Source organism: Ornithorhynchus anatinus, chromosome 14 (genome assembly GCF_004115215.2).
Source record: "Ornithorhynchus anatinus isolate Pmale09 chromosome 14, mOrnAna1.pri.v4, whole genome shotgun sequence".
Lineage (NCBI taxonomy): Eukaryota > Metazoa > Chordata > Mammalia > Monotremata > Ornithorhynchidae > Ornithorhynchus > Ornithorhynchus anatinus.
The window spans coordinates 48,735,298-48,864,001 of NC_041741.1; the positions used below are offsets into that span (position 1 = coordinate 48,735,298).

Here is a 128,704-nt window from a genome sequence, read left to right on the forward strand (position 1 = left end):
CTCCGCGGCCTCCCGGCAGGCTGGAAACGTTCACGTGGAGGACTCGAAGAGGAAACCATACTAATAATATCCGGGAATTGTACATCGCCTTTTGATTTTTTCCAAAATAAATCCTCTTGTTTTTTTCCCTACCGATTTATCCCCAGGTGCACCGATTTATCTCTGCTTTACAGATGAGGAGACTGAGGCTCAGAGCGGTTAAGAGACACGCCCGAGGTCACAGAGCGGGGCCAGAGCTGGGATTTGAACACTAGCCTCCAGGCTTCTTTCGTTGGGCTGCTTACCCGAGTCCCGCCTCTGGCCTGGGACGCCCTCCCTCTTCCTATCCGACAGACGATCGCTCTCCGCGCCTTCAAAACCTTATTAAGAAACACATCTCCTCCAGGAGGCCTTCCCTCATTTCCTCTTTTCCCACTCCCTTCTCTTTTGCTCCGACCTGTTCCCTTTACTCACCCCTCCCTCGGCCCCACAGCGTTCGTGTACACATCCATAATTCATTCATTTCTAACAACGTCCGTCTCCTCCTCTGGACTGCGCCTTCATCGTAGATAGGGATTGTCTACCGACTCTTGTCCTGTCGTCCTCCCCCAAGTCCTTAGTGCAGTCCTTTGCACACAGTAAGCGCTCGGTAGATACAATTAATTGATGGATGGATAAGTGGGTAGAGATCGAGGTGGGCTGGAGAATAATACAGATAACAGTAATAAGTGGGTTGTTTGTCGAGTGCTTACAAAGTGCCAAACACTGTTAATAATAATAATACTTCGAATGATTCTTTTCAAATGTAGTGTTGGAGAAGGCTTTTGTGAATACCACGGATGGCCCGAAAGACAAACACGTGGATCTTGGAGGAAATTAAACCGAAGTGATCTTTGGAAGGCCAAATGATGACTTAGATTAGCATATTTTGGATGCATAAGAGAAGCAGCGGGGCTCAGTGGAAAGAGCCCAGGTTTGGGAGTCAGAGGTCATGGGTTCTAATCCCGGCTCTTCCACTTAGCTGTGTGACTGTGGGCAAGTCACTTCACTTCTCCGGGCCTCGGTTACCTCATCTGTAAAACGGGGATCAAGACTGTGAGCCTCACGTGGGACAACCTGATGACCCTGTATCTCCCCCAGCGCTTAGAACAGTGCTCTGCACATAGTATGTGCTTAAATACCAACATTATTATTATTATTCAGGAGGACTGATTCTCTGGAGAAGACACTAATGCTAGGAAAAGTCCAGGGAAAAGGTGGAAGAGGCAGACCGGCAGCTAGATGGAGAGAGACCGTGACAACGATAACAGAAGAACCATCAGAAAGGCAGCGGACAGGACGTTCGGGAGAAAGTATATCCACGGAGTCGCTGTGAATCGGCGGCACTTGTTAATAAAATCTGTTAAGCACTTGCAACGTGCCAGGCACCGTTCTAAGCGCTGGGGTAGATGCGAGGTAGTCGGGTTGGACACGGTCCCTGTGCCACCTGGGGCTCACAGTCTTAATCCCCATTTTACAGATGAGGGAACCGAGGCCCAGAGAAGTCTAGTGACTTGCTTAAGGTGGAGGAGCTGGGATTAGAACCCGTGACCCTCCGACTTTCAGGCCCGTGATCTATCCACTACGCCCCGCTGCTTCTAAGCGCTGGGGTTAGATTCAAGTGAACCAGGTTGGAGCCGGTCTCTGTCCCACACGGAGCTCGCAGTCTGACCCACTCAGGTGGGATTTGAGACCCCCAAACTCTCCTTTTTTTACCTTCCCAGACATTAATGGGTCCAGGCAATAGTGGAGCCGTAGTGACCTCTGTTGGAGAAACTAAATTATATCCTCCGGAGCGGAGTCTGGAGCGGATTCTGGAGCAGATTCTGGAGCAGAGTGGCATGGAGTCTGGTGGAGAATCTAGAGCAGGATGGATGTAGACGCTGCAGGGAGTCTGATGCTGAGTCTGGATTGGGACTGTTGTAGGAAAATAACTGTGGTATTTGTTGAGCGCTTCCTGGGTACAGTGCCAGGCACTGTACTAAGCACTGGGATAGCTAAAAGTCAAGCAGATTGGACCCAGTCCCCGTCCCACCTGGGGCTCACGCGCCATCCCCATTTTACGGATGAGGGGATCGAGGCCCAGAGAAGCGAAGTGACTTGCCCAAGGTCACGCAGCAGATGAGTGGTGGAGCCGGGATTAGAACCCAGGTCCTTCCGACTCCCGGGCCTGCGCTCTACGCAATGCTAGATTCTGGAGTGGAGTCTGGTGTAGAGTCTGGGGGAGGATCTGGAGCGGGGTCTGGTGGAGAATTTGGAAGAGGTCTGGGGAAGTGTCTGGGGCAAAGTCCACCGCGGAATCTGCCGGAGGATCTGGAGCAGAGCCTGACGTGGGGTCTGCTGTTACCGGTCGGTCAGTCGATCCCTTGTATTTATTAAGCTCTTACTGTGTGCAGAGCACCGTACTAAGCACATGGGAGAGTACGATATAGCATTAGACACATTCCCCTCCCACCACGAGCTTATCTGGAGTAGAGTCTGGTTGGCAGCATGGCCTAGTGGATAGAGCCCGGGCGTCAGGAGGACCTGGGTTCTAATCCCGGCTCCCCCACTTGTCTGCTGTGCGCCCTTGGGCAAGTCACTTCACTTCTCTGGGCCTCAGAACTCATCTGGAAAATAGGGATTAAGAGCATGAGCCCCAGGTGGGACGGGGACTGGGTCCAACCTGCTTGACTTGTATCTACCCCAGCGCTTAGTACAGTGCCTGGCACCCAATAAGCGCTTAAATACCATCGGTATTTCGGGTCGGGGATGACGTCCTTTCCTTGTCTGTCGCTTAAATGTCTACCCCAGTTATTCATTCAGTCGTATTTACTGAGCGTTTACTGTGTGCAGAGCGCCGTACTGAGCGCTTGGGGGAATGCAATATAACAATAAACAGATATGTTCCCTGCCCACAACCTAGCTTAAAGCCTAGAGGGGGAGACAGACCTTAATAGAAATAAATAAGTAAACAAAAACAAATAAATGTATTTATCACAGACAGCCTCCTGGACCCAGATCCAGGAATGCTGCCGATTCCACCCCTGACACTGTGTCTGTCTATTGTTGTTTTGGACTCTCTCAAGCGCTTAGTACAGTGCTCCGCACACAGTAAGCGCTCGATAAATACTAATGAACGAACGACTGAGCGAGGACAGGGAGGAAGCGTCGGCCACGCTGCAGGCTGGACGGACTCCAGCGGAAAAGGGAAGAGAGCTGGAGATTTCCGAAGCGTGAATGGGGTGGACCGGCAGAGCGTGGAATCACTCGTCCCAAAATCCCACCCCCACAGGGACCAGCGGAAAGCTCTAGGATAGATTTGGATCGATTGATTTTGATCTATTTCATATTCTATTTTATATCGTATTATCCGTTATCCAAATATATCATCATCATAATAATGGTATTTGTTAAGCACTTACTACGTGCCAAGCACTGTTCTGAGCGCTGGAGTAGCTACGAGGTAATCAGGTTGTCCCACGTGGGGCTCCCAGTCTTCATCCCCATTTTCCAGGTGAGGTCACCGAGGCCCAGAGAAGTGAAGTGACCTGCTCCAAGTCACACAGCCGACAAGCGGCGGAGCCGGGATTAGAACCCACGACTCGTGACTCCCACGCCCGGGCTCTTTCCGCTAAGCCACTCTGCTTCTACATCTACTTGGATCTAGACCGTTAGCTCGCCCTAGAGACCGTAAACTCGTCTGGGGCAGGGAACGGGTCTAACCAGTTCTGTTGCATTGTATTATCCTCTCCCGAGCGCTTAGTACAGTGCTCCGCACACGGCAAGCGCTCAGTAAATTTGACGGACTGATTTGGATTGGCCCTTCGGCCGACGGGCCGGGTCGGGACACAACCTCTCATGCGGTTTCTTAGCAACAACCAGCTCCCAGGGGACAGAGCGTTTAGTCTCCCTTCTTCAGAACCCTCTCGAAAGGCGGTCTGAGGTGAGACTCGGAGGAGCCACGGAAACCTCTCCGGGCCGGGGGGCGAAACCAACGGCCAATGGCAAAACCGGACGGAATTCCCTGCGCCTGACCTTTCGCTCGTCCGCTCAACTGTCTACATCTTCATTACCCTGTTTATTCTGTTAATGAGGTGTACATCACCTTGATTCTATTTATTTGCTACTGTTTCAATGAGATGTTCTTCTCCTTGATTCTATTTTATTACTATCTATTTATTGTTATTGTTCTCGTCTGTCCGTCTCCCCCGATTAGACCGTAAGCCGGTCAAACGGCAGGGACCGTCTCTATCTGTTACCGATTTGTCCATTCCAAGCGCTTAGTGCAGTGCTCTGCACATAGTAAGCGCTCAATAAATACTATTGAATGAACGAATGAATGAAAGCGCTCCGAAGCACAGTGGCCTAATGGAAAGGGCCCAGGGCCTGGAGTCAGGGGAGCTGGATTCTAATTTGTTTGCTCGTTTGTTTTATGGCGTTTGTTAAGCTCTCCCGACGCATCAGACACTGTTCTAAGCTCTGGGGTAGATTCAAGTTATTAGGTTGGGCCCAGTCCCTGTCCCCACGAGAGGCTCACCGTCTATTAGGTCATTTCAGCCCTCACAACAGCCCTGTGAGGTAGGGAGAGAAGGCAGGCATTAGCCCCATTTTACAGATGGGGAAACCGAGGTCCGGGGAGATTAAGGGCCTCACCCACGGTCGCACGGCAGGTTAGCACCACGGCTCCAGACTCGAACCCGGGTCCTCCGGCTTCTAGTCCGGCTCTCCGCCTCTTCGCCACACCGCTTCCGATCCTGGCTCTGCCCCTTGGGCAGGCCACGGCACTGCTCTACGCCTCAGTCTTCTCGTCTGTAAAATGGGAATAAAGTACCTGTCCTCCCTCCCTCCTGGTCCGCGATGGCGCGGTAGGACGGGAAACTGTGTCCGACCTGATTATCTTGTCTCCGCCTCTGAGCTTGGCGTGTGGTAGATGCTTAATAAATAGTACTGGATGGGCGTTTTAGGAGGACTTTCAACTGGGCGAGGCCTGCGGTTGGTCAGATTTGGGGAGGGGGCCGGTTTCGAGTGTAGAGCGAGGGGAAGGGGGCCGGAGAGTTGAGAGCGAGGTACGGGTAGAAGGTGGGCGTGGGAGGAAAGGCGGGAGGGGGCTGGGAGACAGCGGGGGCAGAGGGCACATAGCGGGTAAGGCGAGGAGAATTGGTGGAAGCCAACGGAGACTTTGCTTTACACGGAAGGATATTGTTCTATTATATATTGTATATATTGTAGGAATTATATTGTATATTACTATATACTATATATATATTTATATTGTACTCTCCCAAGCGCTTAGTACAGTGCCCTGGACACGGCAAGCGCTCCCTAAATACAACTGACTGGCGGGGAGTCGGTGGAGGGTTTTGACGCATACGGAGCGACGCTTTGGAAAAATGATAATAATTGAAGTATTTGTTAAGCGCTTACTAGGTGCCAGGCAGCGTACTAAGCACTGGGGTGGATTCAAGCGACAGTCCGGGATGGTTGGTCCGGGTAACGGTGTGGAGCGTGGATTGGAGAGGAAGAACTCGAGGCTGGGAGACCAGAGAGGAGTCCTAATACAGTCAGATCATACAAAACAGTAGAGAAGCAGGGAGGCCTAGTGGAAAGAACCCAGGCGTGAGAGTCAGAGGACCTGGGTTCTAATCTCCCTTCTGCCACTTGCCTGCTGTGTGTCCTCGGGCAAGTCGCTTCACTTCTCTGGACCTCAATTTCCTCATCTGTAAAACGGGAATTAAATCCCTCTTCTCCTTCCTCTTTAGACTGTGAGCCCCATGTGGGCCCTGGTGATCTTGTAGCTACCCCAGTGCTTAGAACAGTGCTTGGTACATAGTAAGCTCTTAACGGATAAGGCAATGACTATCAGTAGTCTAGCTGCAAAGGAAGAAGGGCGGTGATGGTGTCGGCGATGGGATTGGGGATATTACTGATTGGCTGATTGACCGATCGATCGACCGGTCACCTTGAGGGCCCTTCGATCGATCGACCGGTCAATTTAAGGGCCTCTCCCCGGGAAGCTTAGGGCTTTTTCAGTGGGAGACCCTGCTCCAACCCCTCCCCCACCCAATCCAGACAGTGGGTTGGGTGTGTTGCCTGTAGTTTGGTTAATTACACCGTATGTGTGGATTTAATTACACGTTAGATCACCCGTGCAAATGAACCCTGGCCCTCGTGCCCACGGTCTGAAGGAAAGCAGGCTTTGGATGGGGAGAAATGTTTAGGAAAACTGCCAACAAGCCTCAGAACCTCAGCATCTGTTGGCTTCCCAGAAAGATCCCGGAATCCCATTATCGCCGTAATGGGGCCCCCTCATTCCCAAGGGACGAGCAGGAGCCAGGGGAATCTCTCTCCCGGCGGTGAGGAGAGGGGACGGTCTGGCTAGCCTTTCTCCCGCGAGGCCTCAGCAGAGCAGAAGCTCTCAGAAGAAAGTAAAGTCGTCCTCCTAGTTTGGATGGGGGTAGGCAGGGCGAACACGAAACTGTCGCTCCCCGAATCCCACCCCGCCAGGTACAGTGCTCCGCGCACAGTAAGCGCTCAATAAATACGATTGAATGAATGAACCAGGGCCAGGAGGCCCCGTTGGAGCCGGAGGGAGGCAGGTTCAAACCCGACACGAGGAGATGCTTCTTCCCCCAGCTGGGGTGAGACTCTAGAACTTAAGCTCCTTGTGGGCAGGGAATGTGCCTGTTTATTGTTATAATGTACCCTCCCAAGCGCTTAGTACAGTGCTCTGCACACAGTTAGCAAGCAGCGTGGCTCAGTGGAAAGAGCACGGGCTCAGGAGTCAGAGGTCATGGGTTCTAATCCCGCTCCGCCGCTTGTCAGCTGTGTGACTTTGGGCAAGTCACTTCACTGGGCCTCAGTTACCTCATCTGTAAAATGAGGATGAAGACTGTGAGTCCCACGTGGGCCAACCTGATCACCCTGTATCCCCCAGGGCTTAGAACAGTGCTTTGCACATAGAAAGCGCTTCACAAATACCATCATTATTATTATTACTCCAGCGCTTAGAACAGAGCTTGGCACATAGGAGTTGCTTAACAAATACCATCGTTATTATTATTATTATAAATAGGATTGAATGACGGGTGAGAGGATGGAATCTGTTCCCACAGGGAGCCGTGCAGCCGAAAACCCTGGGAGAGTCAAGGATGGAGAAGGGAGACTCAGGGGTGTGGGGTGGTTCGGTGGATGGTTCCACCACTCAATTGTATATATTTTTCATTACCCTATTTATTTTGTTAATGAGATGTACCTTGATTCTATTGATTGCTATTGTTTTTGTCTGTCTCCCCCGATTAGACTGTAAGCCCATCGATGGGCAGGGGCTGTCTCTGTTGCCAATTTGTACATTCCAAGCGCTTAGTACAGTGCTCTGCACATAGTAAGCGCTCAATAAATACTACTGAATGAATGATGGTCTGTGCTGGGTCACTGGGGGAGAGTCAGGGATGGAGAGGGGAGAAACAGGGGCGCTGGATGGTCCATCCCTGACCATGAGGTCAGGGGTCCAGGAAACCCTGGAATTACGCCTACACTGGGAGAGCCAATTTAAGGATTTCAATTAAGGAACTTAAGGACCATCATTTTCCCAGCCCGAGTCCGGGTTTGGCAATTTAGCACTTAGTGACACTAACCTTAGGAGGGGTGGTTTACATCAGACAGGCTGGGAAAAACCTAGCCTCGAAGCCACGGGTGACCCTCCTGCTGGGTTTTCCCACCCTCCAGCCAGGACCTCTGACCTAGCAGACCCCAGAGTCCAGACGGGCGAGTGGAAGAGCGTTGAGAGGGGCTAAGAGATTGGGGGCAGAGTTGCCAGCAACCTTGGGCAGCCAGCTATCTATGTGGACCAATGAGGAAACTCTCAGGAGCATACCGCAACGGTGCGGACAGAGTATGGGCCTGGGAGTCGGAAGGTCATGGGTTCTAATCCCAGCGCCGCCCCTTGTCTGCTCTGTGACTCTGGGCAAATCGCTTCATTTCTCTGTGCCTCAGTTACCTCATCCGGAAAATGAGGATTGAGACTGAGTCCCACGTGGGACAGGGACTGTATCCAACCCGATCTGCTTGTATCCACCCCAGTGCTTAGTACAGTGCGTGGCATGTAGTAAGTGCTTAACCAATACCATAATTATTATTACCCACTCTGCACAACTCAGCCTTATGCTTTTTAGTCTTAACTGCTGAATTTTGGCAAAAAGAACTGGCAACCAATCCCACTAATACCCACTCTCCAGAGGGACAGTCAGAGCCACTGGGAAAAAAAAAAATGTGGATTTCAACCTTTCCAACCTAAGCCTGGATCCAGAGGCCTTTCCTCCAGAGATCGCTGGCATCTGTTTGGGGAGCTCCAAGGACTCTGTCCTGGAGGCATAAACCAGGCATATGCGGGGATAAAATCATTCATTAATTCATTCATCAATAGTATTTATTGAGCGCTTACTATGTGCAGAGCACTGTACTAAGCGCTGGGAATGAACAAGTCGGCAACAGATAGAGACGGTCCCTGCCGTCTGACGGGCTTACGGTCTGATCGGGGGAGACGGACAGACGAGAACGATGGCGATAAATAGAGTCGAGGGGAAGGACATCTCGTAAAAACAATGGCAACTAAATAGAATCAAGGCGATGTACATTTCATTAACAAAATAAAATCAGGAAAGCTAAGCTTGTTTCTTATTTGATGCTGCCTCTCACACCTGTGGGAGCAAAGCCTCTTTGAGGCAGGGGTTGTTTTGGAGAAATGGAAATAAACACAACGCACAAATACTCTTGCTGGCCTTAGGAATGGAGGGGTAGAATGCCACTGTCCGGAGATTCACGGCGAGGTCCCTCCCACCACCCCACCCTCCCGTTCCCATTCATTCGATAGTATTTATTGAGCGCTTACTATGTGCAGAGCACTGGACTAAGCCTTTGAAATGTACAATTCGTGGTGGAACTCCCGGCCGGGCTCGCTGCCTGGACGAGAACCTTGAGGGTGTGAGCTGGCAGCGTTCTCCTGCCCATCAGTCAGCATGGTCAGGCAGTCAGTCGATCGCTTTGAGCGCTTACTATGTGCAGAGTACTGTACTAAGTACTTCAGAGAGCACAATAGTCCAGAAGGAAATCTTCATGGGCTGGGTGGGGGTGGGAGGCCCTGCTGGCCACTATGGCCAGTGGTGGAGAAAGAAAGATGGCATGAGGGTTGTGGGGGCCGAAGGACCCGGCTGATTTTCTCCCTGTGGTGGCCACTGGGACCAGCATCACTGCAGATGAGGTGCTCTCTCTCTCCCTCTCTGCTTTTTGTTGGCTTTTTTTAATGGTATTTGTTAAGCGCTTACGGTGTGCCAGGCACTGTTCTAAGCCCTGGGGTAGGTACAAAGGCGTCAGACTGGACACAGTCCCCGTCCCACCCGGACCTCACAGTCTTAATCCCCATTTTACAGATGAGATAACTGAGGAACAGAGAAGTGAAGTGACTTGCCCCAAATCACACAGCCGGCAAGTGGCAGAGCCAGAATTAGAATCCAAGTCCTTTGACTCCCCGGCCTGTTCTCTTTTCACTCATCTTCTTCTGTCTCTCTGTCTCTCTATGCTCCGTCTCCTTGTGTCTCCCCCTCTCATTTTTTTAAATAGTATTTTTTTAAATGGAATCTGTTAAGCACTTACTCCGTGTCAGGCACTGTACTAAGCGCTGGGGCAGATCTAAGCTAATCAGGTTGGACAGAGTCCCTGTCCCACACGGGACATCCCCATTTTACAGATGAGGAAACCGCGGCTCAGAGAAGTGAGGGGACTTTCCCAAGGTCACAGAGCAGAGACGAGAGCCCAGGTCCTCCGACTCTCAGGCCCATGTTCTTTCCACCAGGCCAAGCGGCTTCCCTCTGCTTCTCGGTCTCTCTCTGAGTCTCTGTCTCTCCACCTCCGATCGTGCCAGCAGAACGGCACCACACCCAACCAGGACTCTCCCTCTCTCAGTTTTCACTTCCACCTTCTGGTTTGGACTTCTCGACCCGTTCGTGGAAATAACCGCCCCCTCGCCCCCCCCACCCTCCCCGGGCCGGGCCTGCTTCTCTTGAACCGTTCGAAGTTTTACCTCATCGTACTTAGGTCACCGTCTGCCTCTCTCCACCCCGCTTGGACCATCAGCTCCGTGAAACGGGGCAGGGATCAGGTGTACTCGCTCTACTGGACTCTCCCAGACGTTCAGTGCAGTGCTCGGCCCGCAGTAGACCGAAAGCCCCTTCAGGGCAGGGATTGGGTCTACTCGCTCTATTATACTTTGCCAAAGCTCGGGACAGTGCTCGGAACATTCATTCAATAGTATTTATTGAGCGCTTACTATGTGCAGAGCACTGTACTAAGCGCTTGGAATGTACAAGTCGGCAACATGGGAGACTATAAGCTCCTCGAGGGCAGGGATCACCTCTGGTGACTCTATAATATTCTCCCAAGAGCTCAGACAGTGCTCTGCACACAGTAAGTGCTCAACAAATAAATCGGTCGATTTAAAGCGTTTCCTCTGTCCTTTCTGCGTTAACTCCCCGCAGGACAGCCGTTTGGGTTCCCTGCTTATCGGACCCCTGATCGTAGCGCTTATTCAATCGGTCGATCGTATTTATTGAGCGCTTACCGTGTGCAGAGCACTGTACTAAGCGCTGGGGAGAGTACGATGGAACGTTAAACACAGTCCCTGCCCACAATGGGCTTACAGTCTAGACCTTACACTTAGCGCCGTGTTCTGCACACAGAAGGCATTCAGTAGAAACCATCGATTGTCAGGGAAGACGCTCCTTCTGAGTCCAGAAGATGTTCATCTCCTTCCATTAAATCTACGATTCTCTCCGAAACCTGGAAGGAAACGGCCTGCTTAGGGGCAAGCGCCGAAACGGAGCTGGTTTTTCTGTTCCCGTTAGCTCGCTCGCCCGGCGCTAGATTCCTAGGACGAGGAATAGTCCTCCAACTGGGCACATTCCTGCTCGGTGCGGTCAGCTTTCTAGCTGGCTCTCTCCTACCACATTCAGCTGACACATCCCTTGCAGAAAAATCCGGGGCTGTCCGCAGAGGAGACATGACTTCATGCCACGAGAATCATCGGAAAGTCTCCTCTCGCCGGAGAGCAGGGCCTCGCGCCTGCCTCGCCGAGGGGCGTCCAGATGGTCGGTGACCACTCTCTGGACTCCCCCGGCCCCGGGCAACACGGCCGAGCTCGGAAGGATCGGGGCCCGGGGAGACGTAGCCCGAGAGCGGGGCCGCACAGAACCAGGGAGGGGGCGGGCGGGTTGAACTCGGAACTGCCGCTCCCCAAATCCCGGCCCACCAGGGCGAGGAGGCCCCGCCGGAGCCGGACGGCGCAGGTTCAAACCCCGCGCAGGGAGACGCTTCTTTCCCCAGCTGGGGGGTGAGAGCCTGGGATGCCTTCTCGCAGGGAACTGTGCAGATGGAAATTATAATAATAATCATTGTGGTATCTGTTAAGCACTTACTATGTTCCAGGCACTGTACTAAGCACTGGGGTGGATACAAGCAAGTCACGTTGAACACGGTCCCTGTCCCACGTGGGGCTCACAGTTTCAATCCTCAATTTACAGACGAGGAGGAGGATGGTGGTATATTTAAAGCGCTGAATATGGGTCCAGCTCTTTACTAAGCGCTGGAGTGGATACGTGCAAATCAAGTTGGACACAGTCCCTGTCCCACATGGGGCTCACAGTCTTAATCTCCATCTTACTGAAGAGGAAACTGAGGCTCAGAGATTATTAATAATAATAATGATGATGATGATGATGGTATTTGTTAAGCGCTTACCATGTGCCAGGCACTTTACTAAGCGCTGGGGTGGATACAAGCTAATTGGGCTGGACACAGTCCCTGTCTCATATGGGGCTCGCGGTCTCAATCCTATTTTACAGATGAGGGAACTGAGGCCCAGGAAGGTGAAGCGACTTGCCCAAGGTCACACAGCAGACAGCTGGTGAGTCCAGGATCAGGACCCAGGTCCTTCTGACTCCCTGGCCCTTGCTCTGTTTCTGAGGCTACACTGCTTATCATCTCAGGGATCGCGCCTACCACCTTTATTCTGCTCTCCCAAGTGCTTAGCAAGGTGCTCTGTACACACGATTAATAAATACTATGATATTAGTAGTGAGTGATTAAGAAATAATATCGATTGATCGATTGGTCATCAGTGGGATTTACCGAGCGGCTCCTGTGTGCAAGCTCGAGCTCGTTGTGGACAGGGAATGTGTCTGTTGTTATACTGCATTCTCCCGATCGCTTAGTACAGTGTTTTGCACACGGTAGGCGCTCGGTAAATACGACCGAATGAATGAAAGCGTATTGTATTAAGGACACGGGAGAAGACAAACGGAACCAAGACACGTGACCTCTTGCCGTTCAGAAGCTTCCGATCTAATGGGGTGGGCGGGCAGACGGGAATGATTTACACTTAGTGGGAGCAGGTGGAAAATCCAGGATGTGGCAGGAAGTAGAACAAATGGATCATGATGAAGAGAGGGGAATAAATAATAGAATATTCACATACAGACATAAACTATGCATGGGAGCCTCGGGGCTGAGTGGGGAAGAGCTGGAGGTGGGAAGGAAATAGCAGAGTGGAAAGGGAGCTGTGGACCCAGGCTGAGGCAGAGTTGGAGGGAGTTGTAATAATAATAATAATGATGGTATTTGTTAAGCGCTTACTATGTGCCAAGCACTGTTCTAAGCACGTGCGGTAGATATAAGGTAATGAGGTTGTCCCACATGGGGCTCAGAGGCTTCATCCCCATTTTATAGATGTGGTACCTGAGGCACAGAAAAGTGAAGTGGCTTTCCCAAGGTCACCCAGCAGACAAGTGGTGGAACCAAGATTAGAACCCACATCCTCTGACTCCCAAGCCCGGGCTCTTGTCGCTAGGCCATGCTGCTTCCCTTGTTGTTATACGAAGCAGTGTGGCCTGGTGGAAAGAGCCCAGGCCTGGCAGTCAGAAGGACCTGAGTTCTAAACCCAGTTCTGCCCCTTGTCCGCTGGGTGACCTCGAACAAGTCATTTAACTTTGTACCTCAATTACTTCATCTGTAAAATGGGGATTAAGACTGTGAGCCCCACGTGAGATATAAATGTAATTTATTTATTTGTATCGATATCTGTCTCCTCCCTTCAGACTGTACATTGGTTATGGGCAGGGAATGTGTCTGTTTACTCTTGTATCATCCTCTCCCAGGTACTCTGTACAGTGCTCTGCACACAGTAAGCGCTCCAATAAATACGATTGAATGAATGAATGAATGAATTTAACTCCTCTGTACCTCAGTTACCTTATCGGTAAAATGGGGATTAAGACTGTGAGCCCCTTGTGAGACAGGGACTGTGTCCAAACCAATTTGCTTGTATCCACCCCAGCGCTTAGCACAGTGCCTGGCACATAGCGCTCAGCATATACCACAGTTATCATTATTATTATTTCCACCATTTGCTCCCTGTGGGACCCTGGACAAGCGACCCGGCCAGGACCATCCAAGACCCTTGACTCTCCCCTTGAACAAATCACTCAATTCTCTGTGTCTCAGTTTCCTCATCTGTAACATTGGGAGTTAAATACCCATTTCTTTCACTCAAGCAATCAAATTTATTGAGCGATTACAGTGTTCAGAGCACTATACTAGGCACCTGGGAGAGTACGATACAGTGGAATTGGTAGACACGTTCGCTGCCCGCAAGGAGTTGACAGTCTAGGGCGGGAGATGGACATAGATACAAATAAATAAATTATGGGTAGGTTATCGCGACTGCTGCGGAGTTGAGGTCGGAGTGAATCTTAGAACGGTGCTTGGCCCACAGTAAGCGCTTAACAAATACCATCATTCTTATTTCCAGATGCTTAAAGGGTGATGATCCTGTTGCATAATGCAGAAGGGAGAGAGAGTAGGGGAAAAGACTGCTCTATTGGGAAAGTCCTCTTGGAAGAGATGTGATTTTAGTAAGGTTTTGAAAGTGCCTGTGTCTGACTTGGTTAAATCAAACCAACCCTGGCACTTATAACAGTGTTTGACACTAGTAAATGCTTAATATCTACAGTGATCATTATTATTGCAATAATAATAATAATATTAATAATTCCTCTCATTCAACCCACACACTCAGGGCATCACCAAATCCTGTCCTCAGTATCTCTAGAATCCACCCTTTCTTCTCCATCCAAACAGCTATCACATAAATCCAATCACTCCTCCTCTCCCACCTGGATTACTGCAGGATTACTCCTCGCTGACCTCCCCGCCTCCTCTCTCTCCCCTCGCCAGTCCACACTTCACTCTGCTGCCCCGATCATTTTTCTACAGAGACATTCAGTCACTCCTCAAGAACCTTCAGTGGTTGATCGTCCACCTCTGCATAAAACAGACACCTCACCACCAGGTTTAAAGCTCTCCATCCCCTGGCCCCCTCCTACCTCATCTCGCTACTCTTCTCCTGCAACCCAGCCCGCACACGCTGCTCCTCTGATGCCAACCTCTCACTGCGCCTCGATTCCGTCTATCTCACCGCCAACCCCTCGCCCACGTCCCACCTCTGACCCCGAACGCCCACCCTCTTCATATCCGACAGACCATCGGTCTCCCCACCTTCACCACCTTAACGAAGGCCCATCTCCTCCAAGAGGCCTTCCCTGACTAAACCCTCATTTTCTTTTCTTCCACTCCCTTCTGCGTCGCCCAGACTTGCTCCCTTTATTCATTCCCCCCTCCCAGCCTCAAAGTCCTTATGTATAGAACTGTTATTTATTTCTCTTCATGCCCGTCTCCCCCTCTAGACTGGAAGCTCACTGTGGGCAGCGAACGTGTCTGTTTATTACTATCATTAATAATAATAATAATGACATTTGTTAAGCACTTACGATGTGCCAAGGACTGTCCTAAACGCTGGGGTCGAAAGAAGATAATCAGGTTGCCCCATGTGGGGCTCACAGCCTTCATCCCCATTTTCCAGATGAGGTCACTGAGGCTCAGAGAAGGGAAGTGACTTGCCCCAACCGCTGACAAGTGGTGGAGCTGGGATTAGAACCCACATCCTCTGACTCCCAAGCCCCGGGGTTTTGCCACTAAGCCACCCTGCCTCTCAATGGTATGGTTAATATTGTCCTCTCCCAAGCGCTTAGTACAGTCCTCTGCCCACAGTAAACGCTCAACAGATTGCCCGACTGACCGCTCTGTGCTCAGCACCGTACTGAGCGCTCACTTTCCCAGAAACTTCCCCAAGATAAATCGCCCTTGAAGTGCGGATTGACCGAGCCTTCCTGGCGGGTGGAGGTGGTGGGGGGGAGACAGGGATGAGGAAGGGAGTGGGAGAGGGGGAGAGGTTGCCAAGGGGACGGCGCTGGCGGTCCAGAGGGAGAACACATCGTTCCTTCAGGACTTTTCCCCTCCAGCTGTCCGTCTCCCCATTTGGTCCCCGCTCTGATTCGGCGTCTCCCTTCCCCTCCCACAAGGCAGGGAGCCTTCCCAGGGAAGTTCAGCGGCGGGGGGCCGGGCCCACCGAGAGCAGGAGCCGGGATCCGAGCCCAGACCGGCCCCCGGCCCCAGGAATGACTTTGTCAACAAACCGTGTGGACACTGTTCCACTGTGGGCTCACTGGCCGGCCCTGTTCGACGCCCCCCCGGCCGTCCCGCCTCAACCGTCGCCGACGCACACTCCGCACACGTACGCCCCGCACAGCTACACCCAGCTCTCGGCCCAGAGCACGCGTGCACACACATACCCACGCGGCACATACGCCATCCATGCACGCGCACCGTCAGCAACGCTGCACGTACATACACACGGGGAACACATACACACACCCATCTCCCATCTTGTATTCCTTCCCGGGATTTAGTAGAATAAAAACAGTGGTATTTGTTAAGCGCTTACTATGTGCCAGGCACTGTACTAAGCGCTGGGGGGATACGAGCAATTCGAGTTGGTCACAGTCCCTGTCCCACATGGGGCTCACAATCTCAATCCCCGTTTGACAGAGGAGGGACTGAGGCCCAGAGAAGGGAAGCGACATGCCCAAGGTCACACAGCAGATGAGTGGCGGAGCCGGGATTAGAACCCAAGACCTTCTGACTACCAGGCCCATGCTTGGAAGACAGTGAGTGCTCAATATATACTCTTACTACTATACAGCCCGGACACATGCGCAATCACCGCAGACACACAACACGCACTCCCACACAGAAAACACCTCATCCCATAATAATAGTAATAATAATGTTGGTATTCGTTAAGCACTTACTACGTGCAGAGCACTGTTCTAAGCGCTGGGGTAGATACAGGGGAATGAGGTTGTCCCACATGAGGCTCACAGTCTTCATCCCCATTTTACAGATGAGGCAACTGAGACACAGAGAAGTGAAGTGACTTGCCCACAGTCACACAGCTGACAAGGGGCAGAGTCGGGATTTGAACCCATGACCTCTGACTCCCAAGCCCGGGCTCTTTCCACTGAGCCACGCTGCTTCTCTGAGCCACGCTGCTTCTCTAACAACGTTGGTGTTTGTTAAGCGCTCACTACGTGCAGAGCACTGTTCTAAGCGCTGGGGTAGATACAGGGGAATCAGGTTGTCCCACGAGAGGCTCACAGTCTTCATCCCCATTTTACAGATGAGGGAACTGAAGGGCAGAGAAGTGAAGTGACTTGCCCACAGTCACACAGCTGACAAGGGGCAGAGGCGGGATTCGAACCCATGACCTCGGACTCCCAAGCCCGGGTTCTTTCCACTGAACCACGCTGCTTCCCTAATATATCCAACCACTACACATACAAAATCACTGGCATTTACTGAGCACTTCCTGTGCTCAGAGCACTGTTCTAAGCACTGAGCACTAACCACACGCATACATAGAGAAGCAGCGTGGCTCAGCGGAAAGAGCCCGGGCTTGGGAGTCACAGGTCATGGGTTCAAATCCCGGCTCTGCCACTTGCCAGCTGTGTGACTGTGGGCATGTCACTTCACTTCTCGGTGCCTCAGGTACCTCATCTGTAAAATGGGGATTAACTGTGAGCCTCACGTAGGACAACCTGATTACACTGTATCTACCCCAGCGCTTAGAACAGTGCTCTGCACATAGTAAGCGCTTAACGAATACCAACATTATTATTATTATTATAGGACACACACACGCATGCCGGAATAGATGTGTGTACACTGTGCGGCCTACAGGAAAGAATATACAACTGGCAGCTCTGTCCCGAGGGCTTGAGAAGGAACCTCAGAAACCCCAGACTCCTTCCTTACCCACGGGGCACCTTAACTCATTCATTCAATCGTATTTATTGAGCGCTCACTCTGTGCAGAGCACTGTCCTTGGAAAGTACAATTCAGCAACAAATAGAGACAGTCCCTATTCAACAACGGGTTCCCAGTCTAGAAGAGGGGAGACGGACAACAAAACAAAACGAGCAGACAGGCGTCGACTGTACCGATATAAATAGAATTATAGATACATCACATCATTATTAAAATAAATAGAATAATAAATATGTACATATAGACACAAGTGCTGTGGGGAGGGGAGGGAGGTAGAGCAGAGGGAGGGAGTTGAGGTGAAGGGGAGGGGAGGAGAAGAGGAAAAGGGGGGCTCAGTCTGGGAATTGATGACCCCCCCAAATTTATAAGGTCATTAATTAATATTGGTATTTGTTAAGCGCTTACCATGTGCAGAGCACTGTTCTAAGCGCTGGGGTAGACACAAGGGAATCGGGTTGTCCCACGTGGGGCTCACAGTCTTCATCCCCATTTGACAGATGGGGTCACTGAGGCACCGAGAAGTTAAGTGACTTGCCCAAAGTCACACAGCTGACAAGTGGCCGAGCCGGGATTCGAACCCATGACCTCTGACTCCAAAGCCCGTGCTCTTTCCACTGAGCCACGCTGCTTACCAACCCCGTTATATCGTACTCTCCCAAGCACTTTAGTACAGTCGATTAATCGATGATATTTATTGAGCACTTACTGTGTGCAGAGCACCGTACTAAGCCCTGGGGAGAGCATGATATAATAAAGTTGGTAGACATGTTCGTTGCCCGCAGTGAGCTCGCAGTCTAGAGGGGGAGACAGCCATTAATAGAAATAAAGACGTTATGGATAATAATAATAATAATGTTGGTATTTTAGTGCTTACTATGTGCAGAGCACTGTTCTAAGCCCTGGGGGAGATACAGGGTCATCAGGTTGTCCCAGGTGAGGCTCACAGTCTTAATCCTCATTTTACGGATGAGGGAACTGAGGCACAGAGAAGCGAAGTGACTTGCCCACAGTGACACAGCTGACCAGTGGCAGAGGCGGGATTAGAACCCATGACCTCTGACTCCAAGCCTGGGCTCTTTCCATTAAGTCACGCTGCTTTTAATAATAATAATAATGATGATGATGGCATTTGTTAAGTGCTTACTATGTGCAAAGCGCTGTTCTATATACATAAGTGCCGTGGGGCTGAGGGTAGGGGTGAATAAAGGGTGCAAATCCAAGTGGAAGGGTGACACCGCTCAGTAAGCGCTCAGTAAATACCACTGAGGGCCCAAAAGAGAAGCAGCATGGTGTAACGGATAGACCCCGGGCCTGGGAGTCAGAAGGTCGTGGGTTCTAATTCCGGCTCCGCCACTCGTCTGCTGCGTGACCTTGGGCAAGTCGCTTCGCTTCTCTGGGCCTCAGTGACCTCACCTGAGAAATGGGGCTCGAGACTTCGAACCCCGCGTGGGACAGGGACCGGGTCCTACCCGATTTGCTTGAATCCACCCCAGCGCTTAGTACAGTGCCCGGCGCAGACTAAGTGCTTAACGAATACCGTAACTATTAGTATTATTATTATTGCGGGCAGAGACCGGCCCCGGTCAGGCCGGGGTCCCCAGAAAGAGCCTCGTTGGCACCAACCTCCTGGGGGAGGGCAGGAGGTGGGGATGATAGATCCAAGGCCAGGGAACTAATCGGGTGCCCGACCAAAGCGGCGCTTCCGGGCCAAAGCTCCGCCGTTGGACTGTGAATGGCGAGCCCGGAAGCCGTCGGGGCGGGGGGCCTCCACGCCTCAATCGGCCCTTTCTTCCCGGGCTCCGCCGCGAACCGGGCTTCCGGCCCGTGGGAGGCCCGGCCGAGCGGACAAAGGACGGGGACAACTGGGGCCTCTTCACCGAGGCCTGATTAATGCCCCGGGGAAGGCCGAGAGAGTTCTTCCCACGAGCCCGGGGCCGCTAAGATCTCCCCGGGACCCCGAGGTGTCCGGGCCACCTCCCCCACCTCTCCCCGTGAGGCTGGCTCAGTGGGAAAATGAGTCACGGTTGGAATCGGTCCCGGGAGATTAGCGAGGACCCCAGGAGCCGAGGTATTCTCGGACCCGCGCCGGGCCTCCCAGCTCCCGGCCCCGCGGCCCACGTAGCAATCATCATCCCCGTTGACATCGCCGAGGTGTTTGCCGAGCGCTTACTAGGTGCCAAGCACCGTGCTCGTCACCGGGGTACATACGAGATCCTCGGGTCGGACCCGGTCTCACAGGGGCTCAATAAATACTATTGAATGAATGAATGAACGAAAGGGGCTCACGGTCTGTTTAGGAGGGAGGACGAGTATCAGATCCCTATTTTACAGGTGAGGAAACTGAGACCAAGAGAGGTTAAAGTGACTCGCCCACTGTCACACACCACACAAGCGGCGGAGGCGGGGTTAGGAGTCAGGTCCTCCGACTCCCAGGCCCGGGCTCTATTCCACCGGCCAAGGCGGAGCGGGTCTGCCCCAAGATCGAGTTCCTTGGCTGCGCGGTATCGCTGGTGCGCCTGGGGTCCCAGGAGGGGGGTGGGATACGGCCCCGGCGGTGGGCATAGGGGCGCGGGCTCCGCTGGTGAACGGTCTGGTCTCCGGCAGCCTCACCCCCATGCCGGGGGGCAGCCGCCAGGTCTCTGGGCCTGGCATCACTGAGGGGTCAGCAACGACCCTCATAATGACGGTATTAGTGAAGCGCTTACTACGTGTCGAGCACTGGGGCAGATACAAGCTAATCAGGCGGGACACGGTGTCTGTCCCCCGTGGGGCTCACGGTCTCAATCCCCATTTTACAGAACAAGATAATCGGGTCCCACGTCGGGGCTCGCGCTCCAGGAGGGAAAACCGGTATTGAATCTCCCATTTTACAGATGAGGGAACCGAGGCCCAGAGAAGTCAAGTGACCTGCCCAAGGTCACACAGCAGACGTGTGGCAGAGCCGGGATTAGAATCCGGGTCCTTCTGACTCCCAAGCCCATGTTCCAGCCACTAATCCAAGCTGCTTCTAATGCTCAACAAATACCACTATTATTTGCTTAGTACAGTGCCCCGCACGTAGTAAACGCTCAATAAATACCACTGATGGAGTGATTGCTTTGCACACAGAAAGTGCTCAATAAATAACTGTGGTATCTGTTAAGCGCTTACTACGTGCCAGGCACCGTACTAAGCTCTGGACTGTACTAAGCACTAGACTGACGATGATAGAGGCGATGATGCCGACGGCGTCCCGCGTTGGGTGAGGGCGGGGCTGCCCGCCCCGGGGAGACCGGGGCTCGTGCCCCCACGGGAACTGTTGGCGGGCGGTGCCCGCGGCTGGAAGCCAGTCCGCCCCCGAGCTGTGGCACACCGCTTCAAAGAAGCCAGAGAGAGAAGAAATCCACTGGAGGAGGCGAAGGCTCCGGGCCTCAAGGGGCCGGCGGGGGAGGGGAGCCTGTTGTGGACGGTCCAGAATCGGGGGCGACCCGGGTGCCGGACCGCCCTCCGGGATCTCCTCCCCATCCCCGTCCTCGCTGCCCTGGGGCGGGTCAGGCTCCCGGGACCCTCTCCTGGCCCCGGGGCTATTCCTGGGTCCGGGGAGGCTAATTCGGGCCTGCTCTCCCCGCCCTGCCGGGCACGGGCCGGACCAGACCCGGACAAGCCCTGTCATTTCCCCGCCGAAACTTCTCATTAGACACTCCCGCCGGACGGCCCTTCCTACCCTTCGAAAACCGGCCGTGCCCACCGCCCTCCCTCCGCCGACCTAACCACCCTCCACCACCGGTCCCTCCTGCTTCCACCGCTCTCTACCAGCCTCCTCTTCTCTCCACTGGCCTCCACCGGCCTCAGACACAGCCCCCTCCCCGCATGGGACTCCCTGTCCTAACTGGGAAGGAGAACACGTATCGAATCCCCGTTTTACGGTTGAGGAGATTGAGGCACAGAGAAGCCAAGTGTCTTGTCCGAGGTCACAGGGCTAGCGACCGGCTGAGAAGAGGGCTGAGTCGGGATCAGAATTCAAGTCCTCAGAGTTCCAGCCCCTTGCTCTTTCCACTAGGCCACGCTGCTTTTCAAGATGTGAGTAGCAAAGCCCAGTGAGTCAAGAACAAATGGACCGAGAGGTCATTTTCAGAAGGGCCGAGGGGACGGGATGGCCAGAAAAATCTCAGGGGTTGGGGAGGGGGATCCAAGGAGGGTCTCCTGGCGGCAGGGTCTTTGAAGGTGAAGAGGGAAGCTGCGTCGGGCAGAGCCGGGCTCGGAGTCAGTCCCGGCAGAAGACAAACAGCTCTGGGCCGACTGAAGAGTTCTCGATTTACCACAGGAGGGTTTTTAGTGCTGCTTACGGCACATAAATAACCTTAATCGCTCTACCAGGAAGCAAATCGTTTGAGAGCTTTCCTTGCCAAAGATTCCTCTTCCAGCTTCCAGAGGGACAGAAGCAAAGCTGGCCCGTGCCCGAGCCCTGATGACGATAATAATAATGATAATGATATTCGTTAAGCACTTACTATGCGCCAGGCATCGTACTAAGTGCCGGGGCGGATACAAGGTAATCGGGTTGGACGCAGTCCCTCTCCCCCACGGGGCTCACCGTCTCAATCCCCATTTGACAGACGAGGAAACTGAGGCCCAGTGAAGCGACCGGCTCCGGGTCACGCCGCAGACAAGTGGGGGAGCCAGGATTAGAACGGGTGACCTTCTGAGTCCCAGGCCCGGCTTCCGTCCACCTCACCTTGCTGCTTCTCTGATCCCTGAGCCCAAGCCCCGAGCACTAGTGCCTGAGTCCTGAGTCCAAGGCTGATGTACCACGCCGATCCCAGGACTTATTCCACCCCACCTTGATTACCGCTTCAGTGTCCTTGCCGACCTCTCCGCCTCCTATCCGTACTTCACCGAACTCAATCTTTTCTATCTCGCCGCTGACCCCTCATCCACCTCCTACCTCTGCCCTGGAACTCCCTCCCCCTCCTCGTCCGACAGACCGTCCCTCTCCTCACCTTCGAAGTCTTATTAAAATCACATCTCCCTCAAGAGGCCTTTCCTAAGACCTCCTTCCCCCTACCCCCCTCTCCCTTCTGCGTCACCCTGCGTCATCAGGGGTGTTGGATGGTCGGTGCTGGGTCACTGGGGGAGACTCCAAGATGGCGAGGGGAGATTGGACGGTCTGTGCTGGGTCACTGGGGAGACTCCGGAATGGAGAGGGGAGAGTCGGGGTGTGGGATGGTCCATCCCGGGTCACCGGAGGGAGAGTCGGGGGTGGAGAGGAGAGAGTCAGGGATGGTCCGTCTCTGACCACGAGGGCAGGGTCCAGGAGGACAACCGACTCCCGGCTCCTTTAGCGATCCCGGCGCCGCTGAGGAAGGCAGAGAACCTGGATCGGCAGAGCGCCCGGCATTGTCCCACGGGTCTGGCCCAGGAGATGGTGACAAAGGCCCTCAGAGACGCAACAGCCCAGAGGTCACCTGCCGGGGGGCCACAAGCCTCGATGCTCCCGGCCCCCCCCCCCCGACACCCAGGGCAGCGAGCCCACCAGGCTCTCTGTCTCGCTTCGAAACTTGTTTTGCTCCACGAAAGCATTTTCCAAAGGGGCGGTGGGAGCGGGCGAAAAATACCAGCTTGTTTTCCAGCTCAGCGAACACTTGTGTTAGGCAAACACGGCTCCAAGCGGCCTTTCCCGGCTCGGAGGAGCGGTCGGCCGGGAACGGGATCGTGTTCCAAGCAAGGCTTCCCGGGGGGCCGGGTCTGGCTCGAGCAAAACAGACTTCCGCCTCTGAGGGCTCCGTTCTTTCTTCCCTCATCATTTTTTTTTCCGTTTTTTTATGGTATTTAAGCGGCTACTATGTGCCAGGCACTGGACTGAACACTGGGGTAGACTGGTAGTGAGAAACAGGATGGCGCAATGGATAGAGCGCGGGCCCAGGAGTCAGAAGGTCGTGGTTCTAATCCCAGCTCTACCACTTGTCTGCTGTGTAACCTTGGGCAAGTCACTTTACTTCTCTGGGTCTCGGTTCCCTGTAAAAGGGAGATTGAGACTAGGAACCCCAGACTGTGTCCAACCCCAGTTGTTTGTATCCACTCCAGTGCTTAGGATAGTGCCTGGCACTTAACATGTGCTTAACAAATACCCCAATTATTATTTTATGAGGTAATCGAGTGGGACAGAGTCCCCGTCCCACCGATTTAAGCTTCCCCAGTAGTTCAGCCCCTCACCTACACACCTCCTTTCCACCCCCAGACCCACCTCCATCTTCCATTACTTTTTTTAAAGGTATTTCTTAAGTACTTACAGTGTGCCAGGCACTGTGCTAAGAACTGAGGTAGATACAGGGTGTTCAGATTGAACCCAGTTCCTTTCCCATATAGGGCTCACAGGCTTCATCCCCATTTTACAGATGAGGAAACCGAGGCCCCGATCACACAACAGACAGGCGGCAGAGACGGGATTAGAATCCAGTTCCCTCTCCAATCCTTTCCTCTTCCCTTTCCCTCCTCCTCTCGCATTCCAGCCCCCATCCCCAAAGACCGCCCGGTAACAGGAGCGACAGCCTCATCTAGAAAGTCCAGTAACTCGACCTTTGGCACGGGAGAGCAGACGTGTTCCCTCCGTGTTCCCGTCAGCTGTCATCCCTGGCCACTCCACTCTGGCCGTCGAGGCTGAGGACGGGCCAGAACCAACTGCAGGCTGGGGAGACCTGTCGGAAGCTCCAGGGGGTGGATAGCTTCCACAGGGAAGACCACGATGGGGGTGGGGCTCTGCAGCCTGGGGAGATGCGGGCTGAAAACCAGGACAGGACGGGACCTCATGGAACCAAGAAGGGATGGAGAGGGGAGAGTCAGGGGTCCCGGACGATATATACTGGATCACTAAGGGACGGTCAGGGATGGAGAAGGGAGAGTCAGGGGTGTTGGGTGGTCCAGGCTGGGTCACTGGGGGTCAGACAGGGATGGAGAAGGGGAGAATCAGGGGTGTTGGAAGGTCTGCGCTGGGTCACTGTGGAAGATTCAGGGATTCATTCATTCAATAGTATTTATTGAGCACTTACTATGTTCAGAGCACTGAACTAAGCTCTTGGAATGAACAGGGGATGGAGAGGGGAGAATTAGGGGTGTTGGATGGTCCGTGCTGAGTCACTCAGAGAGAGTCAGGGATGGAGAGGGGAGAGTCAGGCACGGTGGGGGAGAGCCAGAGATGGAGAGGGGAGAGCCGGGGATGGAGAAGGGAAAGTCAGGGGTGTTGGACGGTCGGTCTGTGCTGGGTCACCGGGAGAGAGTCAGGGATGGAGAGGGGGAGAGCCAGGGGTGTAGGTGTCGGCGCGGGGAGCAGTGGGGGGCTGGACAGATCTGTCCTCCCTCCCCCCGACCTTGGACGGCCCCCGCCCCCCTCAGCACGAGGGACCGGGGCAGGGGTTTTCCCAGTTGGGCTGGGTGAAGGGACTGAGTCAGGGCCTTGTTTTAGCCAAGGACACTTTCCCTGGAACTCGGGAGGAAGGGAGTGGGGGTGGGGGCTGGGGGACGGGAAGAGGAAGCTTTCGTGGCTGCACCTTGGGCGGCCTACACACAGACACATACACACACTCTCTGTGTCTCTCTCTCTCCCTCTCTGCCTCCCCCCTGAGTTTCTCAATGGGCAGCTTCCTCTTCTCTCTTCCTGGAAAGGTTTCTCCGAATCTGTTCCTCCACTGACACCACACAAACACACTCTTTCTCCCTGGAGTTTCTCAATGGGCAGCTTCCTCCCCCAGCTTCCTGGAAAAGGCTCCTCTCGGCCTGCCCCCCTCCAAAACCCAGGCACACGCAGCGGCCCGTCACATGATTTCCCGAAGCCCCAGCCTCGTTCGGGGCACGCATTGTGAAACCCTCCCGTGGGGCTGAGGGTTTCGGAGGGCTCCGGGGAGCTCGGGCTTGGGATCTAACGGTTCCCGCTGGTCGGGTCCCGCCCGGCTCCGGCCGTCCCGTGGGAAGCTGGGATCCGGACGGGGAGCCCGGCCGGCGGACTCTTCTTTCCTCCGACGGCGCTCCTGTCCCTGTGCTCTGCTCACGACGGGTGCCCGGTACGGTGCTCTGTACACAGTAGGTGTCCAGTACAGTGCTCGGATCACTGTCGGTGTCCACTACAGAGCTCTCCACACACTATAGGTGCTCACTGCTGTTCTGTTTATGGTAGGTGCTCAGTACAGTGCTCTGCACGCACTAGGTGTCCGGTACAGAGCTAAAAACACTGTGTCTAGTACTCCAGAGTAGGTGCCTGGTACAGCGCTCTGCACACAGTAGAAGTCGAGCAAATACTGATGGCGTTAACGGTGATGTTGACAGCTGACCAAATAAACGGAATGATGTCCAATAAGATGGGTGGCCTGTTAGAAGGGGCCCAGGCCTGGGAGTCAAAAGACCTGGGTTGTAAGACTCGCTCTGTCACTTCTCCGCCGTGCGACCTTGGACAAGTCGCTTCACTTCTAAGTTCCTCAGTTTCCTCATCGGTAAAATGGGGATTCAGTTCTACCCCGTCCTCTCTGAGCCCCACGCGGGACGGGGACTGTGTCCAACCTGATTATCTTGTATCTACTCCAGGTCTTAGTACAGTGCTTAGCACATGGCAAGCGCTTAACAAATATTGTTATTATTATGATGAGCTTCCCTAGAGAGAGCCAGTGCAGAGGGACGAGGCAGGGGAGGGAGCCTCGGGGGTCAGAGGTTGCGTCCCCACTTCACCCTGACGGATTCCGGGAGGAAGTGGTCGAGCGAGGGGGAAACGGCCGAAACGCAGGACGCTCTATCGGGCCGACGATCTCTTGTGAAATGGCAGCCGATCGACCTCTGAGAAGACGGACTGTGTGAGAGAGACACGCCGAGACCCCGGGCCACCTGCAGCTGCAGGGAGTCACGACCTGGACCCGCTTTTCAAACCATCGATCGATCGATGGTAGTCACTGAGCGCTTACTGGGTGCAGAGCGCTCTACTGAGGGCTTGGGAGACTACAGTACAAGAGAATCTGGAAATCTGTGGGACATTCGTATTGACTGAGGGCTTACTGCGTGCAGAGCGCTGTACTAAGGACTTGGGAGAGGAAAATATAACGTGATAGACGTATTCCCTGCCCACAACGAGCTTACGATCCAGAGGGGGAGTTGGTAGACGTATTTCCCTGCCCACGTTAAGAGATGCTTCCTTGCGGGAGGAATTCAGGGTGGAGGTGCAGGGGAGGGGAGGCAGGGCGAGCCCTGAGGGTCAGTATCCAAACGGTCTCCAATCCCTTCCCCCACTTCCTCAACGCTCCTCCCGACCTTCCGTCGCTCATCATCACCGTCATCATCCTCAATGGTACGTATTGAGTCCTTACTGCGTGCAGAGCACTGTACTAAGCGTTTGGGAAAGTCCAACAGAGCAGAGTCAGTAGACTCACTCTTTGCCCTTCATCTCACCTTTCCCACCTTTGCCCCCCTGGACGCTGCCTGCAAACTCCAGCCCCCTCCCTCGCCCCCCTTCCAAAAAACACCAAAAAATCCAGCAGATCGGAGTTCACCCCAATCTCAAAACCCTCCAGAAACTCCACCTCCTGCAGGGAGCCTTCCCAGATTGGTGTTCTCCTCAGGTTACACTCTCCCAACTGCTACCTCCTCAGCGCTTTTGTCCTCTCAATCACCCGTGGCGTAGCTGTGCCTTTCAATTTACACATTTTACTATTTTAACACTTGCACGAAACCACTTAGCCATTTTTCTATTTTCATCTTCCTCCTATCTATAAAAATTTTAATGCCCCTTACCTCCGTTAGTAAGCTCCTAGAGGGCAGGGATTGTGTCTTTCGACTCTTTTGTGCTCTTTAAAGGACTTCATATAGGTGCTTATAAATAGGATGGATGGATGAATGGGATGAATGGAAGCAGTGAGGCTTAGTGGCCAGAATCCGGGCCTGGGAGTCAGAAAGGCCTGGGTTCTAATCCCGGCTCTGCCACATGTCTGGTGTGTGACCTTGGCAAGTCGCTTCACTTCTCTGGGCCTCAGTTCCCTCATCTGTAAAATGGGGATTAAGACCGTGAGCCCCATGCGGGACAAGGACTGTGTCCAACCTGATTAACTTGTATCTATCTCAGGGCTTAGAATGGGGCTTGGCATATAGTAAGTGCTTAATAAGTACCATAATTATTATCAACATCAATGGACGAATAGGTGGGTGGATGGGTGAATCGGTCAATGAATGGATGGGTGGATGGAAGGATGGGTGGGTGGGTGGATGGATTCTAGACTGTGAAAATTCCAGACCGTGAGCCCATTGTTGGGTAGAGATTGTCTCTATCTGTTGCCGAATTGTACTTTCCAAGCATTTAGTACAGTGCTCTGCACACAGTAAGCACTCAATAAATACGGCCGAATGAATGAATGAGCAGATGGATGGACGGACGGATGGTAAGGTAGGTAGATAGGTGGGTGGAAGGATGGATAAACGGATGGATGGAGGGAGGGAGGGATGGTCAGATAGGCAGGGGGGTGTACAGGCGGGTGGTGGAAGTTCGGTCAGAGAGAGTTGTCCCCCCACCATCGCCCAGAGTCACGGCTCCTCCTGTATTCTCGGCTCCCTAGAGAACCCCAGAATTTGGGTGCTGAGCAGTGCTCCTGGAAGTCCACGGATGGTTGGACTTAAGCCCTGAGAAACTCACAAGGTTGTTTTCAAGTGACGGAGAACCACAAGCCACAAGTGACCGGTGGGGGAGGGATACGGGGGGGTGGGGGGACCGGGTGGGAGAAGGAAGAGCTCATGAGAACGACCACACTTTCCTTTTCTCTCCCTGCCCCGGCTCACCGGCGACCGCCGCTAGGTCTCACAGACGTTCCCCAGCTGCTGGGGGTGGGGCTAGCGTCGGCCTGACCAGGGCCAGGGGTCAGTGGGGGAGACACAGGGGTGAGGATGCAACCAGAATGAAAGGCAGAAAGCCTGCCACTTGAAAACTACTTCTTAACTTCCAAAGAGCCGGTGTAACTGTCACCTCACTTCACCCTGAAACTTCTCTGGGCCTCAGTTTCGTTCTCTTAGAAGCAACATAGCCCAGTAGATAGACCCCAGGCCTGGGAGTCAAAAGGATCTGGGTTCTAATCCCAGCTCCGCCACTTGTTTGCTGTGTGACCTTGGGCAAATCTCTTAATTTCTCTGTGCTTCAGGTCCCCCAGCTGTAAAATGTAAAATCTCTCCAGTAGGAGAGATGGACCGCGTCCAACCTGACTAGCTTGTATCTATCCCGGCACTTAGTACAGTTCCTGGAAGGTGGAAAGTGCTCAACAGATACCTTTTTTTAAAAAAAGAGAGACTCTGGAGAAGAGACAGGTCTCTACAAGCTTACTGTCACTGTCCATAAAACAAACCTGAGTCATCATAATATGATAATAATAATAATGGTATTTGTTACATGCTTACTCTGTGTGAAATACCATCATCATCAAGCACTGTTCTAAGCACTGGGGTAGATACAAGCTACACTGGGGTAGATACAAGCTAATTGGGTTGGACCCAGTCCCTGTCCCACATGGGGCTCACAGTCTTCATCCCCATTTAACAGAAGAGGGAACTGAGGCACGGAGAAGTGAAGTAACTTGTCCAAGGTCAGACAGCCGAGCCAGGATTAGAACCAGATCCTTCTGACTCCCAGGCCCATGCTCTATCCACTAGGCCATGCTGCTTTGGGGGGGGGGTGGGCAGGGAGGTCTTTCATGGCAAATATGCGGCTTCCTGCTCGGAGGGAGGCTTCTCTGTCCTCCCCTCCCCCGTTCTCCTGCCGATCATAATAATAATAGTAATAATGTTGGTATTTGTTAAGCCCTTACTATGTGCAGAGCACTGTTCTAAGCACTGGGGGAGGTACAGGGTAATCGGGTTGTCCCTTGTGAGGCTCACAGTCTTACTCCCCATTTTACGGATGAGGTAACTGAGGCCCAGAGAAGTTAAGCGACTTGCCCACAGTCACACAGCTAAGTGGCAGAGCCAGGATTCGAACCCATGACCTCTGACTCCCAAGCCCGTGCTCTTTCCACTGAGCCACGCTGCATCCGTCCCCGGCACCGGCTCAGTCAGCTGAGAGCTCTCTCCAGGGAGGGAGGCAGAACCAAGGGAAACGAACCTTCTTCCTAACAATGGCCAAGACTCCCTTAAGCCCCAATAGCCCCTACCCCTCCCCATCATGAAACCCAAGATGGTTGTCCCTTAGTCAATCATATTTATGGAATGCTTACTAAAGAGCACTATACTAAACACTTGGGAGAGTCCAATATAACAATAAACCGACATATTTCCTGCCCCCATTGAGATTCCAGGCTAGAGGAGGGAGAGTTTGGTGTCTGCTGCTACTCCCAGGGCCGGTTTTCCCCCACCTGGAAAGAAAATATCAGCTGGGCAGTCACCCCTTCCCCTCCCCAACACCCCCCACCCCCGCCCCCCCCCGACAGAGGCTGAACTGCCCGCCCGGCCGATAATGAGACCTGCTAAATCCCTAATGAGATCAAGCCTGGCGGGTGCTCTGATCCCTTTCCCCCTCAGTCACTCTGCCCAAGGCAGGTCGGGCCCCACGAGGCCGAGAGGTGTCAGGAAGAGAAGGTTGGCAAACCCCATCGAGGCTTCCCTGTTTCCCTCAGCTGGGCTACCGCCTCCCAGAGGCCTTCCCTGATTGAGGAAAGAGTCTGGGCCTGGATGTCAGGGGACCTGGGTTCTAATTCTGACTCCACCGCTTGCCTCCTGGGTGACCTTGGATAACTCACTTGACTTCTCTGGGCCCGTTTCCTCATTTACGACAACTGGGGTCAAATACCAGTTCTCACTTTCTTCAGACTGTGAGCCCCATATGGGACAAGGTCTAACTCTGAACTGATTATTTTTTTTTTATCTGCCTCAGTGCTTGGTACATAGTGTTTGCTTAACAAATATTATTACTGATAGTATAATAGTGATGATAATAATAAATCCCCTTTATTCATGTATTGATTGTTCATTTGTTATTTCGGTTATCAATCGCATCCGTGTTTTCCCTGCACATAGAAAGTATGAGTACGGTGCTTGGCCCACAGAGAGCACGGTTAAGTGCTTGACACCCAGTAAGTGCTCTGCATGGAAGAAAAGTGTCAGCTGAGGGCTCAGCACACAGTAGGTGTCAGTAAATACTCATGGTGATGACCGAAGGAGACTTTAGGAGCTCTTGGTTTATCTCATTAACGATCCGTTAGGGTAACACCTTGGGCAACAGGCCCCCCACCCTCCCCCCCGGCATCCACCGGAGCACCGCATATCTGAGCGACCACTGGCATCCCGTCACGCGGCCACGGTCACCACTCGGGCCTCAGTGGGTCTGGGACAAGATGGGGTTCTTCGAGGGGTGAGGTTGGTTGGGGGTGTGGGATTCAGGTTACTTGACTACTTCCCCCTCAGACCGGCGTGATGGGAAACAGGAAGGAGGAGCCGTGAGAGGAATCAGCTCCTGGCTCGGCCAGTCAAATCTGTCCTTCCCCCCAGAAGCTGACCATCCAAGAACCCCAGAGCTGTTTTAAGGGATTCTCCCTTCACCACCCCCGCCCGACACTACCTTCACACTGGTTCTCCCGGGGAGCATGGAGGATTGAGCCCAAGAAGGAGAAAGCAATAATGTCATGGGTTCCTGCCCCTCACCTGTCACACGACCATAAAATAATAACAATAATGTCATTTGCACTTACTATGTGCCAAGCACTGTTCTAAGCGAGTTACTTCACCTCTCTGGGCCTCAGTTTCCTCATCGGTAAAATGGGGAAAACATTCCCTACTGACCCTTCCCTCCCGGGGCCGTGGGGAGGACAGAGTTGTGATAACTGATGAAAAGGGGCTCTGGGAACAAGAAGCAGTGTGGTCTAGTGGAAAGAGCACAGGCCTTCGTTCCACCGTCCCTCTCAGGGGAGAGGGGAGAGGTGGGGAGAGCAGAGGGGGTGAGAGGAGGGCTGCCCCCCTCCCCTGGGTTATCCCAATGTGCCCACCAACTTGGGGGTGGGGGTGAGGGGTTGGGCATCCCACAGCCCCCGGCCCAGCCCCCTTCTCCAGCCACCTGGAGCCCCACGCTGGGCCCGGCTTCGGGCCTGCGGATTATTGAGTCACCACCTTCCCTCACGGGGCTCGCACTCAGGGGACCCACGGGGCACCCGGACCCTGCCCCCGGACGGGACCCGCACGGACCCTGCCCGCCTCCCCTCAGCTCCGACCCTGCCCGCCTCCCCTCAGCCCTGGCCCGGCCCCGGCCTGCCTCCTGCCTCCCCTCAGCCCGGGCCCGGCTGCTGCCCGCCTCCCCTCAGCCCCGCCCCTGACCACCTTGGCTCAGCAGCAGCCCGGCTCTTGCCCGCCTCCCCTCAGCCCTGTCCCGTCCACTGGCTCCCACGGGGCCGGCCCGAGACGAGGGCCCTACTTACCCGGCCCATTTCTGGCTGTCGCTTCCCCCCAAATTAGCCTGGAAGCTCCTCGAGGGCAGTAATCGATCACCTTTATCACCTCCCTGGGATCATTCCCACCCCAGCGCTCAAATACAGTACCCGCCCCCCAGCAAGTGTTCAATAAGTACCACTGATTGATTGATTGGGGGCAGGTGACTTGTCTCATGCAGCTGCTGTCGTGCTTCCCCAAGAGCTTCCTTCTCTGCCTAATACCCAGTAGATTAATAGTTAATGATAATTATGGTTCTTGTTAAGCACTTACTATGTGCCAACCACTATTCTAAGCGCTGGGGTAGATACAAGTTAAGCGGGTCGGACCCAGTTCCCGTCCCACAAGGGGCTCACGCTCTTAATCCCCATTTTACAGATGAAGGAATTGAGGCACAGGAAAGTGCAGTGACTTGCCTAGAGCCACACAGCAGACATGTGGCAGAGTCAGGATTAGAACCCAGATCCTTCCGACTTCCGGGCCCACGCTCCATCCACGAAGCCATGGCGCTCCAAATACCATTGATTGGCCGGTTGATTAGTGGAACATTTCCTTGCAATGATCCCACAGGTTTGGGGGAACCTCAACCCCCTGGAAGTCAGAGGACATGGGTTCCAGGGCCTGTGTCCGACCTAATTAACTTGCATCTACCGCAGTGCTCGAAACAGTGCTTGGCACATAGTAAGCACTTAACAAATACCATGATTATTATTATTTTTAGGATTATTTCACTTGTCCCGGCCGGCTGGTCAGCCGCAGTGACGAGGGTTTTCCTGCTGAGGATGGCGGCCGGGCCTCGGGATCGAGAACCGACACGTGGAGGAGTTGATGCTAGTGTCAGTGGCTTGCGCGGGGCCGCTGGCACTCCCTCGCCCCACCGAGCGTGTTCCCCCCGGGGGACAGCGGGTGCAACGAGCCAGTCGACGGGAAGGGGTGTGGCCCGATGCCGATGTACCTTGCCAACGTACGACTGGGGCGGGGAGGTTCTGTTTCAGGATTCTGCAGTCTGAACCGTTACATAAGCAGGACTGCAGCGGGGATGGGGTTTTTGGAACGCCTCTGTCTGGAAAACACAGTAGCCAGCGTCCCCGGGGCCCATCCTTCGAAATTCCCTTCCTACGTCCCGGAGAGAGAATAAGGACCGGCTGCTGGAGCGAGGGGCTTTCCGAGGGGCTGCCTGCCGGAGGCCTGTTGGGAAACTGAGAAGAAAAAACACTTGGCTTCTCATTCATTCATTCATTCATTCATTCATTCAACTGTATTTATTGAGCGCTGATTGTGTGCAGAGCGCTGTACTAGGCTCTTGGGAGAGTTCAACATAACAATAAATGGACACATTCCCTACCTACAACGAGCTGTCCTACCTCTTACTTAGACTGTGAGCCCCATGTGGGATAGGGACTGTATCCGACCCGATAAACTTGTATCTATCCCAGTGCTTAGAACAGTGCTTGGCACATAGTGAGCGCTTAACAAGTATCAATACATCAATCGTATTTACTGAGCGCTTAGCGTGGGCAAAAATCCAAATCGTTTAGACTGTGAGCCCGTCATTGGGCAGGGATGGTCTCTATCTGTTGCCGAATTGTACATTCCAAGCGATTAGTACGGTGCTCTGCACGTAGTAAGCTCTCATTAAATACTATTGAAAGGGTGCCGGGGATTTCCCTGGGCACATTATTCCGTTCACTTCCCTCCATCCTCAAGGGCAAAGGTCACCACTGCCGGCGAAGCAGCGTGGCTCAGTGGAAAGAGCCCGGGCTTTGGAGTCAGAGGTCATGAGTTCAAATCCCGGCTCTGCCACTTGCCAGCTGTGTGACTGTGGGCAAGTCGCTTCACTTCTCTGTGCCTCAGTTACCTCATCTGTAAAATGGGGATGAAGTCTGAGAGCCCCACGTGGGACAACCCGATTCCCCTGTGTCTACCCCAGCGCTTAGAACAGTGCTCTGCACATAGTAAGCGCTTAACAAATACCATCATTATTATCATTATTATACAGTGGACCCTATCCATCCTTCCATCTATCAATGGGTCAGTGGTATTTTTGAGTACTTATTGTGTGCAAAGCACTGTGCTAAATGCTTCGGAGAGTACCATGTAACAGAGTTGGTAGACACACCTCCTCCCCTCAAGGTGCTTACCAGCCCCATTCATGTGTACAAACACACATCCACAAACACACACCCTTCCTAAGCTAACAATAATAATAATAATGGCATTTCTTAAGCACTTACTATGTGCAAAGCACTGTTCTAAGCTCCGAGAGGGGTTACAAGGTGATCAGGTTGACCCACCTAGGGCTCACAGGCTTCACCCCCATTTTCCAGATGAGGGAACTGAGGCGCAGAGAAGTGAAGTGACCGGCCCAAAGTCACACAGCTGACAAGCGGCGGAGCCGGGATTAGAACCCACTTCCTCTGACTCCCGAGCCCGGGCTCTTTCCACTGAGCCACGCTGCTTCTCTTAACGAATCACGACTGCCTCCCGAGCACTGTAGCCTCTAAGGCTGTGGACTCGGACGCTCAGACGGACTTCCGAATCCCCAAAACTCAATCCTCAGGTGCCCGTAGGAAGGATCCCCTCTCCCCGGCCCCGGAGGGGGGTCAGAGGTCATCCCGTTTTCAGGCGGGCTTCACCAATGCGCTTCCCCCGCTCCTTTATCCGCACCCACGGATCTAACTCGGCACATCAATTCCAGGAGCGGGCTTCCAGATGAGGCTCCGAGAAAGTTTCAATTATCAAGGTCAAAAGGGAAGAGTCTGTCGTGCCGCGTCTAGACATAAGACTGCTTTGTTCCTAAGATATAAAATCCCCCGGGGGATGTTCTCTGATTGAATGTCAAAGGTAGTTTCACAAGTCGGTTATTGCAAAAGCCGTCTTTAGGTGGAGGAAACAAAACCGTGGAGAGGCAGGTGGTGAGGGCCGGGCGCCGGCCGGGGGGCGGGGGCTGCCCGCCGGGCTTCCCCGCTTGGAAAGTCCTCGGGTTTGGGGCGTTGGCAGGACTCTGCCAACTTGTCCAACGGCGAGGGGCCACCTTTGGATCCTGATGCCGCAACGGGCCCTTCCCCCCCCCCGTGGATCCCCTGGGGGCAAGAAGAGGTGGCATTAAGGTCCCAGGAGGGTGGGAGGAGTTGTGCCAAGAACACGCTACCAGGGCAGCGATTCGGAGAGGTGGAAGGAATCCCGGATCGATGATCGATCAATCGGCAGCATCTGGGGAGCTCTGTACGAAGTCTTTGAGAGGGTGCCATCGGAAGCAGTTTGGCTCCGTGGAAAGAGCCCTGGGTTGGGAGTCGGAGGTCAGGGGTTCTAATTCCCGCTTTGCCGCTTGACAGCTGGGTGACTTTGGGCGAGTCACTTCATTTCTCTGGGCCTTGGTTACCTCATCTGTAAAATGGGGATGAAGACTCTGAGTCCCACGGGGGACAACCTGATCACCTTGTATTTCCCCCAGAGCTTAGAACAGTGTTTGGCACATCGTAAGAGCTTAACAAGTACCATTATCATTATTATTACTACTGTTATTCCTAATCTTCTCCCTTCTACTGTAACTACTACGACTCTTCCTCCTCCGGGTAGTCTTTCTCCTCCTCTTTGTTCTTTCCTTCCCTTCCTCCTCTTTCTCTCTCTTCTTCCCTTTTCTCCTCCTTCTCTTCTTTCCTCTTCCGCTTCACTTCTCCTCTCTCTTCTGGTCCTCCTTCTCATTCTCTTTCCCTTCTCTTCTACCTCCTCTCCTTCTCCTCCTCTTTCTTCTCTTCTGCCTCCTCTCTTCTCCTCCTCCTTCTCTTCTTCCCTCTTCCCCTTTCCTCGTCCTCTCTCTTCGGATCCTCTCCTCATTCTCTTTCCCTTCTCTTCCACCTCCTCTCCTTCTCCTCCTCTTTCTTCTCTTCCGCCTCCTCTCTTCTCCTCTTCCTCCTCTTCCCCTTTCCTCCTTCTCTCTCTTCGGGTCCTCCTCCTCATTCTCTTTCCCTTCTCTTCCACCTCCTCTCCTCCTCTTCCTCTTTCTTTTCTTCCGCCTCCTCTCTTCTCCTCTTCCTCCTCCTCCTCTTCCTCCCTCTTCCTCTTTCCTCCTCCTCCTTTCTCTTCGGGTCCTCCTCCTCTTCCTGCTCCTTCTCTTTCTCCTCGCCTTCTTTTCTTCTCTTCCTCCTCCTCTCTTCTCAGCGTGGCTTAGCAGTAAGAGCACAGTCTTGGGAGTCAGAGGTCATGAGTTCTAATCCCGGCTCCGCCACTTAGCTGTGTGACTTCGGGCAAATCACTTCACTTCTCTGTGCCTCAGTGACCTCATCTGGAAAATGGGGATTATGACTGTCAGCCCCACGTGGGACACCTTGTATCTACCCCAGCGCTTGGAACAGTGCTTGGGGCATAGTCAGCGCTTAACAAATACCACTATTATTATTCGCTTCTTTATCCTCCTCCTGTTTTTGTCTCCTCCTCTTCCCCCTTTTCTGTTACTCCCCCTCCTTCTGTTCTTCCTTCAGCTCTGCCTCCTTCCCCTCCTCCTTTTCCTCCTTTCCTCCCACCCCCTCGTGGGAGCGGGAATGATGAAGTGTTCTGCCGGAGTGGCCCCCGTCCCCTGCCTCTCCCAGGGTTGTAGGCGGAGGGAAAGAGCAGAACCGGGCAAAAGTTCACTGGTTACTCAAGTCCTCGGCACCTGACCATCAAATGACAGTTCCCCGATGGTGAGATCAGCCCCAGTCACAGGCTGCGTGCCCTCTGGCCACCGGGAAGCCTTGCTGGAGCTGAGTGGATTAGACTGGACTCCACCTGGATCTGACCAACGCGGCCCGGAGGTCAACGCCGCCGCCACGGGAGCCGAAATTGGCTCGGGGAGACATTTAGTGCCTCGGGCAGTTTCACAGGCATCCCTCGTCAGGCTCACCGGAGATCTGGCGGCAGGCGGGATAATAGTAATAATAATGATAACTGTGGTATTTGTGAAGCACTCGCTATGTAATAATTATGGTACTCGTTGAGCGCTTACTTTGTGCCAAGGACGGTTCTAAGCACTGGAGTAGATAATCAGGTTGGTCACAGTCCCTGTCCCACATGGGGCTCACGGTCTTAATCCCCATTTTGCAGATGAAGTAACTGAGGCACGGAGAAGACTTGCCCAAGGTCACACAGCAGACGTGGCGGAGCCGAGATTAGAACCCAGGTTCTTCTGAGTCCCAGGCCCGTGCTCTATCCCCTAAGCCATGCTCCTTTTCCTAATCGTTATTATTACTCTGTGCCAGGCACTGTACTAAGCACTGGGGTAGATACGAGGTAGTCGGGTTGGACACATTCCCCGTCGCACATGGGGCTCACAGTCTCAATCCCCCTTTTACAGATGAGGGAACTGAGGCCCAGAGTAGAGAAGTGACTTGTCCAAGGTCACACAGGCGGACGAGTGGCGAAACCGGGATCGGCACCCAGGTCCTTCTGACTCGCGGGCCCGGGCTCTAGCCACTAGGCCAGGCTGCTTTCCCAGGATCACCAGTGCGGTCGCAATGGGACGGAAATCAGAGGCTCCCTGACCCGGATCCCCCCGGGAGGGTGCGGGAGGGTTGGGGAGGGCCGCTGCAGGCTACCCCAGCAGCCACTCCGCTTGGAAGCCAACGGGGCTCTCGGATCCGGTGCTTAGAACAGTGCTGGGCACAGAGTGAGAACTTAATACTTAGAGAAGCAACGTGGTTAGTGGAAAGAGCCCGGGCTTGGGAGTCAGAGGTCGTGGATTCTAATCCCACCTCCGCCACTTTGGGCAAGTCACTTCACTTCTCTGGGCCTCAGCGACCTCATCTGTAAAAGGGGGATTGAGACGGTGAGCCCCACATGGAACAACCTGATTACCCTGTATCTATCCCAGCGCTTAGAACAGTGCTTGGCACAGTGTAAGTGCTTAAGAAATACCATAATTATTATTATTATTACTAGCAAATACCATCATCATTATTATTATTTATACCTGCCGGGAGGGCAGATCAACCATTGACAGATCCAGTGAAGCCCCATCTGCAATAACGCGACGGGGGCTGCTGCTGGGAGACCCCCAGCGACGGGAGGACCCGCCTCGCCGGCCGCGGGCGGGACCGGGACGGCCCTCTTAGAGCCGAGACTTCGGCCGTAACGGGAGACCTGAGGGCAGATTAGAAAACACTCCTCAGTCAGCCAATCGTATTCATTGAGCACTTACTATGTGCAGAGCACTGTACTAAGCGCTTGGGAGAATACAAGAATAAATAGACACATTCCCTGCCCACAGTGAGCTTACAGTCCAGAGGACAGTGACTGGTACAGGAAGGGACAAACGCATCAGTTGTGGGGCTGGGGGAGAGGGCCGCGCGATGTCTCCGGGAACCCATATCCGTCTGGCTAGTCCCAGCCACTCCCACCTAGAGAAGCAGCGGAAAGAGCCCGGCTTTGGACTCAGAGGTCGTGGGATCGAATCCCGGCTCTGCCACTTGTCAGCTGTGTGACTTTGGGCAAGTCACTTCACTTCTCTGGGCCTCAGTTCCCCCATCTGTAAAATGGGGATTAAGACCGTGAGCCCCACGTGGGACAACCTGATTCCCCTGTGTCTACCCCAGCGCTTAGAACAGTGCTCTGCACATAGTAAGCGCTTAACAAATACCAACATTATTACCCGCCCGCGTGGAGACGATTTCCCGCTCTGCGGCAGCATCTTAGAAAATGTGACAGGGCTAGATACGCATAAATAAGAATTATGGTGTTTCTTAAGCGCTTACTATGTGCCAGGCACTGTACTAAGCACTGGGGTAGATATAAGGAAATCAGGTGGGACACAGTCCCTGTCCCACATGGGGTTCACAGTCTCAATCCCCATTTCACAGATGAGGGAACTGAGGCCCAGAGAAGTGAAGTGACACGCGCCCAAGATCACACAGCAGACAAGCGGCGGAGCCGGGATTAGAACCCATGTCCTCTGATTCCCAGGCCCATGCTCTATCCACTACACCGTGCTGCTTCTCGACAGGTACCTAGATGCATCTATCCTTCTCTCCCCTATATTGAGTAGCCGCACTGCCTAGCGGCTAGAGCCCGGGCCCGGGACTCAGAAGGACCTGGGTTCTAATAGAGAAGCAGCGTGGCTCAGTGGAAAGAGCACGGGCTTTGGAGTCAGAGCTCATGAGTTCGAATCCCAGCTCTGCCACTTGTCGGCTGTGTGACTGTGGGCAAGTCACTTAACTTCTCGGTGCCTCAGTTCCCTCATCTGTAAAATGGGGATTAAGACTGTGAGCCCCACGTGGGACAACCTGATTCCCCTATGTCTACCCCAGCGCTTAGAACAGTGCTCGGCACATAGTAAGCGCTTAACAAATACCAACATTATTATTATTATTATTAATCCCAGCTCCCCTGCTTGTCTGCTGTGGGACCCTGGGCAAGTCACTTCACTTCTGGCTTCAGTTACCTCCTCTGTAAAATAGGGATTGACACTGTGAGCCCCCTGTGGGACAGGGACTGTGTCTGCCCCTATTTGCTTGTATCTACCCCAGTGTTTAGCACAGTGCCTGGCACATAGTAGATGCTTAACAAATCATCTTAGAGAATCACGCTGCTTAGAGAAGCAGCGTGGCTCGCTGGAAAGAGCACGGGCTTGGGAGTCAGAGGTCATGGCTTCTAATCCCGGCTCTGCGCTCGTCAGCTGGCTGACTTTGGGCAAGTCACTTAACTTCTCTGGGCCTCAGTTACCCCATCTGGAAAATGGGGATGAAGACTGTGACCCCCCACGGGGGACAACCTGATCACCTTGTATTCCCCCCCCCAGTGCTTAGAATAGCGCTTTGCACATAGTAAGCGCTTAACAAATACCAACAAATACCAGTTATTATTATTATTTTATGTACATATTTACACTCTCTCACACATACATACACACACAGTGCTCACCCGGTGTCTCTCTATTGACCTAATAACAGGGTCCCCATCTCGGGATAGGAAAGATCTGACTAATCCGTCTTCCTTTGCCTTGGGTTCTAGCAAAGCCACCGACGATTGACACTCCGGGTTTGGCTCTGCAGCCGTCTCTATCTGGCTCCCTGCCATGGGCTTCATTGATTCACTTAGTTGTTCCTTTATTCCGTTTATCGAACCTGTTATTTAGTCAGATTGGATCTGCCCCGTTAATTCACCCCTCCCTCGGTTCTGTCCCCCATGGGGCTCACGGTCTTAATCCCTGTTTTGCCGATGAGGGAACTGAGTGGCAGAGAAGTGAAGCGACTTGCCCGAGGTCAGTAGGTGCCTATCTGCGGGCCCATTTTTGGGTAGGGATTGCCTCTATCTGTTGCCGAATCGTTCTTTCCAAGCGCTTAGTACAGTGCTCTGCACACAGTGAGCGCTCAATAAATTCGACTGAATGAATGAATGAATCTGTGGCTTATTTATATTCATTCAGTAGTATTTATCGAGCGCTTACTATGTTCAGAGCACTGTACTAAGCGCTTGGAACGTACAAATCGGTAACAGATAGAGACAGTCCCTGCCCTCTGACGGGCTTACAGTGTCCGTCTCCCCCCTCTAAACTATAAGCTCGTTGTGGGCAGGGAACGTGTCTGTATATTCTCTTATCATAATAATGATGGCATTGGCTAAGCGCTTACTATATGCAAAGCACCGTCCTATACAGTTAGCGCTCAATAAACACGATTGAATGAATGAATGGATGGATGAATGAATGGCTTTTCTTTGGAATACCCTGTCTAGGCCAGGGCTGAAACCTACAGCCTCCCCTCCCGGGAGAAGCTGCTCTGGGGTGGGGAGATCCGGGCGGACCGGCGGAGGCAGGGGACAGGGCGGGGGGATGTGGGGCTCGGGGGTTCGGGCTGGTGGTCCCCCCCCGCCGCTCTGGGTTTACAGGCCCACCCTCCCCCGGATGCTGGGATAGACAGAGTCGGGATTGTGTGGAGGGGCGATAGAGTTAGGGATAAAGCGGGGCGACGCTCAGGAGGAACCAGGGAAAAGGCCTCCTCTCTGGCCTCCCTGGCTCCAGCCTCTCCCCTCTGCAGTCTGTCTGTCCTTCACCGGGTCCCCACACGCCTTTCGGAACACGTCACTCCCCTCCTCCGACTTCTCCGACGGCTCCTGCCTCCTTCTACCGCAAATGGGGATTCTGGTGGCCGTTTTCCGGTCTCTCTCCAGCTGTCCCCAGCTGTGACACATAGCGACTCTCTTCGCCCGCTCCTCTCCAACTCCCTCTCCTTGTTTCTCCCGCACTAACCTCCTACCTGGACGATACTCTCATTCATTCATTCAATCATATTTACTGAGCGCTTACTGCGGGCAGAGCATTACACGAGGCACTTGGGAGAACACAATACAACAATAAACAGACACATTCCCTGCCCACAACGAGCAGTCTACAGCGGGGCAGACATTGATATAAATAAATTACAGGTATGTACATAAGCGCTGTGGGGCTGGGAGAGGAGATGAACAAGGGGAGCGAGTCGGAGCGACGCAGGAGGGAGTGGGAGAAGAGTGGGCTTTCGATTAGGCTTCGAAGCGGGGGAGAGTCACTGCCTGTTGGATTTGAGGAGGGACGGTATTCCAGGCCAGAGGCGGGATGTGGGCTATGGATATGAGATTCATCCATTCATTCAATTGTATTTATTCTTTCATTCACTCAATCATATTTATCGAGCGCTTACAGTATTCAGGACACTGTACTGAGCACTTGGGAGAGTACAATACAACAGAATTGGCCGACACGTTCCCTGCCCATAACAAGCTTACAGTCTAGAAGGGGGGCGACAGACATCAATATGAATTAAATGCTCAACCAACACTACGATTATTGTTACCATTATTATTCTGCTCACCTTCAAGACCCCAGTCCTCCAAGAATTCGTCCCTGAACTAATCCCAACCTTCCTCCCTGGCGGTATCAATCGAACAGCCATCTTTAGCACTTATGGGGACTTGGGTCTATGTACTCCATTTATTTATTTAGTCATTCGTCATTTTCTATTTAGTCTCATTAGGACCACTGTGTTTAGGCTTTTTTTTAGGTTCCCATGGTAAGTTTGTTATTTGGGTCCGCCTGTTTCCTCCTCGGACTGTAAGCTCTGGGTTTTACTTTCATTGTCAGTCCCACTTAGTACGCCGCGGTGTGTTCAGGGGATCCTCAGTGTTGATCTTGCAACGGCTCACAAGAGCATAGAGATGACGACGGTATTCGTTAAGCGCTTACTACGCGCCAAGCACCGTTCGAAACACTGGGGTAGATACAAGGTACTCGGGTTGTCCCACGTGGGGCTCCCGGTCTCACTCCCCATTTTAAAGGCGAGGGAACGGAGGCAACAGAGAAGTGAAGTGGCTTCCCCAGGGTCACGCAGCGGACGGACCTTGCTGTGGAGCCGGGATTAGAACCCGCGTCCTCCGACTCCCAAGCCCGGGCTCTTTCCACCGAGCCAAGCTGCTTCTCTTACCACGCTCCACAGACACCCACTGTCGATGATGTTGCCGCTGCTGTGGCTGATGGGGATGGTGCGACTGGGAGTTGGCGGTGAAGACCCTCTGCTGAGCGCCGAGCGGGAGGCAGGGAAGAGGAGAGGCCTCGGGGGTGGGGTGAAAGATGAAAGGACCAAGAGGCGGACCCCCACACTTTGCTCCCCTAATGCTAACCCTCTCACTCTACTTCCATCTCGTCTATCTCACCGCCGACCTCTCGTCCACATCCCGCCTCCGGCCCGGAACGCCCTCCCTCCTCAGATACGACAGACGACTTCTCCCCCGCTTCAAAAGGACATCTCCTCCCAGAGGCCTTCCCTCACTTCGCCCTCCTTTCCTCTTCTCCCGCTCCCTTCTGCATCGCCCTGACTCGATTTATTTATATCGACGTCCGTCTCCCCCTCTAGACTGTAAGCTCACGGCGGGCAGGGAATGTGTCTGTTTACCGCTACACTGTACTCTCCCAAGTGCTCATTATTGGTAATTTTTAAGCGCTTACTCTGTGTCGGGCACTAAGCGTTGGGGTGGATACCAGCAAATGGGGTTGGACACGGTCCCCGTCCCACTTGGAGCTCCCAATCTCAATCCCCATTTTGTAGATGGGGTCGCTGAAGCACTGAGAAGTCAGGCGACTTGCCCGAGGTCACAAAGAAGACAGGTGGCAGGGCCAGGATTAGAACCCATGACCTTCTGACTCCCAGGCCGTGCTTTAGACACTACGCCACGCTGCTTCTCGTTTACTGTGCTCACACGCAATAAACGCTCAAAAGAAATGTCTGAATGAACGAATGAGTGAACAGAGGAAAGAGGGCCTGGGGAAGGGATGGGAAAATGAGAGTGGGACTGGGAAAAAGGGAGGGCGTGGGCTCTGGGTTGAGGAGAGAGGCTGGAGGGGGGCGGTCAGGAGATGGGGCCTGGGTCGGGGAGAGAGGCTGGGGGGTTCAGAGGGCAGGGCCTGGGGGGCTAGGGAGTGGGGCCTGAGTTGGGGAGAGAGGCTGGGGGAGCAGGGGACAGGGCCTGGGTTGGGGAGAGAGGCTATGGGGAGAAGGGGGCAGGGCCTGGGTTGGGGAGAGGGGCTGGGGGGTTCATGGGGTGGGATCTGGGGGGGCTAGGGAGCGGGGTCTGGGTTGGGGACAGAGGCTGGGAGTTTCAGGGGGTGGGACCTGAGGGGCTAGGGAGAGGGGCCAGGGTTGGGGAGAGAGGCTGGGGGGCGGGCAGGAGGCAGGGCCTGGGTTGGGGAGAGAGGCTGGGGGGGTTCATGGGGTGGGACCTGGGGGGCTAGGGAGTGGGGCTTGGGTTGGGGAGAGAGGCTGGGGGGCAGGGGGCAGGACCTGGGTTGGGGAGAGAGGCTGGGGGGCGGATCAGGGGTCGGGGCCTGGGTTGGGGAGAGAAGCTGGGGGGTTCGGGGGGTGGAGCCTGGGGGGCCTAAGGAGCGGGGCCGGGGTTGGGGGGAGAGAGGCCGGGGGGCAGGGGGCAGGGGCTTGGGTTGGGGAGAGAGGCTGGGGGGTTCAGGGAGCGGGGCCAGGGTTGGGGAGAGAGGCTTGGGGGGATCAAGGAGCAGGGCTTGGGGGGCTAGGGAGGGGGCCCAGGGTTGGGGAGAGAGGCTGGGGTGCCGGGGGCGGTTGATGGGGCGGGAGCTGGGTGCCGGGGAGGAGGAGGAGAGGGGTCGGGGGCAGGCGGGGGGAGGAGGAGAGGCGGGTCGGGGGTCTCGGAGGCGGGGAGGACGGGGCCGGGGTCCGCGGGCCGCCAGCGCCGCCTGGCGGGCAGCGGGGGCCCGGCCGGGGCTCAGTGCGAAGAGGCCGGGCCGGGGAGGCCGAGGCCGTGGGTTCTAATCCCGCCCCCAACCCCTTGCCCGCTGGGCGACCCCGGGCCGCTCACTTCGCCTCTCTGGGTCTCGGCTCCCTCATCTGGAAAATGGGGATAACAATAATCATGGTGGTATTTGTTAAGCGCTTACTCTGTGCAAAGCCCTGTTCTAAGCCCCGGGGGGATGCGAGGCGATCAGGTTGTCCCAAGTGGGGCTCACGGTTTGAATCCCCATTTTCCAGATGAGGTAACTGAGGCCCAGAGAAGTGAAGTGACTTGCCCACAGTCACACAGCTGACAAACGGCCGAGCCGGGATTCCAACCCGTGACCTCTGACTCCAAAGCCCGGGCCCTCGCCACTGAGCCACGCTGGAGCCCCTCGTGGGAACCTCATCACCTCGTGGCCAACCCAGCGCTCAGAACAGCGCCTGACACGTAGTAAGCGCTTAACGGATGCCATCATCCTGATTATTCTCATTACTTCGAGCGGACTCTCCGGAGGCCAGAAGACGCCAAGCGGGGCCGTCCCGCAGGGCGGGACTCGGAATGTCTCCGGCAGCGGCCCCGGGATGTCCGGAGGAACAGTGTACTGATCGCCCTCCTGCCCCTCTGCCCTCCCGTGACCCAGCACGGACCATCCGACCCCCCCGACTCTCCCCTCTCCGTCCCCGACTCTCCCCCAGCGACCCGGCAAGGACCCTCCGGTAGCGGTGTGGCCTGCAGCCTGGCTCGGTGGAAAGAGGCCGGCCTGGGGAGTCAGAGGTCACGGGTTCTAATCCCGGCTCTGCCGCTCGCTAGCTGTGTGACTCTGGGCAAGTCACTTCACTTCTCTGGGCCTCAGTTCCCTCATCTGTAAAAGGGGAATTAAGACTGGGAGCCTCACGTGGGACAACCTGATCACTCTGTATCCCCCCCACCCCCGGCGCTTAGGACAGTGCTTTGCACATAGTAAGCGCTTAACAAATACCATCATTATTACTGGCTAGTGCCCAGGCCTAGGAATCAGAAGGACCTGGGTTCTAATCCCAACTCCACCACTTGCCTGCTGGGTGACCTTGGGCAAGTCACTTCACTTCTTTGGGCCTCAGTGACCTCATCTGGAAAATGGGGATTGAGACCGTGAGCCCCACGTGGGACGGGGACTGTGTTCAGCCTGATTTGCTTGTATCCACCCCAGTGCTTAGTAAGTATCTGGCACATACTAAGTGCTTAACAAATACCATCATCATCACCATTATTAATAATTATCATTCACGGGCCTGGGAGTCAGAGGTCCTGGGTTTGAATCCCAGCTCCACCACATACCTGCTGTGTGATCTCGGGCGAGTCACTTCACTTCTCTGGGCCTCAGTTACCTCATCCGTAAAATGGGGATTAAGACTGTGAGCCCTCTGGGGAACAGGGACTGTGTCCAACCCGATTATCCTCTATCTACCCCAGTGCTTAGAACAGTGCTTAACGCATAGTAAGCATAATTATTATTTTATTATTACAATTTTTTGTTTCCTTTTTTTATGGTCTTGGTTAAGCGCTTACTAAGTGCCAGGCATTCCCCAAAGCACCGGGGCAGATACGAGCTAAGCAGGTTGGACAGGGCCCATCTCCCACATGCGGCTCAGAGCTTAAATCCCTCCTTTTCAGAGGAGGTGAGTGAGGCACAGGGAAGTTAAATGACTTGCCCAAGGTCACACATCAGACAAGTGGAGGAGGCGGGATTAGAACTCACTCCCTTTGACTCCCAGGCTCTGGTGCTTTCTACTAGGCCACATTGCTTCTGCAGGGTCCCGGTTGCAGAGGAGCTGAGAGTAATTACATTTAGGAACACCTGCCTCTGGGTATTAATGCTAATTGCTTTAACTCTGGGGAACTTTAAATTCCTTCCCACGCCCATAATCCTATTCCTGAAAGTTCCACCAAACACAGTTCCTCAATCTGCCACCTCTCCATGGGCCCTTCTTGGCTTCAAGTGCTTAGTACAGTCCATTTGCAATCATTCAATAGTATTTATTGAGCGCTTACTATGTGCAGAGCACTGGACTAAACGCTTGGAATGGACAGTTCGGCAACAGAGACCATCCCCACCCACCGACGGGCTCACGGTCTAATCGGGGGGAGACGGACGGACAAAAACAAGACAACTTAATCACGATAAATAGAATCAAGGGGATGGACGCCTCATTAACAAAATAAATAGGGTAATAAAAATATTTACAGTGTTCAGGGTCAAGCGCTTAGTATACTGCTCTGCCCGCAGTAAGCTCTCAACAGATACGATGGAATGAATGAAAGTCGCTCCACCACTTCTCCCCATTTCACTTATCTGCTCTCTCTCAGGAAGCAGCATGGCCTAGTGGATCCCAGGCAGCCGGGGCCGGGGAGTCAGAAGGTCCTGGGTTCTAATCCCGCTCTGCCACTTGTTTGTGGCGGCGTGACCTTGGGCAAGTCGCTTCGCTTCTCTGTGTCTCAGTTAACTCATCGTAAAATGGAGATTAAGACTGTGAGTCCCACGTGGGACAACCTGATGACCTTGTGTCTACTCCAGCGCTTAGAACAGTGCTCGGCACATAGTAAGCACTTAACAAATACCAGCATCATCACCAGTAAGCTCCCTATAAATACGACTGATTGATTGATTGGCGTGCGGGCTGAATTCCAGGGAGAATTTGCGGAAGTTCTGCCCCCCCCACCGAACCCCAGGAGAGGCCCCGGGAAGCCAGGCGTCCCGGCCCGGGCACCAGGAATAATAATTATAATAATAATGGTATTTTTTAAGCACTTACTATGCGCCAAGCACTGTTCTAAGCACTGGGGTAGATACAATAATAATAATTATGGTATTCATTAAGCGCTTACTATGTGCCGAGCACTGTTTTAAACCCTGGGGTAGATACAGGGGAATCAGGTTGTCCCACATGGGGCTCACAGTTTTAATCCCCATCTTCCAGATGAGGGAACTGAGGCCCAGAGAAGTGAAGTGGGTTGCCCAAGGTCACACAGCAGCCAAGTCGCAGAGCCGGGATTAGAATCCACGTCCTCTGACTTCCAAGCCCGGGTTCTGTCCACTAAACCACGCTGCTTCTCTAAGGGAGTAGGGGATGTTGAGGTTCCACGACACAGGCCCCGGATAGCCCACGAGCGACAATCCCCCGAGGACGCACTGGACCGAAGGGTCTTAAGGGACCCGCCAACACGCGCTTCTCTAAGCCGCCGGTGGACGTCAGCGCCGGACACCGCTCGGCTCCCGGCTCGCTCCCGGACACTGAGGTGGGGGGGGCGGAAGGGGCCACTCCGGTCTGAGGGCGCGGGAAGGGAATCTCAATCGATCCATCGTCGGATGGTATAGTAAACGGTACTAAGTGCCAAGCACTGTGCTTTCATTCAGTCATATCTATTGAGCGCTTACGGTGTCCAGAGCCCTGTACTAAGCGCTTGGAGAATACAGTTTGGCAACGGAGAGAGACAATCCCTACCCGACAACGGGCTCACAGTCTAGAAGGGGGAGACAGACAACAGAACAAAAGTAGTAGACAGGCAATACCGTCAAAATAGATAAATAGAATTATAGATGTATACTCATCCCAGCTCTGCCACTTGTCAGCTGTGTGACTTTGGGCAAGTCACTTAACTTCTCGGTGCCTCAGTTCCCTCATCTGTAAAATGGGGATTAAGACCGTGAGCCCCACGTGGGACGACCTGATTCCCCTGTGTCTACCCCAGCGCTTAGAACAGTGCTCTGCACATAGTAAGCGCTTAACAAATACCAACATTATTAACATTATTAAAATAGAGTGAAAATTTGTACAAATATACACTGTTCTAAGCTCTGGGGTAGATATAAAATAAGCAGGTTGGACACAGTCCCCGTCCCACCTGGGGCTCACGGCCTCAATCCCCATTTTACAGATGAGGGAACTGAGGTCCAGAGAAGTGAAGTGACTTGCCCCAAGTCATTCAGCGGACATGTGGCCGAGGCGGCATTAGAACCCAGGACCTTCTGACTCCAGGGTCCTTGTTCCAGGGTCCAGGGCCCAACGGCATTTTCCCGTTCCCCCTCTCTCCCCCACCGGAGCAGTCCACCAGTGGGGGAAGCCTGGGCCACCCCCGTCCCCACCGCCCCGAAATCCCACCCGTGAGCCAATCTCATCCGATTAGATGCTAAGGAATCCCCGTGCGTTTCCATCTGTTCCCGAATTCCCTCCCACCGCAGTTTAATTCCCTAATGAACAGGTGGGAAGCTAAGAGCCTTTGGCTTCTCCTCTCAGTATAATGGGGCAGGAGGGGGACTCTGGTTGGAGGAGGAGTGGATGGGGGTTGATCCTTGAGGGTTGGAGGATCGGACGGTCTGCCCATTCCCGCCAGATTCCCGTGGAGCCCCACAGATTCTCTCTCTTCCACCCCAACTCTCCCCTCTCCGTCCCCGACCGTCCCCCAGCGATCCATCCAAACCCCCTTGGGAGCTGCCGGGATTTCCGGGCCGCACCGCTCCCTGGGGGAAGGGATCCCAGCCTCTCCCCACCAGCTGGGAGAAGAAGCATCTCCTTGTGTGGGATTTGAACCTGCCGCCCTCAGGCTCCAGCGGGCCTGGGGTGGTGGGATTTGGGGAGCGGCAGTCCCGGGTCCCCTCTCCCCACCCCCTATGTACCATTAGCCATATAATAATAATAATGTTGGTATTTGTTAAGCGCTTACTACGTGCAGAGCACTGTTCTAAGCGCCGGGGTAGATACAGGGTAATCAGGTTGTCCCGCTTGAGGCTCACAGTTAATCCCCATTTGACAGATGAGGTAACTGAGGCACCGAGAAGTGAAGCGCCTCGCCCACAGTCGCACGGCTGACAAGCGGCGGAGCCGGGATTCGAACCCATGACCTCTGACTCCCAAGCCCGGGTTCTTTCCACTGAGCCACGCTGCTTCTTATGGCCTCCCTTCTCCGCACTACGATGATCAATTCCAGTGAGCGAGGGCCAGTTTGGGGTCCCTCCCTCTCCCGGCTTCCCCGGTTCCCAGGATGGTTCTCTGCGTTCCACGCGGATTCGGCTTCCCCCAACATTCCCCTTCCGACGGTCCCCAGCTTCCAGCTTCTGTGCGCCTGAGGATTTGGGATGAGGTTGTCGAGGTCTCTCCCCCGGCAGAGTGGTCCGGGCGCCTGTTTCCACTCTACCCCCCACCCCCAGCCCGCGACGCCGTCCTGCGCCCAGCTGGACGGAGGCCTTGGATTCTGGACCGACTGGGCAAACACGGCCAGGTGGGCAACCTGAAACAACGGCCCCAGTCAATCCCCCGGCCCGGCCGGCTCAAAACGTCCTCCCAGATTTCCCGCCCCTCTTCCGCGGCTGGGGTCTCAGGATGCCGTTAGCCCCCCCGGCCCGGCCAGACGTGGAAAGCCTATGAGAACTAGCGCAGGGGGCGGGAAAGATCGTTATAAACTTGAAATCAAATAATATTACAAATTATTTACTCCTCTTAATGTCTGTCTCCCTCTCTAGGCCGTAAGGTTGTTATGTCCACTAATTCTGTTGAACTGTGCTCTCCCACGTGCTTAGCACAGTGCTCTGCACAGAGTAAATGCTCAATAAATATCACTGATTGATTGTGGGCAGGGAACATAGCTGCCAACTCTGTTGTATCGTACTCTCCCAGTCGCTTAGTACGGCACTCGGCACGGAGTAAGTACTCAATAAATACCACGGATTGATTGATTGAATGTGTCTGTAATGGACTGGGAGCTTTTTGTGGGCAGGGAAATTGTTTATTATTATATTGTACTCTCTCAAGCACCTAATAGTGTCCTATACATTCTTTTTCTCTTTCTTTCTTTCTTTCTTTCTTTCTTTCTTTCTTTCTTTCTTTCTTTCTTTCTTTCTTTCTTTCTTTCTTTCTTTCTTTCTCTCTTCTCTCTTTCTCTCTTTCTCTCTTTCTCTCTTTCTCTCTTTCTCTCTTTCTCTCTTTCTCTCTTTCTCTCTCTCTTTCTCTCTCTCTTTCTCTCTCTCTTTCTCTCTCTCTTTCTCTCTCTCTCTCTTTCTCTCTCCCTCTCTTTCTTTCTCTTTCGTTCTCTTTTTCTTTCTCTCTCCCTCTCTTTCTCTCGCTCTTTCTCTCTCTTTCTCTCTTTCTTTCTTTCAATCATATTTATCAAGTGCTTACTGTGTGCAGAGCACTGTATTAAATGCTTTGGAAAGTACAGTATAGCAACAGACACATTCCTGCCCACAATGAGCTCACAGTCTAGAGGGGGTGACAGACATTAATATATATAAATAAATAAATACGATTGAACGAATGCTGCTTTAGTGTACTCTCCCAGTTGCTTAGTACGGTGCTCTGCACACAGTAAGCGCTCAATAAATACTGATTTATTGATTGAGAGAAGGGAAGGCAGGTCTCTGCTGGAGGGTGCTTGGCACATAGTAAGCACTTTACAAATACCATCATTATTAGTAATAAGTATTATTATTATTATTATTAAGGAACTTGGTCAGGAAAATTCTTGACTGCATCATTAGTATTAATTAGCAAAGTTCCTGGACCATTCATGAGAGGATCTTCAGGGTCATCGGTCTTCCTTTTGCCTTCCCCATCCACAGTGAGAGCCTCAACACCCTTTTCTAGAAAAATCTGCACTCAGTGTGGTCAGAAGCTGATGGACGAAGTTCTCTCTGGTGAAACCATTCATTCATTCAATAGTATTTATTGAGCGCTTACTATGTGCAGAACACCGTACTAAGCGCTCAGAATGTACAATTGGGCGACGGTTAGAGACCATCCCTGCCCAGTGATGGGCTCACAGTCTAAACGGGGGAACTCGTTGGGGAAGCAGCGTGGCCTGGGAGTCAGAGGACCTGAGTTCTACTCGCGGCTCTGCCACTTGTCTGCCGGGTGACCTTGGGCGAGTCACTCTGCTTCCCGGGAACAGCTCTCTCGGGAGCAAATCCCCGCCAGACGTCCGCGCTCCGGGACCAGGGGACTGCGCTCGGTTCCGGGCAGTTTTGGGGGTCGAGTTCCCGGGGCCGTTGGCCTTCCCGGCTTCTCCTCCGTAAACAAGGCCCGGACCTTCACCCCTGAACACCCGGGATTGCGACAGAGCCAGGGCCAGGGCCAGTCTCGTGCCTGCTGTTTTGGTTTTTCTGGAAGCCCGGTCGCCCTCCCTCCCGCTCCCTGGCGGGCCCGGCAGGTCCTCAGGGCTGGAATCGGGTCATTCGTCCTGACCTGACCTACTTACTGGATACCCTTGGGGAGCACGGGATCGGTGGGGAACGGGGCGAAGCGGGAAAGGGGCCTGAAGTGAAATGATAATTATGCTTCTTGTCAAGTGCTTACTCTGTGACAAGCACCTTTCCAAGTGCCGGGGTAGATACGAGTTAATCGGGTTGGACACGGTCCCCGTCCCACCTGGGGCTCCCACTCACAAACCCCATAGAAGGACCTGGGTTCTAATCCCGGCTCCGCCTCCTGTCCGCTCCGTGCCCTCGGGCAAGTCACTTCACTTCCCCGAGCCTCAGTTCCCTCGTGGGTAAAACGGGGATTAAGACTGGGAGCCCCGGGTGGGACGGGGACTGCGTCCAACCCGATAATCGTGACTCTACCCCAGTGCTTCGAACGGTGCTTAGCACATGGTAAGCACTTAACTTACTAGTAGGAGGCACAGAGATGTACGCCAACTTGCACGTGTATGCAAACTTTCAGAAGCCTTTCTGGTGGATTTGGGGGGTGGAGGAGAGCAGGGGAGGGTTGAAATGGGGGTGAGGAGGCAGACGGGGAGGATGCAATGTGAGGGTCAGAGCGGACGCGAGGGGTTAAGTGGGAGGGGCACTGAGGGGTGAGCCTGAGGGGCCGGCCAAAATTTTCGATTGACCGCATGCGGTCTGAGGTCCGGCGTCCCTCTTAAGTAAAGGCCCACCTGCCCCACCCGTGTCTGCCCTTCTCCCCCCCAGCCCCCCACAAAAGACGTCCCTGCTTCCGCAGCCCCGGCTGGGGGGAGCCGTCCGGTCCCCGGCTTCCCTCCTCTCCAGCTTCCTCTCCGGGCGGCTCTTCCCGGTCCACGAGGCCGACCAGTCGGAGGCCCTGGCGTCCGGGCACCGTGACCCTGGAGAGGAGCCAGGGTCAGGGGTGGCCCACGCTTCCCGGCCCGACCTCTCGGCAACGCCTACGCCCAAGTGGACCCGTGGTTTTTGGCCGGAGAGACGGAAACAGAGACGGAGACCGAGGTAGAGATGGAGCCGAGGTGCTGCGGGTTGGCGGGGCCGGGGCGGGGGGCCGGCCCGCCAGGGCCACGCGTCGGCTCCTGGACAGCCTCTAGGCTTTCCCCGGCACGGGGGGCTCGAGATTCCCTTCCTCTGGGGGATGGGTCAGGGCGCCGAGCGGGCCAGAGGTCACCTGGGCCGTCCCCCTGCCTCCAGTCAACCCCACACTCAAACTCCGCCTGTTGGAGGGGAGGGAAGGGAGCAGCGGCCTCATGCCCGCCTCCCTTGCCCGAGGTCCCTGGCCGGCCTCTCCCCGTGGGTTTCCCAGTTAGGCTCCGTGTTTCCGGCCTGGGACTTGCAGTTGGAGAGGAATGCTCCTCCGGGCCACCCCCGAACCCGCCGGGGCCGTTAACCAGATGAGGCTTCGGAGGCTCAGATGAGGCTTCGGAGGCTCCTCCGGAAATCCACCCCGTGTCATGGGCCGGCCTGGCCTTAGAAGAGAGAAGCGGTTTGGCTCAGTGGAATGAGCCCGGGCTTGGGAGTCGGAGGTCGTGGGTTCTAACCCCCGATCCGCTTGTCCTCTGTGTGACTTTGGGCAAGACCCTTCACTTCTCCGTGCCTCAGTTCCCTCATCTGTAAAATGGGGTTTAAGACCGTGAGCCCCATGTGGAACAACCTGACTCCCTTGTATCTACCCCAGCGCTTAGGATAGTGCTTGCACATAGCACTTAACAAATACCATCATCATCATCATCACTATTATTATAAGGACCGAGGGGTCTGTTTCGGAGACGACTCCTGAGAAAATCGCTTCTCCCCTCCCCTCCCCGTGTGGGCCCGCACCACCTGCCCGAGTCCTTCTTGCCAAATCCAATGGCTCCTACTCTATCCTAATCCTCCTCGACCTCTCAGCTGCCTTTGACACTGTCGACCATCCCCTTCTCCTCCTCACCTTATCTCACCTTGGCTTCAGGGACTCCGCCCTCTCGGGGTTCTCCTCCGTTCATTCTCAGTCTCCTTCGTGGGCTCCTCACCCCCCCGCCCCATCCTCTAACGGTAGGGTTTCCTCAAGGGTCAGTTCTCGGCCCTCTTCTGTTCTCCATCTACACTCACTCCCTCGGTGAACTCATTCGCTCCCGGCTTTGACTATCATCTCTATGCAGATGACCCCCAAATCTCCATCTCCTCCCCTCTTCTCTCCCCCTCCCTCCAGGAGATACGAGCCTCCTCCTGCCTCCGGGACGTCTCCACCTGGATGTCTGACCGCCACCTAAAACTCAACATGGCCAAAACTGAGCTCATCTTCCCTCCCATGCCCAGTCCTCTTCCTGACTTCCCCATCACCGTGGACGGCACGACCGTCCTTCCCGTCTCTCAAGCCCGCAACCTCGGCGTCATCCTTGCCTCGGCTCTCTGGTTCACCCCACGCGTCCGATCCGTCACCAACGCCTGCCGGTCTCACCTTTACAGTATCACCAAGATCCGCCCTTTCCTCTCCATCCAAACGGCTACCTTACTGCTACGGGTTCTCATAATATCCCGGCTGGATTATCACGTCAGCCTTCTCTCCGATCTCCCTTCCTCCCGTCTCTCCCCGCTCCGGTCTGTTCTTCACTCCGCTGCCCGGCTCATCTTCCTGCAGAAACGCTCTGGGGACGTCACTCCCCTTCTTAAAACCCTCCAGTGGTTGCCCATCGACCTCCGCACGAAACAAAAACTTCTCACTCTAGGCTTCGAGGCTCTCCGTCCCCTTGCCCCCTCCTACCTCTCCTCCCTTCTCTCCTTCGCCAGCCCACCCCGCACGCTCCGCTCCTCCGCCGCCCGCCTCCTCACCGTCCCCCGTCCGCGCCCGTCCCGCCGTCGACCCCCGGCCCACGTCCTCCCGCCGTCCCGGAACGCCCTCCCTCCTCACCTCCGCCAAACTGACTCTCTTCTCCTCTTCAAAGCCCTACTGAGAGCTCACCTCCTCCAGGAGGCCTTCCCACACTGACCTTCCCCTTTTCCCTCTGCTCCCTCTCTGCTCCCCTTCACCTCCCCTCAGCTAAACCCTCCTTTCCCCCTGCTCCTCTCCCTCCCCTCAGCACTGTGCTCATTTGGATATATTTTTATTACCCTATTTTGTTAATGAGGTGTCCATCCCCTTCATTCTATATTTCGCCACTAAGTTGTCTTGTTTTTGCCTGTCTGTCTCCCCTGATTAGACTGTGAGCTCATCGGTGGGCAGGGACTGTCTCTATCTGTTGTCGAATTGTCCATTCCAAGCGCTTAGGACAGTGCTCTGCACAGAGTAAGCGCTCAATAAATACTATTGAATGAATGAATGAATGGGGCCACCTGGCTCTTGTTGTATTGAACTCTCCCCAACGTTTAGTCCACTGCCCATCCCCCTCTCTTGAGCCCCTCCCCCCATCTCCTCCTCTGATGACGTCAGAGGCTTCGTCTCCCCGCCCCGGGGGCCCCTGCCCGCCGCTCTGGCGCCACCGCGTGGCCGGTCCCCGACGGTGCTGCCCCTCGGGGAGGCTACAATACGATAATAATGTTGGTATTTGTTAAGCGCTTACTATAATGTTGGTATTTGTTAAGCGCTTACTGTGCTGAGAACTGTTCTAGGCGCTGGGGTAGACACAGGGGAATCAGGATGTCCCACGTTGGGCTCACAGTCTTCATCCCCATTTTACAGATGAGGTCACTGAGGCACCGAGAAGTGAAGTGACTCGCCCACAGTCACACAGCTGAAATGTGGTAGAGCCCGAGTCGAACCCGTGACCTCTGACTCCGAAGCCCAGGCTCTTTTCCACTGAGCCGCGCTGCTTCATTAAGCGCTATGTGCCAAGCACTGTTCTAAGCGCTGGGGGAGATACCGTAGTAATAATAATGTTGGTATTTGTTAAGCGCTTACTATGTACAGAGCGCTGTTCTAAGCGCTGGGGGAGATGCAGGGTCACCGGGTTGTCCCACGTGAGGCTCACAGTCTTCATCCCCGTTTTAATAATAATGTTGGTATTTGTTAAGCGCTTACTATGTGCCGAGCACTGTTCTAAGCGCTGGGGTAGACACAGGGGAATCGGGTCGTCCCACGTGGGGCTCACAGTCTTCATCCCCATTTTACAGATGAGGTAACTGAGGCACCGAGAAGTTAAGTGACTTGCCCAAAGTCACACAGCTGACGAGTGGCCGAGCCGGAATTCGAACCCATGAACTCTGACTCCAAAGCCCCTGCTCTTTCCACTGAGCCACGAGGAGGGAACTGAGGCACAGAGAATGAATGAATGAATGGTGCCATTTGTTAAGCACTTACTATGTGTCAAGCACTGTTCTAAGCGCTGAGGGAGATACAAGGTTATCCGGCTGTCCCACGTGGGGTTCACAGTCTTCATCCCCATTTTACAGAAGAGGGAACTGAGGCAGAGAATGAATGAATGAATGGTGCCATTTGTTAAGCGCTTACTATGTGGCAAGCACTGTTCTAAGCGTTAGGGGAGATACAAGGTGATCAGATTGTCCCACGTGGGGCTCACAGTCTTCATCCCCATTTTACATGTGAGGTAACTGAGGCCCAGAGAAGTGAAGCGACTCGCCCAAAGTCACACAGCGGACAAGTGGCGGAGCTGGGATTAGAACCCACGACCTCTGACTCCCGAGCCCGCGCTCTTCCCACCGAGCCACGCTGCTTCTCCGAGAAGAGGCGGCCAAGGGGAGAGGCAAGAGTAAGTGGCGGTGCTGTTCTGAAGCAGCCCGGCCCGGTGGCTAGAGCCCGGGCCTGGGAGACGGAGGGTCACGGGTTCTAATCCCGGCTCCGCCACTTGTCCGCTGGGTGACCTTGGGCAAGGGACTTTACTTCTCTGGCTCTCAGTTCCCTCATCTGGAAAATGGGGACTGAGACCGTGAGCCCCACGTGGGACGGCTTGATCGGCTCGAATCCACCCCAGCGCTTAGTACAGTGCCTGGCACGTAGTAAGCCCTTAAATGCCATAATTATTATTTTTGCCACCCTGGGGGCAGAGCACAACTCCCCTCACACGGTAACCACGAACAGGGCTGAGAGGAGGGGGGAGGTGGGACAGAGAAAGCGGAGAGAGAAAGGAAGTTTCCCCCCCCCCCCCGCCCCGAGGCAGACCACCTGACCCTTTCCCACATCCTCTGGGGGAGCTGAGGCCGTCACTTGGCTCATGACATTTACCGAAATTGGTGCCGTTTATATTCTTTCCTTCTAGATGGCCGTAGTAAAGCAGCGGGGCTTAGGGGAAAGAGCCTTGGGAGTCAGAGGTCATGGGTTCTAATCCCCACTCCACCACTTGTCCGCCAAGTGATTTCACTTCTCTGGGCCTCAGTTACCCCAGCTGTAAAAATGGGGATTAAAAAATGTGAGCCCCACGTGGGACAACCTGATTATCCTCTATCTCCCCCAGCGCTCTGAACGGTGCTCGGCACGTAGTGGGCGCTTAACAAATGCCACCGTTATTATTATTAAAAGCTCAGAACCGTGTTCTTTCCCCTTTCAAACCATCGAAAGTGAAAAGATGAAGCGGCGTGGCCCGGTGGCTGGAGTCTGGGGCCAGGGAGTTGAAGGACCTGGGTTCTAATCCCCAGCTCTGCCAGCTGTCCGCTGGGTGACCTTGGGCAACTCACTTCACTTCTCTGGGCCTCAGTCACCTCAGCTGTAAAGCGGGGATTAAGGTTGGGAGCCCCATGTGGGACAGGGACTGGGTCCAAACCCATTTGCTTGTAGTCATCCATTCAGCTGTATTTATTGAGAACTGTACTGATCGTTTGGGAAAGTACAATACAACAAAAAAGAGTGAATTCAACAATAGCGACTCCACCTCAGCGCTCAGTACAGTGCCTGGCGCAAAGTGCTTAACAAATGCCACAATTCTCTCCAAAATCTGACATCAGCCGTGTAGAAAAATCTTCTCGTCCGAGTCCTGACTTAACTGACGGGGAAGATTCCGACCGCCCTACCCACCTAGGCGGGATTTAACTGATGTCTAAGCAGGCGGTGAGATAATGATGACTGTGGTATTTTTGAAGCACTTACTCTACACCAAGCGCAATGCTCAGCACCGGGGTCGACACAAGATCAGGGGCTCCCAGTCTAAGCAGGAAGGAGAACGGGGATTTAATCCCCGTTATACAGATGAGGAAACCGAGGCCCGGGGAAGTGGAGCGACTCGCCCGAAGTCTCACAGCGGGCGAGTGGCGGAGCTGAGATTAGAACCCGGGTCCTGCCTGTACTCTTTCGACTAGCTCGTGCCGCTTCTCTGGATCCAAGAAGCGGATGGAGGGGAAAATCCGAGAGTCGCCAAGCAGCGGGGTGGGCAAGTGCCTGCTGTGTGACCTTGGCTAAGTCCCTTCACTTCTGTGCCTCAGTTCTCCTGTTCCGCCTCCTTCTCGGACCGTGAGCCCCAGGCGGGACAGGGATTCTGTCCATCCCAACTGACAGACGGTTGACGGACGGGAGCCCTGCCCACAAGGGACTTCATAGTCTACGGGAAAGGCAGGGAGGCGTCTTCTTCGCCAACGTGCCTCTCCAGGAAGAGAAGCCGTGTGGCCTCGCGGTTAGAGCCCGGGCCCGGGAGACAGAGGAGCTGCGTTCTAAGCCCGGCTCCATCGCTTTTCTGCGGTGTGACCTTGGGCAAGTCACTTCACCCGTTGCCTCATCTGTAAAATGGGGGTTAAGACCGTGAGCCCCATGGGGGACATGGACCGTGTCTAACCCGATTAGCTTGGATCTACCCCAGTGCTTAATACAACGCCTGGCCTATAGTAAGTGCTTAACGAATGCCATAAAAAAAGAAAAAAAGCAATGAGCAGAACGCTCTGCAGCTAGTAGGTTCCCAGGACCGTGATCTGCCGTCGGGGGGCACTCGATGCCACCGCCAGTTCTATTCGTCATTATTTCCAAGGTTGGATTCATTCAATCGTATTTATTGGGCGCATGCTATGTGCAGAGCACTGTACTAAGCGCTTGGAACCAATCGCTGTACAGGGATCCATCGTATTTAGATGGATACTTTGATGGATATTTAAAGAAGCAGCGTGGCTCAGTGGAAAGAGCCCGGGCTTGGGAGTCAGAGGTCATGGGTTCGACTCCCGGCTCTGCCGCTTGTCAGCTGTGTGACTGTGGGCGAGTCACTTCACTTCTCTGTGCCTCAGTTCCCTCATCTGTAAAAAAGGGATTAACTGTGAGCCTCACAAGGGACAACCTCATTACCCTGTATCTACCCCAGCGCTTAGAACAGTGCTCTGCACATAGGAAGCGCTTAACAAATACCAACATTATTATTATTATTATTATTAGCTGAGCGCTGTTTGCACAGCCCTGTCTAAGCACTCGGGCGCACCCAATACGTAAGGGATGCTGCTGATTCTTCTGCTTCCGAGACCTGGAGAACATCCCTCTCAATCACGGCTTCACACTCAATCGGCCTCAGTTGATAATAATGATGATGATGGTTTTTTTTAAGTGCTGCCTAGGGGCCAAGCACTGTTCTGAGCGCTGAGGTAGACACAAGGTAATGAGGGTGTCCCACGTGGGGCTCACGGTGTTAGTCCCCATTTTACAGATGAGGTCAGTGAGGCACAGAAAAGTGATTTGCCCCAAGTCACACAGCTGATAAGTGGCAGAGCTGGGATTAAAACGCACGACCTTTGACTCCCGAGCACGGGCGCCTTCCACTGACCCACGCTGCTCCTCCCTAACTCTACCGTCTACACTGCAAGTTTGGGGGAAGGAAATTGGCTGTGAAGGCAGGATTCAGTGGCACAGTGATTAAAAGAGATCCGTATACTCTACTCTTTCCCCTCTCTATAAGTTATTTAATGCCTGCCTCCCCCCTGCCGTAATAAAAGCGGTATTGGTCAAGTGCTCACTATGTGCCAAGCACTGAACTAAGCGCTGGGGCAGATGCGAGATCATCAGGTCCCACACAGGGCTAAAATCTAAGGAGGAGGGAGAACTGGGACTGTATCCCCATTCTGCAGGCGAGGGAACCGAGGCACAGAAAAATCGATCGCATTTACTGAGCGGAGCACTACTGAGCGCTCGGGAGAACGCCACATAACAGAGTCGGGAGACCCACTCCCTGCCCACAACGAGCTTAGAGTCTAGAGAAATGAAGAGACTTGCCCAAAGATCACCCAGCAGACAAGGGGCAGAGCCAGGATTAAAACCCAGGTCTTTGGACTCCGCCACCCACGCTCTTTCCACTAGGCCGTGCCGCTTCTCTGTAGATTGTAAACTCCTGGTGGGCACGGATTGCGTCCACCCGCTCTGCTGAATGGTAATAATAACTGTGGCACTCGTTAGGCTCTTACTACATTCCAGGCACTGTACTAAACGCTGGGGTGGATAGTAGCAGATTGGGTTGGACACAGTCCCCACACGGGGCACAGCGTCTTAATCCCCATGTGACAGCTGAGGAAACTGAAGCACAGGGAAGTTAAGTGACTTGCCCAGTTGTACTTCCCCGAGGGTTTACTATTCATTCGATCGCATTTATTAAGCGCTTACTTTGTGCAGATCACTGGACTAAGCGCTTGCGCTTCAGCGCTCCGCGTGGTTAACGCTCGACACGTACCGCCGATGGAATTTCCTCAACGGCACGCATCCCCACGGGACCCAAATCCGGATGGGAAAGACCCACGGAATTACACGCTGAACACACGCTCGGTGGAGAATCTCAACAACTTCGGAGCTGTTTAATGCCTAAATCCACAGGCCGGTCTCCTCTTGCCTACCACCATCACCGAGAGGGGTCCATTTTATTACAAAGAACAGTATCAAAATAGAGGACCATCTTTTGAGAGAAAGAAATGCAGCGTTAAGAGCCGATCCGCCACCCGCCGCCTCGCCGCCGGGCGGTCTCCAGGCACGACGGACGGGGCTCGGTTACCCGGCCCAGCCGACCCGGAGGGTAGGCGGCCTCAGTCTGAATAATTTAAACGCGGGCCCCGGGCCAGATCCCGGGCCCCTTCGGGACGGAGATCATAAGTCTTCTCGGGGTGGGGGTTCGGCCGCTTCCGCCTCTTCGCCGTCTGTGAAAACGGATGCCAGAGTGTCGAGAACGATCCTGACGGAGGCCAACGGAGGTGCCCCGCCTCGCTGGGGGTCCCTCCCTCCCTGCCGAGTTCTGCTGGAAGCGGGGAAAGTCTCCCCTGCCGCCCATCCCACTCCACCCACCCCCGAGGATAGAGATACTCACAGCCCTCTGCTCCTCTCTCACGACTTGGGGTGCCAGGGAAGCACAGCCAGCTGTGTCCTTTTCCAGTTCCCCTCCGGGCGAGCACCCCCTCCTCCCCACTCCCCAAATTATTCCGTGCAGAAAACGGCTCGAGGCAGGACAGGGATCGAGGCAAAGGCAGAGAGGGGAGCTTCAGGGAAGGAGACCCACCGCCCATCCAATCGTCCGTTAACCAAGCGCAGTCTGCCTTCGACCAGTCAGATTAGAATCCGGGTACTCGGAAGCAGCACGGCCTAATGGATAGAGCCTGGGGCTCAGAGGGTCATGGGTTCTAATCCCGGCCCTGCCCCTTGCCTGCTGCGTGACCTTGGGCAAATCACTTTGCTTCTCTGGGCCTCGGTTCCCTCATCTGTAAAACGGGGGTTGAGACCGCGAGCCCCACGTGGGACAGGGACTGCGCCCAACTCGATTTGCTTGTATCCACCCCAGCATTCAGGATAGTGCCAGGCACAAGGCAAGCGCTTAACGGACACCATCGTTATTAATAAGGAAGGGGAGGCCGACTCCCAGCATCGAGGCAGTTATTCGGCACTTACTGCGTGCTAAGTAATGGGGTGCGTACGGGCTTATCTTCGTCCCGGGCTGGGGACGCGATCCGCCAGATCCCCGTCTTACAGATGGGGAGACAGGCCCCGAGAGGGTAAGCGACTTGCCCGAGGGGACACGGCAGGCCAGCGGCAGAGGTGAGATTAGACCCTGACGTTCCCAGGCCTGTTCTCTTTCCACAAACCCATACGGAGGACGCTATCTTCCACCTGTTCTCCCCAGGTGTGTGTGTGCAGGGGGGCGGAGGAGAGAAAGACTTTCCGCTTGCAAACCCAGTCAAACCCTCCGCGAAAAACGAAAAATCACCCACGGGCCGTGACGGTCCAGCAGAGGCAGGGTGTGAAGGGCGTTTCGAGAAATCCCACCGAAAAGACTGTGGGGGCTAAGAAGTGCCCACTGGATTTGAAACAGATCCACCCAGGGGACGGAGAAAGGTATCGGAGAGAGAGAGACCTCCGGAAAACCGGTAGGAACGTTCGACTGGCCAGAGGAACGTCGAGGCGGCCGACTCTAATCGTCTCCGGAGCGATCGGGCGGCCTTTAGCGCTCACCTGCTTTTGCGGTTGCTAGACAAGAACCGTCCTTCTCTTCGAAGCCAACAGGGCAGACGCAGGTGTAGCTGCCTGGAGTATTGACGCAGTCTCGGTCCGCTTTTCCACACGCCTTCTCGGCTTGGGAGCATTCGTCGATATCTGAGGGAGGAGGGTTTCCCCAAGAGAACAACGCTCGGTCGGGGGGCGTGGGAGCGGTTTGCTTTGCTTTCTCGGTCAGTTTTTTAAAATGGCATTTGCTGAACGCTTCCTAGATGCCAGGCACTCTAAGCGCCGGTGCGCGCATGAGTTGATCGGATCGGACAGAGTCCGTGTCTCACGTGGGGTTTCCCTGTCTTCATCCCCATCTTAGAGATGAGGCAACTGAGGCCCAGAGAAGCCAAGTGACTCGTCCAAGGTCTCACGGCAGACCAGTGGAGGGGCCGGGATTAGAGCCCGGGTCCTTCCAGGCCCGGGCTCTAGCCGTTGGGCCGTGCTGCTTCTCCGTTCAGCTGAATTCGGCTCAATTCCCAGCTTCCCGACAGCCACCGGGTTACTCAACAACAGGTAGAGAGAGCCTTCGTTCCCTCGGTCGACGGGATTTGAGCTAAAGACTGTTGGCAAAAGTGCTGTTTCGAGGTCTCCGGACCGGGTGACGGAGGGAAAAGGTTCTTCTTGAACAAAAATAGAATAACCTATAAATCAGTAACTACCCTTTCACCCGATTATTATTTTTAAAAAAAAAAAACCGGCCCTTGCAGCTACTTAATGACCAGCTGTCTAATGAACACATGAAGCAAGCCATGGAACAGCTGAAGACGATGAATTTAACAGCTTACTTTTGTTTTCGGGATCTGTAGCAATAATAGTTATTAGTAGTATTAATGGTATTTGTAAAGTGCTTACTATGTGCCATGCATTGTACTAAGCACCGGGGAGGATGAAGGGAGGTTGTGGGTTCTAATCTGTGTGACTCTGGGCAAGTCACTTAACTTCTCGGTGCCTCAGTTCCCTCATCTGTAAAATGGGGATTAAGACGGTGAGCCCCACGTGGGACCACCTGATCACCTTGTATCCCCCCCGCCCAGCGCTTAGAACAGTGCTTTGCCCATAGTAAGCGCTTAACAAATATCATTAATTAAATTCATTAATCCCGGCTCCACCACTTATCAGCTATGTGACTTTGGGTCACTTCACTTCTCTATGCGTCAGTTCCCTCACTCTGTAAAATGGGGATTAAGTCTGTGGGACAACCTGATTACCCTGTATCTACCCCAGAGTTTAGAACAGTCCTTGGCACATAGTAAGCGCTTAACACACTCCATCCTCATTATTATACAAGCAAATCGGGTTGGATACAGTCCCTGTCCCGCATAGGGCTCACAATCTTAATCCCCATTTTACAGAGGAGGTAACTGAGGCCCAGAGAAGTGAACTGACTTGCCCAAGGCCACGCAGCAGACAAGCGGCGGAACCGGGATTAGGACCCATGACCTTCCGACTCCCGGGCCCGGGCTCTAGCCACTAGGCCACGCTGCTTCCCTAACGCGGTGTTCTTTAAACCTGTCGTAGATTTGGCGATGGGGTCTCCCTTTAGATTGTAAATTCCTAGAGGATAGGGCCTTCTAGCAATGGTTTAGTAATAGTAGTAATAATGTGACTTATTACACACTTCCCCGTCTAGACTGTAAGCCAATCCGATTAGCTTGTCTTCACTCCACTGCTTAGCACAGTGTCTCCTACCGTCTCTCTTTCTACTGCTCACCCCGCACGCTCCGCTCCTCTGCCGCTCACCTCCTCACCGTCCCCTGTTCGAGCCTGTCCCGCCGTCGACCCCCGGCGCACGTCCTCCCTCTGTCCCGGAACGCCCTCCCGACCTCACCTCCGCCAAACTCACTCTCTTCTTCTCTTCGAAGCCCTACTGAGAGCTCACCTCCTCCGAGAGGCCTTCCCACACTGACCTTCCCCTTTTCCCTCTGCTCCCTCTCTGCTCCCCCTTCACCTCCCCTCAGCTAAGCCCCCTTTCCCTCTGCTCCTCCCCCTCTGTCTTCCCCTCCCGTCAGCACTCTGCTCATTTGGATAGATTTTTATTACCCTATTTATTTTGTTAATGAGGTGTCCGTCCCCTTGATTCTATTTATCGCGATTAAACTGTCTTGTTTTTGTCCGTCCGTCTCCCCCGATTAGACTGTGAGCCCGATGGGCAGGGATTGTCTCTATCTGTTGCCGAACTGTCCATTCCAAGCGCTTAGTACAGTGCTCTGCACATAGTAAGCGCTCAACAAATACTATTGAATGAATGAATGGCACAGAGTAAGTGCTAATCAAAGACCATTACAGAAAAAAAATATGGAAAAATTTGTCATGATCCCCGTCCCCTGGAGTTGCCGGTGGAGGGTCGGGGAGTGTTCACAATCTACTCATAACAGGTACCCAGTGAATACCAGTAAAGGCTGCTGGGCAGTAATTTATATTAATACCTTTCTCCCCCTCTAGGCTGTACATTCGTTGCAGGGAGGGAAAGGGTCTGTTTATTGTCCTATGGTACTCTCCCAAGTGCTTAGCACAGTGCTCTGCACCCGGTAAGCGTTCGACGGACCGACCGCCTGAAGAAATCTGCTACGAGTGCTGCGGATTCATGTCGGACGGGGATCTCGACGTTGAAATACTGGCTGTTGCTTCCCAAACCGGAGCCCTCCGATTCACCACTCAGGAAAGATTTACCGGGGGGACTTGAGAGTTTGGCTGGTTGCCGACTACGGGTTTGCCGTCAAGCTGTAGCTATCGTGGCCAGGCCGATGCCTTTGTTTCCCTGCATTTAGATTTTTAAAAAAAAAAAATAGTATTTAAGTGTTGTATTGCACTCTCCCAAGCCCTTACTACAGTGCTCTGCCCACAGGAAGTGCTCAATAAATACGACTGAATGAACGCGACCTTGGGCAAGTCGCTTCACTTCTCCTCGCCTCAGTTCCCTCACTTGCGAAATGGGGATTAATACCTGCTCTCCCACTTTCTGAGACCGTGAGCCCCAAATGGGACCTGATGATATCTACCCCAGTGCTTAGCACACAGTAAGCCCCTAACAAATACCCCAATTATTAGGAGCCAGGCACCGTATTAAGCGCTGGGGTAGATTCGAGATAATCAGGTTGGACACAGCCCACGTCCCACACGGGGCTCCCGGTCTTAATCCCCATTTTATCGGTGAAGCCAAAGTTCATGGGTTCTCATCCCGGCTCCGCCACTTGTCTGCTGAGGGAGCTCGGGCACGTCACTTCACCTCTCTGGGCCTCAGTTTCCTCATCTGGAAAAGGGGGGTTGAGACCGTGAGCCCCACGTGGGACAGGGACCGTGTCCAATCTGATTTGCTTGTATCCACCTCAGCGCTTAGTACTGAGCCTGGCACATAGTAAGTGCTTGACAAAGGCCATTATTATTACGGTACTCTATCGGGCACACGGACCGGTGTTCTGCACACAGCGAGCGCTCCATAAATACCGATCGGTTGCCTGATTAGGGGCCTTGATCCCCGCAGACTGGGGTGATGTTGACATTTATACACACACACCGCCCCCCCCAAACCCCACTCACCGACACACTTTCCGTCTTCCAAGGTGTAGCCCCCTCTGCATTCTTTACACCTTCCCGGGCCTTCTCCCGTGCATCCCGAACAACTGGAATCACACGCTGGGGCCAAGACAAAAGGGGGCCGTCACCCTCCCTCACGTCATGGAGGCGGGAGACCCCCCCCCCCAAATTCCACCCTCCACGGTCCCGGGGCCACCCGCCTCTCCCGGCTCCTTCCCGGCCAAGCCGTGGGAAGCTCGACCCGGTCTGACGTCGGTTGCCGGGCCGAGCCGCTCGAAGGCACCCATCCAACGGCCCTGACCGCGCGCTCCCTGGGATCACCGTGGCGAACCAAGGCTTTTCGGTGAGTTTCTAGACGTCTGTGCTTCCTCAAATGTCTTCTCCGGGCCTTCCCCCCTCACCCCGCCCCCGCCTCGTCCGTCACCGCCGACTTCCCGCCCCGTCTCGGCCCCGAGCCTCCCGTCGTTGGGTCTGGGGTCCGCCGGGGGGCCTCCCCGCTCCCGTTACTGCCGGAGAGACGGCCATCCTCCCGACGTCCCGGGAGACAGCGTGGTTTTCATCGAGGAAAGGCCCCGTCCGGAGCAGGGAGAACGCCGGCCCTTGTTTCCTCCCAGCACTGATGGATGGCTGCTTTTATTTCTGCATTTGTTAAGCACTTACTGTATGCCACACACTGTACAACAGTACAGCAGCAGCATGGCTAGTGGAAAGAGGCCAGGCTTGGGAGGCAGAGGACATGGGTTCTAATCTCGGCTTCGCCACTTGTCAGCTGTGTGACTCTGGGCAAGTCGCTTCTCTGAGCCTCAGTTCCCTCAACTGTAAAATGGGGATGAAGACTGTGAGCCCCGTGTGGGACAACCTGATGACCTCGTATGCCCTCCCAGTGCTTAGAACAGTGCTTGGCACATAGTAAGCGCTTAACAAATACCAACATTATTACTAGGCACTACGGGGTAGATACGAGCTTATCAGGTTGGACCCAGTCCCTGTGCCACACGGGGCTCACGGTCTCGATCCCCATTTTCCGGATGAGGGGAGGTTACAGAAAATACTTGAATAGAGGCCGGCAATTATCCAGAAGACAAAGACAAGCAGAAGTCCCCGGGGAAACGGCCGGAATAGCCGGTCCACTCCCCATAAAGAAATAAACGCTTGAGGCACGGTTAAAAGACCAAGAGGGCAGAAAACCAACCTCTGCAGGAATACGAGCCGTCGGTGTTGAGGCAGAAGCGATCCTCTTTGCAAGGATTAGTCTCCTCTGAACACTCATCCACGTCTGAAAGAGAAATGGGTGATCTGAAAAACTTCTACCCCAAGTCCTCATTTCCTCTGCTTCCCCTCCCCTCCGCGTCGCCCCGAATCCCTCCCTTTGCTCTACCCACCTCTCCCGATCCCACAGCACTTGCGTATATACATACACATCTGTAATGCTATTTATACTGATGCCTGTTTACTCGTTTTGACGTCTGTCCTCCCCCCTCTAGACTGTAAGCCCGGTGTGGGCAGGGACCGCCTCTCTCTATTGCTGAACTGTACTTTCCAAGCGCTTAATACAGGGCTCTGCACACGGTAAGCGCTCAATAAATATGACCGAATGAATGAATTTCCCTCTCCTCTGTGTCATCCATCCACTCAGATCTAAACCCTTTAATCACTTGATATTCGCACCACAGGATGTGTCCATAATAATAATACTAGTATTTAAGCCCTTACTTTATAATAATAATAGTAATAATAATGTTGGTATTCGTTAAGCGCTTACTAGGGGTAGATACAGGGTAATCAGGTTGTCCCAGGTGAGGCTCACAGTTAATCCCCATTTTACAGATGAGGTAACTGAGGCACAGAGAAGTTAAGTGACCTGCCCACAGTCAGCTGACAGGTGGCAGAGCCGGGATTCAAACCCATGACCTCTGACTCCCAAGCCCGGGCTCTTTCCACTAGGCCACATTGCTTCTCTGCCATGCACTGTATTAAGCGCTGAGGTGGACACAAGATAATCTCTCCCTCCCGACAGAGAGAGCCCCGTGGGGGGCAGGAACTGTGACTGATTTGCTCGCATTTTAAATCTACCTCAGCACAGCGTTTAGCACCTAGTAAGCGTTTAACCAACACCACACCTCTTATTATTACTGAATAACAGAAGCAACGATAGGGAAGAGATTCCTTACCTATGCAAGCGTCTTCATTTTTGATCCAACCAACTCTGCACTCTTTGCAGTCTTTATTGGTCGAACCGGTACAAGCTGTGCAAGCTTGATGACAGGCTGGGAACCAAACGTATGAAAACGCTTCAAAAACTGAAAGCCCTTTTTTTTTTAATACACAAAACATTTAAAATGCCCCAAATTCCACACCTTTGCAGGTTATCAGAGAAAATTTGACAGTTCACTGCATAAAATTATAACATTTATCCCAAATGGAAAAAAAAAAAAATCACCTGTCCCAAATAGCCCTCGGTAACTAAATGCCAATTGCTTGTACGTCTGAAACGTGGTTGTGCTTTGTAGGTGGGGTGTGGGTGTATTTAATAAAAATAATGGTATCTTGTAAGCTCTTACTTTGTGCAAGGCACTGTTTTAAGCGCTGGGGGGTGGTACAAGGTGATCAGATTGTCCCACGTGGGGTTCAAAATCATAATCCCCATTTTAGAGATGAGGTAACTGAGGCACAGAGAAGTTAAATGTTTGCCCAAAGTCACACAGCTGACAAGTGGTGGAGCCGGGATTAGAACCCATGACCTCTGACTCCCAAGCCCTGACTCTTTCCACTGAACCACGCTGTATTTGTAGGTGGAAAGGAGATAAACTGGGAGCAGCGTGGCTCAGCGGAAAAAGCCCGGGGCTTGGGAGTCAGAGGTGCGTGGGTTCTAATCCCAGCTCTGCCACTTGTCTGCTGTGTGACCTTGGGCAAATCACTTAACTTCTCTGTGCCTCAGGTACCTCATCTGTAAAAATGGGGATTAAAAAATGTGAGCCCCACGTGGGACAGTCTGATGACCCTGTATCTACTCCAGTGCTTAGAACAGTGCTCTGCACATAGTAAGCACTTAACAAATACCATAACTAATATTATTATTATTCTTTTTGGAGAAAACAAAGTCTTTACTAAGTCTCCCTGGCATCTAATATTTTTGATAGTCTTGATCACAGGATTTGCAAGATTCCTCTAAATCCTGGGAAGACATGGATGGAGCCCCCTAAGAGACCCAGTTCCTGGTCAGTTCCCACCCATTTGTTTTTTAAAAATTATATCTGTTAAGCACTTACTTCGTGCCAGGCATTTGTACTAAACTAAAAGGAAAAAAAAAACCTCAAAACCAAAGAAGCAGCATGGACTAGTGGAGAGAACGTGGACCTGGCAGTCAGAAGGACATGGGTTCTACCTCCTGTCTGCTGCGTGACCTTAGGCGAGTCACTTCACTTCTCTGGACCTCAGTTCTCTCTTCTGTCACAATGGGCATAAAGACTGTGACCCCCATGTGGGACAGGGACTGGGTCCAACTGAGGAACTTGGATTTACTCCAGTCCTTAGTACTGTGCCTGGCACATAGTAAGGGGGGAGAGAGTTTGTGTATATACATATATGTATGTGTATATATATATATATATATATATATATATATACACACACACATACATTTTTAGAAAAACCAAAAAAATGTGGGGGAAGTGATACTCACACCTGGTCAGAAGATCAGAAGAACGAAGCGGGAGGTGGGCGGGGTGCGTAAACTTACCGGTGCAGACGGCATGTGTGCTGTTCCTCAGCGTGCTGAAGTACCCGTCGGCGCAGTCCAGGCAGAAGGTTCCCGAATAGCCCAGGCTGCAGCTGCACGAGCCGTCCCCGTCCCGGCTGCCTTCCCCGTCGCAGAGCCCGTTCCCGTGGCAGGGCCTCTCCGACCCACCGACGCAAGCTGGAATCATCATCGTCGTCGTCACGATGGGGCTGTTAGGCGCTTACTACGGGCCAGGCGACTGTACTAAGCGCTGGGGTGAATTTGGGCGTATCGGGTGGGACGCAGTCCCTGTCCCACGTGGCGCTCTCAATCCCCATTTGACAGATGAGGGAACTGAGGCCCAGAGGAGCGAAGCGACTCGCCCGAGGTCTCACGGCAGACAGGCGGCGGAGCCGGGATCAGGACCAGGCCCGGGGTCTAGCCAATAGGCCACGCTGCTTCTCAGTAGAATCAGAGGACCCTGAATGCTCAGTTCGCACTCACCACCATCCAAATTCTTTCTACACTGGAAGCTCCTGGAGGCCAAGGATTGTGTCCCTCCATCTCTGTTAGATCACGCTCTCCCAAGTGCTTAGGACGGTGCTCTGCCCACTGTAAGTGCTCGATAAATACCACTGATAGAGCGACCGATTCATTTCCATAATGAAATTCCAAAAGGGTAGCCAGGAGGCAGTCCCATTTTTGAATCAGAATTGTATTCTCTCAGAATTTAAAATGTACTCCTCATCTCCCGCTAGAAACCACAGGCTCTTGGGAGAATTGGCAGACATGACCCCAGCCCTCAAGGAGCTTACAGTCACACGGGAGAGACAGTCATGACAATTCTCCATGTTATTACGTGACAGTCACTACACTAAGTGCTGGAAACACAAGACCACACAGCACTCATGTCCGTATCCATAATTTATTTATTCATATTAATGTCTGCCCCGTCTAGACCCTGAGTTTGTCATGGGCAGGGAACATGTCTGCTTACTGCTATATTGTACTCTTCCAGATGCTCAGTACAGTGTTCTGCACCCCATAAGCACTCAATAAATACGACTGACTGATTCAAACTAAAGCAGCACGGCACAGTGGAGAGGACACGGGCCCCGGAGTCAGAAGGTCACGGGTTCTAATTCCAGCTCCGCCACTCGTCTGCTGTGTGACCACGGGCAACTCACTTCACTTCTCTGGGCCTCAGTTACCCCATCTGTAAAATGGGGATTGAGATTCTGAGCTCCATGTGACACGGGGACTGTGACCAACCTGATTGGCCTGTATCCGCTTAGAACAGTGCCTGGCACACAGTAAGCGTTTAACAAATACCATAATAATTATCAGAGGATTTTAAAGTTACAAATTCGAGGAGACGGGCGGGGATTATGATGCTATTTGTGAAATGCTTACTATGCGCCAGGGACTGTATTAAGCGCTGGGGTGGATACAAGCAAACTGGGATGGGGAGATGTCCTAACTCCTAGGGCCAAGCCTTTCCTAATTGTACACCTACCAAGACAGTCTGGTCCATATGTTCCCGGAGGGCAACAAACTTCAATTGTTTCCACACACAACCATTTAAGTAAATCGGGATATTTCTTCTTCCTGTTAAATAAAAAGTTTCCTTCAGGAACTGCAACAAAACTCTCTCTTAAAAAGGCCAAAGTGAACTGTAGTCAACATAAAATTTGATACATGGGTATTTCTTTCTGTAACATCCAGAACTCCCGTTCCACAGTGCTGGAAAACTGAATATATACTTCAAACCCCACGGTGTTCGAAATGGAAACAAGAGGGACTAATGGACGAGTAGCGTGTCCAACCACTGACACAGTTCCCATCTCAAAATCCCGCCCCTGGGGTGACGGAATTCCCATCTCAACGGTCCCACTGGAAGCAGCATGGAGTAGTGGATACAGACAGGCCTGGGAGCCTGGAGGTCATATATTCTAATCCCAGCTCCACCGCTTGTCTGCTGTGTGACCTCGGGCAAGTCACTTCACTTCTCTGGATCTCAGTTTCCTCATCTGGAAAATGGGGATTGAGACTGTGAGTCCCACATGGGGCAGGGACTGTGTCCAACACGATTTGCTCGTATCCATCCTAGTGCTTAGTAGAGTGCCTGGCACCCAGTAGGAGCTTAACAAGTCCCATCGTTATTATTATTAGTAGGGGAACGATCCAGGGTTGGAGCACTCTCTCGATGCTCAGAGCACACCGTGTTCTCTCTCGACCAAGTAGGAAGAAACAAAATTCCACCAACCGAAGGTCGAATGGAACATTAAAACTCTATTACTTCCCCGTGACCTGCCCTTTGCAGATGATCAAGCCCGGAACTGGCTCAATATGGACTCGTCATCCCGTAAGTTTCTAAATTTTTCAAGCGTTCTCAACTGGTGTCCCTTTTAAAGCTGAATTTCTTTAGTCTACAGAACTTAGGGCTTCGATCTAAAAAGCCTAGTAATTCGATTACACTCGGGGCTCATCTTTCCAGGGAACAGAAGCTGTGGCCATACCTATTCAACACAAATACACGAAAGAAAATGAAAAGAAAGCCAAGATCACCACTGGAGTGCCAATTATCATTATTATAACTATAGCATTTAAGCATTTACTAAGGATCCGGCACTGTTCTAAGCACCGCGTACAGTAGGAAACAATTTTGTCAAGACCGTGTTTTCAGAAGGACTGCTTAAAAAAACCACCAGGCCCAGAAAAAAAAACCCACCAGGCCCAGCAAAGGGGAACATGACCCGGCGCTTAGAACAGCGCTCGACACAAAGTCACCGTTTAAATACCATAATCGTAATAAAATTGGGATCGGAAAGTAGCCAACTCTATAAAGGTTTCACAGGGAAATCAAAGAACGCGGTCACAATTGGCCAAAGCAGCAGTTGCAGCCCCAAACCTGTTATCGGAAAAGTCGCTCGGGTTTGATTCCTCACTTCCGTCAGATTATTATCGAGTGGGGCTAAGTTATCATCGAAACTCCCCAATTCACCCAAGACTGTTTTCGAGCCTCCCTAGCCGTCTTTCCAAAATCGGTTGAAATAGAGATGACTTGGCGCAAGGGCCCCCAAATCCCGGTGATGATCGTATTTCTTGAATTAACACTGGAGAAGGCCTTGGCCCAAGAACGGGATAAGGATGACAGCGGAAACTATATCCCTCTAAACAATATCACTTTTCTTAGGAAGGGTTAAGGGTACTTACATTTTGAACCACCACTTCTCAATATGTTCTTCATGCTCTTCCACCATGTTGTTACATTCAAAATTACTGCTGTCACACAACTTCTCAATAATTTCCACCAGTCGAATTTCACTAACACCCAGGAAGAAACAGAAACCGACCCGGGGACAAATCCATTATTGAAAGGCAAACTGATGGTTCAGCGTTATCAACCTCCCTTATGAGGCCCACTGGGATCGCACCTCATCGTCGACCCTCCGCCCACGTCCTCCTGGAATCCCCTCCCCCTTCGTATCCGACGGACCGCCGCCCTCCCCACCTTCCGAGCCCGATTAAAATCCCGCCTCCTCCAAGAGGCCTTCACCGACAAAGCCCTCGTTTCCTTCTCCCTCTCCCTTCCGCGTCACCTCACTCTAGGCTTCAAGGCTGTCCATCACCTTGCCCCTTCCTACCTCTCCTCCACCTCTCCTCTTTCCACCGCCCACCCCGCACGCTCCGCTCCTCCGCCTCCCGCCTCCTCGCCGTCCCTCGGTCTCGCCCGTCCCGCCGTCGACCCCCGGGCCGCGTCCTCCCGCCGTCCCGGAACGCCCTCCCTCCTCACCTCCGCCAAACTCATTCTCTTCCCCTCTTCGAATCCCTACTTAAAGCTCACCTCCTCCAAGAGGCCTTCCCAGACTGAGGTCCCCTTCTCCCCCTACTCCCTCTACCCCCCCCTTCACCTCTCCGCAGCTAAACCCTCTTCTCCCCCCTTTCCCTCTGCTCCTCCCCCTCTCCCGTCCCACCCCCTCAGCACTGTACTCGTCCGCTCGACTGTACATATCTTCATCACCCTATTTATTTTGTTTAATGAGCTGTACATGACCCTGATTCTATTTGCCACTGTTTTTATGAGATGCTTTTCCCCTTGACTATTTATTGCCATTGTTCTCGTCTGCCCGTCTCCCCCGATTAGACTGTAAGCGCATCGAAGGGCAGGGACTGTCTCTTTCTGTTGCCGATTTGTACAATCCAAGCGCTTAGTACAGTGCTCTGCACAGAGTTAGCGCTCAGTAAATATCATCGAATGAACCTCGCGCTTGGATTCGTACCCTTTATTCACCTCTCCCTCGGCCCCACGGCTCTTAGGTCCACCTCCGTCATTTACTCATATCGATGGCCGTCTCCCCCTCTGACGAGCAATCGTATTTATCGAGCGCTCACCGCGTGCAGGGTACTGTACTAAACGCTTGGGAGACTAAGGTACAATAGAATCAGCAGACGTTTTTCCTGCCCATAACGAGCTTATAGCCTAGAGGGGGAGACGGACGTTAACGTAAACAAGTAATTTACGATCTATCAACATATAATTTAAAGATGCGTACCTAAGGGTCGTGGGCTTCCTCATCATTGGTTTTATAGCAGTCAACCACCTCGCTACTCTCCTACTACAACCCAGCCCGCACACGTGGTTCCCCGGGTGCTAACCTTATCACTGTCCCTCCATCTCGTCTACCCCTCATCCACATCCTCCCGCTGGCCTGGAACGCCCTCCCTCCTCATACCAGATAACTGCTCTCCCCGACTTCAAAACCTTATCCAAGGCCCGTCTTCCTCCAGGAAGCCTTCCCTGACTGAGCCCTCCTCTCCTCTTCTCCCACTCCCTTCTGTGCCGCTCTTACTTGCTCCCTCCCTCGCGGTTTATATGTATATAGCTGTTATATAGCTGTAATGTATTTATTTTGATGTCTACCTCCCCACCTAGTCTATGAGTTCGTGTCTGAGGTTATATTGGGCTCTCCCAAGCGCTTAGTACAGTGCTTTGCACACGGTAAGCGCTCAGGAAATACGACTGAATGAATGGGCTTGGGGGTGGGGCAAATATCGTGTGTCCAAGGGTCACAGATTGAAGTGCATAGACTGTAAACTCCCTGTGGACAGGGAACATCTTCCAACTCTGTTACCCTGCACTCTCCCAAACGCTTAGTACAGTGCTCGCTACACAGTAAGCGCTCAATAAATGCCACCGGTTACCAATTCTCTCAGCGGGGTATAACCAAAGTGTGTCGGACACTTCCCCTGGACTCCACCAGCCAATGACATTTTCTTTTTAATGGTACTTGTTCAGTGCTTACTACGGGCCACGCATCATACTAACTACTGGAGAAGATAAAAGATCATCAGGCTCAAAGTCGGAAGGAGAAGGAGTATTTAATTCCCATTTTGCAGAGAAGGAAAACTGAGGCACAGAGCAGTGATCCGCCTAAGGTTACGGTGTACAAAAACAGTCGAGCCGGGATTAGAGCCCACGTTCTCTGGCTCTCAGGCCCGCGCTCTTTTCACTAGGCTACACTGCTTTCCTCAGTGAAGCCCCATACTAAGTGCTTAGTACAGTACAAAAGACTAAAAAGTCAGGTTCAGGCAACACTTTTAAAAAATACATCTTTATCCGTTTCAGGTGAGTGTTAGGGACACTTTTAGGAGCCAAAAAAAAAAAGGTACACCTTACCTAGACTCGTATTTTGACAGGGTCTTTTCCTCCCAAGCTGTGTTTCCACCACCAAAGTTCTTCTTTGCCGTTTCTACTAATCCCTGTCAAAAGTAGACACACCAACTCGTCGGTAACTTTGTCTTACAGAAAACCTCTTACGCTACGGCTTTTGCCTGGGAAGCAAATATGAGTGAAAACGTAAGCGGTTCCATCTGTTTCTTAACAGTTTAGGGGGCGGGCCTCGAAGCAGAAGCGATATTCGTGCATTCGATCGCATTCACCGAGCGCTTACTGTGGGAGGAGCACCGTACTAAGCGCGGGAGAGGACGATCTAACGAAAACACTCCCTGCCCGCGGTGAGTTCGGTGTGGGGCAATATCCACCTCTGAGTCAGCGGGAGCTGGGAAAACTGTTGCCCAGCACTGGGATTTCAATCTTATCTCCACTCCCTCCATTCAAACCCTCCAACGCCGCTGGAGTTGTTTAACCTCAAATGACATCAGACGTCCCCCCTGCTGCGAAACTTCACCAAGGCAGCATCCCTGAAGCGCAGCCGTTTCTCGGTTCAAACTACACCAGCGGCCACGGAACACGTCACCGATCGGCAAGGCAGAGTCTCGTTTCGGGTGACCGGTTCCACAGTGGCCCGGAGCCACCTCCCCCCCCCTCGCCCTGCGAGCTTCATTAATTATAATAACGGCATTTGTTGAGCGCTTACTATGTGCAAAGCACTGTTCTAACATCGAGGCCCTTCTGCCTCAACTATCCACTTGGATCTCTCCCCGTCGAGCACCTGCTACTCCCCCGCAGCCCCCCAGCGCTCACGTCCGCAGCCGTCATTCATCTTACCGTCTGTCTCCCCCTCCGGACTGTACGCTCCTTGGGGATGTGTCTACCAACTCTGTTTTACCGTGCTCTCTCGAGCGCGTAGTACAGTGCTCTGCATACGGGAAGCGCTCAATAAATAGCACTGATGGATTGATTGGCCGCCACCGGAGATAGCGAGCCAATTCCCCGCCGGCTGAAATGTTGGGAGAGGAAAAGTCACCCTTGGCCCTGGGCAGGTGAAGCTGCACGGCACACGGGGAGAGGGAATTCCTGGTTCTGGACAAGGTGGCGGAAAGGGGAAGAAAGGAGACCGCTGAGGAAGCTAAACAGGTGCCCGAAATCCAAATCCAGGTGTGGCTTGGGGGTCGAGCCTCTCGCGACTGTCAGCTCGTTGTAGGCGGGGAATGTGACTACCCTCGTTGTAGCGGACTCTCCCAAGCGTTTAGTACAGTGCTCCGCACGCACTATGGGTGGTTGTTTAACTTCTCAGCAGGGCTTGACCTGAGAGTGCCACCTTGCCTGAGTCTCGGGGTCAAAAAACATCCCCCTCCTCCTTCCCTGCGAAGGAGAAGCTGGCTCCGGCATAAAGCTCTCCTCTTAATGGAGATTTGGGGGAGAGGGGAACCTGACGATAACTGAGTGATCCCCTCAACTGCCAGTGCTGGGACCTAACAGGGCAGACCCAACCCCCCTATCCCTTACACCCCCAAATCTCAGATGACCCTGAGGGATTTGGGCCCAAGCCACCCTCCCGCAATCGTATTTACGGAGTCCTTGCTGGGGGTTGAGGACTGCGCTAAGCGCTCGGGAGAGTGCAACCTAACCATATAATAGACACGATCCCTGCCCGCAACGAGCTATCAAGACCGGGACCCCGCTGTCCCCCTCAACCCAACCCCAGACGAGGACCCCCTTCAAAGCCTTACTGAAGGCGCTTCTCCTCCGAGAGGCCTTCCCAGATTAAAAGTCCCACTTTTCCTCCACTCCCTGCCTCGCTCCCTTTGCTCTTCCCCCCGTCCCAGCTCCACAGCATTTATTGTCCCTACTTGTCCAGCTCCACACCGTTTATTGTCCCTCTCTGTGCAACCCCACACCACTTACTGTCCCTCTCTGTGCAACCCCACACCGCTCATTGTCCCTGTCATTTTCATTTATTTATATCCATGCCCGTTTATCTGTATGGATGCCTGCCTCCCCTACCCTGCGAGCTCATCGTGGGCCAGCGTGGCTCAATGGAAAGAAGCCGGGCTCGGGAGTCCGAAGTTTTGGGTTCGAATCCCGGCTCCGCCACCTGGCAGCTGGGTGCCTGTGGGCAAGTCACTTCCCTTCTCTGGGCCTCAGTTCCCCCCCTCTGTCAAATGGGGATGAAGACTGGGAGCCTCACGGGGGCCAACCTGATGACCCTGGATCTCCCCCAGCGCTTAGAGCATTGCTCTGCACATAGGAAGCGCTTAACAAATACCAACATTATTATCCACTGCTGTACTGGACTTTCCCAGGCGTTGAGTACAGTGTTCCGCCTAAAAAGGAGCGACTGGGCGAGGGGCTGAGTCCTGACCTGGTTGAAGCGGTGGACGATGTCCTTGCAGGTCTGGCACTTTTTGGCCGCCGCCGCGAAGGATGCCGGGAGGAGCAAGAGGAGCAAGAGGAGCGGGAGCGGCCGGCGCATGGTGAGGGCCCGGCCGCCGCCCGTCAATCACCGCCCGCCGCCACCAGGGAGCGCATGCGCACCGCCGCCGGCCCCCCCCCCCCCACTCCCACCACTGCGCCTGCGCCGTCTCCTCCTCTCCCCCCGAGCCCGACCGCGCGCCGCTTGCGCCTTTTACGGCTCCCCGCCTCCCCCCGAGACCCCGCCCCCTCCGCCAGATCCCGCTTCGCCATTGGCCGGGAGCCCGCCCCGCCGTGGCCCAATCCGGCGCCGCCACGAGCAGGGACCAATCGGAGCGGCCCGTGTCAGCACAAAGCCGAAGGCGCGAGCCGGGGCCCCTTTCCCCTCGCGCCCATCCTGTTTCCGGGGGGCGGCCATCTTAGGTCCTGGCAGAGCCCGCCAAGGTCTTTCGGGCGAGGTGGGCGGGCGGCCATCTTTGAGGCGGGCGCGGGGGTGGGTGGAGGGGGGCTCCGTGGCAGGGCCCCACTGCGCAGACTCCCAGCGGGGCCTCGTGCGGTCGCTTCGGGGGGCTCTTAAAGGGGCAGGCGAGGCCTGCTCGTCGTCGCTGTCGCCGCTGTCGCTGCTGTCGCCGCCCTCGTCGCCCTCGTCGCCCTCGTCCTCCGGGCAGCCGTCAGGCGAGGTGTGCGGGGGCCGGGGGGGGAGGGGCCGGGGCCGGGCGGGCCTTCCCGGGGCCGGCCTGGGCGCCGCCCGCAGTGACCCCGAGGGAGGAGAGGTCAAGGGGGGCAGTCCCCTGCCTCCGGCCGGGGCACGGGACAGGGACGAGGGACGCCATCCCCCCTTCTGTCCACCTTTAGCATTTTATTGATTTGCGTCCCTCCTTCCCCCAATCTGGGGCCTTGGGGGGGGGGGGGGGGCCTATTCCTGGGCTATTGTCCTTTTCGAACGCCTCCCATAGTCCTTTGCGCGCAGCATTGGCCCTCCTTTCTCTCTCCCCCCCCCCATAAATACGATCGTGGGACAGAAGGATAATCATAATAATGTTGGTATTGGATAAGCGCTTACTATGTGCAGGGCACTGTTCTAAGCGCCGGGGTAGACCCAGGGGGAATCAGCGTGGCTCAGCGGAAAGAGCCCGGGCTTGGGAGTCAGGGGTCGTGGGTTCGAATCCCGGCTCTGCCACTTGTCAGCTGGGGGACTGTGGGCAAGTCACTTCGCTTCTCTGGGCCTCAGTGACCTGCTCTGTAAAATGGGGATGAAGCCTGCGAGCCCCACGTGGCACAACCTGATCACCTTGTATCCCCCAGCGCCTAGAACAGTACTTTGCGCATAGTAAACACTTCAGTACCATCCTTATTATTATGATGATGATGATCTCTGAGTCCTCAGGCCGGGCTCTTTCCACGGAGCCACGCTGCTTCTGAATGACCGTGAGCCCGTCGATGGGCAGGGATGGTCTCTATCTGTTGCCCAATTGTCCATTCCGAGCGCTTAGTACAGTGCTCTGCTCCGAGTAGGCGCGCCATCGATACGACTGAATGAATGAAGGGGCGCCCCGGCCCGGTTTCAGGGGGGCCGCCCCCCAAGCAATAAGGGACCCAATGGGGATGATAATAATGACCATGTTTGTTAAGTGCTTACTCTGTGCGAAGCACTGTTCTAAGCGCTGGGGAGGATGCAAGGTCATCAGGTTATCCCCCGTGGGGCTCACGGTCTTAATCCACCCTTTTATTAATAATAATGTTGGTATTTGAGTGCTTACTATGTGCCGAGCACTGTTCTAAGCTCTAGGATAGATACAGGGTAATCAGGTTGTCCCTCATGGGGCTCACAGTCATAATCCCCCTTTTAATAATACTAATAAATGATGTTGGTATTTGCTGAGCACTTACTATGTGCCCAGCACTGTTCTAAGCGCTGGGATAGATACAGGGTAATCAGGTTGTTTCTCGTGAGGCTCACGGTCTTCATCCCCATTTTACAAAGGAGGGAACTGAGGCCCGGAGAAGTGATGTGACTTGCCCAAAGTCACACAGCTGACAAGTGGCAGAGGTGGGATTAGAACCCATGACCTCTGACTCCCAAGCCCGGGCTCTTTTCACTGAGCCACGCTGCCCACCCATCCCCGGTGATGGAACAGAACCTCAGGGGGAGGGACAACGGGGGCTTGCTTCCCATTTTATAGAGGAGGAAACTGAGGCATGGGCAAGCGAAATGGCTTGCCCAGAGTCACGCGGCAGGAAAAGTGGCCTAACCGGGATAACAATAATGATAATAATATTTAAGTGCTTACTATGTGCAGAGCACTGTACTAAGTGCTTGGAATGTACAGTTTGGCAATAGGACTGTTCTAAGCTCAGAGGTAGATACTATTATTATCGTTATTATTATTATACAAGGTAATCAGGTAGTCCCACAGGGGGCTCACAGTTGAGGGCCTAGGTGGCTTTGAATCCCAGGCCTATGCCCTTAATAATAATAATAATAATAGTAATGTTGTTATTTGCTAAGTGCTTACTATGTGCCAAGCACTGTTATAAGCTTTGGGTAGATACAGGGTAATCAGGTTGTCCCACGTGAGACTCACAGTCTTAATCCCCATTTTACAGACAAGGGAACTGAGGCATCGAGAAGTGAAGTGACTTGCCCAAAGTCACGCAGCTGACAGGTGGCGGAGGCAGGATTAGAACCCACCACCTATGACTCCTAAGCCCGTGCTCTTTCCACTGAGCCACGCTGCTTCCCTTCCCACTAGGCCTCCACACGGCCTCCCTTAGCTGTGTTGTGCTGCTGCTTCTGGTGTTATAATGGAGAAGCAGCGTGGCTCAGGGGAAAGAGCACGGGCTTTGGAGTCAGAGGTCATGGGTTCGAATCCCCGTTCTGCCACTTGTCAGCTGTGTGACTGTGGGCGAGTCGCTTAGCTTCTCTGTGCCTCAGTGACCTCATCTGTAAAATGGGGATTAAGACTGTGACCCCCCACGTGGGACAACCTGATTCCCCTGTGTCTACCCCAGCGCTTAGAACAGTGCTCTGCACATAGTAAGCGCTTAACAAATACCAACATTATTAATAATAATAATAATAATGATGGCATTTGCCAAGCGCCTACTATATGCCAAGCACCGGAGTAGATACAAGGTAATCGGGTTGTCCCATGTGCGGCTCAGTCTTCATCCCCATTTTCCAGATGAGGGAACTGAGGCCCAGAGGAGTGAAGTGACTTGCCCAAAGTCACGCAGCTGACAGGTGGCGGAGCAGGGATTAGAACCCGTGACCTCTGACTCCCGAGCCTGGGTTCTTGCCGCTGAGGCACACCCCAAGTTCAAGCCCGCTGGCGGGTGGTAGGACGGGCACCATTAAGTGTCTGAGCTGGAGGGAAACCGTTGATTTTTAATTAGGGCTCCACCCAAAAGTGTCCGGGCTACGGCTGGTCACCGAAGCAGTGCCCGGAGGGTCTTTCTAGTCCCCCTGCGGCCGAGCAAGGGGGACTTGGCAGGACCCCTCCTTCTAAGCCTGGGATCAACCCAGGACTCCCACCCAGCACGACCTGGGGGAGGAAACCCGGGCCCGGGGGTCGGAAGGACCTGGGTTCCGATCCCGGCTCCTCCACTCCTCTGCTGCGTGACCTTGCGCCAGTCACTTCACTCTTCTGGGCCCCATCTGTAAAATGGGGATTAAATCCTCCTCCCTCCTACTTAGACCGCGAGCCGCGGGTGGGACGGGGACCGTGTCCAACCTGATCGAGCTGAATCCACCGTAGCGGTTAGTACGGTTCTCGGCACACGTAGTGAGTGCTTAATGAGTATCCAAAAAAGAGGAGGGGCGAGAGGGGGAGAAAACAGGTTCCAAACTGCTGCTCGTTTATGTTGGCAGATTGAAAAACTCTCCTCTGTCTCCCGCACCAGTAGGCCGAGATAAGAATCCGACGACGTCCTTTAAACTGCCGGAACTTCTAGAAGTTTGTTTCCTCTCCTCGCCACTTCCCTTTCTGGCGCCTCGGGAGAAGGAGAGGAGGAAAAGGGTCTCGCTCTGAATCACACATAGACACAGGTAAGGATCTCCTCCGACTCTCCCTTTTCCAACCAGCTCCCTTTTCCAACCAGCTCCTTCCCTGGGATCCGGGATCGCGGATCTAGGACCGTGGCGAGGGATTTGCCGTCTTTCCCGGGATTCGGGTCCCACCGAACCTAGAACTGGGATTCGATCGATCCGTCCGTCAATCGGTGGTATTTATGAAGCGCTTACCACATGAGAGCACTGTACTGAGTACTCGGGAGCGTTCCCTGCCCGCAAGGAGCTTCCAGTCCTGAAGACCGTAGCGCCCGGTCTCTCTGTTTTCTCTGCCAGTGTTTTGGGCGCTGCCTCACTGGCTGAGTCACAACCTCAGGGGTCCCTTTGGCCGACGCAGCTTGACCGTGAAACCCCGGGCGGGGTCGTGCCAGGGCCCGGCCCGCCCTCCCCCCGCTCTTTGTTACGTTGTACTCTCCCAAGCGCCGAGTACAGTGCTTTGCACGCAGTGAGCGCTCGCTAAAGATGATCGGAGGGTCACTTAGAGGAGCAGCGTGGCTCAGTGGATAGACCACGGGCCTGGGAGTCGGAAGGACTTGGGTTCTGATTCCGGCTCCGCCACACGTCTGGGTGATCTTGGGCGAGTCACTTCACTTTTCCGGGCCTCGGTCGCCTCACCTGTAAAATGGGGATTAAGACCGTGAGCCCCGAGTGGGACAGGGACTGTGTCCCACCCGATGGAGTGGGACAGTGCTTAGAACGGTGCTTGCCCGTAGCGCTTCCCAACTATCATAATGGTGATTATTTTCGCCGTCCATCCTGGCGCCCTAAGGGAGGACCAGAACTCTGTTGATCGTACAGCTCCGCCTTAAGACTGTCAGCTCATTGTGGGCGGGGGCCGTGTCTGCTAGCTCCGTCGGATCGGACTCTCCCGAATGCTCAGTCCGCTGCTCTGCCCCACGGCGAGTGCTCGGTTAACACCACCGATCGATGGGTTTCTGTCCTTGCTCGGTTTACGCGGTCCCCTGACAACCGATAAGGTTTCACTCGGGAGCGTTTTCCTTCTGGGAAATTTCCGGGTCTGTCCGGGACCCTCGGAGGCACGTGGGAGGGAGCGGGATCGAGAGTGAACCCTCCTCGGTCTTCCCCCCCCCCCCCCCCCGGCTCGGGAGCCCCTCGCTGCCCCGCCCGACGACCGGCCACCGGGACCGGCGGGAGCCGGGGGACCTCTCCGTCCGAGCCTGCGTTCTTCCTCGGGAAGGGGGCCGGTTGCCTGCCCGGATGGCCGGGAAGAAGCAGGCCAAGAAGCAGCCCCAGCTGCTGCTGCTGCTGCTGCTCATCTCCACGGCCTTCATCCACTTGGTCGCCTGCCCCTTCGCCAAAGTGGAGGAGAGCTTTAACCTGCAGGCCATCCACGACCTCCTCTACCACCGCCTGGACTTGGACAAGGTGAGCGCGGGCCGGGCCCCCTCCCGCCGCGGGGGTGGCGGGCGACTAACCCTCCCCCCCGCCCTCCTCCCTGAAACCCCTTCTCCTTCGCGGACAGTACGACCATCACGAGTTCCCCGGCGTCGTCCCGAGGACCTTCCTGGGGCCGCTCTTCGTGGCCGCCTTTTCCAGCCCGGCCATCTACGTGATGTCCCTGCTGGAGATGCCCAAGTTTTACTCTCAGCTGCTGGGTAAGGGGACCTGAGCGGGGTCGGCGTCCGGAGGGGGCGGTGGGATAGATCACGGGAAGAATCACTTCAACGGCATCATTCCTCCTGTGGCACGGGGGCGGCTCCGCCTTTGTCTTATCTGCCCACTTCCTCCTCGCGGCGCTCCCCCTTCCCCCCCCCCCGGGGGCCACGTCCCCTCCCGAGCGGCTCCCCGAAGCCCCTGGGGAAGAGGCTTCGCCGCCCGGAAGGGGACGGCCCTGGTCACGGTCGATCCCAGGCGACCGCTCTCCGGCGCCGTTTCTCTGAGCGCGGCGGTGATGGCGTCCGGTGTCTGTGTCCGAACGCGCCCGGGGAGATGTGTAGATGTCTCGGTCTTCGGGCCGGGCGCTGCTCCGTCCGCCGGGTTTGGCCTGGGGGACCCGGGGCTCGGGCGGATGCCCGATTAAGGCCGAGACCCCGGGTTAGGGGTAGGGGGTGGGTCGCCGGGGGATCGGCGCGGGGCGGCTTCCCCCGGACGGGGAGTGGTCACTGTGTGTGGAGCGCTGGACCGAACGCCGGGAGAGAATAAGCGGGCGGGAATTAGACGCGGTCCTTGGCCCACCGGAGGCTCCCGGGCTCCGCCAGGAAGGGGAAGAGGGGACTGGAGGCAGCCGGGTGAGGCGCCGGTGAACCCCGGTCAGACCATAGGACGGCGGGACCGCCGCGAGGGGCGACGCGGGCCCAGAGTCCGAGAGGAAAGAAACCTCCTTCTCGCCCGCCGGTCGGGCCGCCTCGGGCCTCACGACTCCCCCTCCTCCCTGACACGGGCCCGGTATTCTCCGTCCGACGTCGACTCCCCCGCTTGTCTCCCCGGGTGGCACCGGCGGGGCGGTCGCGTGTTCCGCGGCTGGCTTTTCCGGCCCCGGTGAGAACAGCCCAGCCCACGCCGTCGTGTCTCCGTGTGGTCTTCCTCCCAAGTCAGGGCAATCCTGGGACTCGGCGTGATCTACACGCTCTGGGGTTTGCAGAAAGAAGTGAGGAAGCACTTCGGGACCACGGTCTCCACCATCTTCTGCCTGATCACCACCACTCAGTTTCACCTGATGTTTTACTGCACTCGGACCCTTCCCAATACATTCGCGCTGCCCATCGGTACGGTAACCCCCCCCGTTCCGGTTCTCCCGCCCGATCTCCGTTCTGCGAGGTCGCCTTTTGATTATCCGACACTGGGGACGTGCGAGGCAGGAGGGAAGAGGCCAGCCGAGAGAGAAGCGACGTGGCCTAGCGGAGAGAGCTCGGGCCCGGGGTCCAGAGAAGCGGCGTGGCCTAGGGAATAGAGCCCGGGCCCGGGAGGCAGAAGGACCTGGGGTCTGGTTCTGCCCCTTGTCAGCTCGACCTTGGGCAAGTCGCCTCACTTCTCTGGGCCTCGGTTCCCCCATCTGGAAAGTGGGGATGAAGACCGTGAGCCCCAGGTGGGACAGGGACTGGATCCAACCTGATTAACTTATACCTACCCCAGTGCTTAGTACAATGTCTGGCGTGTCGAAAGCACTTAACCAATACCGCAGTTATTATTGTTATTTTTATTAAAGCCCAGGTCCTCCGACTTGCAGGCAAGCCCAGCCTCTTTCCGGTAGCCCCCGTGGCTTCTCACTACGTAACTTTCCCACCGAGGCCCCCGCGAGTCGCCACGATCGCGGGGGGTGAGGGGGAAGGGTGTTAAGCGGCCGCTACGGGTCCGGGGGCGCTGACGGTGGGGTGCGGGTTGTGGTTGTGATTACAGTGTTGTCGGCCCTGACGGCCTGGTTCCAGCAGAGGCACGGCCGCTTCATCTGGCTCTCGGCCCTGGCCGTCGTCGTCTTCCGGGCGGAGCTGGCCATCTTCCTCGGCCTCACGCTCCTCCTCACGCTGCTGAGCAAGAAGCTGTCGATCCTGAAGGTGCTGGCCCACGCCGTGCCCGCGGGCGCCGTTTGCCTGGGTAAGGGGCTGCCCGACGCTCCCGGAATCCGGGGCTCCCGGCCACGGCGGGAAAAGGCCGGAGGGGAGACGGTCGGGGCCGGCGGCGAGGCGTCCGAAAGCTTCGGCTTTCCCTCGCGCCTGGGACGCGTCGGCCGGGAGTGGCGGACACGGGTTCTGCTGTCCGGCCAATGCCGACCAGAGATCCAGGCCGAGCTTTGGGTCCACCATTCCCTGTTTACTCAAGGAGGCCTCCTCTTCCCCTTGCTCGTGTGCTCTCTGTCTCTCTGTGTGTCTCTGTCTTTGTCTCTCTGCCTCTCTCTCTGTGTCTCTGTCTCTCCCTCCATCCAGCTCACCCTCCTTGTTTCTCCCAGGCTCAGTGTCTCACCTTAGCCCACGCTCCCTCTCCTCTCTCTCAATCCGTCGCTGGTATTTATTGAGCACTTGCTGCGTGCACAGCGCTGTAATAAGCCCGAAGGGCAAATCCAGTGGAGTTGGTCGACTTGATCCCTGCCCACCAGGAACTTGCAGGTGCCCGGGCACTGTCCCCTTCCCGATCCCCGGCGCCCACCCTCCTCGTTCAAATTTGCCACCCCACGGTGCTCTCCTCTGACAGAAACTGCTTTTTAAAAGCCACCTCTTCTGGGAAGCCTTCCCGGATCAATGCCGTCCCCTCGGTCAGTGGAACAATCAGGCATTTGTCATGTGGCGCTTGATTTGTTGTTGGTCAGGTGTGTTAAATGAGAAGAGGGACGAGGAGGGGGCCTGTGTCTGGCCGGGGCAGCCAATGGCCAGTCCTCCCCAGCCTCCCGCCCGCCCTCTCCTCCCCCAGACTCCCCCCAGGCCGGTGCCTTCCAGTCACTGCCTGCCATGGCACCGTCTCTGACGGGACAGGTTGTTCACCACGGCTTTAAAAGAAAAAAATACCTGTTGGCGGCTGAGGGGGGGCTGGGAATTGCCGGGCATTGGAAGAAACAAAACACACGCAACACAAAGAAACCAGAACAGAGAAACAGAGGAGGGCAAGAATCAGATTTGCACTTCAAAAAGTTTGAATGTGTGGGATCTGACTTCAGCTTGTATTCTTACACTCTCATTTTCCCACGCGTTCAGCACGGCCTTCCCCTACTCGGCCCTCACTCCCCCTGATCGACTCCCTTGTGATAATAATAATTAATGATAATAATGGCATTTGTTGAGCGCTTAATATGGGCTAAGCACTGTGGTGGATACAAGGTGATCAGGTTATAATAATGTAATAATGTTATTTGTTAAGCGCTTACTATGTGCAGAGCACTGTTCTAAGTGCTGGGGTAGACACAGGGGAATCAGGTTGTCCCTCGTAGGGCTCACATTCCTCATCCCTATTTTGCAGATGAGGTCACTGAGGCCCAGAGAAGTGAAGTGGCTTGCCCAAGGTCACCCAGCAGACAGGTGGCGGAGCCGGGATTAGAACCCGTGTCCTCTGGCTCCCGAGCCCGGGCTCTTTCCACTACGCCACGCTGCTTCTGTCTGTGCAGTAGCACAGGGTCTGTACCTAAGCCTTTGCTATTCGTGCCTCAGTGGAAAGAGCCCGGGCTGCGGAGTCAGAGGTGATGGGTTCGACTCCCGGCTCTGCCACTCGTCAGCTGTGTGACTGTGGGCGAGTCGCTTCGCTTCTCTGTGCCACAGTGACCGCATCTGTAAAATGGGGATTAACTGTGAGCCTCACGTGGGACGACCCGATGACCCGGTATCTACCCCAGCGCTTAGAACAGTGCTCTGCACATAGTAAGCGTTTAACAAATGCCAACATTATTTCCCCCAGCCGCAACCCCACGGCACTCAGGCCCGTACCCTTGTTCTCTGCCGCTTCCCCATCTGGGATGGATTTTAATATCCCTTTCCCCCTCTGGACTGTCAACTCCCTGTGGGCGGAGATGGGGTCTGTCACCTCTGTGCTCAGTGCTCGACACACAGTGGGCTCTAAGCTTCTTGAGGGGAGGGAGCGGGTCTGCCCACTCCGCCGCACTCTCCCAAGTGCTCAGTAAAGTGCTCTGCACACAGTCAGATGTATTTATTGAGCAGTAACCGAGTGTCGGATACTCTACTAAGCATTTGGGAGCGTACGATATATCAGACGTCTTCCCTGCCCACAAGAGTTTACAGTCTAGAGGACAGTAGACCGTAAAAGTCCCTGGAGGCAGGGATCACGTCTGCCTACTCAAGCGTACTCTCCCAAGTGCTCAGTACAGTGCTCTGCACCCAGTATGCACTCAGTAAATACCGCCGATAGATTGGAACCTGGGGAGGAAAACCCCAAGATGGCGGTGCCCTGAAAGGACCAAAGCCATCCCGATCTGCCGGACCCAAGGAACCGGCCGGTCCTCCTGGCGCCGACGGACCCCGCCGGGCCCGATCCGCCCGCCGTGACTCCCGACCCCCGCGGGGGAGGACGCGCTAACCCCAGCTGGCGTTTCGCAGGGGCCGGTCGGTCGGTCTGCTGGTCTTCCCGGCTTCAGCCCCGGTTCTTTTAAGCCACGTGGGGAGGGGAGGGACGGTCCCCGGTCCACGTCCGTTCCCCGGGCCGGGTGAACGGGAAACAGCCGGTTCCGGCGGCGGGCGGGGCGGGGGAGCCAGAACCTTGGTGGGGGGTAGCGTGGGGTGGGTGCGGGGCAGCCTGGGTTCCGGGCTCCCCCCTGCCCCCGACGGGACCCCTCTCTCCTTTCTGCAGCTCTCACTGTGGCGGTGGATTCCGTCTTCTGGAAGCACCTGCTGTGGCCGGAGGGGAAAGTGCTTTGGTACAACACGGTTCTGAACAAAAGCTCCGCTTGGGGAGTATCCTTTTCACAAAGTCGGCCAGAGGCCGAGGGGCCCCCGCCCCCCGCCGCCTCCCTTCCGGGTCCCTCCAACCTTCATGCCGGCGGGAAGAGGCGGGAAGCGGATGCCCGTTTTCCCCCGAGAGATGGGAAAAGCCGCAGGGCACGGCGGGAGGCCGACGAATGCCCGTGTTGGAGAGGTGCGCGGTCGGGGTCCCAGGGAGGAGAATCGATCCCCTCGGTGGGGCCGGGCCACGTCCCGGCTGGGCTTCGGGCAGTTGGGTGAGTCGCGGTACGGTGACGGGAGCCGGCCCTGACGCGTGCACGGTTCGGCCCCTCGGCACACGGCGTGTACCCTCTGGGGCGTGGGCTGAGGGCAGGGCTTCTCTCTCGCGAGCATGGGAGCGTGTGACCCGTGGAGAGAGAGAGGGCCGCCCCCCCCCCCCCCCCCGGGGGATTTACGGCCGGCCGCTGAGCCCACGGGGGCGAGGGGAAGTGTGTGGAAGATCCGTCGGGGACCTCGGAGGGGCCCGCTTCCCGTCGGGGGCGGAAGAGGGGGAGTTGGGAAGGCCGGGGCCGGCCCCGGGGGCAGCCGTCCGGCTCCCGCTTCCGGGCGGAGCGGGGCTGCCGGCCAAACGCGCGGGGACTTTCCCGCCCCAACCTCCGCGTTGGCTCTTTGGAGCGGAAACGGGCCGTCCGGATGCTGACGGTGAGAAGGGCTGTGGTGCGGGGGGGGGGTCGCTTCATCCGGCCCGACCGCCGCACTGAGCGCCGGGGGAGGAGACCGGATCATCGGGTCGCACCTAGTCCCTGTCCCCTTTGGAGGATCGTGGTCTGAGTGGGAGGGAGAACAGGGATGATGACGACGACGGTGGATAAGAGCTGGGATGGATGCAAGCAAATAGGGTTGGACGTAGTCCCTGGCCCGCGTGGGCTCCCGGTCTCAATTCCCCTTTTCCAGACGAGGTAACTGAGGCCCAGAGAAGTAAAGCAGATGAACGGAGGAGCGGGGATTCGAACCGGTGACCTGCCTCCCGGGCCCGGGCTCCATCCGCTACGCCGTGCCGCCGGGGACCCAATCCTCGTTTACTGTCGAGGAAGCTCAGGGCCGGGGAAGCGAAGGGACTTGCCCGAGATCTCAGGGCGGGCGGGAACCGAACCCGGGCCGGGGTGCCAGCCGGGCGCGGAGGGGGCTCGGGGTGGCGGCCGACTGGCGACAGTCCTTGACCGGCGGCCCTCAGACGTCCCCGGCGCTGTGGTACGTGTACTCGGCGCTGCCGCGCGGCCTGGCCTGCAGCGTCCTGTTCCTGCCGCTCGGTGCGTTGGACCGGCGGCTGCGGCGCCTGCTGCTGCCCTCCCTCGGCTTCATCGCCCTCTACTCCCTGCTGCCCCACAAGGAGCTGCGCTTCATCCTCTACACCTTCCCCGTCTTCAACATCGTCGCCGCCAGGGGATGCGCCCAGATGTGAGCGGGCCGGGGGGCGGCGGGGCGGAGGCCGGGAGCCGGGGAGCCCTCGCCCGAGGCGGCCCGGCCTCCTTGCCGGCGAGGGCGCGGAGGGTCGGGCTCCCTCCGGGGACGCCGCCGGTCCCCTGGGGTCCCGGCCTCCGGAGCGGGCGCGGCCGAGCGGGAGGCGGCTCCGGGCCCCGTCGGAACCGCCCGACCGAGGGAAAGTGAGGAAGTCGTCCCCCGTTGTAGGTTGAATAACTACCGGAAGTCGTGGCTGTACAAGGTGGGCTCCCTGGCGGTGGTGGCCCACCTCCTCCTCAACGCCACCTACTCGGCCACGTCCCTCTACGTGTCGCACTTCAACTACCCCGGGGGAGTGGCCATCCAGAAGTTTCACGAGCTGGTGCCTCCGAGGACAGGTGCGCGGGTGGGCGGCGGGTGGCCGGGCGGGGCCCCGGGGACCACCGGCTCGGATGGGCTGACTTCACGCCACCCATTACCTCGTATCTACGCCGGTGCTTACCGCCGGGCCCGGCCCGCGGTGCGCGCGTAACGGATGCCGTCGAAAAACACCCCGAAATACCATCCGGGTCGACGGTCTCGTATCTTCCCCGGCGCTCGGCACCGTCCTCGGCCCAGAGATAGCATTTGAACGCCACAGTTATTATGACGAACCTTTCCGTGGTGTAAAATGGAGAGCAGGTGTGAGGCCGGCGTCATTAACGAAATATCCGTTAAGCGCTCACTGGGTACCAGGCACCGTAGTACGGAGTGGTGTAGATGCGAGATGCCTCGTCCACGTGGGGTTCGCAACCTTAATCCCCTTTTTGCAGATGGGGGAACTGAGGCCCAGAGAAATCAAGCGACTCCCCTGCGGTCTCACATTTGACAAGGGCGGAGTCGGGATTAGAGCCCGGGGTCCTTCTGAGTCCCCGGCCCACCCTCTACCTAGTAGACTATGCTATTTCTCTATGGAGAGCTACTGTGTGCAAAGCACTGGGCCAAGAGCTTGGGAAAGTACGTGATAACAGGACCGACGGACGCGGCCCACGGTGACCGTACGGTTTGAGGGCAGTCGGGCGTGAATATAAACAATTCCTAATAATCTAAAGTTGGGATACAGTCCCTGACCCACACGGGGCTCAGAGTCTAAGAGGGGAGGGCGAATAGGTTTTGAATCCACATTTTCCCCACGAGGAAACCAAAACCCGGAGAAGTGCAATGACTTTCCCAAGGTCACACGGGAGGCAAGGGGCGGATCCGGGATAAGAACTCCCATGTCCCGACTCCCGCCCGCCCCCCTGGGCCCCGGGTGGGTTGGCCGCCGCCGTACGGAACCCGATTCCGTCTCGGCGACCGGTGCTCACCCACCGGCTTCCCTCGTAGACGTGAGCCTCCACATCGACGTGGCCGCGGCGCAGACGGGCGTGTCCCGCTTCTTGGAGATGAACACGGATTGGAAGTAGGTGGGGGGGCGAGGGAGGGAGGGAAGGGAGGCTGGCTCGTCTACTCCCCCGCACGCTCTGGTCCATCACCTCCCCCCCGACCGAGTCCCCCGAGGTGCGGACCGGCTTGTCGCTCCTCCTCCCCTGCCCCGGGTGGGCCTGGAAAGCCATCCGGTATCCGCCGGGAGAGGAAGTCAGCTGTGCGTCGGGCTCAGCGTTTCCATTGTCTGCAGGCCCCCGCCGCCCCCTCCCCCGGGCCTCTCGGGGTCAGCCCCGGGGAAGGGTCATTCGGGCCTGTCCTGTGACGGGGCCTGAGGGCGGGCGGGCGATGGAGAGAGGGAGAAAAGGAGAGGAAGGGAGAGAGAGCGTGCCTGCACACAAGTGTGCCCACGAGTGGGCACAGAGCCACTGAAGAGCACGTCTGAGCACACGGGGTCTCGGCAGTGAGTGCCACCCGCCCATTCGGTCGTTTATTGAGCGCTCACTGTGTGCAGAGCACTGGACTGAGCGCTTGGGAGAGGACACCATAACATAACAGACCCATTCCCTGCCTACAGTGAGTTTACAGGGTGGAGGGGGAGACGGACATTAATAGATATTTTTAAAAAACGATGGAGATGTACATAAATGTCGTGGGGATGACTGAAAGGAGCAAATCGGGGCAATGCAGAAGGGAGTGGGAGAAGAGGCTTAGTCAGGGAGGGCCTCTTGGAGGAGATGTACCTTCGCTAAGGCTTTGAAGGAGGGGAGAGTCGCTGTCCGGCAGTGTGAGGAGAGAGGGAGGGCGTTCCGGGCCAGAGAGCCCAGATGTGCCCTCCGCCGGTCCCCCTCGGCCCTGGGGCCGGACCTTCCCCAGGCGGGGCCCGGCACCGGTCTCGGGGAGCTCTTGATGTGCCCCAAGGGCTAGGGAGAACGCGGCGCGGGCGCGACAGAGGGTCTCTGCCCCCCCAGCCAACCCACTGGCTCACGGCAGAGACGGGCGTAAAATAATGGGGACCGGCAGGACGGAAAGGGGACCCGGCCCGTAGAGAAGGCAGACCAGCCTGTCCGAAAGGGGGCCGCCTGACTATAGACCGAAAGCTCGTCGCGGGCAGGGGGTGGCTCTGTTCTAGTGTTACGTCGTACTCACCCAACCACTTAGGGGGCTGCTCCGCACACAGCGAGCGCTCAATCACTACCCCTGACTGACTGGGCGAGGGGGCGAGGAGGGGTAACCCTGGCGGAGGCCGGATTTTGGGGGGGTTTGGAGAGCTGCAGCCGGGCCCGGGGGAAGGGGCACGGGAGCCGAGGAGGAAGAGCCAGTCCTCGGCCGGGGTGTGGAGGTTAACGGGGAGTCGGGGCCCTCCCGTGCCCGTCGGTTGGGGCGGAGGGCAGGGGCGCCGGGCTGACTTTGCCCCGCGGCTGCCTCCCCCCCACTCAGGTACGACAAGAAGGAAGGGCTGGAGGCGGGGGCCGGGCCCATGATGTCCTACACCCACCTCCTCATGGAGACGGACCCCGTCCGGCTGGCCCACTACCGGACCACCCACCGGGTGCTGGCCAGCATCGTGGGCACCAGCGGCGTCCAGCTGAACCTCACCAAGATCCCGCCCTGGGACCTGAACCTGAAGACCAAGCTGGTCCTCCTCGAGAGGCTGTTCAGGTCCTCCTGAGCCGCCGCGAGCCCCGGGGACCGGGCCTCGCCCCGGGACCGAGAGCGAGACCGCCCGCCCTTCCCGCCCCCGCTCGGCTCCGACGCCCTCCGGTGCCGCGTCTCCTCCCCCGGGGCCGATCCCTCCCGGCGCGAGGCCGGCGGAGCCCAAGATCCCCGCCCCGGGACGCCGAGGTCGAGTGGGCGGAGGGGAACGGAGGTCTCGACCCCGGAGAGACCCGTGGCTCTCCCCTCCCCGCCGCGTGACGGCGAGGAGCCCGGGATAAGCCGGCGGGGGACGGGGAGGCCGGGGCTGACTCCCCGGGGAGACGAGAAGGGGCAGGAGAACGCTTCGCCCGTTGTTTTCTACAGTTTCGGGGTGGCCAACGGGAGGGCGGTTACTTTGGGGCATCGAGCGGATTAAAGGAAAGGAGACGAGGTCATTTTCTACTCAACTCGTGTGTGCGTAAGTGCTTCCGTGGCTGCTGCCGGCAGAGTCCGTGTGCCCTCCGGGCCTGGGCAGGGAGGGAGGGCTCCCGGGCACGGGGGGCTGGGGAGGGGGGTCTTGGGCAACCCATGGCCCCCTCCCTCACAGCACCCCTTGCTGCCGTTTGACCTTAGGCAAGCCATTTAACCACCCCGGGCTTCAGTTTCTTCATCTGTAGAATGGGGATTAAGTCCTCTTCTCTCCTACTTGAACCGTGAGCCCCGTGGGGAACAGGGACTGTCCGACCCGCTGGTCTTCTCTGCACCCCGGCACTTGGTACAGTAGTAAACACTTAATGCCGTGAGAAGCCGCACGGCCTTCTGGAGAGAACGCGGGTGTGGGAGGCAGAGGGTCATGGGTTCTAATCCCAGCTCCACTGCTCGTCTGCTCTGTGACCTTGAGCAAATCACTTCACTTCCTGCCCTCAGTTACCTCATCTGTAAAATGGAGATTGAGACTGTGAGCTTCAAGGGGGAGATTTACTGGTCTCCACCCCGCCGCTCAGTACAGGGCCTGGCACGTAGTAAACACTTGAAATACCATAGTTATTATTAATAACCTCCGCAGTCATATTTGTGGGACCCGATTATCTTGCAACTATCCCAGAGTTTAATGCTTGGCACGTAGCGCTTAAATACTACAGTATTGCTACAAAATGACTAAAAAGCTTTGGGGAAAGCTTACATTTTTAAAGCTTTAGGGAAATCCAAAAAGTGCTCCCGTACGGAAGAAACCCTTAGCCAGTTGAACTTCAATGAGATCTTCCCCACCCCATCCCCATCTTTAAATCTTCTGAAGAGTTAGTTGTGTGGGGGTCTGACTTTAATTTACACACGGGGAAGGTTTAAACAGATCCACTCTTGTAAATTGCCTTTAAATGCAAAGGCAAGGGAGGTTGACTCTCCGGGGAGGGGGAAGCACAATTATTTTAAATGAAATCATTGTCAGTTTCAAATGTCTACAAACGATTGAGCTCGGCGAGTGTCATCGGCCGTAGCTTAAAATTTGGCCCTGGAGGAGGAGAGAGGATCAAAGTTTGGGGGAGGGGGCCTCGGATCCATTTGCGGTTGAAATTTCTACTCTGCTGTTCAAAAACGGACAAGGATTCGCGAGCTGGACGTGAACGCTTCCCGATTATTGCATGAACCACGTGCCCAAGTGCTGGGGGTGGAATCCCAAATTAAGTTCCAACTTGCCCCGACCCTGCGCTAAGGGTTGGGGCTGGTCCACCGGACTAAGGATAACCACGCGTCGCTGGATGCCGCCACCCTCCCCCCCCCCCCCCCCCCAGCATCCGGGGCAGCATTTTGACCTCTGCGGGATTCCCTGCCCTCGGTTCCCATATCAGCCCCCACAGGGCCCGTGGCGGACACACTTAAGCACCACGAAGTCCGTGCTGCGGCGGCCTGCCCGGGGCTGCCAGCCCCAGTGGGCAGGGAATGACGGAAATGCCACCCTCCCGTGGAATTTGGGAGGTGCCGCCCTCCTCGGATCGAAGCAGCGGGGTCCCCGGCGCGTGGACGTGGGAGTCGGAGGGCCTGGGCTCCAATCCCGGCTCCGCCAATCGTTCGATCGGATCTATTGAGCGCTTACTGTGTGCAGGCCGCTGTACTAACCCCTCGGGAGGTATAGTTCAGCAACACACGGAGACAATCCCCGCCCACAACGGGCTCACAGTCTAGAAGACGCTCGCCTGGCGTGTGACCTCGGGCAAGTCGTTTCGCTTCCCCGGGCCTCGGTTTTCTCATCTGTAAAATAGGGATTCACTACCTGTTCTCCCTCAGAGGTCTTTACTGGGCGCAAAGCGCTGTACTGAGCGCCCGGGAGAGTCCGATATGACAGGACGTATTCCCTGCCCGCAAGGAGCTCGCAGCTTAGATGGTGAGCCCCGTGGGAGGCGGGGCCCGTGTCCTGATTCTCTACTATGTCCTTGGCAAGTGCGTAACAAACAGCGCTCAGAACAGTGCTCTGCACCCAGTAAGCACTCAATAAATAGACTGAATGAATGAATGAAATACCACAATCAGTAGTGGGGAAAGCTACTGAAGCAAAAACTTGCTTCATCCACCTTGGTCCTGTGAATTAGTCCGGGGTGGAACCTAGCCACGGTAAGGGATGTTCGGTAATGGATAAGTGCCACTGAACTTTGGACTTTCCAGGGTAACAGAGGCAAGTCTCGAATCTGCAAACCCCCTCAAACCGTCCAAGATGGGCAAATATGCAAACTAGGTGCTAACTCACGGCCTTTGTGGAAACACCCACTTGAACGCCCTCAGAGCTACCCTTGCACAGAGAAGCAAAGATAGAAGTGAGATCCCAAACTCTCCCCCCCAAGAGAAGGGGGCAGTTTAATATCCCGTAAAATCCCCAACACCCGGGTTCTACTGTGTGAGACCTTGGGTGAGTCACTTAACCTCTCTGGGCCCGTCTCCTGTAAATTGGACGCTCGGACCCCGTCCGATCGGATTCTCTCCCATCTACTCTGGCGCTTCGCCCGGTTTTTTCTTTAAACGGTATCTGTTAAACACTTACTACGTGCCGGGCGCTGAACGGAACGCTACGGTAGATATGAGCCGATCAGGTTGGACACGGTCCACGGCCCACGTGGAGCTCACGCTCCCAATCCCCATTCAGGTAAAGTACAGAGAGGTCAAGTGACTCGCCCGAGGTCACGCAGCAGACGGACAGCGGAGCCGACGTTAGGCTCCCGGCCCTTCTGACTCCCAGGCCCGTGCTGCTTCTCGACGCTTGGCCCCCGAGCGAGCGCTTAATACCGCCACCCGTCATCACTGTTAGTTTACTAGCGTCCGATTACTCGGTCTACTGGGTTCCGATTCCTTGAAATTCAGGACCGAGTCCACAGATCAGAAACCTTCCCGTCGGGGGAATTCTCCAGCTCCGTCCGAGCTGGGGTGACGGGGCTAAACCCCTCCGTGATCGTCTCCGCAAATTCTCCGCATCTCCCGATGATCCGCCAACGGAATCGGCAGCGGGGGCTGCTGCAAAGTTCCGAGTTTTTCCAAAAGGGCCCCGGGGATCCCTTCCCCGGGTAGCCAACGCCATTCGGGGAAAAAGTCTTCCTCGGCCGACGGACCCAAGAGCCGGGAAGGAGAAGTCACGCGTCGATCTTCCGAGATCTTCTGTTAAACGTTCCGGGAAACGGGGTTCCTAAATCAGGGCAGGGGATTGGACTCCCTCGGCCCAGTCGGGAAAGCCACCCCGTGATCGGGATTTTTTTACAGGTGCCACGGTTTCCAAGGAGAGAGAGAGAGAGAGAGAGAGCCCGACCCGTCGAGGAACAGAAGACTAAAGCTTCTCCGGATGACTTCCGCTGGCCCCTAACAAACTGCGACGAGACCGGGTTTTCATCAGACTTAGTAATTCTCCATTTATTTTTAAAGTGATTACTGCTCGCGGTTTTACAAGTAGATAGGAACAGTGGGATACGAACAGATCGTTAAAAACATCAGGAGGTACAAATGTATTTCAATCACAGTGTCACTATATCGTTTTAAGTCGCTGAAGAGTAAAGACAGTGAAGTCAAGATATCGATCGATTGTCCCCTGAGAATGAACGTTATTCCGAAAAATATATTTTAAAATCGTGATCTAACGTATGGCCGTTCCAAACCAAGACGACGCCTCTGCGTCCACTTTTAAAACACGCCACTCGACGTCAGGCCGGGCAAGTTCGCTTTCACGTGGGAGAGCGGGGTGGGGTGGCCGCCCGTTTCCTTAAGCGCAGGGAACGAGCAGGTACCCAGAGCGAGACGTCGCGCTCGAAAGGAACGGACGGAGGTGCCGAAATCAGACCGAGGAAGAGAACCGCCCGACGGGCCGCACCCGCGTCCGACCGGCGGGTGGGCCGTCGACAGCCGCGGCGCTCCGGTCCGACACGCGACCTCAACGCTCGTTTCCCATGAAGATGACCGAGATTTCACCCGGGACCACTGCCTACACGACCGAGGGCCAGGTGCTCAAATGGAAAAGACGAACGTCGGCTCCCCGAGACGGTCGCGACTCCTAGAGCCGGGGGAGGCGGGGGGCTGGGAGACGGCATTCCGCCGGTCTTCGCGTCGTCTCAGTTTCTTCCCCTGTCTAACAGCGGTGCGTGAGAACCTGAGGGAACACCCGTCGTTTCCTAAAAATCGAAGGTAGCGGCTGGTTCCGAAACCCCCTCAAGCGACTAGAGGGTTCCTCTTTTCCTGACGTGAGGTCCCAAACCGGGCCCTCCTCGTGAGCTTCCCCGCTTCGCCCATCGCCGCCCCGCGAGCGGCGTTGGGTTACCCGCATCGACGGCCGGGGCGTGAACCCGGTGCCCGAGCCGGACCCGCGAGGGCATTCTTCGGTCTCCGGTTCCCTAAGTTCTCCCGGTACCGAGACGGCGAGGAGCGGGAGGGCGGTGCGGAGGCGGGACCCCGGGCGCCGTCGATCGATCGCGGGGCCCTACTCTGCGGGCCGCCGGGCGGAGGTGGGGAGAGCCGGTCAGCAGGCGTGACCCCCGCCCTCGAGGGGCTGACCCTCGACCGCGCGGCCGCCGGACCGGTGAGCGGACACCGCCCCCGCCCTCGGCGACCTTACCGTCGAGCAGACCCGTTTGGAGAGGAGGGGCTTGGGGGAGGGGAGAGGGGGGCGGGCATCCCGGCATCTCCCGACCCTCAGGCCCCGCCCGCCACCTCCTCCCCGCCGGCCTTCAGCCGGCAAGAACCAAGTGGCGAGCAACGGCGGGGATCCGTTCGACGTCTGAACTGCAGCGGGAGGAAACAGGCTCTCCCTCCTGACGGGAACTCTTCGGAGAGGGGCTCCCGTGTCGGTCTGAATAGAGAACTTCCATTCTCTTAAGATCTAATCCCCTCGCTCCCGGCTCGGGGACGCGGGCAGCCAACGGGGTGGATTTCAGAGCCGCGGGGAAGCGGCCCTCCCTCCCGCTCGGACGGACGAGACCGAAATAGGCGAGTCGGGCATCGCCACGACCGATCCCAGGGAATTCGGACGGTTGCTTTCTTTCGGAGCCGATGAAACTCTACAGACCTGTCTCCCGAAAGACGGCCGGCCCGTCGTCCTTAGGGCCCGGTCGGAGCCGCCCGCTTCCCGGAGCAGAGAGCCAGGCCAACCGAAAAAAGAAAATAAAAAAATCCCCTCTCCATCTAGCCGAGAGCGTATTCCAGTTCGGGGCCGCCCCAAGCTCAGCACCGGGGGGCGGACGCGGCCGACGTTTCGATTACGGCGTCGGCCGATGGAGAGGACTCTCCGCTTGCCTAGCGGTAGCGACGGTCTCCCCTCCCTTAAGTGCTCTTCCTGTGGGCAGAGCACCGTATTGAGCGCTAGGAAAGAACATCCGGGCGGCAACCGGGCCCGGTCCCCCGTCCCTCTCTCGCCTCCTCCCAGGCTCCCGGCCTGGCTGAAAACCCGGACCCGGCGCGGAGCCCCCCTCCGAGGTCCCGGCCCGTCCGCGCCGGGGGTCACCGGGGTGTGGGGCGGGCGGGGGGGCCGGAGAAGGCCCGGGCCCGGTCGCCCCCGCTCCCGCCGACGGCCTCTCCGGCGGCGCTCGGCTCGGTCCGGCCCCGAGGGGGGGGCGGCCTCAATCTGCTGGCTGGGCTCCGGCGCCCACAGGGTAAAAAAAAAATAAAATAAAATAATAATTAAAAAAAAAAAATCATCGTTTTGACTCTACGGATGAAAAAGAAAATAAAAAGGCAGCGTTCGCCGGCACTAGAAAATTGCAAATAAAATGTTTAATTTTCCGAAACGGAGTTCACCATTTATAAATACACTAAGACATAGTAAATGCAAAATTAGATTAGGCATAGGTACGGTATTTTAACAAAACTACAACTTTTCTAAAAGGTCATAGGTAGGGCACGAGTCGCTTGTCCCCTCCCCTCCCGCCCCCCCAAATACCAAATCAAACTGAAACGAGACGATGATTCCCCCTCCCCCACCCCTCGACTTTTTCCTAGACGTGAAAGCAAAGAGAAGGTGGAAAACACAGGGTTCCAAACAAAACCTACTCTTTGGGGGGGGGGGGGGGGGGATTTTTTTTTTTTCACCTCATTCTGATGACTTTGGGATCCTACGGTACCCAACTGCCTTGTGGGACACTGAAAAATGAGGAGGCGTCCCTGGTAGATATAAAAAAATAAAAACTAAGCGGTGCACCACATCTATAAGGCTATTCTCGTGAATGGGATACAGTAATCGATTTTTTTTTTCCTTGCGAAAAAGATACTCCTGTCTGAAACGGATGGGCGTGCGCGTGTTCGATCACATTAAAAAAAAAAAAAAAAAAATCAGCGCTCGGCGTTTCCGGCCGGGAGGCTCGGGGGCAGCGGCCCGGCGGGACCCCAAGTCCCCCGACCTACCGGGGTAAAACTCGTCTCTGTTACGCACCGCACTGAAGAGGGGGGGTCCGAATTGGTCAAACTTTGATTTAAAAAGAAAAAAAAAAGGGAAAACAGAAACACCACACAACCCCAAAAAATGACAACTTCCGAAGAGCTTATATAAATACTCGGAACGTCCCCGGAGTTGGAGGCGACGAGGCCGGGCACGAGAGGCCGCGCCGAGCGGGAGCTCCGTCGCCTCCGGGTTCCCCGGCGGGGCCGCCCCGGCCCAGCTCCCGTCGCGCCCCGGGGCCCCGAATTCGGGGGCCCCCCCCCCCCCCCCCCCGGGGAGGGCCGACGCGCCCCTTCCGGGAGGTCCCTCCCGACCCTCTGAGAACTCGCGGGGCGGCCGGGGCGAGCTGCTTCAGTAGAGCCGGCCGGCTCCCGCCCGACGGACGGCGAGGAGGCCCCTTCTGGGGCAAGGAGAGCCACGCCGAACGAGAGTACAGTACCTGGTTCACGGTTCTGACGCAATCGAATAAAAATAATAATAATAAACCCCCCCCCCCCCCCCCCACCACGGCACGGAACCGTCGGCACCTCCCTCCCTCTCTCGGTTCGGCCGTTCCCGGAGAAGCGGCGGCGGCGGCGCCCTCCCTCTCTACGGTTCATTTTACGGCTCTGGATCGAGACCCGCCGGCGAGCGTGTTTCTTCCGATTCATCTGACGAGACGGGCTATCTCTAGTGTGAACGTCTTCGTTGGCTTAGGAAAAAAACCCAATCCCATATACAGCATCTGGCCTGAAGAACTACGAATAAGGCACATGTAGACATTTCTATCGAAAGCCGCAAGGTGAAGGGACGGATCTGGAATCACGGTCACTGATTCGACGTCGTACATGGCCCCGCCGCCCGCCCGCCCGGCCCGCCTCCCCGCAGTCCCCCGCCCCTCCCGCCCCCCTCCCCGGGTCGCGTCCCCCGCCCCCCCCCCCCCGCCCCCCAACCCCGATCCCCGTCCCCCGCACGGGGCGCCGGTCCCGGAGAGACGGGCCGACGCGCGGGGCGGCGGGCCCCCCCGCCCCCCCGGCGTCTCCCCGCCGCCCCCGGTCCTCCCCGCCGGGCGGCTCCTCCGCCTCTCAGTACTGAAAGTAGACGAGGGGGAGGTTGACCTTGAGGAAGATGAGCTTCTCGAAGTGCTCGGTGACGAGGCGGGACTGGCCGAAGGCCCCGCCGTCGCCGGCGGCGCTGAAGAGCCTCTCGGAGGGGACGCGGCTGGGGGGGCAGCCCAGGAAGCGGACGGCCAGGCGGGCCAGGGCCGGCCAGGCCGAGCGCTTCAGGTTCCAGTAGGCGAGCGGGTCGCAGCCGTGCTCCAGCACCTCCTCCTCCAGGTAGGCCAGCACCATCTCCTCGGGGGGCAGCTGGGCCCGGCCGCGGCGGTCGGCCTCGGGCTTCACCTTGGCCATGAGGGCCCAGAGGTCGTCGGGCCCGGCGGGGGCGGCCGGGGGCGCCCCGGGGCCGGGCCGCTCGGGGGGGGCGCCGGCCAGCTCCAGCTCCCTGATGAGGTCCCGCTTGTACTGCTCCGCCTCGGGCTCGGGGAACAGGGAGGCCTTGTAGCGGGGGTCCAGCAGGGTGGCGAAGACGTAGCGGGGGTCGCGCAGGGCGGAGGAGAGGCGGCCCACCACGGCCTCCTTGAGGGCCTTGAGCATGGTGTCGATGCCCAGGGTCTCCTCGGCCAGCATGTCCATCTTGCGCGTCAGGATGTGGACCATGGGGATGACCTGGCTGAGGGTGGAGCCGTGGGCGCTCATCTCGCGGCTGGCCGCCTCCAGGGGCTTCAGGGCGTGGCAGACCGACTGCATCACCTCCCACTGGTCGCAGCTGATCAGCTCCCGGAAGCTGCCCTCGGCGGCCATCTCGTCCACGGCCCGCTTCTGCTCCACCAGCCGCTCCAGCATGCGGAAGGAGGTGCTCCAGCGCGAGGGGACGTCCTGCAGCAGCGGGTGCGGGGGCAGGCCGTGGGCCCGCTGCAGCTCCGCCAGCTTCTCGCGGGCCCCGGCCGAGCGGTGGACCCGCTCGCCCAGCTTCCGGGCCAGGCTCAGCAGGTTCTGCACCATGCGCTGGCTCTTGATGGCCTCGCCGACGATCAGGTTGACCGTGTGGCCGAAGCAGGGCACGCTGGCCCGCTCGCCCTCGTTGAGCGTCTTGCCGATGCTGGGGTTGTCCGTGACCGTGATGCCCACCTGCAGGCCGGCCGAGGTGACCCAGGCCTCCCACCAGTGCTCCAGCTGCTTCTGGAGGCTCAGCCCGCTCGAGTCGCACTCCACGGGGGCCACGTCCAGCAGGGCCGAGCAGTGGCGGTCCTCCCCGCGGGGCCGCCCGGGGGCCTCCAGGGCCACCCAGTGGGCCGTCAGGGTCAGGTACTCGCGCGGCGCCTGGTGGCTGACCCAGACCCCGGAGGTGAAGTGGACCACGCCGCTCTCGGCCGCCCGCAGGTGGGCGGCGATGATCTGCCGCACGCTCTCGTACATGGCCGGGATGGCCGTCCGCGAGAAGTACGAGGCCGCCGGCAGGGCGTAGCGGGGCTGCAGGTGCTCCAGCAGCCGGGTGAAGCCCACGTTGTCCACCAGCGAGTAGGGCTGCAGGTCCAGCGCGATCATCTCCGCCACCAGCCGCGTCAGCTTGCGGGCCACCGGGTGGGAGTCCCGGAACTTCTCGGCCGGCTCGTCGGGGGCCCCCGGCGGGGGGCCGTGGCCCTCGGCCGGGGCCGCGGGGGCCGGCTCCGGGGCCTCGCCCTGCAGCACGTGCCCGTGGAAGCGCTGCAGGTGCCGCAGCAGGCAGCTGGTGCCCAGGTTGGTCGGCTTCTTGCCCCGGCTGATGGTCCGCCCGCAGTGCAGGCAGATGACTTTGGTGGAGTCCGCGGAGCAGATGGAGAAGTGGTTCCACAGCTTCGAGGTCTTCTTGCCGCTCACGGGGAAGATGACCGGCGGCGGGGCGCCGGGGGGGGCCGGGGGCGAGTCGGCCAGCTTGGAGGACGACGACGACGAGGACGACGAGGAGGAGGACGAGGACGAGGAGGAGCGGGACGACGAGGAGGAGGAGGACGACGAGGACGAGGACGAGGACGAGGACGACGACGACGAGGACGAGGACGACGACGAGGAGCACTCGGCCGAGGCCAGCGTGGCGTAGGGGGAGTTGGCCAGGCCGGCCTCCGGCAGGCCCCCGGCGGCCCCGACCGCTTCCGGGTGGCGCCGGCACAGGTGCCTCATCAGGCAGCCGGTGCCCACGTCGCCCTTCTTCCCGCGGCTGACGGAGCAGCCGCAGTGGCGGCACACGGCCTTCAGGCCGTCCGCGGGCGAGGGCGAGAAGTGGTGCCAGGCCTCCGACCTGAGCCGCTTCAGGGCCCGCTTGCTCGGCTGCGGGACGGCGCCCGGGCCCGGCGGCCAGGGGCCCGGGGCCTCCCCCGGCTTGTCGGGGGACGAGGCCAGCGAGGCCTCGCCCGCCTCCTCCGAGGACGACGGCGCCGACGCCTCTTCCGGCGGCCCGTCCCCCGGCGGGCCCTCCTCCTCGGCCGCCGCCCGGTCGGGGGACGAGGAGGCCGAGGCGGGGCCCCGGCCCGCCTTCCCCGGGGACGGCGGGGAGGCGGGGGAGGAGGAGGAGGAGGAGGAGCCCGCCAGGGGGTGCGGCTCCCCGTCCGAGGGCAGCAGGGAGGGCAGGAGGGTCGGGGGCGCCGAGTAGAGCGGGGGGATGCCCGGCCCGCCGCCGTTCTCCTGCAGGACGATGGCGCGGTGGGCCCGCCACATGTGGCGGATGAGGCAGCTGGTGCCGAGGTCCTTGCCGTTCTTGCCGCGGCTGAACTCGTTCATGCAGTGGATGCAGACGGCCTTCGAGTTGTCCAGCGGCGACAGGTAGAAGTGTTTCCAGACGGCCGAGCGCCGCCGGGACCCGGCCGCGCTCTTGGGGAGGGGGGCCGCCCTCTCGGGCCCGCCCTCGGGGGGCTCGTCGTCCCGCGGGCCCGGCGCCCGCGGCGGGGACCCGGCCCCCGCCGCCCCGCCGTCCCGCTCCGGGGCCGGCGGGGCCGCCGACGGGGTCTCCGGGGCCACGGTGGGCACCGACTCCTCCGTGATCCGGTCCGGGGAGGGGATCTTGGAGGCCGTCCTCTTGACCGGCCTGACGGGGGACAGCGCCCCGCCCAGGTCGCCCGGCTCGGCCGGCTGCGCGGGGAGGAGCGGCGACGGCGAGGGGCAGGAGGCCAGGCCCGGCAGGCTCCCGTTGTCCGGCAGGAGCACCGTCGGGTGGGCCCTCCGCACGTGCCGCATCAGGCAGCTGGTGCTCAGGTCCTTCTCGTTCTTGCCCCGGCTGAACTCCTTCATGCAGTACATGCAGATGGCTTTCGTGCTGTCCCGGGGGGAGATGAAGAAATGGTTCCAGGCCGGGGACTTCTTCCGGGAGCTGATGCTCCTGCTGGAGAGGAGGCTCTGGGTGACGGCCTCCATGGCCACGTCGTACAGCGTGCTGCCGTACTGGGAGAACAGGGCCCCGTAGTCGTCCTCGCCCTCGGCGGCCAGGAACCGGCCCGGCGGGGGCCTGCCGTAGCCCGCCTCTTGCATCTCTCCTCGCTCGTCGCCGCTGTCCGGCGCCGGCGCGTCCTCTCGCCGATCCCCTCCGTCCGGACGGTGCCGGTTCAGCGGGTGGTCCTCGCGCTCCGCCCTCGGCCTTCTCTCGTCCGTCGGGAAACCGCCGCCCGCCCGGGGGCCCGCTTCCTCATCTAGATCCATGAGCGGGCCGGAGCGGCACGCTCCCCGATCGCCCGGGGCTCCGCGCGGACCAGAGGGAGGCGGGCGACCCGTGGGGCGCGGCGGCCCCGCTCATTCGCGCCCCGGCACGCTGTTCCGGGAAAGGGGCTCCGGGTTCTCGCCGACGGTTCTGTTGTCCCGGCGCCTTGGGGCCGACGCCTCGACGGACCCCCCCCCGGGGGAGTCGTGGCTCTAACCGAAGGAGATCTCTGAGGTCTGGTTCCCCCTCGGGGACGCATCACCCTAGGGCACGCGTCGCTGCCTCCTCGGGCGCCGTCCGTTCACACACTTCGCGTCACGGGCTTCGGCTGAGGCGGCGAGGCGTCTGGTTTGTTTCCTCAGAGAACGATCCCCGCTCATCTTGAAAGGGTCGACGGGATCCTCTGCCGTCACCTAAAAATAACAGGTCAAAGCCAATTAAATAAACGAAACCCAACCGAGCATTCCCCTCGGATGACTGTGACGTGAGCCCGTCGGGTAGGGACCGTCTCTACTTGTTGCCCGAGTGTACTTTCCAAGTGCTTCGTACAGTGCTCCGCGCCCAGTAAACGCTCAGTACATACGACCGATTGACTGAATGAATGACGTTCGTGCAAAACCCAAGACTAGAACCTACACCCGTAATTCCACTAACGGGACCTGAAAGCACGACACCCCAGGTTCCCGGCTCGGCGGCCCGAGAGGAAAGAGGAGGAGGGAGAGGAGTTTATTCTGTAGCTCGTCTCCCCCTCCCCGTAGACCGCGAGCTCCTCGTGGGCCCGGACCGGGACTACCAACTCCAGTGTACCGTACTCTCCCAAACGTTCGGTACGGCGCTCTGCACACCGCAAGTGCTCGATAAATATACCGCGGAGAGACCCATCGACTGTCGGTGACGAGGAGGAGGAGGAGGAAGGGGGTGGGGGCGGAGAGGGGGAGTTCTGGCTCCTTTTAAAGACGGTCTGCAAGCCTGCGGGTGGGCTAGAGGGGCCGGCGGCTGAGAGGCCCCGGCGGACGTGGGCCTCCGACCAAGTAGTCGAATGGTCCAACCCAAGCGCTTAGTACAGCGCTCTGCACATAGGAAGCGCTCAATAAATACGACTGAAGTAGTCAACGTCCAGGCGGGGGGACGGAGAGCTCACCTTCCAGGGATCGGGTGGCCCCGCTGGCACAGCTGCTACGAGGAGGCTCTGGGCCGGGAGAATCAACCCATCGTCTTTGTTGAGAGCTTACTGTGCGCGGAGCACTGTAGTCAGCGCTTGGGAGGGTACCGATTTGTACATTCCAAGCGCTCAGTACAGTGCTCTGCACAAAGTAAGCGCTCAGTAAATACTACTGAATGAATGAATGAACGAATACACTACAACGGAGTTGGTAGGCACGCTCCCTACGCCCAATGAGCTTACAGTCCAGAGTGGGAGACGGAGATTAATAGTACTCGATACGAGGCGGACGCGAACGCTGTGAATCGACAGGGAAAATCCAAGACGCGGAAGGAAAAAGGGGAAATGAGGACTCAGCCAGGGAAGGCCTCCTGGAGGAGTTGCGCCTTCGCTAAGGCTTTGAAGGGGGGCGATGAGGAAGGAAGCCGGGCAGCGAGCGGTCTCTCTAACCTCTCTTCTAGGGAACCCGGCCTGGGGAGCGCTTGGGTTCTACCGCCTCCACGACGGCGGCGCTTTGAACCCGGTCCGCTTGTCAGATGGCAGCGGAGCCTCCCCGACGGGCGGCGAGCCGGGATGCAAACCAACGAGAAGCACCTGCTGATCTGGACCAACAGCAGATGGGAATGAATAGGGGAGAGAGAAGACATTCCGCCCAGTCGGAAACAGCCCTTGGCGACGGTTTCGTAGCCCCCTCTCCCCGCCTCCTCACGCTTCCCCAAGTGAACGGGCGTCAGTACCGGGAAGCCGAATGCGTGTTTCGCCTTCTCTCCTTGCCTCGTGGGGGAAAGCGCCAGGGTCGAGCCCAACGTTTTCGGGAACGGAGGGAGGTGAGAGCTCGGTCGGGACGGCGGAGAGGCCGGTGGAAGCGCCTGCCGCCGGCGGGGAAAACCTCCCGGACGTGATCCTCACCCCAAGAGGAACCAGTTCTCCTTGTCGGATCTAGATCCGTTTCCGGGATCGAACCCCTGGGAGAACGTCCCTCCGGAAACGTCGGATTGCCGCTACTTTACGTTGCGCCGACCTCCCTCTCTCGCCCTCAACCTCGGTTCCGAACCTCAATCTGCTAACGGGCCGTGACTCCTTTGGAGGCGAGGAGTCCCCAACCCTCTCTCCAGCCCACCACCGGCCACGGTTCGGGCCGGAAAGTGCCCCGGCTCCAGGCGACCATCGGACCGCACGCGAGCAGGCGCCGGCTTTCGCTCCGAGGATGGCCCCCACCACAAATCCCCCATCCACAGTCTTCCGCGAGAAGCTACGCTCCGACTCAATCTCGTCTAGACCCACTGACGGTAGGACGGTAACAATAATAATAATACTAATTGCAGTATTTGTTAAGCGCTCGCTAATGTGCCGGGCGCTGTGCTAAGCGCCGAGGTGGGTACAGGCACATCAGGTTGGACGCAGTCCCTGTCCCGCATGTGGCCGACGATCTTAATCCCCGATTTCCAGATGAGGTAACTGAGGCCCGGAGTAGTGAAATGACTCGCCCAGGGTCACAGAGCAGGCAAGTGGGGGAGCCGGGATTAGGAGCCATGACCCGCCGACTCCCGGGCCTGGGTTCTATCCACTGGGCCGGGCGGCTTCTTTATGGACGAATTAAAAAAAATAGGTACACAAGTACCCTGGGGGAGCTGAGTTTAAAGTGTTGAAGTGGAAGCTGGGATGATCATGTCCCCGTGAGGGACAGAATTAATTGGGGAAGGCCTCCCGGAGGAGGTGGGATTTCCGGGGGGCGCTCTGGTCTGGTGGATTATTGGAGGGGAGAGGCGGTTACAATCGGTCAAGCGATGGTATTTAGTGAGCGCTTCCTGGGGCAGAGCACCGTAGTAAGCGCTCGGGAGGGTGCGACGCCACAGAGCTGGCAGACACGTTCCCTGCCCGCAACAAGTTTTCGGTCTAGAGATTTACTGACCGCTTCACCTTGTGCAGAGCGCTGTGCTAAGCGCCTGGGAGAGGACGATCCAACGGAGTTGGCAGACACCAGGAGCTTCCGGACAGGAAGAGGGGGCGCGAGCAAAGGGTCCGAGGCCCCAAGGATGGGAGTGAGTGACGGTGAGGTCTGCCTGGGAGGAGCGTGAAGTACAGGGAGGGGAGATGAGTAAGATGACGATCAATCGCTGGCACTTACTCAGCGCCCACCGGGCACTTAGTAAGAAAGAGAGTGCTCAGGGCTGGCCTGGAAGCCTGATCGGCCACGGACGGGAGGCGGGGGCCGCCGAGCGGAGCGGAGGAGTCGCTGCTCCTTCCCCTCCGCGACGCCGTTCCCAGAAACCAGGGAACGTGGTCCTTCGGGCGGGAAGGTGCCGCTGCCGCCGGGGCGGCGTGTGCCCCCCTTCTACCATCGGACTCGGGTCCGGCCCGGCCCCAGGGGGAGCCGGAAGCGGGGCCCGCAGAAAGGAAGCCCGGGCCTCAGAGCCGGCGGGGTCGGGCCGGGCCACAGCCCCTCCGACCCGGGCCTGCTCCGCGGTCCAAAGGTGGTCCCCCGAGGGGCCGCCCGGGGCCATCTTCCGCTGCTCGCCCAGCGCCGCCTTCCAGCCACCAACCTCGTCGGTCGCCGTGCGGCCCGAGGACCGGAACTCCGGAAAGGGGGTCAGCCCGGCACCGCCCGGGGAACGCTGTGCGTGTCCCCGTCCGTCCCCTTTTCTCTACCCGCAGCGACGCCCAGTCACGCCTAGCTGCTCTGCGAGGCGGCACGCAGTTACTCTGCGCATCTTCTCGGGGGTGGCTCTGGCCACATCTGCAGGTGGCAATTCCTGAATGACTGTCTGTGGGACTTTTGATGACGCTCAAACCCCTTTGGATTCGCTCGTCTTGGGGGCAGGTGGGTGTGGAGGTGGGTGGAGGTGTGCGCGCGTGCGGGAAAAGGGGACTGCCTCTGCCTCTTCCCTCCTCGCCTGGACTGTCCAGCTGTTGTCGTTCTTCCTGTCGCCGTATTTACCGTTGAACCTGACTCTGCTCTGATGACGTTCGCGTTATATTGGATCCTTCCGCAGGTGTGTCCTCCCTACATTTGGATTTTGAGTGCCTCGAGGTCCACGGACCGAGTCGGAAGGGTTTCCGGGTTGCACGTTATCTAAGGTTGGTTTTCCTGACATCGTCCTCTCCTGGTTCTCCTTCTGTCTGGCCGCTCCTCAGTCTCTTTCGCGGGCTCTTCCTCTGCCTCCCCCTCCCTCCCCATGCATTTCAGGTCAATCAGGTCGCACACAGTCCCTGTCCCACGTGGGGCTCACGGTCTCAATCCCCATTTTACAGATGAGGGAACCGAGGCCCAGAGAGGTGAAGCGACTCGCCCAAGGTCACACAGTGCAGTGCTCTGCACACGGTAAGCGCTCGATATATACGACAGAATGAAGTGGCGGAGCCGGGATTAGGACCCGGGTCCTCCGGCTCCCGGCACTGCCGTTTTTCCACTAGTCCCCGCTTGCTTTTCGAAAAGACGACGGTTTCCGAAACATGTTCTTGCAAACTTGAAAGTGATTGGCTTGTCGCGCCACGCGATATTTAGATTCAGCAGACGTTCTTCCCCCAGTGGCCGAGCAAACCCCAAATGCCCTTGGAACTGCACCCCTTATCCACCCACGCTCAGCCCCCGCGGCACTTACGTTCCCGCTCCCTCGGAAATCTCATTCGCTCCCACGGCTTCAACTCCCACCTCTACGTGGACGATTCCCAAATCTCCCTCTTCGGCACCGATCTCTCTCCTGCTCTGCAGCCTCCCCGCCTCCAGGACATCTCTAACCGGATGCCCCGCCGACACCTCGAACTTAACGGGTCCGAAGCAGAACTCCTCATCTTCCTATTCAAACCCTGTCCGCCCCCCGACTGGAAGCCACGCCACTATCCTTCCTGCCTCACCAGCCTGTGACCTTGGCATTATCTTCGACTCGTCGCTCTCCTTTAAATATACACGGACACTGGAAACCACGGAAATTACGACTCCGGATGAAATCGAGGCAGTAAATCAATCAAGTGACTCAAAGGGAGAGGACCCAAAATATTAGAGATCTATCGAGTTGAGTGGTCCTCTCTCCCAAAGTATCATACTCTTGAAGCGCTCAATTCGCCGCTCTCCCATTGATTAAGCCGGTAAAGAGGCACCAAACGGCGACCGGGATTTATAATAATCGCTTTCTCCGAAATCTGACGGACCCGGTTCTGATAAAAAGAAAAACGATTTTCCGACCTCAGAAACGACAGTAGGTCCTCCCGTGGGATTAGTACTCGGCTCTGCCCCCGCTAAGCACTCATTAAACACGACTGATTGATTTCCATATGTACCTTCCGCCGGCATCGATGACTAGAAAAGAAGCCCAGACACTTCCTCTGAGGGGCGCAGAGGGTACCTGTAACAGCGAGCCCCCATCCGATGAGCCAGGGGACGGGAAGGAGAGGGTTTCGACCGGGGTTGCGTGGATTTTTCCCGCACTTCCCAGCTCCCGACCGGCTGTGGGCGGAGGGCAGGGTCCCCAGAGCAAGTGAGGGCAAAGCCACGCGATCTCGGATGAAACGTCGGCCTCCCCCCCGCCACGGCCGACGTTTCATCCGGGATCACGTGGCTTTGGGGTGGGAGGGAGCAGGGTCCCCCGCGGTTGATCCCCTACAGCGTGGCTCAGTGGAAAGAGCCCGGGCTTCGGAGTCAGGGGTCATGGGTTCGACTCCCGGCTCTGCCACTTGTCAGCCGTGTGACTGTGGGCGAGTCACTTCACTTCTCTGTGCCTCCGTTACCTCATCTGTTAAATGGGGATTAACCGTGAGCCTCCCGTGGGACGACCCGATGACCCTGTATCTACCCCAGCGCTTAGAACGGTGCTCTGCACATAGTAAGCGCTTAACAAATACCAACATTATCATTATTATTATTATTATTACCGCGATCGACGGCGGAATGAGTCCGACCGGGACCCGGACGTGACAGTCCGGATCAAGGCCCCTCCGCCCTGTGGTCAGTGAACTCCCCACCCCTCTCCATTCCCAGAAGTCGAGCCTTTTTGGAATCCTGCTGATTAGGTTCCTGCCAATCTTGGGAGGATTATGTTTCCCTGGAAAAATCAGGGCGGGGCCTCCCCCCAAGCGGCTCGACGATCGTTTCGATTCCGCTTCCCCGAGATGATGCTTCTAATAATAATAATAATGTTGGTGTTTGTTAAGCGCTTACTATGTGCAGAGCACTGTTCTAAGCGCTGGGGTAGACACAGGGGAATCAGATCGTCCCACGTGGGGCTCACAGTCTTAATCCCCATTTTACCGATGAGGTAACCGAGGCCCAGAGAAGTGAAGTGACTTGCCCACAGTCACACAGCTGACGAGTGGCAGAGCTGGGATTCGAACTCATGACCTCTGACTCCAAAGCCCGTGTTCTTTCCACTGAACCACGCTGCTTCTCTAGACCAAGGTTATCTTGGAGAAGGCTCCCGCTCCCCAAGTGAGCCGGACTGGGCCTAGTTTTCACTGGAAATATCGAATTCTCCTACCATAAACTGGCTACCACATGAGAGAGGGTTGGGACCACTAAGAAAGCACTGGCTTCTTCCCAATTTTCCCATCCGTCGGTCCATCGTATTTACTGAGCGCTTGCTCTGTACAGAGCACTGAACTAAGCGCTTGGGAGAGTGCGACGGACTCGGTACCCCAATCCCAGAGACGAATATAAGTGCTGTGGGGGCCGAGCGTGGGGTGGATAAGGGGTGCAGATCCAAGGGCATTTGGGGTTTGCTCGGCCACTGGGGGAAGAACGTCTTCTGAATCTAAATATCGCGTGACGCGACAAGCCTATCACTTTCAAGTTCGCAAGAAAATGTTCCGGAAACCTTCGTCTTTTCGAGAAGCGAGCGGGGACTAGTGGGAAAACCTCAGGCCTGGGAGCCGGAGGACCCGGCTCCGCCACTTCATTCTGTCGTATTCGTTGAGCGCTTGCTGTGTGCAGAGCACTGCACTGTGTGACCTCGGGCGAGTCGCTTCACCTCTGAAGGCCTCGGTTCCCTCATCTGTAAAATGGGGATCGAGAGCGTGAGCCCCACGTGGGACGGGGGCTGTGTCCGACCTGATTGACCTGAATCTCCCTCAGGGCTCAGAACAGCACTTAACACATAATGAGCGCTTAACAGTACCACAGTTATCATCATCATCATCATCATCACAAAATCATCACAAAAGAGAAGTCAATTTTGTCACTAACCTGTTCTTATCTTGGTACTACGGCTCCTGACACAGAACCAAAGGGGCCACGCAGAAACTTATAGACAAGTTTCGCTACGAGATTAATTACGGTAATCCTGTCAGGGAAAGGCCAAAAAAAAATATTCTAACTGCTTTGGGCGACGTTCTCTGGAAACTGGGGGAAAATGGAGGTCTCCGAGGAGTACGGCTGTTGACATGCTGCACAAAGGAAATGGTGAAAAAAGGGAAGTTGCCCCCGGACGGTTCCAATAATCCTTGCCCGGGTGCAAGAACCGAGCCGGCCCCCAGGGTTTATTCCAGCCTACGGCTTTCCGGGCTTGGGAGGTGGGGACCGAGGGAGAGGCTTGCTCTCCTTCCCTTCCCAGAAGACGGGGCCGCTTCCACGTGGGCCCGTCCCGCCCAAGAGACCTGGGGGGGGGGGGGGCGGGGAGGGCGGTCCGGGAGGACGAGCTGGAGCGGTTCTGGCCCCAAGTGGCCGCCCACTCCCTCCCCTGGACTCCTGACCCCTCTGACCGGGTCGGCCCGGCCCCCGCCCCGGCCCGGATCCGATCGGCCGCGCCCCGCGGCCCCGGCCCGGCCCGACCGGGCCCCTTTCCACCATCGGCCGCAGAAGGAAAACCAAGCACGATGAACCAATTTTCCAAACCAAGTTTGCCCGCTTTCGGTACGGCAAATGGGTGCCACTGGTTTGACGCTTGAGATCTCAACGAATCACAGCATAATCGTCTCCTCGGTACGATCGCTTCGAACCGTCGGCGCCAGTCGTCTCGGGGGAGGATCGGGAAAAGCTACGGGAACCAAAAGTAGAAGAGGGAGCTCATTTCCTCCTCTAGACCGTAAGCACTCTCTTGGCAGAGAACATGTCGACCATCCGAGCAGCGTGGCTCAGTGGAAAGAGCCCGGGCTTGGGAGTCAGAGGTCGTGGGTTCTAATCCCGGCTCCGTCACCTGTCAGCTGTGTGACTCTGGGCAAGTCACTTCACTGGGCCTCGGTTCCCTCATCTGTAAAATGGGGATGAAGGCTGTGAGCCCTAGCACATAGTAAATGCTTAACACATACCATCATTATTATTATTATTATTATTACTCTCCCAAGAGCTCAGTACAGTGCTCTGGATAAGATGTTTACGTTGAACTCTCCTGGAGAGAGGATTCTTTATATTCGACTATTTCCTCTTATCGGTGATTTATTTTCATGTCGGCCTCCCCCCGTAGTTCTGTAAGACTGTAAGTTCCTCGTGGGCAGGGATCACGTCTACCAACTCGACTGCGTTGTACCTTCCCAGGCGCTCGGTACGGTGTTCCGTACACGGTAAGTGCTCAGCGAGTACCATTAACGGAGGATGGATGCCTCCAGAGAGCGCGCGATACCACCGACCGACTGATCGTCGACAACGGCGTTCGGAGCGGCCGGGGTCACACGGCGGAAGTCATATTAAAATTCCATCCTTAATTTTCAGACTTTTCACCAAGGGTCCTTTAAGGAGAAAATGCTCTCTTGTGCGCATTCTAAACCCAGCCAAATCCTTCCGGAGTCTCACTGAGATGAGTCTCTCTGGATTCCGTGAGGACGTCATTCAGGTCCTTCGGGCTGGGCTTACAAAAAGGCAAAGCTAACGGCGGGTTGAAAACACGCCCCGGACTCCGCCCGTACCTCAACCGAGTCCAACGGTGCTACTTATTGAGCGCTTAGCGGGTGCAGACCGCTGGACCAAGCACTTGGGAGCGTACGGCACCCCGAGGTTGATACACGCGATCCCTGCCCACGGTGAGCTCACAGTCTACAGGAGAGCTGCGGCCTACGTAGCCCAAGCTGATGATATCCGATGATCACCTGGCTAATGACGGGGAAATCTGCTTCGGTTTTGGTCACAATTCAGCGAGCGAGGAGAAGCAGCGATGCCTAGCGGGTAGAGCTTGTGTCCCGTAGGACATCGGTAGGGCACAGTGAATGCCAGTTGACACGCTGGAAGCAACGGGACCTAGTGGAAAGAACCCGGGGCTGGGCTCTAGTCCCGGCTCGGCGACTTGTCTGCCGTGTGACCTTGGGCAAGCCACGTAACTTCTCTGTGCCTCGGTTACCTCACCTGTAAAATGGGGATTAAGACTGTGAGCCCCACGTGGGACAACCCGATTACCCTCTATCTACCCCAGTGCTCAGAACGGTGCTCGGCACCTAGGAAGCGCTTAACGGATACCATCATTATTATTATGATTGTGTGCTGTGTGACCTTGGGCACGTCACTTCAACTCTCTGGTCCTCAGTTATCTCATCAGTACAGTGGGGAATCAAAACGGTGAGCCCCAGTTGGGACACAAGTCCAACCTGATTAGCTTCTATCCACCCCAGCGCTTAGTACAGGGTCTGGCACATAGTAAGCACTCAGACACCAGAAAAAAAAAAAGGATGGCAACCCGGAGCGGGGGACGACGACATGACAGGGCTGCAGAAAAGCAAGAGCTTGCAGAGTCGTCATACAGTGCCACCCTGATAAATAATAATAATAATAATAATAATGTTGGTATTTGTTAAGCGCTTACTATGTGCCGAGCACCGTTCTAAGCGCTGGGGTAGACCTAGGGGAATCAGGTTGTCCCACGTGGGGCTCACAGTCTTCATCCCCGTTTTACAGATGAGGGAACTGAGGCCCAGAGAAGTGAAGCGACTCGCCCACAGTCACACAGCCGACAAGTGGCAGAGCTGGGATTCGAACTCATGAGATAAACCCCGGGGGTGTCAGGGGCACCACGAGATTCCACCCCCTACAACAATGGCTAACTTTGGGTGAATTCCCGGGGCCGGGCTGACTGCACGCAGCTTCGGGCCCAAAGCTGGATCCTCTCAAAAACCCGTTCTGAGCAGACACAGCCTTCGCTGCAACGGCCCTTAGAAGTCTCCCCAGCCCAGCAGTCTCCCTCGAGAGCGAAGAAAGGAAAGACCGACCGAAAAATCCACGGGGCTCAGAGCACTGCTTTCGATCCACGCCAACGCGGGAGGTTCTCCTCTAAAGCGGGCTGGCGTTCTCGTAAAAGTCCTCCGTGAGGAAAAGTCGCCTCGCCCCCGGCAAGTCACCGGTTCGAGGCCTCGCATGGGAGGAGGAGCCGCCTGGCCCGGCGCTGCATCCAAACGGGCTCGGGGGGGATCGGTCGGTCGGACAGACGTCCCCTAAGACCTTAAAATCAAGTCCTGGCCAAAGGCCGCGGTCGGAAGGGACGCAGTCCCGTGCCCCGCACGGAGCCGACGAGTCCAGGACGGGCGGAGGGACGAAGGGTCTTGGGGAAGCGGCCCGGTGCGGTGGATAGAGTACGGGCCTGGGAGTCAGAGGTCACGGGTTCTAATCCCGGCTCGGCCGCCTGGCTGTATGACCTTGGGCATATCACTTCACTTCTCTGTGCCTCAGCCACCTCATCTGCAAAATGGGGATCGAGACGGGGAGCCCCACGTGGGACGGGGACCGCGTCCAACCCGACGTGCTTGCATCCGCCCCGGCGCTTACTCCGGTGCCCGGCACGTAGTAAGTGCTTAACAGATACCGTCACTATTATTACTATTATTTCACCCCCACTTTAGAGATGAGGAGGCCGAGGCCCGAGGTCACACACACAGCAGGCAAACGGCGGGGCCGGGTCCCGAACCCGGGCATCCTGACACCCGGCTCCGGGCCTCTTCCACTAGTCTCCCCTGCCTCCCTAGTCACAAGACCTTTCCACCCCCCGCCCCGGGAGGGAGATGCACGGTCCCGCATCAACACACAGAGGCCCAGGAGTTTTCAGCCTTCAACCGGTCCCTCAGGCCTCACACGCTGCCGCGCTCAAATCACCGGGCACTGAGGCTACGGCGACCTCACCCGTCCGCGGAGGTCCGGCCGCTGCTGCTCACGGGCCGGGGATCCCCGCTGGGGTCCGGGAGGGCGCCCTTCTCCCCCCCAAGCCTCATCAGACGGAAAGCCCGACGGCCTTATCCTGCCGGAATACAGCGAGGGCTCGGAATTCTGAGATCAACCAGGGGGCATGGCCTGCGGGAGAACCCCGGATGTGTGTCCAGGTGGGGCCGGGAACTCGGATGAGGCCGCCCACCCCGGGAACGGCCGACGTGCCAGGGCAAGCCATCGGCCCTGAGGTGCGGTCCCGGCCCCTTTTTCCCGGTGCCGGGAGCTGAGCCCAGCTCCGAGGGGCCAGAGACCCCCCCCCCCCCCAGCATCTCCCACCTGGCTCACCCTCTGGCACGGGTCCCGATGTGGGGTGGGGGTCCGGCCTCGATCGAAGGCCGCTAGAAAAGCACCGAAGGCCCAGCTCTGGCTCACGGAGATGGCCAGCAACTGAGGGGGTTCCACGCCACGCCGGGGGCTAGCTCTCGATCCGAGTTCTCTCGGCGTCAAACCGGCGGGCCGGAGCCGAGTGAGGCGATCCTCCGGAGGGTCGACTCCCCGTCGACCCGAGCGGCACCCGTGCTCTTTGGTCTGTTGGGGCCCGCGGAAGGCCCTGAGATAGCACAGAGACCAAGCTGGCCTCGGGGGCGGCCGGGCTCCTCCGCGGGCAGCCCCCAGACGCCCCGGTGACCACCCGCAACAGCGGGAGGGCGAGCTGACGCTCAGACGATGCTCCCGCGACCCACGGGGACCGGGAGCCATCTGGAAAATGCTCCCGAGAGGAATCTGCCGCTGCAAGAAGGGCGGAAGGAGGAGGAGGAGGGGGCCTGGGGTGACACGGGGCGGGGCGGGGCGGTGCCCTCTTCGCCAAGGCAGGCCGGCACTCCCGGGTCGGCTGGGTGGTTTGAGCCGTTCCACCGGGGGGGAATTTGGAGTTGAATTTGCTCGAGGTTTAAATGACTGTTGGGGCTTCCCTAGGCTAACGGGAACAATCGCCGCTGGAGAGCTGGGGTCGTAAACCCGAGAGCGCCGTACACCTCGCTTTCCTTCCGTCTCCCTCTCTGGCCTTTTCCCAAAGTCTCTCCGGGCCCTAAAAACGACATCTCGGCTTCCCTACCCAAAACTTTCCCGAGTGCGGCGCTCCGCACGGAGGAAGCGCTCAGTAGATACCATGGACTGTCTGACTGACTGCTGTCCTGTGCACCACCAGTCCACAAAATGGCCTGCAAATCATCCAGGGCTTTAATGCACAACTGGAGACTTTAATAATAATAATAATTACCATTATTATTTCTTAAGTGCTTACTATGTGTCAAGCCCTGGAGCCCCAGAAAATGGGGGGAACCAACGCTCCTTATGGTCGGCCAATCGTCTTTATTGAGTGCAGACTAGGTGCAGAGGACTGGACTAAGAGTCCAGGAGAAAAGAGTTGGTAGACACATTCCCCGTCCACAGTGAGCTGACAGTCTAGAGGGGCAGGGAAGGCAACGTCGTGAAGCGTTCCCTATTTTTTTCAGCACTTAGAACAGTGCTTGGCACGCGGTAAGCGCTTAACAAATACCATCAATACTATTAGACTCTACCGAGTGCTTAGAACAGTGGTAAACGCTCAATAAATATCAGCGATGGTAGTGACGACGATGATGACAGGGTCCAGGCGGCCAACGCCGAAGCTAAATTCTTGTATCACTGAAAGACAGAGAGGTCGCAACGCAAACGCTCCACGGACCCCTCTAAAATCCAATTAATTCGACCAGGCGTCCAGATGTAGGCGAGGAGCGTGTCGACCAACTCTGTTACATCGGACTCTGCCAAGCGTTGGGTATAATGCTCTGCACACAGTAGGTGCTCGATAAATACCACTGGTCGATGAGAAGACGACAGCCAGAGTCTCTCGCTTTCTTCTTTACGCATCATAATAAAGCATTTTTCTACAGCATACAGAGACTCACGTATTTCAGATGGCCGTGCTTACCCCAGGGGGTAAAAGCAGAAGAGAAATTTGAGTTCTCCCAGTAATCCTCCTTAACAGAGCACGGAACCCCAACCAAGTTGAGAATATCAAGCTATTCACTGGTCAAATCCCCATCAATTTCCTCCTAGAACGCCTTGTGGGCAGGGACCAAGCCCACCAACCCTGTTAGACTACACTCTCCCAAGCGCTCAGTACAGCGCCCTGCACGTAAATCAGCGCTCGACCACTGACTGACCGATTGACTGACTCGCTCCCGTTGGACTTCCCCAGGATTCTCCTCACGTTGCCGACGGTTTTACTCTAAAGACCGAAAGGATACCGCGGGAAATAAAAACTAAAACTTCAGGAACGAAACGGAAAACTGGGGAAAAATTTTCAAGCGGAGAAAGTCACCCAATTTGCCAAGCGTCGCTTACTTACGCAAGGTCTCTCCGTTTCATTAACTTCGTTTCCCACGGGCTCTTGCTCTCCAAACCGGGAGTTGAGAGTGTGGCCTAAAAAATAAAAGACGTCTTTTATTTCACACACGTTTACACGGCGGGGACGGAATTCGGTCTTTTCCTCGAAACGGTTCGATGACCGTCCTTCGGGTGGAAGGACTAGTTATACCGTAATAGGCTACTGAGACGCCGACGATTACCGTGGTACCGGTTAAGCGCTCCCTGGGTGCCACGTCCTGGGGAAGACGCAACTTAACCGAGCCGGGCACGGTCTCTGTCCCGCACGGGCTCCCGGTCCAAGTGGGAGGGAGGAAAGGGTATAATTCCCATTTTTCAGGGGAGGAAACGGAGAGCCCCCCCCCCACCCCCGGAAGTGACTGGCCCAAGGTCACACATCGGGGCTTTGGGGGTGCCGGGATTGGCGCCCAGGTCCTCGGACTGCCAGACCCGTGCTGGAGGCCTTAGGCCACGCCGCTCCTCTCTGGCCCCTGGGACGGTTGCCCTGAGGCTCGACGTGAAATCGGAAGGGGCTTCCTCTTCTGGGACGCCGGGCCTGTCGCTCACCGAACCGCCGCCCTTTCACCCAGCGGCACCAAGGGCAGGTCTTGGCAGTAGAAATTGGCCAGTTCGTTCATCAACCTGAATGCATTAATGCAGATTATTAACTAGAACTAGAGGAAAATATGCACTCCTCCAAGAATCAGCTCAACTCCTTCCTTGAGAGCTGAGGGTCTCTGTAAAGGATTTGAAAGCGGCAAGCTACCAGTGGTAACAAAAATAAAACTCACACCCCCTGCCCTCCCGCAAAATATTCTGAAGATGAAGAGGGTTCATCAATAATAATAATAATGTTGGTATTTGCTAAGCGCTTCCTATGTGCAGAGCACTGTTCTAAGCACTGGCGTCGATACAGGGTCATCAGGTTGTCCCACGTGAGGCTCACAGTTAATCCCCATTTTTCAGATGAGGTCCCTGAGGCACAGAGAGGTTAAGTGACTCGCCCACAGTCACATGACTGCGTGGCTCGGTGGAAAGAGCATGGGCCTGGGAGCCAGAGGTCATGGGTTCTAATCCCGGCTCCGCCACTTTCATTCATTCGATAGTATTTACCGAGCGCTTAATATGCGCAGAGCACGGTACTAAGCGCTTGGAGTGTACAATTCGGCAACAGATAGAGACTAATCCCTGCCCAATGACGGGCTCACAGTCTAAACTGTCAGTTGTGTGACTTTGGGCAAGTCACTGCGCTTCTCTGTGCCTCAGTTTCCTCATCTGGAAAATGGGGAGGATTAAGACTGTGAGCCCCACGTGGGACAACCTGATTACCTTGCATCCCCCAAGTGCTCAGAACAGTGCTTGGCACACAGTGAGCCCTTTAATACCATCATAATTATTAGTATTATTACTAATAACCCTCCACTTTAATGTCTGCAAGGAAAATAGGGATCATTAATATAAACCGATCTCTCCTATCACGTAGGAGTCTGTCTCAAGGACACTGCTGAAACACCACAGATTTTGCGTGTGCAAATATCACCCTCCGCCCTCCTAACCCCGGCGAAAACTAGCATAAGGGTGGCAGGGAATTCCTTTCGCCAACGAAATCAAGCGTTCGTCTTTAAAAAATGGAGAGCTTGGATGCAAAAGTACCAAATGCCGAAAAACCCGGTGGACTATTTCGGTCGCCCTACCGCACATGGAAAAGTCATCACAAATCAATATTCCCATATTTAGAGACAGGAAGTCACAAGAGCCCCGTAAAGTGCTCGAAGCCCAACTCATAAATCACTTTCAAAGTTAAGATTAGGACGGACTAAGCCCCGACGCACCTCCAGCAGTGAAGTTCTAAATTCATTTCTCCTCTTAGCCCGTGCCTTTAACTAGATCGGCCAGCCTCAACGCAAGCAGTAACTTTCATTTCTCCGGCCCAACCGACAGAAGCTCTCGCCGTCGGCTCGGCGGCCGCCGGACGTTATTTCCAGAGAGATGCCCCCACCTATCAACGGAAGCGTCGGCGGAACGGACGGCGACCACGTTTTTAGGAAAGGGCACCGATCGATCCATCGCGTTGGCTCCGGAGGAGGGCCGAGCAATGCCGGCCGGCGGGGAGAAATCAAGCAGGAAAGATTTCCAAGCCCCCTCAAGGATCCAAATAGTTTGGATTAACTTTTCACTGGAAAAATAAAGACACTTGGGGGGGGGGGGGGGGGATTTTCCTGGTGACTCTACATAGTGCTACTGAATGAAAAGCTCCACCCTCAAATACACGCAATACACAATCGCTCACTGTCCCCAAAATAAATTCCTCCAGAAAAGCTACAGATTTGTACGACAGAAAACCCCCACCCAAACCCGATGGTTCATAAAGGGCCCCGTCTCCCATTCCCATTTCTCGATTTACGAAAGGACCCCGTCTCCCCTTCCCATTTCTCGGTTTACGAAAGGACCCCGTCTCCCCTTCCCATTTCTCGGTTTGCGAAAGGACCCCGTCTCCCCTTCCCATTTCTCGGTTTACGAAAGGGTCCCCCGTCTCCCCTTCCCATTTCTCGGTTTGCGAAAGGACCCCGTCTCCCCTTCCCATTTCTCGGTTTACAAAAGGGTCCCCCGTCTCCCCTTCCCATTTCTCGGTTTGCAAAAGGACCCCGTCTCCCCTTCCCATTTCTCGGTTTACGAAAGGGTCCCCGTCTCCCTTTCCCATTTCTCGGTTTACGAAAGGGTCCCCGTCTCCCTTTCCCATTTCTCGGTTTACGAAAGGGTCCCCGTCTCCCTTTCCCATTTCTCGGTTTACGAAAGGGTCCCCGTCTCCCATTCCCATTTCCCGATTTGCGAAAGGACCCCCGTCTCCCCTTCCCATTCCTCGATTTCCGTCCGGTCCGAAGCCGAAACAGTTTCCCGGGACGGGGGGCGGAAAAGACCCCCTCCAAAGACGACTGGCTAAAAAACTGGCCTATCGGTGGAAACTCATGAGGATGCTTTTGGGGGGGGGGGGGGGGGGCCGGGGGGTTTTTTTGTTCTTTTCCTTCCAGACTTTCGACCGCCGGCCCCGGGGGGAGAACGCTCTTCTTTTGGAGAACCTCTTGACGGATTTCCGCGAAAGCGGGAAATTGGGAAGTGTGGAAGGGATGTCCTTTCTAAGGGTGGAGGAGACTTGGGGGGGGGGTCGTCACGGGGGGGTGGGCTTCGGCCTCCCCCGACCTTCCTCCTGCAGACCGGCCGGGGTCGGGGGGCGGCGGGGACCCCCCCCCTTTGGAAAACCAGCGTCGGGCGACACGGTGCGTCGTCCCCGGCCGGTCCCTTTGATCCATTCGATAGTATTTATTGAGCGCCTACTTTGTGCAGGGCGCCGGACTGGAGGTGTCAAAAACGCCAGTCCTTCCGAAGGAGGACCCCCCCCCCCGCGCCCCCCACGACGGTTGCAAAGGAGCGGGCCTCGTGGGGGCCGCTCACCGGGGGCGGGCGACCGGGCAAGGGGGTCCGCGTTGGGGGGAGCGGGTCCGCCGGGGTCTCCTCCCGGGGTCCGGAGGGTTTGGGGGCCTTTGTCCGTCGGTGCGGGCCGCAGACAATGGGGCGGGCGGGGCGGGCCCGCGGGCCTCCCGCTTCCCGGCCCGGCCCGGGGGGGTCGGGGGGGGGGGGGGTCCGGGCCTTCAAGGAACCGCAGGCGCGACCGGGCCCGCGGCCGGTGAGGGGGGGGGGGGCCGGGGGGCCCTGCCGCCGCTCGTCGTCCCCGTCCCGGGGCCCGCACTCACCTGGGGTCCGGGGTGCGGGCGGGCCGCCCGGCGGCGGGGGGAGCCCGGGCTCCCCATTCGGGACGGGCGGCTTTGTCCGCGGGCCCGGCCGGCTCCGGGGGGCTCCGGGGGGCTCCGGGGGGTCCCGGCGGCGGCGGCGGCGGCGGCAGGACCGGCCCGGGGTGGGGGCGGGGGCGGGGGCGGGGAGGGCGCACGGGCGGGTGCCCGGGGGGCGCGAGCACGCGGGGGCGCGAGGGACGGTGGGGAGGCGGGGGCGCGCACGCACGGGGCTCCGCCTCCCCCCGCTCGCGCGCGCGCGCGCACGCACGGCGGCGCGGCCCGGGGCCCGCCCGGACAAAATGGCCTCCCCGGCGGGGGCCGACGCCCGGCGTCTCTGGCCCTCGGTCCCGTCGGCGGGCGGCCGTCCGTCCTCCCTCCCTCCCTCCCTCCCTCCCCCAGCCCGAGGGACGGGCCCGGTCGGGCGGGGCTGAGGGTCCGTGGGGGAGCCCGCGGGGAAGGGAAGGGAGGGGGCCCGGCCCACGCCGGCCAAGGACCGTTGGGGCCGTTGGGGACGGCGGGGCCCCCCGCCCCCACGTACACACACACACACACGGAAATCCTCTCTCTCTCACAGATTCAGTCTCTCTCACAGACCCAGTGTCTCTGCCTCACAGACCCAATCTCTCTGTCTCGGCCTCACAGATCCTGTCTCTCTGTCTTTGTCTCACAGACTCAGTCTCTCTCTGTCTCTGTCTCAAAGACCCAGTCTCTCTGTCTCTGCCTCACAGATCCAGTGTCTCTGTCTCACAGTCTCAGTCTCTCTGTCTCTGCCTCACAGACCCAATCTCTCTGTCTCACAGACCCAGTCTCTCTCTGTCTCTGCCTCACAGACCCAATCTCTCTGTCTCTGTCTCATAGACCCAATCTCTTTGTCTCACAGACTCAGTCTCTCTCTGTCTTTGTCTCACAGACTCAGTCTCTCTCTGTCTCTGCCTCACAGACCCAGTCTCTCTGTCTCTGCCTCACAGATCCAGTGTCTCTGTCTCACAGTCTCAGTCTCTCTGTCTCTGCTTCACAGATCCAGTCTCTCTGTCTCTGTCTCACAGACTCAGTCTCTCTCTGTCTCTGTCTCAAAGACCCAGTCTCTCTGTCTCTGCCTCACAGATCCAGTGTCTCTGTCTCACAGTCTCAGTCTCTCTGTCTCTGCCTCACAGACCCAATCTCTCTGTCTCACAGACCCAGTCTCTCTCTGTCTCTGCCTCACAGACCCAATCTCTCTGTCTCTGTCTCATAGACCCAATCTCTTTGTCTCACAGACTCAGTCTCTCTCTGTCTTTGTCTCACAGACTCAGTCTCTCTCTGTCTCTGCCTCACAGACCCAGTCTCTCTGTCTCTGCCTCACAGATCCAGTGTCTCTGTCTCACAGTCTCAGTCTCTCTGTCTCTGCTTCACAGATCCAGTCTCTCTGTCTCTGTCTCACAGACTCAGTCTCTCTCTGTCTCTGTCTCACAGACTCAGTCTCTCGTCTCTGTCTCACAGACCCAGTCTCTCTCTCTCTGTCTTACACATCCAGTGTCACTGTCTCACAGACACAGTCTCTCTCTCTGTCTCACAGTCTCAGTCTCTCTGTCTCTGCTTCACAGATCCAGTCTCTCTGTCTCTGTCTCACAGACTCAGTCTCTCTCTGTCTCTGTCTCACAGACCCAGTCTCTCTCTGTCTCTGCCTCACAGACCCAGTCTCTGTCTCTGCCTCACAGATCCAGTGTCTCTGTCTCACAGTCTCAGTCTCTCTGTCTCTGCCTCACAGACCCAATCTCTCTGTCTCTGCCTCACAGACCCAATCTCTCTGTCTCACAGACCCAGTCTCTCTCTGTCTCTGCCTCACAGACCCAATCTCTCTGTCTCTGTCTCATAGACCCAATCTCTTTGTCTCACAGACTCAGTCTCTCTGTCTCTGTCTCACAGACCCAGTCTCTCTGTCTCTGCCTCACCGACCCATTCTCTCTGTCTCTGTCTCACAGGCTCAGTCTCTCTGTCTCTGTCTCACAGGCCCAGCCTCTCTGTCTCTGCCTCACTGATCCAGTCTCTCTGTCTCACAGATCCAGTGTCTCTGTCTCTCATAGGCCCAGTCTCTGTGTCTCACAGGCCCAGTCTCTCCATCTCTCTTTCACAGACCTAGTCTCTCTGTCTCTGCCTCACCGACCCAATCTCTCTGTCTCTGTCTCACCGACCCAGTCTCTCTGTCTCTGTCTCACAGGCTCAGTCTCTCTGTCTCTGCCTCACAGGCCCAGCCTCTCTGTCTCTGCCTCACCGACCCAGTCTCTCTGTCTCTGCCTCACCGACCCAATCTCTCTGTCTCTGTCTCACCGACCCAGTCTCTCTGTCTCTGTCTCACAGGCTCAGTCTCTCTGTCTCTGCCTCACAGGCCCAGCCTCTCTGTCTCTGCCTCACTGATCCAGTCTCTCTGTCTCTGCCTCACTGATCCAGTCTCTCTGTCTCACAGACCCAGTGTCTCTGTCTCTCATAGGCCCAGTCTGTCTCTCTCTCTCTGTGTCTCACAGGCCCAGTCTCTCCATCTCTCTTTCACAGACCCAGTCTCTCTGTCTCTGCCTCACTGATCCAGTCTCTCTGTCTCTGCCTCACTGATCCAGTCTCTCTGTCTCACAGACCCAGTGTCTCTGTCTCTCATAGGCCCAGTCTGTCTCTCTCTCTCTGTGTCTCACAGGCCCAGTCTCTCCGTCTCTCTTTCACAGACCCAGTCTCTCTGCCTCTGTCTGCCTCACAGAGCCAGAGAAGACACGAGTTCTCTCCCTCCCCGTGTCTCTGTCTCTTATAGACCCAAACAAGCCACTCTGTCTCTCTTCCTCCCTCTCTCTGTGTGTCTCTCAGAGACCCAGACAAGCCACAATCTCTATCTGTCCCGAATATCTCCGTCTCTCTCACAGACCCAAACAAGCCACTCTCTCTTTCTCCCTCTCTCTGCGTCTCTCAAAGACCCAGACAAGCCACAGTCTCTCTCCCTCCCCTCTATCTCTGTCTCTCACAGACCCAAGCAAGCCACAGTCTCTCTCCCCCCTCTATCTCTTTCTCTCGCAGACCCAAACAAGCCACTCTCTCTTTCTCCCTCTCTCCCCCTCTGTCCCTTTCTAATAATAATAATAATGGCATTTGTTAAACGCTGACTACGTGTCAAGCGGTGTTCTAAGCGCTGGGGGGGGGGGGGGATACAAAGTCATCGGGTTGTCCCACGTGGGGCTCACAGTCTTCATCCCCATCTTACAGATGAGATAAATGAGGCACAGGGAAGTGAAGTGACTGGCCCAAAGTCACACAGCGGACAAGTGGCGGAGCCAGGACTTGAGTCTATTTATTGCTATTGTTCTTGTCTGCCTGTTTCCCCCGATTAGACTGTAAGCCCGTCATAGGGCAGGGACTGTCTCCATCTGTTACCGATTTGTTCAATCCAAGTGCTTAGTACAGTGCTCTGCACATAGGAAGCGCTCAATAAATACTATTGAATGAATGAATGACTCCCAAGCCCCTGCTTTTTCCACTGAGCCACACTTTCTCTCTGTGTCTCAGCCCCAGTCAAGTCACTCTCTCCTCTCTCTGTCTCTCCCAGACCCACACAAGCCTCCCCCATTTTCTCTCTCCTGTCTCTTTGTCTCTGTATCTCATAGACCCAAATGAGCCTCTTTTCCCTCCCCCTCCCCCTGTCTCTCTCCACCCCCTGTCTCCACCCCATCTCTCTCTGTCTCTGCCTCTCACAGACCCAAACGAGGCACTCTCCCTCTTTCTCTCTCCCCCACTGTCTGCCTCTGTCAGACAAGCCCCCCTCCTCCCTCTGTCTCTCTCTCCCCCCACTCCCCCTCTGTCTCTCCCTGTCTCTGTCTGTCTCTCCCAGACTCAAACAAGTCCCTCCGCCCCCCCGCCTGTCTCTCTGTCAGACAAGCCCCCCTCCCTTCCCCTCTGTCTCTCTCTGTCTCTCCCAGACCAAACAAGTCACTCTCCCTCTGCCACTCTCCCCCTCTGTCTCTCCCCTCCACTGTCTGTCTCTCTCTCTGTCAAACCCCTCTCCCTCCCCGCTGTCTCCGTCTCTCACAGACCCACTCTCCCTCACCCTTCCTCTGTCTCTCTCTCCCTCTCTGTCTCTTTCTATCTCTGTCCCAGACCCAGACAAGCCATTCTCCCTCTGTCTCTCTTCCCTCTCTGTCTCTCTCTGTCACACAAGCCCCTCTCCCCCTCTGTCTCTGTCTGTCGCAGAGGCAGACAAGCCCCTCTCCCTCTCTCTCCCTCCCTGTCCCCCTCTGTGTCACTGTCTCTGTCACAGACAAGGGCTCCCAGCCTGTCCTTCCCCTTTTTATCCCCTCCCCGCCCGACGGGGTTTCCCGGCCAGGCCAGGACCGAGGGCGGGGCCGAGCCGGCGGGGACCCCGGTGTCCCTGCCGGAGAGGAAACCCAGACAGGCAGGGAGACAGACCCACGCCCAAATCCACCCCACCTTTTAAGTAATAATAATCGTGGGATTGCTTAAACCCTTACCATTAATTACAACTCCGCTAGCTGCTCAGCGCTTACCGCTGTACTAAGCACTGGGGTGGGTAATAATAATAATAATGATGATGATAATGTTGGTATTTGTTAAGGGCTTACTATGTGCCGAGCACTGTTCTAAGCACTGGGGTAGACATAGAGGAATCAGGTTGTCCCACGTGGGGCTCACAGTCTTCATCCCCATTTTACAGATGAGGTCACTGAGGCACCGAGAAGTGAAGTGACTTGCCCACAGTCACACAGCTGACAAGTGGCAGAGCCGGGGTTTGAACCCATGACCTCTGACTCCAAAGCCCGTGCTCTTTTCCACTGAGCCAAGCTGCTTCTCTGGGTACAAGGTAATTGGATGGGACACAGTCCCTGTCCCACGTGGGGCTCACGGGCCCAATGCCCAGTTTCCCGATGAGGAAACTGAGGCTCCAGAAAAGTGAAGTGACTCGCCCAAGGTCACACAGCAGATACGTGGCAGAGACAAGTGGATTAGAAGCCAGTTCCTTCCGACTCCCAGGCCTGGGCTCTAGGCACTAGGCTATGTCAGACACCCTACTAAGCGTTGGGGGAGCTTCATTCATTTAGTCGTATTTATTGAGCGCTTACTGTGTGCAGAGCACTGTACCAAGTGCTCGGAAAGTACAATTCGGTAACAGATAGAGACAATCCCTACCCGGCAACGGATTTGCAATCTAGAAGGGGGAGACAGACAACAAAACAAGTAGACAGGCATCAGTAGCATCAAAGAGATACTAGGTAAGGGGGTGGGACACAGTCCCTGTCCCATATAGGGCTCAGGATCTTAATCCCCATTTTCCAGATGAGGGAACCGAGGCTCAGAAAAGGGAGGTGGCTTGCCCGAGATCACACAGCAGACAAGTGGCAGAACGGGGATTAGAAGCCAGGTCCTTCCGACTCCCAGGCCCGGGCTGTAGCCGCTAAGCCACGCTGCTTCGCAGGAGTAATAATAATGTTGGTATTTGTTAAGCGCTTACCACGTGCACAACACTGTTCTAAGCACTGGGTTAGATACAGGGTAATCAGGTTGTCCCACGTGAGGCTCACAGTTAATCCCCATTTTACGGATGAGGTAACTGAGGCCCAGAGAAGTGAAGTGACTCGCCCACAGTCACCCGGCTGACAAGTGGCCGAGCTGGGATTCAAACACATGACCTCTGCCTCCCAAGCCCGGGCTCTTTGCACAGAGCCACGCTTTGATACGAAGGGTACTAGGATTAGTGCTAATACTAAAAATGGTGTCTGTCGAGCACTTACTCCGCCAAGCTCGAATACCACAGTTATTATGATTATGAGGGACCCTCGTAGCCGCCCCCCTCCACTCGCTTCTGAGGAATTGCCCTCCCAAGGGGCCCTCTCTTGGGAAAGACTTTCCTCCCCAAGCCCCCATTCGAAGGGGCACTTTGGGAACAAGGCTGTTCCTCTGCCTCAGAGACCCCTTTTCTCCAGAGGCACCGCTGAGGTGGTGACCCCCGCAGAGAGGGAAACCCACAAGGGAAGACTCATGCCCCCCATCCACTGCTGCCCCCCCCCAGAGGTCACCCTCGAAGGCCTCTCGGCTTCACTTCCTGTCCTCGTGCTGCACCCACTCTTCTCACCCCCAACTCCCCCAGACAGGAGTTAGGGGAGTTGAGGTGGGCTGTTAGCACTAATATTTCAATCAATCAATCAATTGTATTTACGGAGCGCTTTCTGTGTGCGCGGCACCGTACTAAGCACGTGGGAGAGTACAGTTATAGCAGGCGGTAGGCACGGTTCCCCGCCCACGAGGAGCTCGGGGTCTAGGAGGGGGACACGGACATTAATATAAATACAGAAGTTACGGATACGGACATAAGCGTTGTGGGGCTGAGTGGGGGCTTAATAAAGGGCGCAGATCCGAGTACAAGGACAAGGCAGAAGGGAATGGGAGAAGAGGAAATGAGGGCCTAGTCGGGACGTCCTCCTAGTCAGGAGATGCGCTTTCAATAAGCTGACCTCGCAGGACTTGTCGCTCTGTTGCCGTATTGTACCTTCCCCCACGCGTAGTACAGCGCTCTGCACAGGGTAAGCACTTAATACGTACGATGGAATGAGTGAATCTGTCGGATATGAAGAGAGAGGGCGTGAGAGGTGAGCGGCGGGAGGCGAGATGGAGGTACAGTGGGTAGGTTGGCATTAGAAGAGCGAAGCGTGTGGGCTGGGCCGTAGTAGGAAATCAGGGACTCGGTATTTATTAAGCGCTTACTGGGCGCACAGCCCTGTACTAAGCACCGGGCACGTCTGTCCTTTGCATCCGACCGGGGCAGGTGGTGAGATCGATTCGCAGACAAGGATTGGGGGGCGGGGGGGGGGGGGGCGTGATCACAAACAAGGCCCGGGCAGTCCCTGCTGTTCAGTTTGCAATCGAAAATGTAAATATGCCAACCGCCAAGAGACGCAAAGGAAGAAAGAGGCCGTGTTGCCTAGGGGAGATCGTGCAGCCCTACAAGTTGGACGACCTGGGGTCTCGAACTAGCTCTGTCACCCGTCTACTCCAGGACCTCGGGCAAGTCACCGAACCTCCCCACGCCTCCGTTTTTCCCTCTGCAGAATGGGAATAATAATACCCGACCTCCTTATCCCTACCCCGCCCGTGAGAAGCGGCGTGGCTCAGTGGAAAGAGCCCAGGCTTGGGAGTCAGAGGTGATGGGTTCGAATTCTGGCTCTGCCCCTTGTCAGCTGTGTGACTGTGGGCAAGTCACTTCACTTCTCTGTGCCTCAGTTACCTCAGCTGTCGAATGGGGAGAAAGACTGTGAGCCTCACGTGGGGCAACCTAATTACCCTGTATCTACCCCAGCGCTTAGAACAGTGCTCTGTACATAGTGAGCGCTTAACAAATACCACCACCATTATTATTATTATTATTAAGTTGGACGACCTGGGGTCTAGAACTAGCTCTGCCACCTGTCTACTCCAGGACCTCCGGCAAGTCACCGAACCTCCCCACACCTCCGTTTTTCCTTCTGTAAAATGGGAATAATAATACCTGACCTCCTTATCCCTACCTCATGGGAATGTCGCTTCTCTCCCTCTCCAACGCAGCCCACACACTTCATTCCTCTAGCCCCAGTGGTCTCACTGGGCCTCGATCTCGCCTGTCTCGCCGCCGACCCCCCCCCGCCCGCGACCTACCTCTGGCCTGGAACGCCCTCCCTCCTCAAATCTGACAGACGATCACTCTCTCCCTCCTTCAAGGCCTTATTGAAGGCCCATCTCCTCCAAGAGGCCTTCCCAGACTAAGCCCCACTTTTCCTCATCTCCTACTCCCTTCTGCGTCGCCCTGATTTGCTCTCTGCTCTTCCCCCACTCCCAGCCCCACAGCACTTAGGTCCATATCTTTCATTTTATTTTTATTGATGTCTGTCTCCCCCAGTCTAGACGGTAAGCCCACTGTGGGCAGGGAATGGTGTCTTTTATTGCTATATTGTAATCTCCCAAGTGC

The 128,704-nt window shown here is 56.3% G+C and overlaps 3 protein-coding genes across 4 annotated transcripts; 1 reads left to right on the plus strand and 2 right to left on the minus strand.

Moving 5' to 3' along the window:
• Positions 1-59,771: 59,771 nt before the first annotated feature.
• CRELD2 (cysteine rich with EGF like domains 2) lies at positions 59,772-76,930 on the minus strand. The gene is made up of 10 exons (XM_029079479.2): positions 76,776-76,930; positions 74,408-74,490; positions 71,944-72,054; positions 70,244-70,335; positions 68,749-68,925; positions 67,181-67,276; positions 66,202-66,285; positions 65,013-65,108; positions 61,443-61,583; positions 59,772-60,139 (listed from the first exon to the last, which is right to left on the minus strand). Exons 1-10 carry the CDS (start codon positions 76,884-76,886, stop codon positions 60,090-60,092), a joined length of 1,041 nt encoding a protein of 346 aa, XP_028935312.1. The 5' UTR covers positions 76,887-76,930; the 3' UTR covers positions 59,772-60,089.
• Positions 76,931-77,345: 415 nt separating this feature from the next.
• On the plus strand, positions 77,346-92,199 carry ALG12 (ALG12 alpha-1,6-mannosyltransferase). Of its 2 annotated transcripts, none has more exons than XM_029079316.2 (11): positions 77,346-77,505; positions 80,729-80,873; positions 82,093-82,280; positions 82,378-82,510; positions 83,447-83,620; positions 84,252-84,446; positions 87,138-87,241; positions 88,464-88,687; positions 88,919-89,088; positions 90,056-90,131; positions 91,535-92,199. In XM_029079316.2, exons 3-11 carry the CDS (start codon positions 82,113-82,115, stop codon positions 91,764-91,766), a joined length of 1,476 nt encoding a protein of 491 aa, XP_028935149.1. In that variant the 5' UTR covers positions 77,346-77,505; positions 80,729-80,873; positions 82,093-82,112; the 3' UTR covers positions 91,767-92,199. The 2 variants fall into 2 exon arrangements, with proteins under 2 accessions (XP_028935149.1, XP_028935150.1); XM_029079317.2 differs by having other exon boundaries at positions 80,732-80,873.
• Positions 92,200-99,637: 7,438 nt separating this feature from the next.
• On the minus strand, positions 99,638-120,748 carry ZBED4 (zinc finger BED-type containing 4). Its single transcript, XM_029079527.1, has 4 exons — positions 120,700-120,748; positions 116,934-117,007; positions 101,721-103,744; positions 99,638-101,594 (listed from the first exon to the last, which is right to left on the minus strand). The coding sequence occupies exons 3-4, from the start codon at positions 103,331-103,333 to the stop codon at positions 99,692-99,694; spliced, it is 3,516 nt and encodes a 1,171-aa protein (XP_028935360.1). The 5' UTR covers positions 103,334-103,744; positions 116,934-117,007; positions 120,700-120,748; the 3' UTR covers positions 99,638-99,691.
• Positions 120,749-128,704: the final 7,956 nt, after the last annotated feature.

Coding starts and splice junctions, on each gene's coding strand:
- ZBED4 (XM_029079527.1), bottom strand. CDS start 103,333: ATGGATCTAGATGAGGAAGCGGGCCCCCGGGCGGGCGGCGGTTTCCCG. Junction 101,595..101,720: donor GCCACGCTGGCCTCGGCCGA/GTGCTCCTCGTC, acceptor GTCGTCCTCGTC/GTCGTCGTCCTCCAAGCTGG.
- CRELD2 (XM_029079479.2), bottom strand. CDS start 76,886: ATGCGCCGGCCGCTCCCGCTCCTCTTGCTCCTCTTGCTCCTCCCGGCA. Junction 72,055..74,407: donor CTGTCAAAATACGAGTCTAG/GTAAGGTGTACC, acceptor CCTGGGTGTTAG/TGAAATTCGACTGGTGGAAA. Junction 65,109..66,201: donor CGGCTCGTATTCCTGCAGAG/GTTGGTTTTCTG, acceptor TCTTGGCCCCAG/CGTGTGATTCCAGTTGTTCG.
- ALG12 (XM_029079316.2), top strand. CDS start 82,113: ATGGCCGGGAAGAAGCAGGCCAAGAAGCAGCCCCAGCTGCTGCTGCTG. Junction 82,511..83,446: donor GTTTTACTCTCAGCTGCTGG/GTAAGGGGACCT, acceptor CTTCCTCCCAAG/TCAGGGCAATCCTGGGACTC. Junction 84,447..87,137: donor CGCGGGCGCCGTTTGCCTGG/GTAAGGGGCTGC, acceptor TCCTTTCTGCAG/CTCTCACTGTGGCGGTGGAT.